Genomic DNA, 144,179 nt, shown 5'->3' with positions numbered 1-144,179 from the left:
CTGTGGTTCTGTTACGGTTTGAGTGCTGAACACTTGACGGTCCCACGGTTGGCAAGTTGGAACTGTGAGATTCACTACGTGCACCACTGGTATTTTGTGGAAAAGCACATGTAAGATTCTGCAACAGTCTCTGCTGATACTCCTGCATGCGTGCATCCCTTTCTATGGCAGGAATAATTTCTGCAAATTTACTTTTGTACCGGGGATCTAACAGTGTGGCAACCCAGTAGTCAGGATTATTTCTAATTCTCACAATTCGAGGGTCATGTTGCAGGTAGTGCAGCAAGAAGGCACTCATGTGTGTTGCGCATCCAGGAGCACCAAGTCCCTGTTGTGTTGGTGGCGAGGTAACAATCATGCTTCCTTCCTCTGTCCTCTCCCCCCAACCTCGCACAACAGAAATGTGATCAAGGTCTCCCTCATCTGATGAGTCTTCCATCAGTTCGTCCTCCACTTCTTCCTGGGCTCCTGCACCTTCCTCACTAGTTTGGCTGCTACCATGCGCCCTGATAAAACCATCTCCCCCACCCTCACATGCCTGCCGCCTTGGTGCTGCCGACCGTCTGGACCTTGCAGATGTTAGCCCTTCCGCATACAACTCCTCCTCCTCTACTTCCTCCACCTCCTCTTGTGCCACCACCTGACTCCGAATTCTGTTTAACATGTGCTCCAGCATGTAAATCACCGGAATAGTCATGCTGATAATGGCATCGTCAGCACTAAACATCTTCGTCGCCATTTCAAAACTGTGCAGAAGGGTGCATAGGTCCCTGATCTGAGACCACTACTCCAGCGTGATTTGCCCCACCTCTGAATCTCGTTGGCCCAGGCTATACGTCAGAACGTATTGCACCAGGGCTTGTCGGTGCTGCCACAGTCGCTGCAACATGTGCAGAGTTGAATTCCACCGGGTAGGCACATCGCATTTTAGCCGGTGAAGTGGCAGACCCAACGACTTCTGTAGAGATGTAAGTCGCTGAGCTGCGGGATGCGAACGGCGGAAGTGAGCACACAGCGACCGTGCCCTCTGCAGAAGGCCATCTAGTCTGGGATAGTGGGCTAAAAATTGCTGGACAACCAGGTTCAACACGTGAGCCATACAAGGCACGTGTGTGACATTGCCCCGGCGAAGGGCCGCACCCAGGTTTGCAGCATTGTCGCACACGGCCTTCCCTGGTTTCAGATCCAGTGGAGACAACGATTCATGAAATTGGTTCTCCAGAGCTGACCACAACTCCTCAGCTGTGTGACTCACATTTCCCAGACATTTCAATGTAAAAACCGCCTGATGACGTTGAGCCCTACTGCCAGCATAGTAAGGAGGTGTGCAGGATCCCTTCTGCGCAGTTAGAAAGCTTGTGGCATGACCAGACAGGCTTTGGGTGCAGGTGGAAGACCGAGAGGAGGTTGAGGAGGCAGAAGCAGTGGAGGAACTTTGACATAAAGAGGATTGACGCACAACTCGTGGGGACGGCAAGACTTGGACAGCAGCCCCTTGTCCTGCTGTCACCATAGTTACCCAGTGCCCAGTCAGCTACATGTAACGCCCCTGTCCATGCCTACTCGTCCAAGTGTCTGTGGTGAAATGCACCCTGTCACACACAGAGTTTCTCAAAGAAGCGGTGATGTTGTGTGCGACATGCTGGTGGAGCGCAGGCACACCTTTCTTTGAGAAGTAGTGCCGACTGGGCATCTGGTACTGGGGCACTGCGACGGACATAAGGTCTCGAAAATCCTCTGTGTCCACCAGGCGTAAAGGCAGCATTTCTGTAGCCAAGAGCTTGCAGATGGTGAAATTCAACCTCTTAGCTTTCTCATGGCTAGGAGGAAATGGTCTTTTACTTGTCCACATCTGAGGGACCGAGGGCTGGCTATTGTGCTTAGACGGGGTTGATAAGGGTGTCACCGGCAAACTGCCGGTCTGTGAGGAAGATGCAGGCGGACATGTTAGGTTGCCTTGATCCAAAGGTGGTGCTATCGATGTCAGACAGCGCTCAACACCAGCTGGTGTTCCCACCTCCAAAGAAAATGATGACCTGCCAATCACGCTGGCTGTTGCGGGTAAAGAGGTGGCAGGTCTGCACCTCAAAACAGGTGTGACTGCTGTCCCCCCAGTCACAGAGGATGAAGAGGCCGCGGATGCACAAGATATGGCAGACGGTGGTTGGCCCGGCCGGCTAGGCCGCATTGTAGCACACTGAGCTTCCCACTGCAACTTATGCTTCATGTCCATGTGCCGGTTCATGCATGAAGTACTCAAACTATGTATTTTTTGGCCTCTACTTAGCTTTTGCTGACAAATGTTACAGATAACACGAGTTGGGTCATCTTTATCGATCTGAAAAAATGCCCAAGCTATGCAAGGCTTAGCACCCATGCGACCTGAAGAGCCACCACGACTTGTGGTGAGAGGCAGAGTTGTGTTTGAGGATGCAGTTGTTGACGTGCTTCCAGTACTACGTCTCTGTCCAGGAAGGCGCAACCTGACCTCGTCGTCACTAGCATCTTCCTCCACCTCCTCTGCTGACCTCATCTCTTGACTGACTGTGGGTTGACAGTAAGTGGGATCTCCAACCTCATCATCATCACCCTGTGCGTTATCACACCTGTCGTCCTCAGAGCCAACCTGTTCCTGCCCTGACAAAAAACTAAAGTTGTCGCTCCAATCAGGTATTTGAGTCTCATCATCGTCTTCCTCATTGTCTCCACCAACAGGAGTTACAGTTTGGGAATGAGGGTCTACATTATGGTCAGAACCTTCTGCGTCTGGTCCTGGATCCGACTCATAAAGATTCTGGGCATCAGTGCAAGTCATTTCCTCGTCTGGATTCACAGAAGCGCTGGAGTCGACCTCTGATTCCCAGGCTATAGTATGAGTAAACAGCTCTGCAGACTCAACCATCTGTTCTACCTCATACTCAGACGGGCAGCTGGAGATTTGGGAGCTGTGAGGAAGCAAGTGCGATTGGGGTGACACCTTTGAGGACTGGAGTATTTGTGATGTTGAAGTTGATGTGGAGGAGAGCCCACTTAAAGGAGCACTTGATATCCGTTGAAGCACCTGATGTTTTTGTGCCTCATCTGGAATTTGTAGCGATTGGCGTGGCCGTAAGAAAGGGATCTTATCACATTGTCCGCTAAAAGAAGTAGACATTTTAGTTTGGCTGGAAGATGGTCTTTCTTCTGCAGATGTTACTGTTGCTTTAACACCTACCCCACGGACACAACCTTTTTTCCCCTTCCCAACACGCCTATTCCCCTTTCCACCAGCAGCAGGCCTTTTTCCACTCATTTTGGTGGTTAACTAATTCACAACTCTGGAGTTGTTTGCACAAAAAAACAATGGATGGTAACCGAGCAGAGCTGAGTGGCCAAACTGTGGTATTAGGCAAAAACTATTGGCTGGGTTAGATGCAGAAAAAAATTATATTCAATTTGCAACCTGATGGAGGTCAGTATAGATGGTCTAATACAACAAGTCCCACACACAGCTAGAAGCCCAATATTTTTTCAGAGGTAGATGCAGAAAAAAATATATTCAGTTTGCAACCTGATGGAGGTCAGTATAGATGGACTAATACAACAAGTCCCACACACAGCTAGAAGCCCAAATATTTGTTCCGAGGTACTGTAGATGCAGATAAAAATTATTTTTAATTTGCAACCTGATGGAGGTCAGTATAGATGGACTAATAGAGAAAGTCCGACACACTGCTAGAAGGCCAAATATTTTTTCAGAGCTAGATGCAGAAAAAAATTATATTCAGTTTGCAACCTGATGGAGGTCAGTATAGATGGACTAACAGAGAAAGTCCCACACACTGCTAGAAGGCCAAATATTTTTTCAGAGCTAGATGCAGAAAAAAATTATATTCAGTTTGCAACCTGATGGAGGTCAGTATAGATGGACTAACAGAGAAAGTCCCACACACAGCTAGAAGCCCAATATTTTTTCAGAGGTAGATGCAGAAAAAAATATATTCAGTTTGCAACATGATGGAGGTCAGTATAGATGGACTAATACAACAAGTCCCACACACAGCTAGAAGCCCAATATTTTTTCAGAGGTAGATGCAGAAAAAAATATATTCAGTTTGCAACCTGATGGAGGTCAGTATAGATGGACTAATACAACAAGTCCCACACACCGCTAGAAGCCCAATATTTTTTCAGAGGTAGATGCAGAAAAAAATATATTCAGTTTGCAACCTGATGGAGGTCAGTATAGATGGACTAATACAACAAGTCCCACACACAGCTAGAAGCCCAAATATTTGTTCCGAGGTACTGTAGATGCAGATAAAAATTATTTTTAATTTGCAACCTGATGGAGGTCAGTATAGATGGACTAATAGAGAAAGTCCGACACACTGCTAGAAGGCCAAATATTTTTTCAGAGCTAGATGCAGAAAAAAATTATATTCAGTTTGCAACCTGATGGAGGTCAGTATAGATGGACTAACAGAGAAAGTCCCACACACTGCTAGAAGGCCAAATATTTTTTCAGAGCTAGATGCAGAAAAAAATTATATTCAGTTTGCAACCTGATGGAGGTCAGTATAGATGGACTAACAGAGAAAGTCCCACACACAGCTAGAAGCCCAATATTTTTTCAGAGGTAGATGCAGAAAAAAATATATTCAGTTTGCAACATGATGGAGGTCAGTATAGATGGACTAATACAACAAGTCCCACACACAGCTAGAAGCCCAATATTTTTTCAGAGGTAGATGCAGAAAAAAATATATTCAGTTTGCAACCTGATGGAGGTCAGTATAGATGGACTAATACAACAAGTCCCACACACAGCTAGAAGCCCAATATTTTTTCAGAGGTAGATGCAGAAAAAAATATATTCAGTTTGCAACCTGATGGAGGTCAGTATAGATGGACTAATACAACAAGTCCCACACACAGCTAGAAGCCCAATATTTTTTCAGAGGTAGATGCAGAAAAAAATATATTCAGTTTGCAACCTGATGGAGGTCTGTATAGATGGATTAATAGAACAAGACCCACACACAGCTAGAAGCCCAATATTTTTTCAGAGGTAGATGCAGAAAAAAATATATTCAGTTTGCAACCTGATGGAGGTCAGTATAGATGGACTAATACAACAAGTCCCACACACAGCTAGAAGCCCAATATTTTTTCAGAGGTAGATGCAGAAAAAAATATATTCAGTTTGCAACCTGATGGAGGTCAGTATAGATGGACTAATACAACAAGTCCCACACACAGCTAGAAGCCCAAATATTTGTTCCGAGGTACTGTAGATGCAGATAAAAATTATTTTTAATTTGCAACCTGATGGAGGTCAGTATAGATGGACTAACAGAGAAAGTCCCACACACTGCTAGAAGGCCAAATATTTTTTCAGAGCTAGATGCAGAAAAAAATTATATTCAGTTTGCAACCTGATGGAGGTCAGTATAGATGGACTAACAGAGAAAGTCCCACACACAGCTAGAAGCCCAATATTTTTTCAGAGGTAGATGCAGAAAAAAATATATTCAGTTTGCAACATGATGGAGGTCAGTATAGATGGACTAATACAACAAGTCCCACACACAGCTAGAAGCCCAATATTTTTTCAGAGGTAGATGCAGAAAAAAATATATTCAGTTTGCAACCTGATGGAGGTCAGTATAGATGGACTAATACAACAAGTCCCACACACAGCTAGAAGCCCAATATTTTTTCAGAGGTAGATGCAGAAAAAAATATATTCAGTTTGCAACCTGATGGAGGTCAGTATAGATGGACTAATACAACAAGTCCCACACACAGCTAGAAGCCCAATATTTTTTCAGAGGTAGATGCAGAAAAAAATATATTCAGTTTGCAACCTGATGGAGGTCAGTATAGATGGACTAATACAACAAGTCCCACACACAGCTAGAAGCCCAATATTTTTTCAGAGGTAGATGCAGAAAAAAATATATTCAGTTTGCAACCTGATGGAGGTCAGTATAGATGGACTAATACAACAAGTCCCACACACAGCTAGAAGCCCAATATTTTTTCAGAGGTAGATGCAGAAAAAAATATATTCAGTTTGCAACCTGATGGAGGTCAGTATAGATGGACTAATACAACAAGTCCCACACACAGCTAGAAGCCCAAATATTTTTTCAGAGGTACTGTAGATGCAGATAAAAATTATTTTTAATTTGCAACCTGATGGAGGTCAGTATAGATGGACTAACAGAGAAAGTCCGACACACTGCTAGAAGGCCAAATATTTTTTCAGAGCTAGATGCAGAAAAAAATTATATTCAGTTTGCAACCTGATGGAGGTCTGTATAGATGGATTAATAGAACAAGACCCACACACAGCTAGAAGCCCAATATTTTTTCAGAGGTAGATGCAGAAAAAAATATATTCAGTTTGCAACCTGATGGAGGTCAGTATAGATGGACTAATACAACAAGTCCCACACACAGCTAGAAGCCCAATATTTTTTCAGAGGTAGATGCAGAAAAAAATATATTCAGTTTGCAACCTGATGGAGGTCAGTATAGATGGACTAATACAACAAGTCCCACACACAGCTAGAAGCCCAAATATTTTTTCAGAGGTACTGTAGATGCAGATAAAAATTATTTTTAATTTGCAACCTGATGGAGGTCAGTATAGATGGACTAATAGAGAAAGTCCGACACACTGCTAGAAGGCCAAATATTTTTTCAGAGCTAGATGCAGAAAAAAATTATATTCAGTTTGCAACCTGATGGAGGTCAGTATAGATGGATTAATAGAACAAGACCCACACACAGCTAGAAGCCCAATATTTTTTCAGAGGTAGATGCAGAAAAAAATATATTCAGTTTGCAACCTGATGGAGGTCAGTATAGATGGACTAATACAACAAGTCCCACACACAGCTAGAAGCCCAATATTTTTTCAGAGGTAGATGCAGAAAAAAATATATGCAGTTTGCAACCTGATGGAGGTCAGTATAGATGGACTAATACAACAAGTCCCACACACAGCTAGAAGCCCAAATATTTTTTCAGAGGTACTGTAGATGCAGATAAAAATTATTTTTAATTTGCAACCTGATGGAGGTCAGTATAGATGGACTAATAGAGAAAGTCCGACACACTGCTAGAAGGCCAAATATTTTTTCAGAGCTAGATGCAGAAAAAAATTATATTCAGTTTGCAACCTGATGGAGGTCAGTATAGATGGATTAATAGAACAAGACCCACACACAGCTAGAAGCCCAATATTTTTTCAGAGGTAGATGCAGAAAAAAATATATTCAGTTTGCAACCTGATGGAGGTCAGTATAGATGGACTAATACAACAAGTCCCACACACAGCTAGAAGCCCAATATTTTTTCAGAGGTAGATGCAGAAAAAAATATATTCAGTTTGCAACCTGATGGAGGTCAGTATAGATGGACTAATACAACAAGTCCCACACACAGCTAGAAGCCCAAATATTTTTTCAGAGGTACTGTAGATGCAGATAAAAATTATTTTTAATTTGCAACCTGATGGAGGTCAGTATAGATGGACTAATAGAGAAAGTCCGACACACTGCTAGAAGGCCAAATATTTTTTCAGAGCTAGATGCAGAAAAAAATTATATTCAGTTTGCAACCTGATGGAGGTCAGTATAGATGGACTAACAGAGAAAGTCCCACACACTGCTAGAAGGCCAAATATTTTTTCAGAGCTAGATGCAGAAAAAAATTATATTCAGTTTGCAACCTGATGGAGGTCAGTATAGATGGACTAACAGAGAAAGTCCCACACACTGCTAGAAGGCCAAATATTTTTTCAGAGCTAGATGCAGAAAAAAATTTTATTCAGTTTTCAACCTGATGGAGGTCTGTATAGATGGATTAATAGAACAAGACCCACACACAGCTAGAAGCCCAATATTTTTTTAGAGGTAGATGCAGAAAAAAATATATTCAGTTTGCAACCTGATGGAGGTCAGTATAGATGGACTAATACAACAAGTCCCACACACAGCTAGAAGCCCAATATTTTTTCAGAGGTAGATGCAGAAAAAAATATATTCAGTTTGCAACCTGATGGAGGTCAGTATAGATGGACTAATACAACAAGTCCCACACACAGCTAGAAGCCCAAATATTTTTTTCAGAGGTACTGTAGATGCAGATAAAAATTCTTTTTTAATTTGCAACCTGATGGAGGTCAGTATAGATGGACTAATAGAGAAAGTCCGACACACTGCTAGAAGGCCAAATATTTTTTCAGAGCTAGATGCAGAAAAAAATTATATTCAGTTTGCAACCTGATGGAGGTCAGTATAGATGGACTAACAGAGAAAGTCCCACACACTGCTAGAAGGCCAAATATTTTTTCAGAGCTAGATGCAGAAAAAAATTATATTCAGTTTGCAACCTGATGGAGGTCAGTATAGATGGACTAACAGAGAAAGTCCCACACACTGCTAGAAGGCCAAATATTTTTTCAGAGCTAGATGCAGAAAAAAATTATATTCAGTTTGCAACCTGATGGAGGTCTGTATAGATGGATTAATAGAACAAGACCCACACACAGCTAGAAGCCCAATATTTTTTCAGAGGTAGATGCAGAAAAAAATATATTCAGTTTGCAACCTGATGGAGGTCAGTATAGATGGACTAATACAACAAGTCCCACAAACAGCTAGAAGCCCAATATTTTTTCAGAGGTAGATGCAGAAAAAAATATATTCAGTTTGCAACCTGATGGAGGTCAGTATAGATGGACTAATACAACAAGTCCCACATACAGCTAGAAGCCCAAATATTTTTTCAGAGGTACTGTAGATGCAGATAAAAATTATTTTTAATTTGCAACCTGATGGAGGTCAGTATAGATGGACTAATAGAGAAAGTCCGACACACTGCTAGAAGGCCAAATATTTTTTCAGAGCTAGATGCAGAAAAAAATTATATTCAGTTTGCAACCTGATGGAGGTCAGTATAGATGGACTAATAGAATGATGCTATGCCCAAAAGATTTTACTTCACTAGGTGCAGTAAAAAAATTGGTGTTCTATACACAGGTGGTATATCTTGCAACACAGATAGGCTACTCCACTGACTAACACACTCTGCAATAGGCCAAAAAGGATTAGCTTTGCTAGATTCAGCCAAATGCTGTGAAAAAAACTTGCACATCACTGGCACAGACCTGCCTGGCAAAAACTGATAGGAACTGATGTAACCTAGTCCTGAAAAGGACTCCAATTACAATTAGTCTTTACTCCCACAATCTATCTATTTAAGAGCACAGACCTCCCTGATAAAAGTCGCAGGAAATGCTGTAACCTAGTCCTTAAAAGGACTGCAATCACAACTATTCCCTACTCCCAAGCTATCTGTATATTTGTGCGAAAATTGGCTTGAAATTAACAAGGTATAGCGCACACAGCAACAGCGGTGCCGTCTAACACGCAGCTGCAGCAGTGAGAAAATGGTGGCGACGGGGAAAATGGCTTGGTCTTATAGGGCAAGGACATGTGACATACACTGCCAATGACACATGCCCTTGCTTGTGTGAAAAAAAGCACTTCGCTCCGTGTGTTGCGCTGCTGATAGGCTGACAGATTGCACCTCCCCACTGCAAATGCGGGAAAGAGAAAAAAAAATGGAGATCTTCATTGTTCCTGCAGAGATCCATCCCCTGCCCCTCCCCCCACCCCGCTGTATACTCAAACTGCGTATTAACATTAATTTTCATCATTACTGAGAAAAAATCCAGTTATGATTTTGGTGCACGAACAGTTATCGAACATAACCTCGAACAGCCGAATTTTTCTCAAATTGTTCGTGTTCGCCGAACGGCTCGAACACCGCCCAAAACAGCTCGAATTTGAGATTGGCGAACAGTTCGAGTAGAACAATGCTCATCTCTAGTCCCGAAGCATTTCCTTTGAAAAAATTAAGTGTCCAAACTACAGGTGGTGTAGCTTGCTTAACAGCCGGGATAATCTGCTGACTAGCAGACACTGCTACTAGGCACAAAGTATTTCCTGGGCTAGATGCAGTTAAAAATTTGTAATTAGATACTCTCGTTGGATGCTGAGAAAGCATTCCATAGAGTCTCCTGGCACGCCATATATGATTCTCTTAAAAAGCTTGGGGTAGGGGTCTAGGGGACCCTTTTATAGCCAAAATCACGGCCCTGTATCACAATACGTCACCTAGGCTGAAGATAAATGGAACTGTAGCACCCTGAGGGCTCGGCTGCTACAGAGGTATTGCACCTCACCCAGAGGTGTGATATCTCACTCTCAGGTAAGGATGGAGTGAGGATCAGGACCCGACACCTGCATGCATTACACCACATTGCCGTGGGGCAGGGCGACCAATATGCCTCTGAGATGGGCACGACAGTCCCTGTCCCTGGCTGGAGTGGGGGGAGGGAACACTGAGGAAGGGGAACCCTGTAGTGCAGGAGCAGGGAGGAAGCAGTTCCTGGGTGCATTGAGAAGGGAGTATAAAAGGTGGGCACCATCTTAGTTCAGTGCAGAGAAGTCTGAGCAGAAGTGGCAGGGAGCAGGGGCTCTGCATGAGCTCTGCTCCGGAGGCAGGCCTAGTAACAGAGGCCCAGGCCTGGAAGAGGGAGAAGGAAGGAAGAGGAGCGGAGAAGGCTCCAGGAACGAGGAATGAAGGGATCCCAGGGGTGCGGACAGGCGAGTCGCCACCGCACGCCCGAATCCACCTGCGTGGAGGGGTCAGGCCAAAGGGGGAGACCGGTCCCCGAAACTAGTGGAGGCAGGAAACGACCCTCAGCTAGAAACCGGAGGCTGTGACATTTTATGTGGCGCAGCCCCTCGCTACACCCGCTAGGAAGGCACCACATAGGGTCAGGGAAACTGGCGCCAAGTTTACCAAGAGGAGGCCCGAGGCAGCCGGACAGAAGGGTTGGTAAGAAAGGCCAGACAAAGGACACACAAAGGGGGTCCTGTGAAGCGCTCCAAAGTTATCTGGGAGTTGTCTGAGCCCCTCACCTGGTGAGCACAATACGACGTGGGCAGCCGTTACCTGCAGACGTGGTCTGGATAATAAGAACTGTGAGTAAAGGCCCTGGACTGCATCACTGACTCCATGTCGTTACTGCTGCTGCCCTGCACCATCACCCCCATCCTCAGCATACACTGCCCTGAGGCTATGCTACGCTCTGCTGCACCCACAACACCAGCCTCAGCGGTCTGCCCTGCAGCGGCGGTTCACTCTGACCGCAATCCACGGGTGGCGTAGTCGGACATTTAAACATCAAAACCACATAAATAGTTCCGCCACTGGTTTGACAACCCTGAGCCACGGAACCAGGTCGCCGCCACGAAGACTACAACCACCAGCATCCACCAAAAAGGGTCCGGCTCCGGGTGTCCCAAGGCCCAGGGGGTGCATCAGAACATTTTCATCACCTTTCACAATCACCAATGGGACAAGGCAGGGATGTCCTCTGTCCCCTCTCTTATACATCCTAGTGACGGAGCACCTGCTCTCATCAATTGAGGTGGGAGGCACCGAGTACAAGTGCTCTCTATTTGCTGATGATGTCCTAGTATATATCACTCAATCACATATATCCATCCATGCTGTTATGGCTGAAATAGATCACTTTGTTACATGGTCAAATTTTAAAATCAATGCAGCGAAGTCTGAGGCCCTCGATGTCTCCCTCTCCAAATCCATATAGGATTCCATCCAGTCCAACTTTCCCTTTGCCTGGCCCTCACAGGGTATCAAATACTTAGGAATTCCTATTCATAGAGACCTCTCCCATCTATGTTATCTTAATTTTGGGCCCTTTATTGAACAACTCCATACAGACCGCGGTTGGCAAGTTAGAACTGTAAGATTCACTACGTGAACCACTGGTGTTTTGTGGAAAAGCACATGTACACTGTGTTCCAAATTATTATGCAAAAAGTGTTTAGGAGTGATAAGGGAAGAATTTGTTTGTTTGTCAGTTAAACTCATTGATGGTGATGTGTGTCAGGGCTCTTTATATCACTGTAAGCAATTGCAGACACCTGTGCTAATTAGTTTGGCAGGTGTGTCCAATGAAAGGCAAGACTACTTAAGAAGGCTGTCTCACATTATTAAGCAGCCTACATTTTCTGCCAAAATGGGAAAGAAAAAGGATGTGTCGGCTGCTGAGAAGCAACAAATTGTGGAGTGTTTAGGTCAAGGCATGACTACAATCAACATTGTGCGATGATCAGGATGAAGTGTCTTGGCAATCAAGAAGTATGTAGCTGATTCACAGTACACACGTGTGCGTGCTGATAAGGGCAAATTGAGGACTCTTTCCTACAGGCAATTACGTCAGGTTAAAAGAGCAGCGGCAAAAAAGCCTTGTCATAGCAGCAGACAAGTTTTTGAAGCTGCTGCTGCCTCCAACGTCCCCCGAACAACAAGATGCAGGGTCCTTCAGAGGTTTGCAGCTGTGCATACGCCATCCTGTCGACCTCCTCTATCCACTTCACACAAGCAGAAACGGCTCCAGTGGGCCAAACATTACATGAAGACTGATTTCAAAACTGTTTTGTTCACGGATGAGTGCCGTGCAGCGCTCGATGGTCCAGATGGATGGAGTGGAGGATGGCTGGTTGATGGACACCCCACGCAAACACGGCTACAGCGCCAACAAGGAGGAGGTGGAGTAATGTTTTGGGCTGGAATCATGGGGAGAGAGATTGTCGGCCCCTTTAGGATCCCTGAAGGCGCTAAAGATGAACTCCATAATGTATGTGGATTTTCTCAAACAGCACTTCCTGCCATGGTTCAAGAAGAAGAACCGTGTATTTCACAGCAAGATCATTTTTCTGCATGATAATGCACCATCTCATGCTGCACATAAAACATCTGCATCTCTGGCTGATATGGGCATAAAAGGGGACAAACTTATGGTGTGACCCCCATGCTCCCCTGACCTCTACCCCATTCAGAACCTCTGGAGCATCATCAAAAGGAGTGTCTATGATGGCGGGAGGCAGTTCACATCTAAGCAACAGCTCTGGGAGGGTATTCTGTCCTCATGCAAAACAATTGAAGCAGAAACCATCCAAAACCTGACAAATTCAATGGACGAGAGAGTTCAGAAGCTCCTTTCGAACAAGGGGTCCTATGTGAAAATGTAACATCACCTAGAATAAAGTTTTGAGTTGAAAACTGTTTAATTTCAGTTTCTAATAACCTGCTAATGCTTATAATTTCAAAAATGACCATTTTTTTGGTCTTTATTAAAATGAAAAGGTTGATCGAAAAGTTTGGGGGATCTAAGAGTGTGGCAACCCAGTAGTCATGATTACTTCGAATTCTGACAATATGAGGATCATGTTGCAGGTAGTGCAGCAAGAAGGCACTTATGTGTCTTGCGCATCTCGGAGCCCCAAAATTATTTTCCGGGCTAGATGCAGCTAAAAATTATTATTAATTTTAAATCTGGTGGAGCTTAGTATAGATGGCCTAATAGGATCAGTGCTGCACACTGCTACAAAGCCCAAATTATTTTCCAGTCAAGATACAGATAAACATGATTAGTAATTTTAAATCTGGTGGAGCTTATTATAGATGGCCTAATAGAATCAGTGCTGCACACTGCTACAAAGCCCAAATTATTTTCCAGCCAAGATACAGATAAACATGATTAGTAATTTGAAAGCTTAAAACGGTTGGTAGGGTGATTTTAACCAATCATCAAGCTTTTACTCTCCCCAGGATGACACAGGGGTAGAAAAGTCGTTTCGGATCCATGATTTGTTCATCTTTATGAACGTGAGTCTGTCTACATTATCAGTGGAGAGCCGCGTGCGCTTATCTGTCAGCACACCACCAGCAGCGCTGAACACACGTTCAGACAGAACGCTGGCTGCGGGGCATGACAAGATCTCCAAGGCGTAAGTGGCTAGCTCCGGCCATTTATCCGGTTTTTAAGCCCAAAAAGAGCAAGGGTCCAGTGACACAGTCATGGCTTCAATGTTTACTTGGAGATACTCCTGTACCATCGTCTCTAGGCGTTGACTATGTGTCAGACTTCTTGTCTCCTGTGGCCTTGCAAAGGATGGGCTAAAAAAGTGGTGAAATGATTCCGCAAAATTGATGTTACCAGCAGATACTGTGGTTCTGTTATGGTTTGAGTGCTGAACACTTGACGGTCCCACGGTTGGCAAGTTGGAACTGTGAGATTCACTACGTGCACCACTGGTGTTTTGTGGAAAAGCACATGTAAGATTCTGCAACAGTCTCTGCTGATACTCCTGCATGCGTGCATCCCTTTCTATGGCAGGAATAATTTCTGCAAATTTACTTTTGTACCGGGGATCTAACAGTGTGGCAACCCAGTAGTCAGGATTATTTCTAATTCTCACAATTCGAGGGTCATGTTGCAGGTAGTGCAGCAAGAAGGCACTCATGTGTGTTGCGCATCCAGGAGCACCAAGTCCCTGTTGTGTTGGTGGCGAGGTAACAATCATGCTTCCTTCCTCTGTCCTCTCCCCCCAACCTCGCACAACAGAAATGTGATCAAGGTCTCCCTCATCTGATGAGTCTTCCATCAGTTCGTCCTCCACTGCTTCCTGGGCTCCTGCACCTTCCTCACTAGTTTGGCTGCTACCATGCGCCCTGGTAAAACCATCTCCCCCACCCTCACATGCCTGCCGCCTTGGTGCTGCCGACCGTCTGGACCTTGCAGATGTTAGCCATTCCGCATACAACTCCTCCTCCTCTACTTCCTCCACCTCCTCTTGTGCCACCACCTGACTCCGAATTCTGTTTAACATGTGCTCCAGCATGTAAATCACCGGAATAGTCATGCTGATAATGGCATCGTCAGCACTAAACATCTTCGTCGCCATTTCAAAACTGTGCAGAAGGGTGCATAGGTCCCTGATCTGAGACCACTCCTCCAGCGTGATTTGCCCCACCTCTGGATCTCGTTGGCCCAGGCTATACGTCAGAACGTATTGCACCAGGGCTTGTTGGTGCTGCCACAGTCGCTGCAACATGTGCAGAGTTGAATTCCACCGGGTAGGCACATCGCATTTTAGCCGGTGAAGTGGCAGGCCCAACGACTTCTGTAGAGATGTAAGTCGCTGAGCTGCGGGATGCGAACGGCGGAAGTGAGCACACAGCGACCGTGCCCTCTGCAGAAGGCCATCTACTCTGGGATAGTGGGCTAAAAATTGCTGGACAACCAGGTTCAACACGTGAGCCATACAAGGCACGTGTGTGACATTGCCCCGGCGAAGGGCCGCACCCAGGTTTGCAGCATTGTCGCACACGGCCTTCCCTGGTTTCAGGTCCAGTGGAGACAACCATTCATGAAATTGGTTCTCCAGAGCTGACCACAACTCCTCAGCTGTGTGACTCACATTTCCCAGACATTTCAAAGTAAAAACCGCCTGATGACGTTGAGCCCTACTGCCAGCATAGTAAGGAGGTGTGCAGGATCCCTTCTGCGCAGTTAGAAAGCTTGTGGCATGACCAGACAGGCTTTGGGTGCAGGTGGAAGACCGAGAGGAGGTTGAGGAGGCAGAAGCAGTGGAGGAACTTTGACATAAAGAGGATTGACGCACAACTCGTGGGGACGGCAAGACTTGGACAGCAGCCCCTTGTCCTGCTGTCACCATAGTTACCCAGTGCCCAGTCAGCGACATGTAACGCCCCTGTCCATGCCTACTCGTCCAAGTGTCTGTGGTGAAATGCACCCTGTCACACACAGAGTTTCTCAAAGAAGCGGTGATGTTGTGTGCGACATACTGGTGGAGCGCAGGCACACCTTTCTTTGAGAAGTAGTGCCGACTAGGCATCTGGTACTGGGGCACTGCGACGGACATAAGGTCTCGAAAATCCTCTGTGTCCACCAGGCGGAAAGGCAGCATTTCTGTAGCCAAGAGCTTGCAGATGGTGAAATTCAACCTCTTAGCTTTCTCATGGCTAGGAGGAAATGGTCTTTTACTTGTCCACATCTGAGGGACCGAGGGCTGGCTATTGTGCTTAGACGGGGTTGATAAGGGTGTCCCCGGCAAACTGCCGGTCTGTGAGGAAGATGCAGGCGGACATGTTAGGTTGCCTTGATCCAAAGGTGGTGCTATCGATGTCGGACAGCGCTCAACACCAGCTGGTGTTACCACCTCCAAAGAAAATGATGACCTGCCAATCACGCTGGCTGTTGCGGGTAAAGAGGTGGCAGGTCTGCGCCCCAAAACAGGTGTGACTGCTGTCCCCCCAGTCACAGAGGATGAAGAGGCCGCGGATGCACAAGATATGGCAGACGGTGGTTGGCCCGGCCGGCTAGGCCGCATTGTAGCACACTGAGCTACAATGCAACTTATGCTTCATGTCCATGACCGGTTTGGCAGTGAGTCAGTAATGGTGTGGGGTGGCATTTCTTTGGAGGGCCGCACAGCCCTCCATGTGCTCGCCAGAGGTAGCCTGACTGCCATTAGGTATCGAGATGAGATCCTCAGACCCCTTGTGATACCATATGCTGGTGCGGTTGGCCCTGGGTTCCTCAAAATGCAGGACAATGCCAGACCTCATGTGGATGGAGTGTGTCAGCAGTTCCTGCAAGATGAAGGCATTGAAGCTATGGACTGGCCCGCCCGTTCCCCAGACCTGAATCCGATTGAGCACATCTGGAACATCATGTCTCGCTCCATCCACCAACGTCACGTTGCACCACAGACTGTCCAGGAGTTGGCGGATGCTTTAGTCCAGTTCTGGGAGGAGATCCTACAGGAGACCATCTGCAACCTCATCAGAAGCATGCCCAGGCATTGTAGGGAGGTCATACAGGCACGTGGAGGCCACACACAATACTGAGCCTTATTTTGACTTGTTTTAACCCCTTTACCCCCGAGGGTGGTTTGCACATTAATGACCGGGCCAATTTTTACAATTCTGACCACTGTCAATTTATGAGGTAATTATTCTGGAACGCTTCAACGGATCCCGCTGATTCTGAGAATGTTTTTTCATGACATATTGTACTTCATGACAGTGGTAAAATTTCTTCGATATCACTTGCATTTATTTGTGAAAAAAATGGAAATTTGGTGAAAATTTTGAAAATTTAGCAATTTTCAAAATTTGAATTTTTATGCCTTTAAATCAGAGAGATATGTCACACAAAATAGTTAATAAATAACATTTCCCACATGTCTACTTTATATCAGCACAATTTTGGAACCAAAAATTTTTTTTTTATTAAGGAGCTATAAGGGTTAAAAGATGACCAGCGATTTCTCATTTTTCCAACAAAATTTACAAAACCATTTTTTTAGGGACATCACATTTGAAGTCACTTTGAGGGGTCTTTATGACAGAAAATACACCAAAGTGACACCATTCTACAAACTGCACCCCTCAAGGTGCTCAAAACCACATTCAATAACTTTATTAACCCTTCAGGTGCTTCACAGGAATTTTTGGAATGTGGAAGAAAAAAAATAACATTTAACTTTTTTCACAAAAATGTTACTTTAGACCCAATTTTTTTTATTTTCGCAGGGGTAACAGGAAAAAATGGACTCCAAAATTTGTTGTGTAATTTCCCCTGAGCACGCAGATATCCCATACGTGGGGAAAAACCACTGTTTGGGCGCACGGCAGAACTCGGAAGAGAAGGAGCGCCATTTTACTTTTTGGATGTAAAATTTGCTTGAATAATTAGCGGACTCCATGTTGCGTTTGGAGAGCCCCTGATGTGCCTAAACAGTGGAAACCCCCGACAAGTGACACCATTTTGGAAACTAGACCCCTCAGGAAACTTACCTAGATGTGTGGTGAGCACCTTGAACCCCCAGGTGCTTCACAGAAGTTTATAACATTGAGCCGTAAAAATAAAATTTTCACATTTTTGCAACAAAAATGTTTTTCAGCCTCCAATTTTGCATTTTCATGAGGGTAACAGGAGAAATTGCACCATGCAATTTGTTGTGCAATTCTTCCTGAGCACGCCGATACCCCATATGTGGGGGAAAACCACTGTTTGGGCGCACGGCAGAGCTCGGAAGAGAAGGAGCGCCATTTGACTTTTGAATGTAAAATTTGCTTGAATAATTAGCGGATGCCATGTTGCGTTTGGAGAGTCCCTGATGTGCCCAAACAGTGGAATCCTCCACAAGACACCATTTTGGAAACTAGACCCCTCAGGGAACTTATCTAGATGTGTGGTGAGCACATTGAACCCCCAGGTGCTTCACAGGTGTTTAGAACATTGAGCCGTAAAAATAAAATTTTCACATTTTTCCCACAAAAATGTTTTTCAGCCCCCAATTTTGCATTTTCATAAGGGTAACAGGAGAAATTGCACCATGCAGTTTGTTGTGCAATTTCTCCTGAGTAATCAGATACCCCCATATGTGGGGAAAACCACTGTTTGGGCGCACTGCAGGGTTTGGAAGGTAAGGAGCCCCATTTGACTTTTTGAATGTAAAATTTACTTGAATACTTAGCGCATGTGCCCCTGATGTGCCTAAACAGTGGAAAAACCCCACAAGTCACACCATTTTGGAAACTAGACCCCTCAGGGAACTTATCTAGATGTGTGGTGAGCACCCTGAACCCCCAAGTGCTTTGCAGACGTTTATAACATGGAGCCGTGAAAATAAAAAAATCAAACTTTTTCCACAAAAATAATGTTTTAGCCCCAATTTTTTTATTTTCACAAGTGTAAGAGGAGAAAATGGACCCCAAAAACTGTTTTGCAATTTCTCCTGAGTACGCTAATACCCCTTATGTGGGGAAAATGCAGTGTTTGGGAGCACGGCAGAGTTCAGAAGGGAAGGAGCATTGTGTGACTCTTTGAACGCAAAATTGGCTGGAATTGAGAGCGGACGCCTTGTCGCGTTTGGAGAGCCCCTGATATGCCTAAATAGTGGAAACCCCCACACAAGTGACCCCATTTTGGAAACTACACCCCTCAAGGATTTTATCAAGGGGTATAGCGAACATTTTGAATCCAGAGGTATGACACAGAATTTGATAACATTAGGTCATCATATTGAATAAGTGGTCATTAGTCTTGAGCGCAAGTGCTCGCTACTTGAGTTTGCATCAGGTACACGGGTATGCACCATGCATCATGGGTGCTCGAGTGATATGCTCGAGACCCCGATCGCATGTTTCATGGTTATTAGACACACAAAAAAAAAACATGCGGGGATCGCTCGGTGCATGGCAGGCAATCCCCGTGAGGTTTTTTTGCCCACGAAGCATATGGGGCAGAGACTCGAGCATGTCACTTGAGCACCCGCGATATTCAGTACATTCCTGAGCACCCGATGCAAACTCAAGTAGCGAGCACTTGCGCTCAACACTAGTCGCCATATCGTCATCTTTTTTTTTTTTTTACTTTTGAAAAAATTCCCTAGCCTAACCCTAGAGTTTATTTTTTGCGCCGTTCCTCGTGTGGTATAAGTGATCAGACGACTTTATTCTTCAGGTCAGTGCGATTACAGTGATACCAGAATCATATCGGGTTTTATGATTGACAGCTGTCACACACTAAAAGACGCATTTTTTTGCAAAATCTAGTTTTTGCATCGCCATATTTTGAGAGCTATAATTTTTCCATATTTTAGCCGACAGAGTCATATGACGGCTTGTTTTTTGCGGGATGAGTTGACGTTTTTATTGGTGCCATTTTCAGGCACTTGACATTTTTTGATCGCTTTCTATTCAGATTTTTGGGAGGCACAATAAACAAAAACCAGCAATTCCAGAATTTTTTTTGTGTTTTTTTTTATGCTGTTCCGCATGTGGTAAAATTGATAAGGCAGCGTTATTCTTTGGGTCAGTACGTTTACAGCGGTACTACATTTATATTGTTTTTCTATGTTTTGGCGCTTTTACACAATAAAAGTTATTTTATAAAAAAAAATATTTTTTTGCATAGCTTTATTCTGAGAGCTATAACTTTTTTATTTTTCGGCTGATGGAGCGGTATGGCGGCTTGTTTTTAGCGGGACAAGATGACGTTTTCAGTGTGTTAAGAGGGCGGTTGCAGACAACTTTAATAAAATGGAACGCAACCGACCCCGGGGTCCGCGATGCAGCCTGGTGGACTGCTGCTGAACACTTCCCGGGTGGAAAGGGAAACAATCAACTTAAATGATAACCCCTCCATGTTAACAACACACGATAACAGTATAGCGGTACGCTCTATCTCCGTTAACTGCACGGAAGATGAGCGTCCGGAGACGCACCTATTAACTAATTAACCCCTCCGTGTTAAAGCACACGGAACAGGTATAACGGTTCACACAATCTCCAAGAACCGCAGGGAGACGTGTGACCGGGGGAGAAGCAGTAGCCCTGTCTGCGATACAGGCGCTAAGCAGTAGGAGTTGGCGCTAGTGTGCGGGTGTGACTACGCCGACAGGTACACGTGCCTCCAGACGGCCTGCTACCGGACTGAAGGGAGCTACTCCACGTGGCAGACAGGCGATAGCCGTGAATAGGACGTCTGCAGGCTGCTCGGGGTGTTAGGCGACCCCTTTGGCAGAGCCAGACTGCTAGACGAAGCTACCTGCCTACTTTCACTAAACCTGTCTGCAGAAACTAAGTGGAACCAGTCGTCCACACACACCAACACATGCTCAATGATCCAAGCGCGCCACCATCTTTGTGGGCGGGCCTTTTAAAGACTAAGCCCTGCCCACCGACGCGCCATTGGTGACGCCACCCGTGGACCAATCAGGCGGTGCCAGGTCACCGGGTCAGGTGGGTGCCAAACCACCAATCATGATCCGCCAGGTCACGGACATGCTCAGTGCGGCGAATCCTGGACTTAGACTCCACAAGCCCTGTCTCCCTCTGCAACCTAAGCTTAACATTGCTAGGTACAAACACCTGGGAGACAATCTGTATGGATCGTGGAGCAGCTAGGCGTTGGGGCTGATGACGATGCTGAGTAGCATCAGCCCTGGCTGGACCAAAATGGGAGACCACAGAAGGTTCTGGGCCCATTTCAAATCCAGCACCAGACCGATGCCTAACACAGTGGTACCATTTCTATTTATATTCATCTTTTTGATCGCGTGTTATTTCATTATTTGTTTGGCAGTATGATGATAAAGCATTGTTTTTTGCTTTTTTTTTTTTTTTTTACCGTGTTCACTAAAGGGGTTAACTAGTGAGACAGTTTTATAGGTCAGGTCATTCCGGACGCAGCGATACCAAATATGTGTACTTTTATTGTTTTTTTTTCATAATAATATTTATTGTTGGGTACATTATATTTTTATTTTTGGTGGATTATTTTTTTTATTTATTTTTTTTAGTTTTTACAACATTTTTTTTTTTTCACTTTTTAACACCTTTTGGAATTTTATTCTGTGTCCCACTATGGGACTTTCACTTTTTTTATTCTGATCCCCTGTATAGCACAGGAATGCAGCACCATTCCTGTGCTATACAGGCTGTCAGTGCTGCACAGGGAGAAGATAGTTTGGTCATGCACTGCGCATGACCAAAGAATCTTCCTGCTGTCTGGTGACCTGGATGTTGTCATGACAACATCGGGTCGTCATGGCAACATCCGGGAAGCCAAGGCAGACAGCGCTGGTGGCCGGAAGAGGAGGTTAGTATTGCGATCACCTCCCCTTGCCACCGCAATGCTGCGATCGACTACGATCGCAGCATTGAGGGGGTTAATGTGCAGGGAGCGGTGCGGGACCGCTCCCATCACATAGCACCGGGTGTCAGCTGTGGTAATCAGCTGACACCCGACGGCGATCGATCCGCACCGCTTGTGTGTGGGTGCGATCGCCGTATGACCTAATAATACGTCAATGGTCCAATCGGCCCAGGTCACCATGACGTACTATTAGGTCATACGTCAGAAAGGGGTTAAGGACATTACATCAAAGTTGGATCAGCCTGTAGTGTGTTTTAACACTTTAATTTTGGGGGTGACTCCAAATCCAGGCCTCCATTGGTTAATAAATTTGATTTCCATTGATGATTTTTGTGTGATTTTATTGTCAGCACATTCAACTTTGTACAGAACAAAGTATTCAATGAGAATATTTCATTCATTCAGATCTAGGATGTGTTATTTAAGTGTTCCCTTTATTTTTTTGAGCAGTGTATATATATATATATATATATATATATATATAGTGGTGGCCAAAAGTATTGGCACCCCTGCAATTCTGTCAGATAATACTCAGTTTCTTCCTGAAAATGATTGCAATCACAAATTCTTTGGTCTTATTATCTTCATTTAATTTGCTTGCAAGGAAAAAACACAAAAGAGAATGAAGCAAAAATCAAATCATTGATCATTTCACACAAAACTCCAAAAATGGGCCAGACAAAAGTATTGGCACCCTCAGCCTAATACTAGGTTGCACAACCTTTAGCCAAAATAACTGCGAACAACCGCTTCTGTTAACCATCAATGAGTTTCTTACAATGCTCTGCTGGAATTGTAAACCATTCTTCTTTGGCAAACTGCTCCAGGTCCCTGATATTTGAAGGGTGCCTTCTCCAAACTGCCATTTTGAGATCTCTCCACAGGTGTTCTATGGGATTCAGGTCTGGACTCATTGCTGGCCACCTTAGAAGTCTCCACTGATTTCTCTCAAACCATTTTATAGTGCTTTTGGAAGTGTGTTTTGGGTCATTGTCCTGCTGGAAGACCCATGACCTCTGAGGGAGACCCAGCTTTCTCACACTGGGCCCTACATTATGCTGTAAAATTTGTTGGTAGTCTTCAGACTTCATAATGCCATGCACACAGTCAAGCAGTCCAGTGCCAGAGGCAGCAAAGCAACCCCAAAACATCAGGGAACCTCCACCATGTTTGACTGTAGGGACCGTGTTCTTTTCTTTGAATGCCTCTTTTTTTTTTTCCTGTACACTCTATGTTGATGCTTTTTCCCCAAAAGCTCTACTTTTGTCTCATCTGACCAGAGAACATTCTTCCAAAACGTTTTAGGCTTTCTCAGTTAAGTTTTGGCAAACTCCAGCCTGGCTTTTTTATGTCTCGGGGTAAGAAGTGGGGTCTTCCTGGGTATCCTACTATACAGTCCCTTTTCATTCAGACGCCGACGGATAGTATGGGTTGACACTGTTGTACCCTCGGACTGCAGGGCAGCTTGAACTTGTTTGGATGTTAGTCGAGGTTCTTTATCCACCATCCGCACAATCTTGCGTTGAAATCTCTCGTCAATTTTTCTTTTCTTTCCTCATCTAGGGAGGTTAGCCACAGTGCCATGGGCTTTAAACTTCTTGATGACACTGCGCACGGAAGACACAGGAACATTCAGGTCTTTGGAGATGGACTTGTAGCCTTGAGATTGCTCATGCTTCCTCACAATTTGGTTTCTCAAGTCCTCAGACAGTTCTTTGGTCTTCTTTCTTTTCTCCATGCTCAATATGGTACACACAAGGACACAGGACAGAGGTTGAGTCAACTTTAATCCATGTTAACTGGCTGCAAGTGTGATCTAGTTATTGCCAACACCTGTTAGGTGCCACAGGTAAGTTACAGGTGCTGTTAATTACACGAATTAGAGAAGCATCACATGATTTTTCAAACAGTGCCAATACTTTTGTCCACTCCCTTTTTTAGGTTTGGTGTGGAATTATATCCAATTTGGCTTTAGGACAATTCTTTTTGTGTTTTTTCATTGAAGACAAATTAAATGAAGATAATAATACCAAAGAATTTGTGATTGCAATCATTTTCAGGAAGAAACTGAGTATTATCTGACAGAATTGCAGGGGTGCCAATACTTTTGGCCACCACTGTATATATATATATATATATATATATATATATATATATATAGATAGATATATAGATATATATAGATATAGATAGATATATAGATATATATATTTATTTATTATCTTTTCATTTTTTTTTACCAATTTTTTTAACTTTCTGACACTGTCTTTTACTTTTACACTTCGTCCCACTATGGGACTTTCATGTTTTGCAGGCTGATCGCTTGCATAGCATAGAGATGCAGCAGCATCCCTGTGCTATGCAGGCTGTCAGCTGTGCACTGGCACAAGTTAGATAGATCACGCACTGCGCATGATCTAACTAACTTCCTGATGCCTGGTGACCCAGATGTCATCATGACGACATTGGATCACCATGTCAACGATCGGGACCCCGCGCTGACAGTGCGGGGTCTCCGATCCAAGGTAAGAGGAGCTCTCTAACCTCTGATTGCTCAGGAAATGCTGCAATAAACTTCGATTACAGCATTTCGGGGGTTAATGTGCTGGGAGCGGTGTGGCAAATTTTTTTTTCAGCATATGAGAAAATCACCGATGAAACACTGATGCTAAAAACTGACACACTGACTAAACACTGATGAAACTCAGATCCAAAAGATTGATTGAAATCAGACCATTTTTAACATACCTGAAAAATCACTGACATCTGGATTAGACCAATGTGATTTTTCTGCACCTGTTTATGTTAAATTTACGTGGTTTCATGTTTTTTATTTTTTACAATGTGGTTGCGGTTTTCCTTATCCAAATGTTTTAGCCTAATTCATTTACGTCATGTCGTGTTCCTGACTTTGATGTGGGTCGCACGCCAAGCCCACATCTTTCCTGGCAGGTGATGGCTAAATTAATCAGCCATCATCTTCCTCTAACAGCCACAGGAGGAACGGAACTCCACCCATGGGTGCTAACATGTTGAATGCCACTGTCAATCTCTGACAGCGGCATTTAACATGCATCGGTAGGGGGACGAGTCAATCCACATATCCATCGGTGCGCCTGTGATGTGATAGTCAAAGGTCTGCTGCAGACCTCCGTGCTTGCCATGATGATTCTCCTGTGAAAGCCAGCGTTTAGCTGGCATTCATAGGAGACCATGATTTTCACTATACATAGCAGAGCTGAAAATAATAATAATAATCATAATTTTTATTTCTATAGCGCCAACATATTCCGCAGCACTTTACATTACAGAGGGGACTTGTACAGATAATAAAGACATTACAGAGTAACACAACTCAGATACCAAAAGGAGTGAGGTCCTTGCTCACAAACTACAATCTACAGGTGCATCTCACAAAATTAGAATATCATCAAAAAGTTAATTTATTTCAGTTCTTCAGTACAAATAGTGAAACTCATATATTATATAGAGTCATTACAAACAGAGTGATCTATTTCAAGTGTTTATTTCTGTTAACAAAAAACACCTGCAAAGGCTTACTAAGCTTTTAAAAAGGTCCCTTAATCTGTTTCAGTAGGCTCCACAATCATGGGGAAGACTGCTGACTAGACAGATGTCCAGAAGGCAGTCATTGACACACTCCACAAGGTCCCAGAGTTTGAATTTTCAACTTTTTGATGATATTCTAATTTTGTGATATGCACCTGTATGAGGAAATTGGGGAGACACGAAAGGTGAATGGTAAAAAATGCTTGCGTTGTACTGCTGTGTATAGTACAAGTGATTAGACGATCACAGCTCCAGTCCCCTAAGGGGATTAATAAATACAGTAAAAAGTGAAAAAATACAAAAATACAAATAAACCCCCTTTTGCCCAATTAAAAGTAAAGCAATTTAAAAAAAAAATACACATATTTGGTATCACTGCGTTTGAAGAAGTCCAATTTATCAAAATATAAAATAGATTAATCCAATCGGTAAATGGTGTAACGAGAAAAAAGAATTAACATGCCAGGATTAATGTATTTTTGGCCGCAATGAAATGCAATAAGAGAAGATCAAAACATTGTATCTACTCCAAAATAGTATTGATAAAAACGTCAGCTTAGGGCTCAAAAAATGACACACAGACCCATATCCCAAAAATTGAAAACGTTGCTGGTCTCAGAAAATGACGACACAAGCAAAAAATGTTTTTTTTTCAAATTTCCGATTTTTTTTTCACCACTTAAGTAAAAAAAAACAAAACCATATACATACATGTTTGGTATGTGCATTCTCGTACTGACCCGGGGAATCATATTGCCAGGTCAGTTTTTCCATATAGTGAACATGGTAAATAAAAAACCCAAAAAAACATTGTGGAATTGCACTTTTTTGTAATTTCACTGCACTTGGAATTTTTTTCCTGTTTTCCGAGACATTACATGATAAAATGAATGGCGTCAATCAAAAGTACAACTCGTCCCGCAAAACACAAGCCCTCACATGGTTATATGAAAGGAAAAATGAAAAAGTTATGGCTCTTGGAAGAAGGGGAGGAAAAAACTAAAACAAAAAATAGCCTGGTAATGAAAGACGTAAGTACAAAAAGTAAAAAAAATACAATGAAAAGGAAAAAAAAATCTTTGATTTTCACAAAATTCATCAGCTCCTGATTACCATTTTGAAGAATTTGGCGCAAAAAATGGAAACAAATGCCCCTGGACTGAAAATAAAAAGTAAAATGCAAATGTTAAATTGGAGTCTAAGGCCACGTTCACACGTTCAGTATTTGTTCAGTTTTTTTACATCAGTATTTGAAAACCAAGACCAGAAGTGGAACAATCAGAGGAAAAGTATAACAGAAACACGTCACCACTAGAGATGAGCAAATGTTTCAATGTTCGATTCAGATTACGATCGTTGAATTTGCAATATTCGCCGATTTATTTGTCGAATGTTCGCCGAACATTACCGAACACAATTGGATTCAATAGGGGGCAAAAACAAACGCATATGCAACACCTTCAAACAGGCCCAAAAACTGCCAAAACACATCAAATAAGGGGTAGACACCAGGAAAGTGCCTGTAAGTACTATAATTATTATTACTATTACAGCGACATTTATTCCGTGGCGTGTTACATGTGAGAAGGGGTCAACGACTGGTACAAGAGGAGAGAGGGCCCTGCCCGCGAGGGCGCACAAACAATCTACAAGGGATGGGTGAGGGTACAGTAGGTGAGGGTACAGCTAGTCGTGAGGGTTATCGCAGATTGTACGCTTGTCACAAGAAGTGGGTCTTCAGCTTCCTTTTCAAGGTTTCCATGGTAGGCAAGAGTCTGATGTGTTGGGGTACAGAATTACACAGTAGGGGAGATGAACGGGACAAATCTGCTGAGAGCCTAAATGAAGGTAAGCTTCCAGGAGCGCACAACTGAGCAGATTAACCCCTGGCTTCTAATGAGTGCAGGAAAATAAGTAAAAAGATAGGGGCGCAATAGCGCTGTTATCCAACAACAACCACGTGGGTAAAAAGAAAATGTGCTCACCTTAATGAGTTGTGAAATGCACAACTCATGTAAGAATTAGTGACGAAGGGCTGCAGCCAGCACAGAATCCCTAGGGATCTTGTAGGTAGTCTGTAGTAGGATGAAGTAGGTGCTGGTAAAAAATCCGCGCTCCTCCGTAGTGAAGAATTATGACGAGAGATTGTATAATTAAACAATCTTGTGGTTTATTGTTAAAAGCTACGATTACTACGCGTTTCGTGGACGTCCCGTCCACTTCCTCAGGTACATAGCTGATGTAGACCGATTTATCAAACGGTCTTATATACATAAAACTACACGTGGTGAAAAAAAAAAGGAGAAAAGCCCGCTGTTATTCTTGGCGCCAAGACCAACCAACGGTTTACAGAGAGACAGTGAAATTATTTATAAATAGATTAAATAAAATTATTGGTCGACTAATTACACTCTTATGCAGATAAAATGAAAACCATAGAAATGAGTGCAGGAGTCAGATTAATGGCTCCTCTCTGTCACGGTAAACCCATGACACCTTGTAAGCTTCAACACAATGTTCACAAGTTAGACAGCAGCGGTGGTCGGTCTCCTAGACAACAAGCTAACTCCTTCTTGATGATAGAGGCCACCATCTCCTTAGCTTGCTGCTGGTACTTTTCTGTGGGAATGAACTTGGCTCTAACCACAGAGGAATATTAGCAGTAGTTTGGTATTAGCACTCAGTACCAGAAGCAAAGCCATCTACAATTTCCTTCTCATGAATTTTATTTAGTAGGCTGAGTGGCTACCCAAACATTAGTTTCTCACAAAGGAGCTGAAGACACTGAGTGGCAGTAGGTGCAAGTTTCTCCAGCATGTTAGGTATCAGAGGGAGAACAGAGAGAGCAGCACGGTGGCTCAGTGGTTAGCACTGAAGCCGTGCAGCGCTGGGGTCCTGGGTTCAAATCCCACCAAAGACAACATCTGCAAGAATTTTGTATATTCTCTCCATACTTGCGTGGGTTTCCACCTTAAAAAAAAAGCAGCCATAGAGTGTCGAGACTTTTCTTAGCGGGGGCTGCTTCTCGGCAGGGTTGGACGGGCCCACCAGAGAATCGATGAATCCTCTGGTGGGCCCTGGCTTTTCCTTCAGGAGAGTTCATAACACAAACCTTGCAGCTGCTATGGGGTTCTTGGGCCCTCAGAATCAGATCCTCTGGTGGGCCCAATGTTCTTCTCGGTGAGAGTTGTATTTCATCTCAGCCATATTCTTTAGGTCAGTGAAAGGACTGGCATAGATGGAAACCATATCTACTCTGGCTGTCATTTCTCCCAGGAAGTCCTCTAATGTAACTTGTTCCATAAGCATTGGCAGCCTGTCCAACATCATCTCGGTGGTGCTTAGTCAAACACAAAGATCTTTCTTTACACCTTGAATTTCATGACTACAGAGTTGGGAAATGGCTTCATCTGCAATGCGTTTTGAGAAATAAAGTTCATAAGCAAAGCCACGGTTTAGGCTACTGACGGTCATAATTAAGCGAAACTCATACAGCTTTCCCACAGACCGAAAAAGAGATATCAAGACTTCCAAGACAGCCAAGACTTCCCTGTCCTCACCAAGAGGATGACTGTCCATTTTCTCCTCCTCCTCATTATCACCTAATCCGAGATGAGATGAGGTTGGGCTGTGTAAAATCACCCTGTATAGTTCCTTGCTCCGCCTGCAATGCCTCCTCTTTAATTGTGAGCAGCGAGAGTTTCAGTAGACAGAGAAGGGGGATGGTGACGCTAATTATGGCATCATCACCACTCACCATCTTCGTGGAGTCCTCAAAGTTTTGGAGGACGGCACAGATGTCAGACATCCATGCCCACTCATCAGTTGTTATGTGAGGAGGCTGACCTGAATTCCAACGGGCGTGTTGAAGCTGGTACTCAAACTATTGACGCTGCTCCAAACTATTTCAAACTGAGATGTACCCTGTTGTATAACGTTAGTAACAGAAGAAAGTATTTTTTTAGCATGGATTACGCCTCTATAACATAGTAAATATGCTTCAAACTATTTCAAACTGAGATGTTCCCTGCTGTATCACGTTAGTAACAGAAGAAAGTATTTTTTTTACTGTGGATGATGCCTGTATAACATAGGCGATATGCTCCAAACTATTTCAAACTGAGATGTCTCCTACTGTATCACGTTAGTAACAGAAGAAAGTATTTTTTTTACTGTGGATGATGCATCAATAACATAGGAGATATGCTCCAAACTATTTCAAACTGAGATGTCCCCTGCTGTAGATTGTTAGTAACAGAAGAAAGTATTTTTTTTTACTGTGGGTGAGGCCTGTATAACATAGGAGATATGCTCCAAACTATTTCAAACTGAAGTGTCCCCTGCTATATCACGTTAGTAACAAAAGAAAGTATTTTTTTTTACTGTGGATGATGCATCAATAACATAGGAGATATGCTCCAAACTATTTCAAACTGAAATATCCCCAGCTGTATCATGTTAGTAACAGAAGTATTTTTTCACTGTGGCTGAGGCCTGTATAACATAGAATATATGCTCCAAGATATTTCAAACTCAGATCTAGCCCACTGTATCACGTTAGTCACAGAAAAAATAGATTTTTTACTCTGCATAAGCTCTGCAAACAGCTGAATTTCACCGCCACAAAATGACTAGGTGATATATGACGTACTGTATCATGTTTGCCGCAAAAAATATTTTTTTACTCTTGTTAGCAACAGAAAAAAATTATTTGTTTACTCAGTCTACACACAGCTTAATTTCACCGTCACAAAATAACTAGGTGGCCTATAGCAGACTGTATCACGTTTGTGACAGAAAAAAAGTATTTTTTGCACTTATGCTAATAACAGAAAAAAAAAATTTTTTTACTATGAAAACAGCTGAATTTCAACGCCACAAAAGGACTAGGTGGCTTATAGCAGACTGTATCACGTTTGTGACAGACTAAAGCATTTTTGGACTCTGACTAGCAACAGAAAAAATATATATTTTTACTCTTAAAACAGCTGAATTTCCTGGCTTGGAGACAACCAGTTATCAGCCTCAATAGGGTCTTGTTAGATGTGTATCAGTTATTATGGAATCACTACACATTGTGTTAAATGCCAAACGGCTCTGTGCCTTTCGACTTGGCTGGTCTTGATCGGCCTGATTTATTCTGTTTTGTGTGGACATATACCTACAATATGGTATTCTGAATAACATATGTTGGGGGGTGGGGAGTTCAGGGTATAGGGGAGTGGGTTAAACACATTGGTTGAGAATGTTATTGTAGTGCCGGCGTCCCTGCCCTCTGCTAGGCAGGGACGCTGTTCCCCTCACCGCTCTGCTCCGTGCCCGGCGTCCCTCTCCCGCTCTGCTGGCAGCGCGCGCTCCTTCCCGGCCACTGTGCTTAGGGCGCGCGCGCGCACGCCCTCCCTCTTAAAGGGGCCGCGCGCGCCATCCTAAGGAGTCCCCGGCCAATGGCCGGAGGACTTTACCATATATAAGGCACCTCCTCCAAAATGGAGGTGCCCGAGCAATGTTGTTGCACCGTTCTACTCTGCTTCAGCCCTCAGGTCCCGTTGCCAGTTACCTGCCAGTTACCTGCCAGATTCCTGCCAGCTTGCTGTCCTAATCCTGCCTGATTTCCTGTTACCTGCCTGCCTGCCTGAGGTCCGACGGTCTGCCTTACAACTCCGGTCAGTCTGTCTAAGGACCAACTTGCCCGCTCACCTGGGAGCGCACATCAGCTACCTGCCTGCTTGCCTGAGGTCCGACGGTCTGCCTTACAACTCCGGTCAGTCTGTCTATGGACCAGCTTGCCCGCTCACCTGGGAGCGCTTCTCCGCTACCTGCCTGCTTGCCTGCCCGGAGGCTCCGCTGTCACGTGCTGTGACCACCAGCTATTCCAGACTCTTGCCCGCTCACCTGGGAGCGCTTCTCCGCTACCTGCCTGCTTGCCTACCTGGAGGCTCCGCCGTCACGTGCTGTGACCACCTGCTATTCCAGAGACTCTCGCTTGCTCACCTGGGAGCACACATCCTCCATCTGCCTTGCTAGCCTACCTGGAGGTTCAGCCATCACAGGTCGTACCTACCCCTTACCTAGAGACTGCCCCGGTCACTTGCTGTGACCTCCAGCCCGTTCTTCCAGAGACTGCCCCGGTCACTTGCCGTGACCTCCAGCCCGTTCTTCCAGAGACTGCCCTGATCACTTGCCGTGACCTCCTGCCCGTACACCCAGAGACTGTCCCGGTCACCTGCTGTGACTGCCTGCCTGGTCGCCACCCGCTCCCTTACAAGGACCGCTCCCTTGTATAGTAGCCCAGAGGTTCCGCCTCCCAGACCCGTTACAGTTTGCTCGGGCCATGGAACCCGGTGGCACCCAAGCTCCCTCGCTCTCGGACCTGTGTCATGAACTGTCCCGTCAAAGGTCCCAACAGGAGTCCATCCTGGGTCACCTGCGGAATGTCAATACTCGCCTGGACACTCTGACTGTTCCACCAACAACCTCCGCCAGTGCCATGTCTCGTAATCCGGCAGCTCCGCTGTCCACTAACACCATGATATCCTACCCCGGACCTCGGCTTTCTGCACCTCCTCGCTTCGGAGGCGACTCAGCCCAGGCTCGGGGCTTCATAAATCAGTGCACCCTGCACTTTGAACCGACCGAGCCAAAATTGCATTCATCATGTCCCATCTCACCGGGGAGGCCCTGGCCTGGCTAAATCCTCTATGGGAGAGAGGAGACCCCCTGGTGTCCAACTTGCCTGCTTTTCTCACGGCTTTCCGGAAAGTCTTCGACGAACCCGGACGGAAGACCTCATCCGCATCATCGTTGCTACGCCTCCGTCAGGAAAGTCTCACCGTGGGCCAATATGCCATACGGTTCCGTACCCTTGCCTCGGAGCTGGCCTGGGATAACAACGCTCTGGTTTCCGTCTTCTGGGAGGGTCTGTCCGGCCGTATTAAAGATGAACTTGCCGGTCGGGACATTCCTACCACTCTCGATGACTTAATAACTCTTGCCACCCGGATTGACCTACGGTTCCAGGAGCGTGCCAGAGAGGTCACCCGTGAGAGGAGGTTACCACGTCTAGCTCCTACTTTTCAGAAACCCGTCACTCCTTCTGTCTCTAACCAGGTACACCCTCCTGAGCCTATGCAGGTCGACCAGACCAAGATGGTCAAGACCCGTCAGGACTTACGCCGTGCCGAGGGGACCTGCTTCTACTGTGGCAGTAAGGAGCACCGGATCCGTGCCTGCCCGGAGAGGTCGGGAAACGCCTGTGTCTAGGTTCGCTCAGAGAGGTCCACCTAGACAAGAATAAATCCTCTCCATCCCTGCTGTTGTCAGTTTCAATCGTCTACGGGGAGAACCGTTATTTCGAACTAGCCCAACTGGACTCTGGAGCAGCCGGGAATCTTATTTCACAGTCCCTGGTAGAGAAATACCGCATCCCCACCAAACCTCTGGCTGTACCCTTGTCTGTTGCTGCCGTGGATGGGGGGCTCTTACCACGCCCCATCCAACTCATCACCGAATCCATTACTCTGCAGGTGGGAATGCTGCATTCTGAAAGTATCTCCTTCCATGTTCTGCCTGGACTCTCTCACGCCCTCTTGCTAGGCCTACCTTGGCTCCAGAAACATGCACCCGTTCTTGACTGGCAGACCGGAGAAGTCCTTCGCTGGGGACAGGGCTGCCATAAGACCTGTCTGGTTCCCGTTCATCCCGTCCGTCCTTCTCCTACCCCAGCTAATCTACCTGGACTTCCGATTCCTTATTGGTCTTATGCTGATGTCTTTAATAAAAAGGAGGCAGAGACACTACCCCCTCATAGACCATACGACTGCCCTATCGACCTGTTACCTGGTACTTCTCCTTCCCGTGGGCGTATTTATCCATTATCCGCTGCTGAGACCCGGTCGATGTCCGAATATATTGAGGAGAATCTGGCCAGGGGATTCATCCGGAAATCTACCTCCCCGGCAGGAGCAGGCTTCTTTTTCGTCAAAAAGAAGGACGGCTCTCTCCGTCCCTGTATAGACTATAGAGGCCTTAACCAGATCACGGTGAAGAATAAGTACCCCCTTCCGCTCATTCCGGAGTTATTTGATCGTCTGAGGGGGGCTAGAATCTTCACCAAACTGGACCTCCGTGGGGCGTACAACCTGGTTCGTATCCGTCAGGGGGATGAATGGAAGACGGCATTCAACACCCGGGACGGCCACTATGAATATCTGGTAATGCCCTTTGGCCTCTGTAACGCTCCTGCCGTCTTTCAAGAGTTGGTCAATGACATCTTCCGGGACCTTCTCTACTCCTGCGTAGTGGTGTACCTGGACGACATCTTGGTCTTCTCTCCGGATCTCCAGACTCACCGGAGGGATGTTCGTCAGGTCCTGCTCAGGCTCAAGCAGAACCATCTCTACGCTAAATATGAGAAGTGCCTCTTTGAGCAGACCTCGCTTCCGTTTCTGGGCTACATTATCTCTCAGACCGGCCTACAAATGGATCCTGAGAAACTGTCTGCCATCGAGAAATGGCCCCGACCAGAGGGGTTGAAGGCTATTCAACGGTTCCTGGGCTTCGCCAACTATTACCGCCTCTTCATCCCGCACTTCTCTTCCCGGACTGCCCCAATTTCCGCGCTCACCCGTAAGGGTACTAATCCCAAAGAGTGGCCGCCCGAAGCAGAGGAGGCCTTTCTTTCCCTAAAACAGGCCTTCTCTTCCGCCCCGGTGCTGCATCGCCCGGACGGCAACAAGCAGTTCTTCCTGGAGGTTGACGCCTCCTCCTCTGGAGCCGGAGCGGTACTTACTCAAAAATCATCTTCCGGGAGAATGGTAACTTGTGGCTTCTTCTCCAAACTCTTCTCCTCTTCTGAGCGCAACTATTCCATAGGAGACCGAGAGTTATTGGCCATCAAGCTGGCGTTGGAGGAGTGGCGTTACCTACTCGAGGGGGCTCTTCATCCGGTAATAATTTACACTGACCACAAGAACTTGGCTTACCTCCAGCATGCCCAGAGACTTAACCCGCGCCAAGCCCGGTGGTCCTTGTTTTTTGCTCGCTTTGATTTTGTTCTTCATTTTCGCCCGGCTGACAAAAACGTCAAAGCAGACGCCTTGTCCCGATCCTTTCTGGTGTCCGATCTCGAGGAAGAACCTAAACATATCATCGATCCCGCCAGAGTAATGCAGGTGGCTCCCGTGAGTCTAAATCGTCTCCCTCCCGGTAAGACGTTTGTTTCAGTACCTGATCGGGAGAAGATCCTACACTGGGGCCATTCGTCTAAACTAGCTGGCCACGCCGGTCAGAAAAAGACCCTCCAGCTTATTGCCCGGCACTATTGGTGGCCTACCCTGCACAAGGACATAATAGACTTTGTTTCTGCCTGTGTGTCCTGCGCCCGCAACAAAGTCCCGAGACATCTGCCAGCCGGACGCCTCCTTCCGCTTCCTGTACCTGCTGCCCCCTGGCAGCATATAGCAATGGACTTTATAACTGATCTCCCCGTCTCTGCCGGTTGTACGGTCATTTGGGTGGTCGCTGACCGCTTTTCCAAGATGGCTCACTTTATTCCCTTGCCAGGCCTTCCGTCTGCACCCGAGCTGGCTAAAGACTTTATCCGCCATATCTTCCGTCTTCATGGCCTGCCCCTCCACATCGTGTCGGATCGTGGGGTACAGTTCACCTCACGTTTCTGGAGAGCCACTTGTAAACTACTAGATGTCACCCTGGACTTCTCTTCCGCTTACCACCCACAGTTCAATGGTCAAGTGGAGCGGATCAATCAGAACCTGACCAGTTACCTCCGGCACTTCGTTAATGCCCACCATTCTGACTGGGTGGATCTCCTACCATGGGCCGAGTTCTCTTATAATAATCACGAGAGCGAATCCTCCTCCAAATCCCAGTTTTTTGTAGTCTTTGGTCAGCATCCTCGGATTCCTTTTCCTGTCTCCACCTCTGTGGACAACCCGGCTGCGGAATCTCTCGTTAGCAAATTTTCCTCCATATGGGAGAGTACCCGGTCCGCACTCCTTCTGTCATCCGAGCGTATGAAAAGACACGCTGACAAAAAACGCCTGGATCCTCCACAATTTCGTCCAGGAGATAAAGTCTGGCTCTCATCTAAATATGTTCGACTCAAGATACCTTCTTACAAGTTAGGGCCTCGGTTCATCGGTCCTCTGGAGGTCATCAGTCAGATCAACCCGGTGGCCTATAAATTGAAACTCCCGGCCAACTTACGGATCCCTAACTCCTTCCATGTATCTCTCCTCAAACCCGTGGTGCTTAACTCTTTTTCCAAGTCTACAGGTACGCCTCCTGCTCCGGTTTCTGCTGAGGACGAGTTTGAGGTAGAGAACATTCTTGCCACCAAAAGGGTAAGAGGAAAGACCTTTTTTCTGGTAGATTGGAAGGGGTTTGGTCCTGAGGAGAGAACGTGGGAGCCCCGGGAGAACATCCATGCCCCTCTCATCCTAGCTAAATTTCTATCTGGCCTAAAAAAGGGGGGGCCTAAAGGGGGGGGGGTACTGTAGTGCCGGCGTCCCTGCCCTCTGCTAGGCAGGGACGCTGTTCCCCTCACCGCTCTGCTCCGTGCCCGGCGTCCCTCTCCCGCTCTGCTGGCAGCGCGCGCTCCTTCCCGGCCACTGTGCTTAGGGCGCGCGCACGCCCTCCCTCCCTCTTAAAGGGGCCGCGCGCGCCGTCCTAAGGAGTCCCCGGCCAATGGCCGGAGGACTTTACCATATATAAGGCACCTCCTCCAAAATGGAGGTGCCCGAGCAATGTTGTTGCACCGTTCTACTCTGCTTCAGCCCTCAGGTCCCGTTGCCAGTTACCTGCCAGATTCCTGCCAGCTTGCTGTCCTAATCCTGCCTGATTTCCTGTTACCTGCCTGCCTGCCTGAGGTCCGACGGTCTGCCTTACAACTCCGGTCAGTCTGTCTAAGGACCAACTTGCCCGCTCACCTGGGAGCGCACATCAGCTACCTGCCTGCTTGCCTGAGGTCCGACGGTCTGCCTTACAACTCCGGTCAGTCTGTCTATGGACCAGCTTGCCCGCTCACCTGGGAGCGCTTCTCCGCTACCTGCCTGCTTGCCTGCCCGGAGGCTCCGCTGTCACGTGCTGTGACCACCAGCTATTCCAGACTCTTGCCCGCTCACCTGGGAGCGCTTCTCCGCTACCTGCCTGCTTGCCTACCTGGAGGCTCCGCCGTCACGTGCTGTGACCACCTGCTATTCCAGAGACTCTCGCTTGCTCACCTGGGAGCACACATCCTCCATCTGCCTTGCTAGCCTACCTGGAGGTTCAGCCATCACAGGTCGTACCTACCCCTTACCTAGAGACTGCCCCGGTCACTTGCCGTGACCTCCAGCCCGTTCTTCCAGAGACTGCCCCGGTCACTTGCCGTGACCTCCAGCCCGTTCTTCCAGAGACTGCCCTGATCACTTGCCGTGACCTCCTGCCCGTACACCCAGAGACTGTCCCGGTCACCTGCTGTGACTGCCTGCCTGGTCGCCACCCGCTCCCTTACAAGGACCGCTCCCTTGTATAGTAGCCCAGAGGTTCCGCCTCCCAGACCCGTTACAGTTATTTGTATATGTGCAACTGTTATAAAATGAATAAAAAATTACTTGATTAAAAAAGAAAACAGCTGAATTTCAACGCCACTAAAGGACTAAGTGGAGTATAGCAGATTGTATCACGTTTGTGACAGAAAAAAATATTTTTTGTACTCTGGCTAGCAACAGAAAAAAAATATTTTTTTACTCTGAAAACAGCTGAAGTTCAAAGCCACAAATGAATTAGGTTTCTTATAGCAGACTGTATCACGTGTGTGACAGAAAAAAATAATTTTTGGACTCTGGTTAGCAACAGAAAAAAATATATTTTTTTTACTGTGCATACAGCTGAATTTTACCCCCCAAAAAATGACAAGGTGCCATCACATTAGCAAATGTAAAAACATTATATTTTTATACTTTGCACTCAGGAGCTCTGCATGCAGCTGAATTTCAACCCCACAAAATGAAAAGATGGGCTACTAGGGCTTGCTGTATCACATTAGCAAGTGAAAAAAATTGATTGAAGGGATACTCATGGATGGAGCACAATACAAGCAGTGCACAACACAGTTCTATGGCATGGGCCCTGCTCTTTTTGTCTGGACCTCAGTAATAGCACAAGGAAAAAAAAATCTGCTGGAAGGTCGATTTCACAGGCACACAGGAGACCAGTTATCTAAACTATCTAACTTAGAAGCGACCACCTATCTATCTAGCTAAAATCTCTCAGTACACAGGAGCAGCGTTCAGCAGCAGCGTCTGTGACCAGTGACATGCATAAAATGGCGCTCAGAGACCATGGCCACTCTTTATATAGAGACGACATGTGATTTCAGCAGCCAATGGCAGAAAACCTTGTGTCTGAACACTGTGGATGCTTCCTGCGCTCTGATTGGCTAGCCGCGATTTGAACACAAAGTTACAGAAAAAAAAAAATTAGAAGCACGGAGCTTCTCTCAGCTTGGGTCTGCTCTCTCCAGCCCCTCTCCTCATCAAACATGTCCCCCCACTCATCATACACAAGCAGTATGCTAGCCAAACTGTTAAAAACACTTTAGTTGCACCGCAATAATTTTCCCACACTTTTTCGCTGAATGTTACCGATTTTTGCAGATTTTAAGAAAAAATGCTCGTGTTTCCGATCATGAATCCGAATATGCCATATTCTTATCGAATTTAACATTTGAGATCAGATTTCGAACATATTCACTCATCACTAGTTACTGCCCATTCCTGGTTTTGGCTTACAAATACTAAGGTAAAAAACTGACCAAATACTGAACGTGGCCTGAGGGCCTCATTACAAGTATATCTGTGTTTGTCGTCCTTAGCAGCCAATCACAATTTGACTTTCATTTTACCAGAGAAGGTTAAGAGATGGAAACTGAGCTCTGATAGGATGTCAGATTGCATGTGTGTGTGTTTGGTCCTGGGCAACCAATCAGATTGCAGATTTTATAGACAATTAAATGTTATAAAAAATGAAAGCAGCAGCCTGATTGGTTGCTAAGGGCACCTTTCTGCCTTTGCTTGGTAACTGGTAAATAAACAAGTCCCATTGCCATGTTAATGCCTCCCTTCCACAATAATGGCGGGTTAGTAATGCTCTATAGTCATTATACGGGTGCTACACATGAGAATCCTTAGAAGTCGGTGAACAAAATGCAAGTGACGACACAAAACACAGGAGAGGACTGCACTGCAATGGGCAGCCTCCCTCCTCCCCAGTCATGGGGCTGGTCATGTGATCCTGACATCAGTGAAGGTCCTTGTGCCTTGTGGGAGCAGCATCCTCCTCCCTCAGCTCAGTCCTGGTGCTGGTGTTGTGCTGCAGAGCTGCTGCCTAGCCGTGTATATATGTATACAGTGTGTAGCACATGCTTTCTATACAGCGCTCAGCCATGATAAAGTTATGGGCACATGATCCTTTATATATATGTCCGTCTTAGTCCTAATTTTCCCCATTTTTATTTCTATAGTGCCAACATATTCCACAGCGCTGCACCCTCTCTCCGTCCACAATCTAAAGTTCAGATTGACTTTTACATTATATCCAGATACCTGCACTTATGAGGACGGAAAAAATCCCACCTTTCTGACCTGAAGAGGGTCCGTCACTGCCGCTAGGTCACAACTTATCAGACTTATCTGGTGGTTCATGTATGAGCGGTTCAATATATAGGAACCGTTACTAAAGTGTAAAGCGAATGATCCTAAATAATAGGAATTCATAATAATCGTTATATAGCACTGACATATTCCGCAGCGCTGTACAAACAGGTCTGCTAAAAATAATTTGTTGCATTATGGCTGTTTTACTATCAGTTATTCTTTTATACTAATATTCTTACAATCCCACCGTAGTTAGTATAGTTGTAGGCTGTTTTATTTGTGTTTGTCGGTGTATATATGTGTATATATATATATATATATATATATATATATATATACATATATATGTATAATTACATATATTATGGGACAAGATAATACTTGTAGACTTTTACTTATGTTTCTCTATATATATAGATATATTATGGGACACAATAATACTTGTAGACTTTTATTTGTGTTTTTCTGTACATATATTATGGGATATGATAATAATATTTGTATACAGCGCCATCATATTCCGCAGCACTGTACAAATAGGTCTACTAAAAGTCATTTATAATGTTATGTGTATTTCATTGTTACTTTTTTGTACTAGTAATATTACAATCCTACAGTAGTTAGAATATTTATTTAGCTTTTGTTTGTGTTTTTTTTCTGTATATATACATATTATGGGATATGATAATAATATTTGTATACAGCGCCATCGTATTCTGCGGCAGAATTTTGTAAAAAATAAATAAAGAAATAACTGCAGGAAACGTTGGTAGTTGTAGTACGCGTGTTATGTGCTGAATTATACACGGTGTGATAGGTTGGCGTGAATAACATTTTCTTTTTTTTTTTTAAATTTTCTTCAGGGTCGCCCGGCAAGCAACGTGTTAAATGGCAATATCATCTCGCCAAGGAATCCAAGCTGGAGATCGCCTGGAGTCCATGCTACTAGGGCTGACCTATATAGGTAGGTGTAGGTAGCACTGAGGCTTTGTGTGGGATGCTGGGCTGGGGATGTGCTACAGCATCCTTAATATCCACAGACACTTCTGAGGCCAGCCAGGAGAGGACAGAGCGCTGTATCACCGAGAGCGCCAGCCACAAGAGAGCCAGTGTGAGCAGCAGGCAGGGGGATTATTAGGAAACAAAAGAGAGAGGAGGAGGAGGAGAGAAAGCAAGGAAACAAGTCAGAGGCTGCAATCAGCACCACTCTTCTCTCACACACATACACATCTCGCACTCGCTCCTTTCTTTCCTCCTCAGCCCTTCTTCATCCCCTCTTCCTCCACACACCCCTTCCCTCCCCATCACTCTGCACCCTCCCCTCTTCTCTGTGTTTCTCAGTCCCAGCCATCTTGCTTTATTTTCTGCTTGCTACCTCTCCGCTTCCCTCCCTCCTTTATCTTTCTCTCATTCCCCAATCCTTCTCTATCACCCCCTTCTCCTTTTCCCTGCACACTTTCCTTGCCACCCCCACCGTTCTGCACTCCTCCCCCTCTTTTCTCTCTCTCTCTTTCTCTCTCTCCCTCTCTCTCCATCCCTTTCCTCCCCCTCCTGGCTTCTCTTTTATTTATTTATTTTGTGTTGCTCTTCTCTGTCTCCGTTTCCCCTCTCCCTTGTATTGCTGTGTCTGTATATTTTGGAGGTGCACCAGGGGGCTCCCCCTTTGCAGTGCAGGTAGTGGGGTTCCCCCCACACTCCCCTCCTTCCCCAGCCTGTGCTCCCCTTGTGTCCCCCTGTGCTCTCAGCTTGCTGCAGCCCACAAACATGATGGCGGCAGCTCCCATCCAGCAAAACGGGACCCACAGCGGGGTCCCTATAGACTTAGACCCCCCAGACTCTAGGAAAAGACCCCTGGAAGCCCCACCGGAGGCTGGAAGCACGAAGAGGACCAACACAGGAGGTGAGTGCACCAGCTGCTGTTCTGCAAGGGGGTGGACTATAGCTATTGAGGCAGATTCTCGCTTCTCCTGGCCTTGAATGTCCCCCCCATCATATTGTAGGTTTGCGATATATGTCTGGGGGTCCTCACGCAAGCGTGTCTATTATAATCTGTGGTCAAAATGGCGTCTTCTTTTATTATTATTATTGTGTTTTTTTTCGTTTGATATCACCAACCTGTACTATGTGCTTGTTTCAATAGACTCGGCGTTAAGACTCCCCTTTTTTTTTGTGTTTTTGGGGTTCGCAGAAAGATTGGCTTTTCTCGAGACGCACGTAGGGGTGATGTATGGAAAGCTGGTTTATGGGTTTAAGCGGGAATCACCCCGCTGCTGACGGACGGGGTAGAAACACTGCAATCTCTCACACTCCTCCAGAGACGAAGAGGTTAATTCTCAGTGCTGGAAGATGCATGGAGGAGGCAGGGACCAGACCAGTCAGCTGCACATCAGTGGCTGCACCTCTCGGTCCCCTCTCATTGTTTCTGGGCATCCTTTTATTTAGCAAGTCAAACCTTTCCCTTTCTGGAGAGCCTGGATTTTTTGGAGTAACGCTGTGTGCCTTTTTTTTTTTATCCCCCCAATCATTAATTGTAAGCTTGGGGGAGGGGGGGAAGAGAGAGAGGCTCAGCTCACAAGAGCTGGGGGGTGCTTCTTCTGCATCCTGGTGATGTGTCCCAGCATCTTCACGTTCATTTCTATTGGAGGCATAACAATGCAACGATGCAGAGGTGAATGCATTTGCTGAGGAATTGCAAGGAAGATCAGTGGGTTTTTTCTTGGCTTGGATGTATGCTCCCATCACAGGAATCACACATGGACCTGCACTTTTATCATAAACTGTACAGGGATATATATTTACTGGAACATGTTGAGGTTATGCAAAGTCAGTGACTTGTTATATATTAAAAAAATATATACCATACCACATTTCCTGTCATTTCATTCAGCGAGACAACCTTCCATATTTGCTTTGTATGTTACATATTTTCGGGGGGCTTTTTTTTTTTTTCTTTCTTTTTTTTTTTTCATTATTATATCCGATGACCTGTACGCAAACCCATGATAACCGTGATTTAAGCCGTAGATCACTTTGAAATAAGGGAGAGAAAAATCTGCTTAAACTGCTTTAATTAATAAGCTTATAGGAGGATCACGAGAGATTGAAAGAAGCTAAAGAAATACATTGGGATTAGCGTGGAAGTCATTCCACATTACACTGAGGGTTTTTTTTTTATCTTGGCAACCTCTTAATGCTTACAAATTAAACATGCTGTTCAGAGGTGAGACTTTGTAATAGGTTCGTCCAGAGGCTTTTTTTTTTTTTGATTGTCAGATGCTTCATTTCCACATGTATGTTCATCTTCCATCGCTTTCCAATTTTCGAAAGATCTCACTTTCTTATTTGCAAGCTCGCATCCTTTTTTGCCATGTATTTCCTTCCCATCACAGGTTAATCTGTAGCTCCGTCTTGGGTATGGGATCCAAAAAATGTGTTATATGCACCTATAGATACATATATATTATATGCTATGTAATGTGACGGAAATAATTGCAATGTCTTTTTTTTTTTAGATTTTCTTAGCTATAGACTTGCATGGTTTTCCCATTGAGACTCGAACTAACTGTTGAATTTTTTTTTCTCCTTTTTTTTTTTTTTTTGCATTGCAGAAGACGGCCAGTTTTTCCTAAAGGTCCTCATTCCTAGTTATGCAGCTGGATCTATCATAGGAAAGGGTGGGCAGACCATCGTCCAGCTACAGAAAGAGACGGGAGCCACAATCAAGCTGTCCAAATCCAAAGATTTTTATCCAGGTAAGATCCCAGGCTGGTGACAAGTCTGACGAGGAGCGGTTCGGTGATTGACAGGCAGTTGATATTGCATTTCTCATCCTTGCTTTGTTGGCTATCTGAAAGGTTGTCGTCCTACCAGTTATATATATTTTTCCCTTGCCGCATTTACAAGCATATTTAGTTTCGTGTTAGGGTATTTGTCACGTAACACTTCGGGGCTTCTTTTTTTTTTTAGGTTTTCCATTTCTGACTTAGAGAAGGCAGTCCTGTTTAAAAACTATAACTTAAGACTATGTCGCCTATTGATTCCGACATACTCCGCTCTGCTACATCTTTATTCAGGGATATTTCAGGTGATTTTCGTTTAAAAGGCAGCATTGTGGGAGGATTCAGTTTGGAGGCGTGCGGTCTCCGCGACGTCAGTAGATCGGATTCTGTCATGATTTATCCTAACGTGTGTTAAATTGTTCATTTAATATAAATATTCAGAAATGAAAATGATATTAATTAAGGTTAGAATTTGTGGCGCAGATCAGGAAATATAAAACCGCTATTATGTAGATGTGCCCATTCTGTACGAGGACTGTGATTGCAGCAAATTGCTATGGCAGTGGTGTCGTCCTGTTAAAGACAGTGTTAAAGGTCACCCGGATAAATATGTGTTCACACTACAAAGAATTTTATGGGGAATGATCTGTAATAAGGCGCTAGGCCGAACGTTACCGTGCACACACCAGCGCACACACCAGCAAAAAGAAAAAAATCTATCCTAATCACCCTAGATCTTCACTCGTCATGAAATGTCATTTATTAGCGATGCAGAATTGGTTTTTATAACCCGATCGACCGTGTAAAGTGTCATGCAAATGGCAAAGGTTCAGGCGGCGTCTGTTTTGACCAAATTTGCTGCCAGTGTTTGCAAATAGAAATCAGATAAAGACATGCAAATGTTTGGTGCTGATTTCCTTGCAGACAAAACATTGTTTTAAAGGAGGCCACCATCCGTCAGTGCGCAGGATCTCATTCAACGAGGCGCTGCTCGTCTCCTGCCTCCTTGTCACATATTTTTTTTTTTGGTGATTTTACTATTATTAATATTTGACAGGTTTTTTTTTTCTGACTCACTATTGTCACGTTTGACATTTTTGATTTTTTGATTAGCTTTTCACCTTTTTTCCTCCCAGATGACTTGCTTCGCTAAAAGCAGTCGTTCATTAATGGCTTTTTAAGAAAGGGGATTTTAGGACAATTTATGCAATGTCACCCCCCCACCATCCCAGCTTTTGTATACATCACCATCTGCCTGATATAAGGTGCATGAACGCCATCACTATCCCTTATAGCCCACCAATGAATGGATGGAGCGGCGTAGGTAACACACCTGGGCTCCTGCGACATAGATACGGACACGCGGAGAGAGGGAAGATATATTGGATATTAATATGCGTCTATAATCACTAAAAATCTGAATTTCAGCAAAAGCAAGAATAGGAATTCACTGCATAAGCAGATACCAAATAACATAAGGGGGCTACCGCTCAAATTTAATAAGGTAATATATCTGGCAGACAAGCGCTCAGCCAAATTGAATTTGCTGTTTAACAGCTGAAAATGAAATAGCATTTCTTGCATTATACATGAGCTTGTATTAAATGCACCGCAATATTATAGGAAACATAGTCCGAATTACTGAAAAAAAAAGGGATGGGCGGAAGGGAAGAACGCTCACTTATCGGAGCTGGTTTTATTCTCTAGTTGTATCCGCTACAGAACATGAAAGCAATAATCCACACGTAGTATAACGCCTTTCCTTTATGTCTCGTGCTCCTCTTTGCCTGCCAGACGCGGATGCAGCAGAGAGCTGGGTTTGTCATATAGCACAAGCCCATTGAGAATCACTGTGGTCCTCAACAACATTGCTATGTCCAGATCAGCTCTGCTACATCCATTACCACCGCTGCCGAAAAGGCGCAATTTGGGCGATTACCCTATAGGTTCTTAAGACATCGTGAATGTGGTGGCAACTCCTGACTGTTTAGATCCGATGCTACCTTGTAACATTTCCAAAAAGGCTTTTGGGCCTAAAAATGTAACTTGTGTTCATGATGATTTTCGCTCATTTTGTCTAGCGGACGTGTCTGTAAATTACCTGTTGACGTATTTACAGCAACTATTTTAACTATTTATTTCTATATTTTTATTAGGTAGAAAAGATCAAGATCACACAATCAAATAAAAAAAATAAAAAAAAGCAATAATCAATAGAATAAAAGTAATAATCTAGATGTGATAGAATGGTGATGTCCGGAGGAGTGGTAGCATCGGGGACTCATGTGGTAACCTCGAAGCCTGGCTCACTGATGTTTCCGCAGGAATGACGTAATGCACATTGCGTCGGGCAGGTCCTTTATCCCCTGTAATCAATTCTGTACCAGGAACCAACAAATAGAAAAAAAAAACATTAGAAAGCAAATGACACCCCCCCAAAAAAAGAAATCCTTAAGTAAAAAAACTGAAGTTTTTCTTCTTTTTTTTTTTTTTACAGATTATCCCGTATTTAGATAATGAATGCTTTAATTTATCCTATATGTCATTTTTTTTCTTCTTCTTTAGATGCCTTTGAGCTTATTATTACGGAAACAATCGGGAATGAAATTAAGTCACTTTCTGCATCTTCGCTCTGTGACAGCTGGTGGTGGTCGGGGGGTTCAGTTTAACCCTCTATATGCTGGCCACTTTTGTAGTTTCATAATTTATTTTTAATTGTGATGGATTAGAAAATAATTTGGAAGAGGGGGGTTAGATATTTTTATATATTTATTTAACATTTAAAGTAAATTCTTAGCTAGTAAAATACACTAGGGATGATTTTACTAAAGCTTGTGTGTATGTGCTCAGATCCATCCAGTGTTCATGTGCATCAATATATAGACCCAAACAACCTACCTTCATTCTATCGTATGCTTTACTGCTTATTATATATATATATATATATATATATATATATATATATATATATACATATATGTGTGTATATATTTATATACATGTATATACTTTATCTATTTATGTATACAGTATATTTATAGATATATATATAGATCTCTATATAAATACTTATCTCCATATATATATATTTGTGTGTGTATGCGTATATCTCTCTCTCTATGCATGTGTATGTATATATATATTTATATATATATATATATGCATATATGTATGTATATTGCTTTCTCTCCCTATGTATGTATATATATATATATATATATATATGTGTGTGTGTATTGATATGTTTTGAAGATATGCCTTGGGGTTATACATATATCGGCAATCGATCTCCAGTTATAAGGACGAGCTACTTGTCTGTCTCGATCCCTCCTTTTATAACTCTCACTATTGCTCATCACCAGGTATAATATTTCCTAATCCTGTATACTATTTTTCAGCATACAATACCTGGCATGGTGTAATACCAGTGTTGGCCTGCATGTTAAGGTGGCGTTATAGTCACATAGTTCTTTCCATTCATATAATGAGCTCTAACATTTGGAAACAGATTGTACAAATATACCAATCCCTTTTTCCCCTTTTGATGCCTACCACGTAATATAGTCTGTTTCAGATTTCCTAGAAAGTTGTAGACCTGAGTATTTCTTAGGGAGCGTGTGTAGGGTCGTCAGTCAGGATTATAGTATTATACACTGGCTTGTCCGTTATGCTCACACATATTGTTTTTTTTTTTATAGTGAATATCCGCAGGTGGCAGCATTTTTTATGTAACCCAGAACCCACAAATATCATGCCGATTTTATTGTTTTAATTCAAGGGCAATGATCCTAGAATTTCCCTTATTTTCTTTATGGGGTGTGCACCCTCCCCCCCATCCAATAAATTCATACGGAGCCGCATGTCGTCAAAAAAAGAAGCTTGCAATGACGCACAGGTGATTCCAGCAGCGGCCATCTTGGAGGAGTGCAAATTGTAGGCAATGACGAGCAGAACTCCAGCCCCCTGAGAATTTGGGTTCACCCCACCGGCCATCTTTTCTGCAGCCACTTTGGGAGCAGTTGACGCCCCCTGCGCCTGCTCTTCTAGGCCACGTAGGTATGCAGACACCACTGACTTGCTGCTATCTACATGCAAGCCGATACTCCGAGATATGAGAAAGGGTTCATTGAAGCGCGTCACACAATTACTTTGCTCCTGATCTGTTTTACATGGCGGCGGCAGATAAGGACAGCCGTGCAGAGACTCCCATCTCCGCTTCCCAGTTTCACACTCCTGTATTTTGTTTTTATCACACATGCAAAAAAGGCAAAAAAAAAAAATACTCTCCTAGTTTACTTTTCACCTGGAAATGGGACTCGGCTGCACATACTAGTGGCTGCACCGCAAACCCTGGTTCATCTCCGGTGAGAACCACATGCAAGTTCCCTTTCTATTGCCTGTGCCAACTCTGTAACACAATCACGGGTGTCCTTAGCCCTGGTGCGAGCGATCGAGAGAAAGTCTGTTTGTTTCTGCCCCAGCTATTTATTTGTGTCCTAATCTGAGTATGTGCGCGCCTCTGGGCCCCGGCCAGCAGTATACGGAGAATGAGAGGCGACTTGTCATACAGTGATCAGGACTAGCTGTTAGCTCTGGCTCTCATTCAGGACTGTGTCAGGCAGCAGGACCTTTAAAGTTCTGTCTATATCGCCTTACGGCACTAGATTGCACCTTTATAAGATGAAACGTCCAATAATCCAAGAGAGAAAATCTGCAGAATAATCCCCCAGCGTACAATAGGGCGGGGGTGCAGTATATGAATTGTGTGCCTACTCCAAAAGACTTAAAAGTCTCCTCACCTTGGCATGTCAGGCTTAACATGTCACTCGCCGCAAGGAGAAACTTTACCCCTTTTACCCCTACTCCAAAATCAGGTTGGTAACAATTCCTACCAATTGTAAAGTATGCCAGGCCGGTAATTGAGAATATATCATTGCCAGCAGGGTAAGGGCTTACTTAGTAAGAATGCCTGAAAATGAGGTTCTTTGTGGAAATCAGCCAGTGACAGAGTAAAGTCTAGTTGGCAGGTGACAGTTTGCACCCTACGTCTGGCATCTAGCACAGTTCATAAACGTATGATATCATTTGCAATGTAATCTGAAAGCAAAAATCAATGTCTGGACCAACCTAGAACAACATACCTGCCCATGGCTACAGACGGGATACATTGTGGCACAAAGTATAAGTCAGTTCCGCCACAATCTTAAAATGTCAATTTTGTAATCCGCAGTGCTTTGTCGTTACTCTGCCGTATTTTACATTTACTCCTCTACGGAACAATACAGGCTACTCATGAATTAGGAAAAAAAAAATCCAATGGAACGCAGCAAAAAAATTAAAGAATAATACTGTAAAATCTAGGCAGGCACCATAGCGCCCGATCACAATTAATTAGCTGTTGACTAAAGCAATTCCGAAAGATAAAAATAACCCTGTTAATAGTCGCAGGGGGTCGGTGAATAATCGCCCCATTGTAGTAATGTTAGTAAATCACGTCTGCATTACACGTAAGAGAAGAAGTAAAGGCTCCCATATTCCAGTCGTACTAGATCCTTCTTTGCCATATAGCTAATTATCATTCTTCTGAGGATAATTCATTTTCTATATAATATATCTATGTATATATATAGATAGATATAGATATATATAGATAGATATTTAAGAAGACTTTGTATCAGACAGCGTGGAAATCTCCCTAGCGGGATTTCCATAGGATTGGGAGCTGTCACTCATCAGGACACCATATCCCAGGCTTTCGTTAACAGGTTTGATACGCGCCCTTGTGTCTTAGTGTAATGGCGGGGTGACGTCCATGTTAACCCCTGTTGTGCCGTGGTGAACATTAACCCCCCCCCGCATTAAGGGAAGAGGTCCGATATTTGTAACTAGAAAGCTCCAGCAGGTAATTGGGACCCGACTGGTGGAACATAACCACACCAGTGTCTGGTTTCACTGCAGCTGCTGTTGGACTTAATTACCCTGACCTGTGGGGCAGGAGGAGACACTGCATCCAACAAGGGAAGTGGGCAGCAACCTCCGGCTCGCGCCCTCTACAACTCCTTTCATGCCCACAATCTAATTTACCAGAATAGTACAACACAAGTCGTCATCTCTTGTTTCTAAAGTAGTAGGATCTATTTTTTTTCCATTGGCGGTTTCCATTCGCAAACCCTTTAGCGATGGAGAATAAACATGACCATTCACATGAAGGTCCCTGCTTTCACCATACATAGAAAACGGCATTACTTCTCATTACGCTTTTTTTTTTTTCATTTTACCTGCTCTTCTATGGAAAACCAAATGAAAATGATGTACCCTATTGTCGGATTTTGCTAAATTACCATATATTATTGGAAGAAATCACATTTTAGACTCTGTTAGATTACTACCAGTCTTGAGCCGTCTTCATTATGCCGTTCCTGTGATACACACGCTACATACAGATACCGGTGCGTGACGAACACCTGTCAGAATTTTTCAGAACGTAATCGGATGGTACATCCTCATCCGCTGACACCAAAGTCCAGATAATCTCACTTTTGTCCTTTTTGTATATAATTAGTCCGTCCCATTAAACCGCTATTGTACATATTTCACAGCTATAGGAAGGCGATGTCAGGTGCTGTCCGCCCAGCTTAACACAAATGGATAACTACATTTGCTTCGCTGTACATTAAGTTTTTTTTTTCTTTTCCCATTTCGTGAATTTAATTCAAATGATGTTTTAAAAAAAAGTGCATTGAAAGCATTTTCAGGCCATTACGCTTGGCACAATGAGTGATTCATACGTCGTTACTAAGGGGTTGGCAACAAATTGCTCTGCGTAACAAATCTTCGGCAGACACATTGAGTTTGCACATATCTACCATCTATATTCGTATATACCCTTGGAGCAGAAGAGTCAGATTGAGTGTCTCATTTAGACATTTGGACCCCAGCCAAATTTTAGGGCTCTTCTTCTCCCACCCCCCCCCCTCCCGTGCTGGAAGTGAGGATATTCCTGTAATTTCACAGCCATGGGTCATCCACAGGGACAGTTACCTCCCGAATATGCGTCCAGTCACCTGCCAACGAGGAGAGACATTCTGTAGACATTCCTTTCATGTCTGTTCCTCATTGCTGCAATGACGCCAAGGAAGTGGTTCATACAAAGGATAGGCACACATGCTAGAGAGATAGCAAGCAGTCAACGGACTTAAGTCTGGCCAGCTCCACCAAGGACTGGAAGACTCGTTACATTGTTTTCTATATAGGACGTCCTTATAAGATTTTTCCATAGAGAACCAAAATTTGATCTTGGCTCAAACATTGCCATCTTCTCAATAAAATACTCTAGTATGTTGTAGGGTGTGACGATGACTCTTACTATAGATGCTAACATTGATAGACATATCGAATCAGTGGCTTAGCTTGAGAGGCAAGTGCACCCGGGAGGAGGGCATCAACAAGCTTTTTGCCCTACTTTACTGCATTGAAATATAGGACTAAGACGTCAAACTGAATCTTTATCAAAAGTGAAGGAAAACCTATCTATGAGGTTGACCACTATCCATTGCAATGCGGTAAAAAAAATTAAAAAAAGTGCGCCATCTTTCAGGAAGGGAATGACGTCACCCATGTGGGCGCGGCGCCATGCTTCATGTGCTTTCTGCATTCTGCTAAAAAAAAGTGTAGGCTTCGATCAGAGCCTGTCATTATATGTAGCATTCATGTGCGGATGCTTGAGACGGACAGATCACCACCACTTTGATTAGATGTATTCATTCTACACCGAATACATCGATTTTTCTGGATAACACGGTACCATAATATAATTTTTTATTGTACTTCATGTATTCTACGCCACATTACTACCATCACATTCATTACCTAACTTTCTAGTCCTGTGCGTTACATTGGGTGCCATATAAAAAATTAATTTACTGCAGAATTTACCCATGTAGTATTTCAATGTCGCATAACCGAGAACTCCATCCAAAGTGCGACATTCCTCCCTTTCCTTTGTTGGTTTATACATTGCTTACTCAAGCGTCCTTTACACATTTGATTTGATCAGCTTTTGATGAAATCCATCACAGTTCCCCTATACCCCCTTTTCAGCCTGTTGCCAGCCGCATACGCTGTTGATCATGATGGATGGTAAATTCCTGCATACTTTCCGCCTGTATTACAATGCATTCTAGCAGCGAGTTGCATTCTCAGAGTTTGTCTTTTGACCTAGGAGTTGGTCATTTACATAAAAGGCCCCAAAATATTACTGAAAACCATAGTGCGTAAATTTATATTGGAAAATAACGGGCCCTGTATCACCCCAGCCTAAACCTTTCAATGGTTCTCTGACAGCCGTCAACCCTTAAATCAGTTCCAAGCGCGGTGCGTCCATGCGGATCGATGGGTTCCCAACTTAAGAAATTGAAATGACGTCATGCGATTTCCAAATTTAGAAGAAGGCAGGGGAACGATGCGAAGGTTCGACGGATCTGAATGAAGTAACATTCTTGTTCAGCAAGAATATATTTAGTTGTTTTTTATGACATTGCGGATCTTTTTTTTTTTCCAATTTTGTATGCTTTTCTACCCATGGACAGAAATACAGGTATAGAAAAAGGCATAAAAAAAGCACATTGCAGTGTTTGTCTTGGGCATTTTTTTTTGTGATGGCTGCACAACTTGGGATTGCATGATGAGACCTAAATGTAAAAAAAAACGTAATTTACTTTCTAGTTCTGAAAGTTTCTTTGAAAAAAAAAAAATACATAAATAATAAAAAAAAAAAAAAAAAAAAGATATATACCCATTTGATATAGGGATTTTTTTTGCTATATATATATATATATATATATATATATATATATATATATCGTTATTTCTATTATATATACATAAGTTGTGATGGATGCACAACTTGGAATTGTGTGATGAGACCTAAAAAAATAATAATAATTTGCCTTCTAGTGTTTAAGGTTTTTCTTAAAGGAAAAAAAAAATAATAATAAAAAAAATATATATATATATATATACATATACAGTGTATGTGTATATATATATATATATATATATATATATATATATATATATACATACACTGTATATATGTATATGTATATTTTTTTTCAATTCTTTAAAAACTTTAATGAGTAGAAGGTAATATATTATTTTTTTTTAATTTAGGTCTCATCACACATTTCCAAGTTGTGCATCCATCACAACTTATATAATAAAAATAGCTATATATATATATATATATATGTGTATATATATATATATATATATATATGTGTATGTGTATATATATATATATATATATATATATATATATATATATATATATATACCGGTATATAGTAAAAAAAATCCCTATATCATATGGGTAGTCATATCCTTAAATATTATTGCATTATTTTTCAGAAGTACCCCTCCATCCCCCATTAGTGTGTGATCAGCTTGGTAATCCAGTCCAGGCATGTGTATAATAACCATGTATAGGTTTCTCCTTTTCGTCCTGGCAGTGATGGGGTTACGTGCATGAGGACTGATTTCCCCAGGAAGCCTGGTGCTGGGTGGGCCGCAGCTCTGTATCTGTGTGTGTTTGGTAGGTGTGGGTTCCCTGCTTGGCTGGGAGAATGTAATTTCTGGCTACTTGTATAAAGAATGGCGGGGGGGGGGGGATGCGGGGAATTGAAGGGGGGCTGTGAACAGCTGAAGTGACACTAAGCGCCAGCTGGGGGATCTGAAATCAAAATAAGCTGTGAGAGTTGTATTAATGCACAATTAGAATACACAATAGTGATTGTGCGGATCAAGGTCATGTTGCACTGGAAAAACAGCATAACGGAGCTCTTTTTTTTTTTTTTTGGTTTGTTTTTACATTGCAACCTACATATGATATGAAAAGTCAGATTTTCCAATGAACAGACTGTTTGCTTCTCACTCACTGCTCAGTACTCTGGCCATCTGATATTAACATATAATACTCACACAACGTGGATCTATGGAGCTCAGAGGTGTAAGTAAAACTATGTTCCCACCATGAGCTTTTGGTGAGTTTTTTATGCTGTGTCTTTTCATAAAAAGTACTATGCAAGTAGCTTGATTTTCCCATGTACTCTAGTTTCCTGTCCGCCACAGCCGCTTTGTGGCTCCCATTGCTTTTTATTTTCCAGAGTATGGCGGGAAGGAGGACCGTGCTTGTAGTCACCAAACAACCCCATGCAAATATTAAGCACGGTTCCCGTTGGACAAAGTCATTGCCTATACTGATTGATGGGTGGTTTGTATTTTTATGCACAAAATCTTTGTACGGCTCGATTCAGTCTCTGAGTTGTATGGGGCCATAATATTGAACCTATTGGTATTTTTGGGGCCCTACTGTAAATTTGGAAGTCTCAGACGTCACTAACACCTGCAAAAGTTTTATGTGTTGGATCGATGTGAACATATACCATGTTCCATCATATCCCCTAAGGACTTGTGAACATGATCGTATTTTTGATCCGAATCCGAGTGCGATCCTACAAAACATCAGATTGCACTCAGACCAGTGTTATTCTATGGGGCCGTGCACATGTCCGATTTTTTTTTTTTTTCTTCCAACCAGGCCGGTCCAAGGAAAAAATTGCTGCATGCACGAGTTGGATCGCACTCGACCATGCAAGTTAATGAATGTGTGGAAAACTTCGGACTGCACTCGGATGACATCTGAGGGCAGTCCGATTTCCTTAGATTGACAGAATGGAGAAGATGGAGACATTATTTTTTTTGCCATCTTCTCCTCATCCGAGAAAATTGGATCACACTATGATCAAACTCTGATAAGAGATTGATCAGAGTGTGATTTGCAAATCTGGCCCGATTTTCTCGGATGAGAGAATTTACAGTCGTCTGCTCATAGCCTAATGAAGTATTATGGTGGGCTAAGGCATTGCCCACCGAAATCCATTTAATATGGCGACTTAAAGAAGAGCACCACGGATTGCCATAAATTTGTAGTAAGGACCTCGTTCCCCTGCGATCATGGCTTCTTTGTGCCTCTTGATGTCCCCTCTTTATAAAAAAACATACAGCCAAGCACGCACCTGTTCTCTACTGGGAGTGTGGAGTACGGGGGCATTTACTTTTACCGATTTTTTCTGCATTAAACAATCTGTAAATAAATACTAATTGGCGGTCTTCTAATTACCTGTTTTCACAGGCAGACATGTTTCGGATGTCACTGAAGCATTAGTTGTATGGGCCGCGATTGTTCTTGTCAGCGCATGTCCTGTTTATTCAGCACGATGCGCTGCCGAGATCGATGATCTTTTGGGCAAACCAAAGGGTTATTTCACCCAATGAAAGAGTTTGGCTCATTGATTAAGCCACTGTGAGCCATCTCTCATGGCGTTTTTCTTCATTGAAAACGAAAGGATAGGGCATGTTGAAATTCAGTTGCCTAATCCTTCTCTTTCACAGCACTGCCATTAGTAGAGCTTGGAGGCCCCCATACACATTAGGTGGCTGGCTGATCCTGGTAAAATCAGATGATTCAGCCTGGGTGTATGGCCACCTTTTAAAGTTGGATATCCTATTGACTATCTGTTATGGTTCAAGAACCTGTAAAATTGCAAAAAACACTCATTTTATCTCCGTCTTGATACATTCCTTCATAAAATATTCATTTTAACATGGGAAATGATGCCACATATTTAGTCTATTAACAGAAAGTATGTTTTTTATTAAGTCGCTAGGGTAGGATAAAGTCTTTAAAGTATTAATACAGTAATAGAAAGAGCACTGTATTTACCCTAAACATAATGAAAAACTGATGGACTGACTGCATCAACGTCGCAATCCATTTTAATCTGTGTTAAAGCAAAACAAATCCACCCTTCCCCCTAAAAATGTGAGCCTAGAAATCCATTGTTCCACTCTACAGCTGGGTTATTCAAGGAGTTGTATATTTTAGACTCGCTTTTGCCCTTCTATTTTAATAGCGGGGGGATGATTTCCAAATGGGGCCATCATTAGTAGCTAAAGCCAACAGTCCTATCCAGGGCAGCTCAATATCAACATCAACTACAAATTATTAATGCCCGTTGATATCAATTTGCACTGTTGCTTCCCAGTATGATTGTCCCGTTGTGATCGGCAATCAACACGATGACCCATAGATCTGAGCTGGGGCTATCCAAAGTAGACAACACCTACGATAGAAGTGTGTATCCCACTCTGTTCCAGGGCAACCAACACTATGACCTATAGATCTGAGCTGTGGTTATCCAAAGTAGACAACACCTACGATAGAAGTGTGTATCGCACTCTGTTCCAGGGCAACCAACACTATGACCTATAGATCTGAGCTGTGGCTATCCAAAGTAGACAACACCTACGATAGAAGTGTGTATCGCACTCTGTCCCGGGGCAACCAACACGATGACCTATAGATCTGAGCTGTGGCTATCCAAAGTAGACAACACCTACGATAGAAGTGTGTATCGCACTCTGTTCCAGGGCAACCAACACTATGACCTATAGATCTGAGCTGTGGCTATCCAAAGTAGACAACACCTACGATAGAAGTGTGTATCGCACTCTGTCCCTGGGCAACCAACACGATGACCTATAGAGCTGAGCTGTGGCTATCCAAAGTAGACAACACCTACGATAGAAGTGTGTATCGCACTCTGTCCCGGGGCAACCAACATGATGACCCATAGATCTAAGCTGAGGTTATCCAGAGTAGGCAACACCTACGATAGATGTGTATATCGCACTTTTTCCCTGGGCAACCAACATGATGACCAATAGATCTGAGCTGAGGTTATCCAGAGTAGGCAACACCTACGATAGATGTGTATATCGCACTCTGTCCTGGGGCAACCAATGCCGATGACCATTAGATCTGAGTAATGGTTATCCAAAGTAGACAACACCTACGATAGATGTGTATATTGCACAGTGTCCCGGGGCAACCAACACCGATGACCATTAGATCTGAGTAATGGTTGTCCAAAGTAGACAACACCTACGATAGACGTGTATATCGCACTCTAGAACCCGGTAGGCCACTGCACACACTTATACTATGGCTTTGTAGAATCTACATAAGATTGATTTGGAAATACTGAGCGTTTTTTTTATATGGCCATTCTCACGTTCTAGAAGTTCTCTCCGCGCCGTCCACAATAATCCATTCTTCTTTGTTCTCCGGAGATTGCTGCCTATTGTTTTTGTTGTCTGTGATATTCAGGAAGAGGCTGACGTGTCCTCTCCGGGGAAGTCATGTTGGTGTTGCTGTAATAAATTCAGATCATATTAATTCCTAAACAGAGTATAAATGTGCCAGACCACAAGTGCTCCATGCTTCGAGATAACACACCTTTATTGGATTATTCTGCTCACATGCTATTTATTTCACTGAGAGAGCTATGTTATAGTAATTACGTAGTGACCTCATTGGTATCAGTCACTGGTTGCTTATCTTAGACAAAAAAAAAATGAAAAAAATTTTTTTTCAAGATATTGCAGAAAGTAGCTTTGTGATTAGGGTATCCAGGAATAGATCATTCCTGATCTTGGTCGAGGATTGGAATAACCAGGTAACTGATGTGCCTAGAAATGAATCTACTCTTTTATTAAATATCGGTAGGCAACTAAAAAACTGGAATTAGCTACTGTAATGATTGCTTCCTGAAGTTCAGAGCAATCTGTCCATAACTGGCTTGGTCTGTAGAGGAGTCACAGTACAAGAATGCATGCAACATCTCAACATTTACAGATCATTGTGTGGAATTGAGGACACTTTCCCACAGCAGTATTTTGGTCAGTATTTTGCATCAATTCCTGTAAGCCAAAATCAGGAGTAGATCTAAAACATGGAAGTGGTACAAATCTTTCCATTAAACTTTTTCTCTTTGTAGTTCCCATTCCTGGTTTTAGGTCCCAACCGGCAGGAAAAATACTTTTGATAGTTCTACCGGAGTTAGTATCTGACCTGTTAATGAGCCATGCAACATAATTAGAGATATTAACCAAGACAGATTCCCATTTAGGGCTTGTGCACTCGACTAAAAATCAGACAAGTGCTATCCGTCATTTTGACCGATAGCACTTGTCCTCGTGTTATTCTACGTGGCCGTGCACATGTCCAATTTTTTTCCTCGTTGAATCTTATTGCCGGATCGCACTTGGCCATTCAGGTCTATGTCATATCTCTTCAGTGCGGTCCGATTTTCATGGACTGACAGAATGGTGAAGTTGGAGAATTTTTTTTTTATTCACACCCGAGAAAATTGGATCACACTCTGATCAAACTCTGATCAGACTCTAACGAGAGAGTGATTAGCATAATCGGACTGATTTTCTTGGATGAGAGAATCTTGGTTATGTAACCCTAGCCTTCCAGATAGCTATTTTAGGGTACTTGCCCCTCATCAGTGCAGTGGATGGTTTGTCTGGCTGAATGAGACACCCTTTGGTTTGAGACTAACTTTCAAGGTCCTTTTATAGTGCAAGATTATTGCCGGCTAATAGTGCAAGCTAAACAGGCTGCTGATCACCTGGTGAATGATTGAAATGCGTTTGTCCCCCAAAAATCATTGTTTTTGGAAGCACATTGTCCTCTGTTAACAAGACTCATGCTGCTGAGAACATTGGAAGCCTATGCGCCCTGAGCTATCTATTACAGATTGTTCATTGCACATCCAAAATGGTGTTGAGCGGTGTAAACAGGGTATTAAACAACCACCAATCAGCAACCAAGCAGCGGTTGTTTATTGCCCCAGGTTGCCCCATGTAAACGGACCTTTATTAAGAAGGCCATTTGTGTATTTCATTTTTTTGGCAGTGCTTAGTGGGAAAATTAGGATAATTAGCTCTTTTTCTGAAGGAATGAAGAGTCTCGCAGGTGCCTCCCATTGGAGATTGTGTCTGACATATTGGTCTGGTTGGACATAGAATTACAGGGTGACTACCTCCAACAGAGTGCTAATTTTCATATTTTTTCCTCAAGGAGTGTTGCCCGTAATACTCCTTACACAGCTGGTCTACTGCTGGAGAGCTGTCCCCCCAACTACCCCCTTTCTTAAAAATGTATGATAAATACTGATTGGGAGTTGTTTCTATAGTTGGAGCAGGATCTAAACCTCTGATCTTGGGATAAATGCGATCATCACTGACAAATCTGGTGGTCACTATCATCGTGAGATCGTTGGTGAATCCACGTAATATGAAAATCTTGGCATTGCAGGAAATTAAAGGCTAATAGGATGTCAATGGCAAACGATAGGCATCCATTTCATTTATTGTTTGCCATTAGCATCGTACAGTCTGTATTTGAGAGGGATTGTTATCTAAAGCAGAAAACTCCTTTGACCGCTTTGTCTTAGATATTAGTCACAGCTGGATTATATATTCTTGTATGGTGTATGGCACTTCTATCTGTAATGAGCCCATTTGTAATGTGCCTCGGATTGCTGAGGTATCCATATTCATCAGTAATTGCTGAATGTTCATTTGATATCTAGGCCATATATTGAAACAGTCCATTGCCAAACTGGCACAAAAGGCGGTAAATAATCATACCCATAATTTTATGCTATTAAAGATTTAATTATGATTATGTTATGTCACATTTCAAACACTGCGGTGAAATTGTGTCTCAGCCGCCATAGCCAAGATCTGAAAGTCTTGATCTGTTCGTTTTCCGCTCTCTCTCCGTTCACACACAGTTATTTTCTCCCCTCCTAACTGTAAGTGTTTTACATGTCCAGGACACAGAGACGTCCTGCCGAGAATGACTTTGCTTTGTGTTTTTTTTTTTGTTTTTTTTTTACTTTTCACAATTTTATTTTATTTTGCTGATTGCTCCAGAATTTCGCTTCTCATCTCCTTATCGCCAGTTTTATTTTTAACGAAGTCTTTGTGTGATCTGTAAACACAGAGAGAGGAGCAAATCTAATGACAAGTGACATATATCCAGAGGAAGGGACGGTGAAGAAACGAGGCGATGCCTGCAAATGAAGCCGGTATGGAGCACAGAACAAGGATTGTGGTATATAACTAATGAGGCAAGGCTGGTGCCGGAGAAGGAAGGGAGGTAGCTTATCTGTCAGGATGCCATAGGATACATGACGGCCTTTCATCTGCAGGGACTAGCTACTGTATACAGATCTTAGCAGGAGCCAGACCAGCAGAATTTTTTACTAACCTGTCACCTTATTCCTATTTTCTATCTTCAATAAAAAATGACAGCCCCGAATACAGGACGCTGTGGCATTTCGGTGGCAGTAGGAAGTAAAGTATTGTCAATGCTATATCACTGTTTCTTCTCCAAGTATTCAACTTCACCCTTAACTAAAATAGTATTAAAGCAAAACCGAAAGAATTGAACTGAATTATAAGTTGGTATACGTGCAACGCAGAGGAGCCATTAAACAGTCAAAACCTAAGATAGAAACAAAATGAACATATACTGTACCCTGCTGTAGGTAAGTAAAAAGCAATAGTGCATCTAAATAACGTAGGGGACTTGGCAGACACCGGTTTTAATCAAAAAAGCATAGCAGCCATTCTACCAGCGCCAAGGTGACCCTACTCAGGACGGTTAGGGACTGTCCCGGCTGGGTCACCTTGGCGCTGGTGGGATGGATTTTATGCAGTTTTTTATATCAATAGCGGTATTTTCTAATTCCCCTATGTTATTTATATGCACTATTGCTTTTTACTTATAGCAGGGTGCATGCTCATTTTGTTTCTATTGTAGGTTTTGTCTTTAAAATAGTGTTAAAGTAGTAGGGTTCTTCAGAAGGACATAAATCCGGCTTAAGTAAATTAACATAAGAAATACTCTAATTTCATCATATCTTTTATTACACACAGCCAAGACATAATCAGATTTTCTTACCATAAGAAGTGATGGCATATCGCTAGAATATGCCATCACATTATTCGTCACATTATTCGATTAGTGTGAGTCCGACAGGCAGAACTCCTACCGATTCTTGGAGTAAAGGAGTCCTTCAAAAGTTCATCCTGTGCAGCAAGGCTCCCGGCCATCTGCAGACCTCATTCACTTCAATGAAGCTGGACGACAGGTCTTTGCACAAGGGATGGCGGAAAATGCTGTTTTATAGAAGAAAGTCCCTTTTTTTCGTGTAGAGTTCCAGAGATCATAATGTTACCAGTATGCACGGTACAATGCACATTTCCGAACAGCCCAAGATAAGGGCTTCAATACTGCATAGAGTTATTAGGCAATATAGCAGAATGTGTTCATGACTGTCGTTATCTAAGAAAGAAGCATTGTCACGAGCTGGGTGTAGAGTCTACCAGAACAACACAATGATGATGACATGCTCGTGCAGTGTGGATCGCACTCGGCCATGCAAGTCAATGGGTCCAAGGAAACCATCAGACTGCACTCGGATGACATCTGAGTGCGGTCCGATTTCCATGGACTGACAGAATGGAGAAGATGGAGACATTTTTTTCTGCTTCTTCTACTTACCTGAGAAAGTTGGATCATACTATGATTACACTCTGATCACAGTGTGATTTGCATAATCAACCTGATCCTCTCGGATGAAGGAATACAAGGTCGCTTGCATCGGCCCTGAAAATGAAAGCCAATGGAGCCTTGTTCTGACGCTTCATAGCCTTACATCATTAAAGCAAGTCCGGGTCACGCAGAGCGCAATGTGACCCAGACATTCTGCAGAGCGGTGACGTCACTGAGAAGCGGAGCAGAACGGTGCTGGATCCCAGAGAAAGCAGTGGTAGGTGAGTATATTACTACACTCACACTACATTACATATACACACATTTAATTAAAAATGAATTAGATGGGAGTGCTTCTTTAAATGTTCACCAGGGATAAAATATTTTTGGCTATTACGCCTATATTGAAGAGGAGTTAAAGGGGTTCTCCAGTCACTCTATGCGACTGCAGATTTTTGAATCATCACAGCACGTGCGCGTCACACTGTGTCAGGATTCTCCAGTGCTGATGCCGGGAGCGTCAGTCATGTGACTGCAAGTGTGTGATTTGCATACTGACGGCCACATTCCGACTAGACACGTTCAGCTTCACTCAATACAAGTGAATTAAGTGAGGCCAAACACGTCTAGTTGACATGTGACCTCATATTTGCAAATTGCATAGCTGCAGTCACGTCACCGTCTGCTCTTGCGACCGGCACTGCTGAATCCTGACAGTTTGCAATGCACACGCATGTGAAGATTCAAAAGTCTGTAGTCATATAGAGTGATTGCAGACTTTTATCTCAAACCCCATCTTAAAGGTTAGTAAAATAGTTTCTTACAAAAGACGTCTCCACAGTAAATTTTCTGCATGCTGACAATCCATTAGATAATCCGCAAGTGCCCAAAAGGTTTAATTTCTCCAAACCTATAATCCTCTTCAAGCTTTACATGTGAATCACAGGCCCTATTAGTCTCCGACTAGGGATCCTGCACTTGGCCACGGTACAGAGCAATGGATCCCACCTAAAAAAGGCAAGATGCCCCTTGCTGACACTAGCAAGGTAGAGGATCCTCACTTTAAATGTATTATACAAGGCACCGTCATCTTTCTTTGTTGTTGTTTTGCTTTCTTTCTAACACACGGTAAATGAGTCACGGTCACACATCACGGAAAAAATGAGTTGTTGATTTTGATGCAGAATTTAGCCTCATATTTCAGGCTTTGCACTGCTGTAAATGGAATCCACTGCACTTCTGCCGCAGATGCAGCATGCTATGCTTTAGAAATCTGCTAGATGCCCACAATCTACTGCTGATATTTTTTTGTGAATGGGGTTTGTTAAAACGTAATTCACTGACATTATATTGCACGTTGCTGGTGAATTTTGGTACAAATAAATTCAGAAATAGGTATTCGATTTGTGAAACCATCCTAAGCTATTGAAGCTCCTTGGAGGCTTTATGGAAAGTTAGGCTGGTGCTATAAGGTAACATGTGTCGCTCAACTTCAAGACCTCAGTGTCACATGTTTAATGACTGAAAATAGGGTTGCATTGCAGCCCTTTCACATTTATTATTATTAATGGTGTTCGGCTCGATCTCGAGCCATGTCGACTTGATGAATGAACGCTATGTAGGAAGATCGATTTTGTGCAAGCCTAGATAGGTCCACCAGGGTCTTCTCTGCTGTTATCTTGATAGTATCAAGCCATCGGGTTGATGGTCGTTCTCTTCGCCTTGTTCCTTCTATTCTTCCGACCATGATGTCCTTCTGATGTGTCCAAAGTAGGCAAGTCGTAGCTTGGTGATCCTTTCTTCGAGTGACATGTCTGGCTTTATTTGTTACAAAATTGATTAGTTTGTTCTTTCCATCAATGGTGTTGATAGTATCCTCCTCCAGCACCACATTTCGAAGGCGTTGATTCTTCTTCTCTCTTGTTTCTTTATCGTCCAAGTTTCGCATCCATATGTTACTACAGAAAAAAACAGACTATGTCTTCATCGCCAGTGAAATGTTCCTCGATCTAAAGACCTTATATATACACGGTTCGGCCACTGGTCTTCTGATTTGAATTGAGCAGCATCCTGTATGCTCGTCAAACTGTTGAGTTTGGGTCATGACACCCACAAACGGCCTACAAAACATGGATGGCCTCAAAACGAGCGAGTAGGCCAAAAAGCAAAAGATTAAAATCCAGTTGATATGAGGTGCGGTCTCGTTCAATTCTCCATAGTTGTCTTTCTTTCAGTCCAGTGTCTTGTGGTTTTGATATATAGTCCAATTTGTTTTTTCCTCAAATTATTTATAGCTGGTAAATAATAAAACTGAGGTTACACTTAGACTTTGGTCGTGCAGCCAAAATTCACCAATTTGCTGCTTTATTTGAGCCCCTGTTGTTTTTTTTTTTTTTCCAAACTCAGCACGTGGTGTGGCCTTCTTTTCTTAAAATGCATGAAGTATGAAGGAGAAAATACACATTAAAACAAATAGTGCAAAAATTTAGCGTGAAAGAAGCTTTCAGGTCTCATGCAGATGTCTGTGGATCTTGGTCTGATCATGGACCGCAATGCAGGAACAAGCCGCGGGTCTTCCAATCCAAGGTTTGCAGCCTCATAAAATATATGAAGCCGTCATGCTACGGTCTCGAGACCCACGGCCGGTTTGTGCATTAGACCGAGATCCACCTTCTCCATGATCCCATTCTTTAATTATTGCTCTGATTGAATACTTTCATGTAGGCTGAATATAGATGTCTGCGAAACGCGTGTCTGGATTGGCCTCCCAACCTGAACTTGAAAGCCTCTTGTATGTTGGGTTTGAGTTGGGAAACCTGAGTCCAGTCTATACATCACATTCTGTACTTGTGTTTCACGGATGTCTGAATTCGGTCTTAGGGTATGTGCCCCCCACGTCTTTTTCCGACGGGTCCACTCCGAAACCCGCCTGAAAAAGCACTTAAGGGGAAACCTTTCATGTTTCTAAATGCTATTTAACTGCATAGGGTTAGTCTTCAGGTTAATAACATCACAATGGTATTTGGCCACCTTACTGAAAGTGAGGCTACTTGGAGAAAATTAACTTTAGCCCTCCCAGGAGCCACTGTCTATGGGCGTATAACACGGCTGAGTTGGCATGAGAAAATAATCACAGACTCGGCTCATACGCACCCATACAAGTCTATCGGTGCATGTGACACATCGGACTGCACTCGGATGTCATCCCAGTGCAGTGCTATTACCACAGACACAAAGACAATGGAGAAGATGGAGAAATTACTTTCTCCGTCTTCTGCACACCTGTGCTGCAATTCTCTCAATTGGATCACAGTAAGGTGACACTCGGATCACACTCTGACAGAGTTTGATTCATGAGTATTTTCATAATTGGCCCCAATTCTCTAGCATGAGAAAATCGATGGGCGTGTGACCCCGGGCCTGTCAGTCATAGAGGGCAATCACTGACAACATGGTGAATGCCCCGACACAGATGTGCTGCAGAGCAAGCTGTCAATCAAAGTGCCAGTGCGCACTCACAGCCGCCACTAAGTGTGTAGTAAGCGGTGACTGTAACCAGTCCATGCTCGCCTCTATGACTGAAAGCTGACGGCTTCTGGGAGGAATAAAGTTTATTTTCTCCTGGTAGTCGCTTTCTTAGTGTAGGGGCCAAACAGCATTGTAACGCTATTTCCCTGCAGATTAACTCTATACCTGCCAGTTAATAGCATTTAGGGACTTGACGGCTTCCCTTTAAAAAGTCTAAAAAGAATGAACGTCTGCACTTATAGAGTCACAATGACTTGCTGTGCGTATGTTCAGTCTTTTTGAGCTTTTTTCTAAACGCTTCAAGCTTTGAAAGTTGCAAAGTGGTAAAAAGAAGTGACCTCACGATTCTTCAGGTGGCTTACTATTGTATACATCATATTAAGAAAAAAAATGCGGATGGCAAAAAAACGCAAGAAACGACACAAAGAAGCAAAAAAAAATAAAAGACTCTTCTGGAAAAGTTTAAAAGACAAAGTATGCACATACCCTAAAGATGAGGACAAATTCTGCTTCATTCTCATGTCATTAAAAAAGAGCAGCCTAGAACCTTCACACCAGGGTCGTCCAGACGCTGATAAATCCGCCATTTAATTTATGTATGTCTTCAAACGTGGTGATCAATAATTCCTATTAATCTGGTAAATGCAGATGCTTCGTGTGTTATAGTAAATCGATGCCATACTGTTATCTACTTCTGAAACCCAGATTATCCTCGCACCATAGAGACTAGTTTTGCCTACTAAGAAGCACTGCTGGCAATAGCAGGGTTAATCTCCCACAAAAACCCTTCCCAGAAACCACTAATGTATAGTAAGGAAACATTGGCACCGCAGTACAAGTTGTATAACCACGTTACAAGCCGCGCGGTGTCTGTGGTACTATGTGATTACAGGACTTCCCTTGGGTTTAATTGGACAAGGGCTCCTAAACTAACAAATCCAGATTGTTATCCTAGGAGCCAACACCCCGCTCCTCACAGCCAAACATATGAGAACGAGTAAAGTATTGGTTTATTCTCAGTTTCCTGGTCTGACAAGTGCTTGGCAGATTGAGCGCCATTCCTCTGTCGGATGCATTTTCGACACTTTTCAAGATGACAATGACTAAACCGCTGTCCTGGTCTTATGGTCACAGTACCGGCCTACAGGGCCTCCTTTCACCTCTCGCTTGGGCACTGGCAAAATCATCTGGCACGGTGAACGGGGCTTGTTAATTTAAGATTGTCGCCGATGTTGTAGTAATTGCTCAATTAGCGCAAAGTTTATTTTTTTTTCTTTGGCTCATTGGAGAGTAAAAAATCAACCAAACAACCTTCCGCGCGCCGTCATTAATTAGCCGCGTGCGACGCTCGCTGCTGACTTTCCGATGGTGTTGATGGGGGCCGCTGACAGCCCCCATACAGAATACGTCGCCTCGCTATACGTAGGCATCTTAATATCGGGATCCACTTGATCCGGAGACGTGTGACTTGAGTGTACGCGCTCCATCCGTAGTGACCTATCTTTACGCCGCAATCACAGCTGGTTTTGGCAATGGACAAATGTAATAATGGTGGCGGATTGTTATTTACCTCGCACTTTTCAGAGCTCCGATCCCATCTGCTGTGTGACAAATCAAATGTTTGCTTTTGACACAATAATTAATAAATACACACAAACCCACAGCTTTGCCAGCAATTACAGCTCCATCAGATTACGTTTCGCATGATTACAGCTATTTTAGCCGCTAATTAACAAACCCAATTAAAGTGAACCTTTTTTCTATTGTGCGGGGAAAACTATAGCGTCAAATTAAAGTTATTTTCGGCCTGAACACCTTTTCTTGCATCATTCATCATCACACACCGTTCACATTGGTTTGTAGGAGGTATACATCTAAAACGTATGTCTGAATTCTGGCGTATACGTCCATCTACATTTATTTTTATTGTATTCTTTTTTTTAGACTGTATCTTAGTTTTCTGAACTAGCTGTTTGGGCTTGTTCAGATGAGCTTATGTGATTCAATACGGATAATTTTCACAATAACCAATTGTTCATTTTCAAAAAAAATCGCAACATGAAGTAGTCTCTTCCGAGTCTCACCCATGGGTGCGTAAAAAAAAAAATATTAGAATCCCATATAGAACATTTGTATAACATCCGATTTTTACAGGCACCTTGCCATTATTAACATAAGAAACTGTATTTGATCATGTACATTTTAAACTGTTGATGTATAAAATTAGATGCCACACGTACTTAAAAAATGGACGCACGGATGACAATGCGGATGAGAATCGTCCAAGTTTCCTGAACAATTTCTCATACACTCATCTGACAGTGGCCTAGATGATACAGATAGGAAAACATATATATATTTTACACGTATTGAAGCATAATGTTTCAATACTTATCCCTTTGAGAAAAAAACATATACATATTTGGGGGCTCCCAACAAAATTTGGTCAACACAGTTTTTGTTCTACGTCCAAAAAAAACACAATACCTGACAAAACTTAATCAAAAGAGCTTTTTTTGACTACGTCTTGACCTTTTTAGTCTGTGGATACTCTGCTGAATACAGTTTTTTTTGCAATTCAGGCATATACTCTAATTCTTCTGCGTGTTGAAGAGTCACTCTTGTGAATGAAACAACACCACCTTTCTCCATGGACAATGTATGGATCTGCAGCTGATCTCCATGTAAAGGGGTTGTCCACTGTTGGACAATACCTTCTGAATACCTATGTAAAATAACAATACCTATATTCACCTCCGTTGCTGGCACTGTTTTGGCGGTGTTGACCCTAGCTCTGCTAGGGATCTCGAGTCATTGTTATGTCATGCGATCCCTGAGGCCAATCAGCGCTGGCTTCACTCTCCTCTCCTACTGATTTAATTGACATCTGGAGGACGTGAGAGCTGCAGCTGTTCTCTCACTTCTTCTGGATGTCTTGATTTGTCCAAAGTAGAGGGGAGTGAAGACAACAATGATCAGCCCCAGGGATTGCGTGACATTGTTATATAACACGGGAGAGCCAGTTCCGACAACAGCACCGACACCAGAGGTGAATATAGATGTTATTATTTTACTGAGAGGAAACATAGGGATTCAGAAGGGTAATATCCTCTATTCTGCTCTGGCTGCAAGATGTCAACTAGTAGCTGAATGAAGCGACCAGCTCCATTCATTGTCTGTGGGAGTAACGGTGATAGCCGGCTGCAATATGATCTATCAGCCAAGGAAGAATAGGGGTTACAAATCCTCTATTCTGGGAATCGTGAGACCCAAACCATTCTAACAATTTCTTCTTATTCAGTGGACAGATAATTTTTGTGGACTGGAGCACCCCTTTAGGCTTGACACTGTCTTACTTTAACTGAGGAAATGTTAGTTGTTAAAGTTTTTTTTTTTTTTTACTTTTTATTAATCTTTGCAGATTTGTCATAGTAGGTAGGGCTTTGTGCCTGGTAGTAATGTTGTAATCCTGTGGTCTGCAAACTGCTAGCCGCCTACCGGGAATGGTAGCTTTAAAACAGTTTGGAGAACAGATTGCAGACCACGTCTATAGCCTGCTCTACCTATGTACATGTCATAACAGGGGTAAATCACTGGGGGCTTTTCACTGCTGTGACAGGGGCTTTCTTGGCATGGTAATGATGGCCACAGGATTATTCTCTTTTTTTTGTGTTTCGAAGTACAGACAGATGTTTGGTTACAGCTACTAATTTGTTGGGGGTAGTGAGTCCACATTAACATATAAATCCCTTTTTTGGTTTGAGGGCCACTTCGTTAGATTGAACCAACCTCATGGGCCCCAATAAAACTTCAGATATATAAATATCTGATAGGTAAGAGTCCAAAAAATGGACTTGGCACCTATCAACAAGATAGAGGTCCTCTTCTCTCCCTTTCACAGACCAGACAGGAAGAGAGCATGGATTCAGCTCTCTCCATTATGCGAGTGTTTCCGTTCTCCCATGACCTACAATGATTTTGGAAGCATCCAGACAATTTCACTATGTTACTTCATCTACTCCTTACCTAGATGGTGACACGGCCACACGGTGCACCATTAATAGTTACCTATCCCTATGGTGCTATCTGACACTCCATAACAAGGACAATACATCTGAACAGCTACCAGCCAATTATGTCAATCATGTCTGCAACCAGATAGCTGAGGGCCATGCAGAAAGGCATTGAGGGCCACATGTGGCTCCCCGACCACAGGCAGTGCACCCCTATAATAGACCAATTGATTGTATTGGAAAAAGTATTTTTTTTACACATTTATCTGTAGGATAGGCCAAAAGCAATAATCTCTCCATTTCTCGCCTTTACTTTATGGTCTGGGGCATGTACCATTCACCATCATCCCCTCTAAAATTAGTCTGTTGATTAGACTAATATTTCCTCTGCACATGCAAGTTAATAGCCATTTTATCATTCTCACACCTACTTAAAGATACTTGGCCACCCATGGCAGCATTTTTTCTTATAAAAATACATGTATTTTTGTCTAAAAAAAAACGTTTTTGCAAATAGTCTGACATTTTCAGCATCTCTGTATATCATAATACATAGCAGTCAACTGATTTATAGGATGTTTAACTCTCATTTTTGCCCTCCTAAATTATTTTTGAGCTTATCTAAATTTAAAGGGAATCTGTCACCTTGGAAAATGCTATTTGCCTGCAGATAGAGTGTTAATCTGCAGGTAAATAGCGCTCCAATGCTGCCTTACTCAAAGTGTGGTCTCACGGAGAAAATGAACTTATTTCCTCCCGGGAGCCGCCGGCTTTTAGTCATAGAGGCGTGCACAGAGTGATTTCAGTCACCACTCACTATAATGTAGACGGCGGCTGTAAACACGCCCCGACACTTTGACAGCTCTGGCTCTGCAGCGTATCTGTGCAAAGTGAGCTATCAATCAAAGTGCTCCTAGGAGGAAATAAGTTAATTTTACCCCAGTAGCCACACTTTCAGTAAGGCATTTGGGCAGCTTTGGGATTAGGTGAATAAATCCAGTATGTATGTAGATCTCCTTCCCCCATATCATCATCTTTTCTTCTGGGGCATCCCATGGTCTATATAAATGGAAGAATATATGTTTACTCAAAGGATTATGGATCGTGACACAACCTACCTATTCTGGATACCTTTCCTTTAGTTGCCCATGCCAACCATCCATCTAATACTTGCTTGGTGCTTGATTTTGGCTAGAGTGGGTAATGTGGGTTTGTGCTGGGCTTATCCTCGAGATCTGTTCTACCAGACATTGGAATCCAGTCACTCTTCTACGTGACGAAGGAGGTTTTATATTGTAAGGTTACACCCCTATGGGTCATATTTTCTATCCAGATTTTCCAGATAGATTTTCCAATCTGTTGCAACTTTATGGATGAGATTTTACAAAAATCTTATCAATACGCTATGGAGAATAAATTATGTAACCCTGCAGATTTTCTGCCGTCAAAATTCAGCAGCGAAAATGACACAACTGAATGTTCTCTAAGGGTATTTTCACACAAAGTTTTCAAAGTGGATTTTGAAACCAATCCGATTAAAAAAAAACATCAAAAAGTATTCAAGAAAATTTAAATTTTTGGGGGGGGATTTTTGAATCTGCTTTAAAATCCACATAAAAACTACATACCAACCCAACCTAAAGGTATGTGCACACAACATTTTTAGATGCTGGCGCACCTGCCAAGTTTTTAAAGCGGAAGACTTTTCAGAAAAATGCTGGCGGAGTTTTTTCTGAAAACCCTTTTTTGACCTTTTCACTGTAATTTTTTACAGTGGCTTTGAAATAGTGACCAGCTTCCAAACAGAAGCTGACTGAAGAATGGTCAGGTCACTTATTTTAAATGGAATCTGTCAGGATGTTTTTATTGTGTAATCTGGGAAGCAGCATAATGTAGGGGGCAGAGACCCAGATTCCAGGGATGTGTCACTTGCTCAGCCGCTTGCTGCAGTTTCAATACAATCAGTGTTTTATCAGCAGGAGATTATAACTGCAGGACTAGGTGTCACGTGAACAGCAGACAAGCTAATCTGTGTAACCCCGCCCACACCACTGATTGGCTGTTTGTGGACAATGTACACAGGAAGCTGCCAATCAGTGGTGTGGGCGGGGTTTTATCAAACCTGCAGTAAGCAGCCCAGTAAGTGACACATCGCTGTAATCAGGGTCTCTGTGCACATACCCTAAAAGTGCAACTATTTTATCCATCTCTGTTTTTTGGGGAAATCTAATTAATGAAATATGTCGTTCATCTGATGACCTGAATGTCTGGTATTGACCGTTTTCTGTGTGTACAAATGTTTAGAAATACGTTTTCCAGCTCCTTTATGTCTCGGCGCTGTTTCCGAACATGTAAGTTAATTAGAAGAATAAGCTTTTGATAAATCGTCCTCTGAGTGCTGACAGGCTGATAGGATGCAGGGAGCTTACTTGGTACCTTTGGCAATAACTCACCATAGAATTATGTTGATTTCATTTATTTGCTGCAGGAACCTTCCAATGACATCTTTTTGATGAGATTGATCAAGCTCCATAAATATTCATAGGAATTTCAGTAAAGCCGTGTCATGAAACAAACTCCCCCTTTCATTGATTTTCTGTGACATTTCTAGCTCAGCCCAAACCTGAATGAGAACCACGTAATTGTGCCTAGACTTGAATATTACATCCAAAAGTTTTTAGCAATTCAGGCCTCGTCTAGATTTTTCTGGTACGCAAAAAAATGGTCCGATTTTAGTTGGTCCTTGAAGACAACCATATTTTCGGTCCGAGTGCGATCCGTGCACATGTCCGATAGTTTTTACCTGTTCACATTGCAGCATGCACGATTATGAACCGTAAATTGGATCGCACTCTGCCATGCAAGTCAAAAAAATTGGACCCCACTCGGCTGACATCTGAGTGCAGTCTGATTTTCACAGCTTGACAGAATGGAGAAGATGGAGAATTTTTTTTCTTCCATCGTCTCATCTGAGAAAATCAGATCACACTCTGATCAGTCTGATCAGAGTGTGCTTACCAGTGTGATAACCGATTATCTCGGAGGAGAGAAAATACGATTGTGTGACCCTAGCCTAATTTTGATCTCAGATCAAAAATGGACATATCTCCATTTATTGGCAACGCATGGTCTGCAAATAATCACAGACATATCAATAGCATCATAATAGGTACATGTTGTATCCATGAAAACCATGGATATAAAGCTACAGGAGTCAAGAATGAGGCTTAATGGGAAGAATTAGGCTTGAAGGACTAGGATGCACTCAAGATTTGGGGTATGTTCAGACTTGTAAAATCTGTTCCAGGCGGTGCATGGATTTCTGCGAGCCCTATTCAGATGTATAGAGCAGTGACCGGAATCCCTGCAGGGAATCATACCCATAGGATGGTTACAGCAAAATACTAGGATTGATTTCATAAGGTACAAACGTGGAGGTAAAGTGGTTGTAAACCCGCGCTGCCAAGGATCCGATGCCGTATAGATGCGGTTTTATTTGTCCACGCGTTTCGAGGTGATCATACCTCTTCATCAGGACAAAACACAACGATGGCCTATTGATTCATTTCATGCAGTTTTGCTACAATTGCAATATGAGGCTTCACTTTAATTTTCGTTTCAGCAAAGAATTTATTACTGGTTAAAGTTACACAAAAAGCCATTGTTGGTCAAAGTTTTATGCTGATGAGTCGTCTTGTGTCAGGTCCCATAGAAATACATGTATTTTCTTGCTCTCTATACTCTTTTGCTCTCTATAGGATCTGTGCATTACTAGGTAGAAGCATAAGGAAGGGGTCCTTTTTGGCCCTGGATACAGCCAGAAACTGTATTTCACAGCATAAGAATTTATTTCCATAGGAGTAAATTACTTGCAAACAACAGATGTTCTATAATGAACCTTCAGCAACCAGCATGCAGTGTTACCAGGTTGTCCCCATAGAAAATAATGAGATTGCCTGCATTTGCAATTCTTTGCTTGCGACTTCCATGTAATTTCCTGTGAACATTTTTTTCAGAAAAAAAAACAAGCCTCATACTGTTTCTGTAACCAATTTGTCTAAACCGAAGTTTGGCTTTGGTACCAGATAAAACCATCTAGCGGGGAATAGCAAAGGCAGGAATTGGTGAAAAGTTATACCGCTTTATCCTTCTTCTGTACCAATCTCAAGTTAAAGGGAATCTGTCAGCAGGTTTTCATCCCCCAAACTATTTATATGAACATGTGGCTCTTTGAAAGTTCAGTCCAGCAATACCTTTACATGGCCAGTCTGTTCCTCCATTACTGAGAAATTAGTGTTTTAATTTGTATGCAAATGAGATCAAAGAGCTATGGTAGATCTGAAGCCTTGGTCACTCCACCTCTATTTCCCACCCAGCACCACCTCCTCCTGCCTGACTGATGACCTCTGTGCTGTGTGACTTTAGGTAAATGAGTCATTAGTCAAGTAGGAGGAGCTGGAGTGTGACAGAGGCTTCAGATCTACCATAGCTCTTCAGTCTCATTTGCATATCAATTTAAACTCTGATTTCTCAGTAACAGAGGAACGAACTGGTCATGTAAAGGTATTGCTGGACTTGTCTTTGCAAGAACTATATGTGCATATAAATAGTTGGAGGTGGGTGAAATCCTGCGGACAGATTCCCTTTAAGTTGGCCTTAGACATAACATTAGCGCGCAATTTATTTTAATACAAAAGAATGGACCCTAAAATAGAATACGTTCTGTTGGTCATACACATTAAATGAATGTCGGACGAATTCTCCAATTATGTGTATGAGGACCCTCCAACTCTTCCCTGAGCAGTTGGGTCTCCGTTTCGATTGTGCATGTACATAAGAGATGACTCTGTCGAGCGATGGTTGTTTGTCCCAGCAGCAAACATCGGGAGGTTATATGATAGGCCGCCGTGAAATGGCGGTCTGTGGTTAGATTACGTCACTTACAGATTGTATTGGTGGGCATATCTGCTCTCAAGGGTCTCTACGAACAGCATTTGACCAGGGTTTCCTTCTCACTGGGTCACATTGACATATAAGCCTAGCTCTGGCACAATAGATGTAATATTACGTTGTGAGCTGGACAGATTTTGCCATCTGTCTATGTCACTCTACCGCTGGATTGATGGACTTCATGCCCCTGGTATGTGTCACTTCATGTCAGAGAGGTAATCCTTTGGATCGTATGGAGTTAAGAATGGCGACTCACAAGCCATTGAGAAGGGATCATGGCGTCATTAAATCTAAGCAAATCCACTGCTCATTATAGGGTCAGCGAAGCAGATGTCACCTGTGCCACATGTCTTTCCCACTGCAACGTGGCCCACACAAGGCATTCTCTGTGGTCTGCTGGTGGCGTAGGGGACGAAACCTGCTTAGGTAGCAGACGCAGAATATCTGTCATAGAAGAGCACACGTAAACCTGATTTTATTGCTAGTTACAAGGGGCACAGCTCATGTTTCCACTACACACGCCAAGGTCAACAAGGGTGAACGACAGGGGCAAATCAACAGGGACTGCTTAACAATCTGTCCTCCTCCAGGTCCCCGAATGCTCGATTTGTAAATGAACCCATGTGCATCACATCCCACTTCTAACATTGGCCGTCTGCCGAATAAAACCATTTCCACCCATGACTATACAAATATTTCATCTAGGTAGGTCTCCTATTGGGAAAGCGTGGTCACAGCACATATGGAAGTTATAATAGGGGCAATATTTCCATGTACAGGGCTCTGCTTAATTTTTCATATGAAAGATCTAAATCTTTCCATAACATTTCATAACAGTGTAGCTGCTCAGACAAATATCAAAAATTGTAATAATTTTTTGGATAATTTATAAAAGCACAATTAACATCTATTTACTTATTTCTAATCCTTGACAATCTTTTTGACTTTACTAATATAATGCAACACATTCTATTGCATCGTGTGCATTGTAATCTAGGGAGGCTAGCTTTTCCGACATCACGTGATCTCTCTCTCGATATCTCTCATGATCTCTCTCTCAATATCTCTCATGATCTCTCTCTCAATCTCTCTCATGATCTCTCTCTCAATCTCTCTCATGATCTCTCTCTCAATATCTCTCATGATCTCTCTCTCAATCTCTCTCATGATCTCTCTCTCAATATCTCTCATGATCTCTCTCTCGATATCTCTCATGATCTCTCTCTCAATCTCTCTCATGATCTCTCTCTCGATATCTCTCATGATCTCTCTCTCGATATCTCTCATAATCTCTCTCTCGATATCTCTCATAATCTCTCTCTCAATCTCTCTCATGATCTCTCTCTCGATATCTCATGATCTCTCTCTCGATATCTCTCATGATCTCTCTCTCGATTTCTCTCATGATCTCTCTCATGATCTCTCTCTCAATCTCTCTCATGATCTCTCTCTCAATCTCTCTCATGATCTCTCTCTCGATATCTCTCATGATCTCTCTCTCGATATCTCTCATGATCTCTCTCTCGATATCTCTCATGATCTCTCTCTCGATATCTCTCATGATCTCTCTCTCATGATTCCTCTCTCGATCTCTCTCATGATCTCTCTCTCGATATCTCTCATGATCTCTCTCTCGATCTCTCTCTCGATCTCTCTCATGATCTCTCTCTCGATCTCTCTCATGATCTCTCTCATGATCTCTCTCTCGATCTCTCTGTCGATCTTTTTCGATCTCTCATGATTTCTCTATCATGATCTCTCTCATGACCTCTCTCATGATCTCTCTCATGATCTCTTTCGATCTCTCTCATAATCTCTCTCATGATTTCTCTCATGATCTCTCTCATGATATCTCTCTCTATATCTCTCATGATCTCTCGATATCTCTCATGATCTCTCTCTCGATATCTCTCATGATCTCTTTCTCGATATCTCTCATGATCTCTCTCTCAATATCTCTCATGATCTCTCTCTCGATATCTCTCATGATCTCTCTCTCGATATCTCTCATGATCTCTCTCTTTATATCTCTCATGATCTTTCTCTCGATATCTCTCATGATCTCTCTCTCGATATCTCTCATGATCTCTCGATATCTCTCATGATCTCTCTCTCGATATCTCTCATGATTTCTCTCTCGATCTCTCTCATGATCTCTCTCTCGATCTCTCTCATGATCTCTCTCTCGATCTCTCTCATGATCTCTCGATCTCTCTCAATCTCTCTCATGATCTCTTTCGATCTCTCTCATGATTTCTCTCATGATCTCTCTCATGATCTCTCATGATTTCTCTCATAATTTCTCTCTCGACCTCTCGATCTCTCTCTCGATCTCTCATGATTTCTCTCATGATTTCTCTCTCGATCTCTCTCTCGATCTCTCTCTCGATCTCTCTCTCGATTTCTCTCATGATTTCTCTCATGATCTCTCTCATGATCTCTCTCTCGATCTCTCTCATGATTTCTCTCATGATTTCTCTCATGATTTCTCTCATGGTCTCTCTCATAGTCTCTCTCATAGTCTCTCTCATGGTCTCTCTCATGGTCTCTCTCATAGTCTCTCTCATGTTCTCTCTCATGATCTCTTTCATGACCACTCTCTCGATCTCTCTCTCGAACAAGCAGGGGATACAGAGAGATTTGCAGCCAGAGTGGATGTGAATTTGGCTCAAATTCACGCTGTGACTTGGATCAGCATAATATAAGGTTTTATGCCCGGTGGCATTTCATCAGCTTTTTTGAGGGTTTTGTTTTCTTACTAGACTTGGCAGATAGACAGCAGTAAGTAATTTCTTAACTGATTAGATTGAGTCGCCTACGTCCCATTATCAATCTCATTCCATTATACTTCATCAATCTGTTTAAAAGGTTTGTCCCTTTTCAATTCTTTTTTTTACTCCGAGCTTAACGGTAGAGATAAGTGAATCGATCCTCGGAGGATGGAGTTTGAGTCGAATTTCCTGAAATTCGTGGTTTCACATGAATTGTAACATTTTGAGATTTGATTCGCTGTTTGAGGAAAAAAAACTCCTGAATCACCATTTCCCACAGTACTGAAGCATCACAGAGTAGGCCTGTAGAGTGTAAGCTCTTATGGTCAGTGGGGTCCTCTCTCTTCTGTACAGTGTGAGCTCTTATGGTCAGCGGGCTCCTCTCTCTCTCCTGTAGAGTGTAAGCTCTTATGGTCAGTTGGGTCCTCCCTCTCTCTTCTGTAGAGTGAAAGCTCTTATGGTCAGTGGGATCCTCTCTCTCTCTCCTGTGGAGTGGAAGCTCTTATGGTCAGTGGAGTCCTCTCTTTCCTGTAGAGTGGAAGCTCTTATGGTCTGTGGAGTCCGCTCTCTATTTTGTAGAGTGTTAGCCCTTATGGTCAGCGGGTTCCTCTCTTCTGTAGAGTGTAAGCTCTTATGGTCAGTGGGGTCCGTTCTCTTTTCTGTAGAGTGTAAGCTCTTATGACAAGCGGGGTCCTCTCTCCTGTAGAGTGGAAGCTCTTATGGTCAGTGGGGTCCTCTCTCTCCTGTAGAGTGAAAGCTCTTATGGTCAGTGGGGTCTGCTCTCTATTTTGTAGAGTGTTAGCCCTTTTGGTCAGCGAGGTCCTCTCTCTCTCCTGTAGAGTGGAAGCTCTTATGGTCAGTGGGGTCTGTTCTCTTTTCTGTACAGTGTAAGCTCTTATGATCAGCGGGGTCCTCTCTCTCTCCTGTAGAGTGGAAGCTCTTATGGTCAGCGAGGTCCTCTCTCTCTCCTGTAGAGTGGAAGCACTTATGGTCAGCGGGGTCTTCTCTTCTGTAGAGTGTTAGCCCTTATGGTCAGCGGGGTCCGTTCTCTTTTCTGTAAAGTGTAAGCTCTTATGGTCAGCGGGATCCGTTCTCTTTTCTGTACAGTGTAAGCTCTTATGATCAGCGGGGTCCTCTCTCTCCTGTAAAGTGTAAGCTCTTATGGTCAGCGGGATCCGTTCTCTTTTCTGTACAGTGTAAGCTCTTATGATCAGCGGGGTCCTCTCTCTCCTGTAAAGTGTAAGCTCTTATGGTCAGCGGGATCCGTTCTCTTTTCTGTACAGTGTAAGCTCTTATGATCAGCGGCGTCCTCTCTCTCTCCTCTCCCCAGCTTTTATTTATAAGCAGTTACAAGCTTTCCAGTATTGAGATCTGTGTGAAGTTATTCACTGCTATTCAAAAGTTTTGGGGAAATAAGTTTGGTGACGTCTGTAAATTCGAATTTCAAAATGGCTCTACTCCATGGCTCTGCCAATGTAGATGGCACAAGACCCTGAGCTCAGTCATTACCTATAGATGTGATGTCACTGCTGCAGCCGATCAGCAATGACCCGAGCAGTGATGAAGAGGCAGGCTGGACCCAGGGAGGGTGAGTACATCGCTGATGGTTATTTTTCACATGTGGACATTGACAAAAATGGAGCAAGATAACATTACAGTTCAAATGTAAAATGTCCAGTAAGAACCCGACAGCCATAAATGAAGCACAGCAATATATTGTAGGAGCTACTAAGCCATTTAGATTTTAACGCTCTATTATCCGAGGAAAGAACAAAACTGAATGGAAAACTTCAGAAGATGAAAGATGCAAATGAGAATTCTCATCACCTTTACACGTCTCTCACAGGGCAATATTACTGCAGGAACACGCTGCTCTGAAAATCCTTGCGGATGGGGAATTTTGTCTGGTTTGGAATTATGTTTAAAGTGATGCAGCAACACTATGATGATGAAAAAAATACTTATTAAAAAAGCAATTTAGTAATGCCGTTACTATAGCAACTAGCGACAATCAGACCAAAGAACAAATGTCAGTAAGTCGCTGGGGAGGGAAATCAGCATGTCTTCTTCTAAATATGTAACATATAAACTAACCTATAATTTATGCTGCAGAAAATCTGTTCCTTTCATACAGAAAAAAAATACTTCTGTGGCTCCCAAAACATTGTAACTATGTTGATCATGGAAAGGGAAGGACTACAGAAATATTTTCCTGGGAGGAGGATTTTGTCTTGGGGGGGGGGTAGGATCTTTAGCCGAAAAATAATTCCATTACTATAACATAATAATGTGGGATCTTTTCTTCTAAAGTAAAAGTAAAGCTGATCTGACGTTGTGATATTTAGGGGCAGATTTATGAAGATTGTCTAAAAGGAAATCTGTATTTCTTGTTCAAAGCAACCAATCATAGCACAGCTATGCTTTGCTGTGATTGGCTGATAGGGACAACAATGGCCGTTTTTCTTTTAAACATTTCTGATAAATGAGACTCTATTATGTATATATTATTTTAAAGGAGTGGTCCAAAGGCAAAGTAATTTTCAGAAGCCCAGTGCATGCTGGGTTACTCTAACAAAGCGTCGTAGCCTCTGCCCCTTTTCTGAAATGAAGCTTCATCAGTGATGCTCTTTTCCGGGGCTGGGCTAGTCCCAGCGCGATATGCACAATGACAGCGCGCTCTCTGTTGTCTGCTTAGATCAGCAGCGAAGAGCCGGCAACAGAGCGGTATCAGAATAACCAATGTGCAGAGACCAGCGCCACCCCGGCAAATGATGTCACTGGTCTTTCACGCTGGGTATTCTGACCGCGCTTTGTTGCCGGCTCGTTACTACTGATCTGCGCGATGTGTACAATGAAAGTGCTCTCTCTGTCGTCGGCTCAGATCAGCAGTGAAGAGCTAGCAACAGAGCTATATCCGAATAACCAATGTGCAGAGACCAGCGCCACCCCGGCAAGTGACATCACTGGTTTCTGCACGCTGGGTATTCTGACAACGCGCTTTGTTGCCAGCTCATTACTGCTGATCTGAGTTGACAGCAGAGCGTGCGCTGTGATTGTTTACATCACAGACACTAGCCCAGTCCCTGAAACAAATATTACTGATGACGCTTCATTTCCGGGAGTGGGCAGGGGTTGCGATAGTGACCGCAGCCTCTGCCCCTTGATGACGCTTTGAGTATCCCAACATGCACAGGGATTCTCAAACAAAGCGTCATCAGAACGGAAGTAGAGAGAAAAAATAAAATAGCAGTTAGATAGAGTAGTTAGGGATACCAGTATATTAGAAATAGTTTGGAACATGGCACTAAATAGATAGGGATTTAGAATGAAAATCACTTTGCCTTCGGACTGCCGCTTTAACGTATTATCTTAATATATATGTACAAGTTGTTTTAACATATTAATTCAGAGGATAAAGGCATAAGCTCCACCCCCAGGACTGTTTAGAAGCAGGAAGAGTCAGGGCTCACAGTAAAATGTGTCATGTGACTCTTCTCTACTCTACTGAATGGCTGAGGACAAAGAGGGAAAAGGTGACTGTGGTAAAGTATTTGGCTTTCAGAAAGTTGTGTGTGATGACCCCACTATCTCATCATTACTAGGGCGTCTATTTATAATGTTGTTCTGGTAGCAGTGTCCCTTTAATTAACTGTTTTAGTGATCCGATCCGAGTCCTACTTATAGAAAATGAGACGTGTGCCAGTGTTGTCCATGTGCATGTCCCAGAAGATGTGAGAGGGCTTAGCTGTGTGCTTTGTGGTACAAGTCCGAGTACATTGTTTGCTATGGGATGAGGATGTGGAATGCTTGTACTTGTTGATGGCAGGTGCAAGCTGAGTGTGGTGTGACCTCTTGCTCGCGGCCGTGGGAGTCTCTATAGAGTGCTCCCCCCTCTGAGCTGACGGGCCCTGTAAGCTGCAGACTCTCTTATCCAGCAGATCGGCTGAGCAATGATGAAAGAAAACAATCAGCGTTAATGCAGAACAGACAGATGTTTGCGCTATTACATAACGCTGGGCAGATGTGTGTCACTGGCAGAAGAAGTCATGTTGTAACCCTTTAAATCCCTGACTTTTATTAGGTGGCTGCAAATGTGCCGCAATGTCTGGGCAGCGCGGTGTAGTCACAGCAACCAGCTTTGCTTTCAAACACTCGCTCCTGGCGCTCACCACACCCACGCTGGACAGAACACAATCACTCCCCCCCCCTTTCCCCGAAAACCATCTCATAATGACTTGCAAACACATATCCATGAATGTATGAAGACGAGAGCTGCCACATTTCTATGCCCAAGCTGCTCCGAGCAAACACATGACAGCAGACTTTTGGCCGGTCTGTATGGTTACAATGCGGGCAGGGAGCGGCCGTGCGCTTGTTTCATGAGCGTTACTAAAGGCATTTTCTATGTTAATTTCTTTGGCTTCGCCTCTGCTGTTTTCCAGGCTCCTTTCCCTGGATCTACCTCCCTCGAGTCAGAAGAGCCAAATCATGAGTTTCTGACCCTCTGTGTCTTAGCTCATCTGAGCTCTGGACTCTTTTCACTTTCTCGCTTTCAAGTGATTTCCCCCTCATCTTTGTTTTCGGCTTCATTGTTTGCCCCCCTTTCACTTTATACTGCTTACTTATTTGCTTCCCTCATTAACTTCACCATGGCTGCAGTGAATGCATTTCTATGCAGCGCATTCTCCTCCTGCTTACCCTTGTATTGTCAATTTTCTTTTTTTTTTTGTAGCCATTCACGGGAAAGTCCAGACTTGCAAGTTAGTTTCCATCACAGATTTGTCCATAAATCCACACCAAATTCACAATGAATTTGCAACTAAATGTGAATGCGTTAAATGCTGATTTTGGCACAAATTTGACTCTAGAAGGATCATGAACATTTCCCACAAGTATGATCATGCTGTGGGCTTGAAGATCCGCTGCATTCTCTGATTTTCATGTGTATTTTCTCCTCTACACGTGGATAGGGTTTTATACTGTGAATTACTTCAAATATGCAGCTTGGAATCCATAGATATAGCAAATCCACCGTGTCTGGACCCAGCCAGAAAATCATATTCACATAATAAATAAGCAGTAAATCTAGATTAAATCGTCCACACTTTTCATAAGAATATGGGTAACTTTTAGGCTTGCCATAAACATCAGATGGCTGTCTGCCGAACAATGCTTTGGAAGATCGTTTGCCCGACTGCCACCTCAGTCAACTCCGGCAGTCACCTGAGCTGACTCTCCCATACACAGGAACACTCGTTCATCCGGCAGTCACCTGAGCTGACTCTCCCATACACAGGAACACTCGTTCATACGGCAGTCACCTGAGCTGACTCTCCCATACACAGGAACACTCGTTCATCCGGCAGTCACCTGAGCTGACTCTCCCATACACAGGAACACTCGTTCATCCGGCAGTCACCTGAGCTGACTCTCCCATACACAGGAACACTCGTTCATCCGGCAGTCACCTGAGCTGACTCTCCCATACACAGGAACACTCGTTCATCCGGCAGTCACCTGAGCTGACTCTCCCATACACAGGAACACTCGTTCATCCGGCAGTCACCTGAGCTGACTCTCCCATACACAGGAACACTCGTTCATCCGGCAGTCACCTGAGCTGACTCTCCCATACACAGGAACACTCGTTCATCCGGCAGTCACCTGAGCTGACTCTCCCATACACAGGAACACTCGTTCATCCGGCAGTCACCTGAGCTGACTCTCCCATACACAGGAACACTCGTTCATCCGGCAGTCACCTGAGCTGACTCTCCCATACACAGGAACACTCGTTCATCCGGCAGTCACCTGAGCTGACTCTCCCATACACAGGAACACTCGTTCATCCGGCAGTCACCTGAGCTGACTCTCCCATACACAGGAACACTCGTTCATCCGGCAGTCACCTGAGCTGACTCTCCCATACACAGGAACACTCGTTCATCCGGCAGTCATCTGTGCTGACTCTTCCATACACAGGAACACTCGTTCATCCGGCAGTCACCTGAGCTGACTCTCCTATACACAGGAACACTCGTTCATCCGGCAGTCACCTGAGCTGACTCTCCCATACACAGGAACACTCGTTCATCCGGCAGTCACCTGAGCTGACTCTCCCATACACAGGAACACTCGTTCATCCGGCAGTCACCTGAGCTGACTCTCCCATACACAGGAACACTCGTTCATCCGGCAGTCACTTGAGCTGACTCTCCCATACACAGGAACACTCGTTCATCCGGCAGTCACTTGAGCTGACTCTCCCATACACAGGAACACTCGTTTGTCTGGCAGTCACCTGAGCTGACTCTCCCATACACAGGAACACTCGTTCATCCGGCAGTCACCTGAGCTGACTCTCCCATACACAGGAACACTCGTTCATCCGGCAGTCACTTGAGCTGACTTTCCTATACACAGGAACACTCGTTCATCCAGCAGTCATCTGACTCTTCCATACACAGGAACACTCGTTCATCCGGCAGTCACCTGAGCTGACTCTCCCATACACAGGAACACTCGTTTGTCTGGCAGTCACCTGAGCTGACTCTCCTATACACAGGAACACTCGTTTGTCTGGCAGTCACCTGAGCTGACTCTCCCATACACAGGAACACTCGTTTGTCTGGCAGTCAACTGAGCTGACTCTCCTATACACAGGAACACTCGTTTGTCTGGCAGTCAACTGAGCTGACTCTCCTATACACAGGAACACTCGTTCATCCGGCAGTCACCTGAGCTGACTCTCCCATACACAGGAACACTCGTTTGTCTGGCAGTCAACTGAGCTGACTCCTATACACAGGAACACTCGTTCATCCGGCAGTCACCTGAGCTGACTCTCCTATACACAGGAACACTCGTTTGTCTGGCAAGGCGTCTTAGCGAACTCTCTTATACACAGGAACACTCATTCATGTGCAGCCGACGTTCCCATATACAGGGGTGCTTGTTTGACTACGCACTCCTGTGTTCTCTATGAGAAAGCCATCGACACATTGGCCAGTGGATTATCTCAGGGACAACAAGGCGATCCGCAGTCCAAAATCGGATATGCCCAATCATCTCTCCCGACCATCAGTCAGCCGGTGCCCTCCATACTCATTAGACTGTCAGTTGTCGATATTGACGGATTTAGCCGACATTAGTCTAGTGTGTATGGGAACCTTTACAATAGTAGAAAGGGATATATGGATAAATCTACTGCGCTGCTGGTCAAGAAGATGTCCAATGGTGATGATAGTGTTGAACAAAGATCAGTTTTATTAATCTATGAGTTTCAGAGTTAAACAAAGTCCTTCATCAGGAACAAACCACAACGTTTGCGTAGATTAATAAAACTGCTCTTTGTTCAACACTATCATCGACATTGGAGGATGATGATCAGCACAGCAGAATTATCCGTATATACCTTTCTACCATTGCATTTACTGCTGGTTTTATTCCACCATACGGAGCAGCAGCAGCCGGTATCTGTATCTGCTCAGGAGTTGTGCGTGGCACAGCCCAGCCAGGGGAGCTATACCATACTATCTACATCATTTATTGGCCATATCATGCCTTATTTCGTGCTTTTTTGCCACTTTTCAGTTGTACTATGTGAGCCTTTAGTCAGTCTAAGAATCAGCCAGTAGTCACTTCCTAGAATGTAGTATGAAAGACTCTAGGAAGACTTTTCTAAGTCGGCTGTCCCCCCTAAACTTCATAGCCCCTAATGATCTCCATATTGATTTTCACCCAGCTTTCCTAATTACTTCTAGAGCTCAGACAGTGAGATTGTTTTGATGTGGATGACCGCAGATGTAATATCGGGTTCATATTTCAGAAATTTGTCAGGTGATCTGGGAATAGCGACATGGTCGCAGTCTAGAAAGTGTCAGGTAGACCGGTTTTCATTTCTGAAGACCGTGTAGAAACGTGATGAAGCGCAGGCCATCATAGCACCGCTCTTATGGGAGAAAGTGAGAAGTGGTTGCGAAAGAGGTTAAAAAAAGCAAGAATATATATTGGGGACAGCGTTAGCTTCTTCAGAAGAGTCGCTCACTGTTCACAGAGAGATCCCACTAAGCCGTAACATCACACACACAGCAGTGCCTCCATTCAGGCCCTGAGCGGTCTAGTACGGCAATATGGCCATGCTGTATTCAGCCCAGTTACTATTGCCGGCAATGAGGACAGTTACAGCTTATACTTTGTATTCTGCATTTATGGCAGGGAATGAGTTAAGTGTTTAGAAGTTGTAACCCTAAGAACATATTACTTTGGCTTATGGCCATCCTTGTGTCTGGCTCTCCTTCCTTTCTTTTTCTTGCAGGCTCCTCCTTATCTGTCTCAGAGCTTCATGCCCGTAACCCAGAATCCTTTATTTCCTCATAGTTCTGACATCATGCTAAAAGTATGTATGAGAAAAATCCTCTGCTGAAGTTGGAACAACGAAGAAAATCCTATTTAACAAGGAATAATTGCTAAGATTTGAGACTTACACTTGAGTTTACATAAAAAGGGTCGATCCTGGATCTAGGGTGCAACATGACGAAAGGACGTGGAAAGAGGACCAAGAAGGTCATATTTTTAGCATTAGATTGTATATCTAGACTTTATCTACATTAAATACAATTTAAATGAGCTGCATAAAAAACAATTCCCTAAATTAGAGTCTCAAAAGTATAGTAGGGCGGCAGTGTAGGACCTAAAGGAGAGAAGGGTTCCTAACCCTTCACTCTTCTGTAGGTAGGAAGACTTGGCAGGGTGTGATCTATCACTGTATCGTAGGTTTTAAATGGTTTCACCATTACTTTTTAATTAATGGCCTATTCTTAGGATAGACCATCAAATATCTGATCGTTAGGAGTGCAACATCAGGCACACCCTGCTCATCAGCTGTTACCAGCACCAGTAATGGCCGAAAGGTCTCAGGTGCTGCCAGGACGCAGAAGCTGTGTCATTTCTATGGTGACCACAGCTGGGTACTGCAAATCCACCCCTATTCAAATGAATATGGGGTGGATCTTTAGTACTCGGCCTCAGCCATTATGGTGTTGACAGAGCTGCTGTGTTCTGGCAGCATTCGAGAACATATGGTCTTCATCAGTACCAACGGATCAGCAGAGGTGCCGAATATCGCACCAAATTGTCCTCTACTCTGATAACACCTTCTGTATCCCTATGTTTCCCCCAAGTAAAATAATAACACCTACACTCACCCACAGTGCCAGTGCCATTCCAGCGTTGTCAGCACTGGCTCTCCCAAGGATTGCGTGACTTTATGTCACGTGATCCCTGAAGCCAATCAGCAGCCACTTCACGCTCCTCTTCTTTGGACAAATTAACACATCCTGAGGAAGTGAGAACTGCTGCTGCTCTCTCACTTCCTCCGGATGTCAATTACATCCGTAGGAGAGGAAAGTGAAGCAAGTGCAGATTGGCCACAAAGATCGCCTGGCATAACAATGTCACGCCATCCCTGGGAGAGCCAGTGCCAACACCTTTGTAACAGTGCTGGTGATGGAGGTGGGTATCAATGCTATTATTTTACTGACAGAGGGAAATATAGGAATTCAGAAGGGGTTGTCCAAGTAGTGGGGGACAATCCATTAAATTATGAAGATCTTTTAGCTCATATTTTCTGAAAAGAAAAAAAAAAAAGATGGAGGATCTGTAGCACATTTTACCCTCCACATAAATTGACATGTACAGTGGCGGTCTATATAAATAGTTAGTACAACTTAAAAAAGACAGATGTCCACCGAGTTCAACACGCTGCTGATTTTCTCTGCAGTATGTTGATGAGTATTTCTGAAGGTCTATTCACTACACTTCTACAGTAACGTGGAGAAGATTTTCAGCATGCAAATCTGCAGTGTAAAATCTGCTGTGTATACGTCTCGTGAGAACGTACCCTGAGATGCCAGTGACTAGCCAAAGGGTCGGTTCTTTTTCCTGTACCGGTGCCTCTCTGTTGGACTGTCGGGACATACCGGCAATGAATGCTTCACAGCAGCCAGATACTTCTACCCTGTGCTCCAATTGCACACTATACCCAATGTATGTGTAGTCAGCGTGAATTGTCCTGTTTAACTGTATATTCCTTCAGGGAATTGATACTTATGGGATTTTCTAATAATAATAATTTATGTAGTAGAAGACAATGCAATTCACTTTTAGAAGGGCAGCAAAGTTGAGATGAATGTCGGATAAATGTGATAACTGGTATTGATGGGAGCTGCGCGCTGATTACTATTTTGTGTGTAAATTGGCTCCAAGATGACAGTGTATAAATGCTGGCGCCCGTCCATCCCAACCACCCACAGCCACAGCAGCTAAACGTGTAACGTGAGTAGTGGTGTGACCCCACAGAGGATGTTGGAGCCTAGTAAACGCCTTGCAAACCCTGTGTAAAAATCATATACATACTTTACTAAAAGCGTAACATATAGGAAGGAAACCATGGTGTATACACAACTATAGATAACTAGCAGACTGCATCTATATCATCCCCATATGCCTCATCCTACATAACGTAGTATTATGCAATACTAAGCAGATGCTGGAAACCTGATCTGTTGGGGGCCCTGAGGACTGGAGTTTGGGGAAACACTGATATAAACCTTCCTGATTATTTTCCAAAGTAAACGAGGTCCAATCATCATCCTACATCAGCACTGGACAATTTATTGTTGTTTTTAAGCATACCCTTAGGCTGTGTTCTCACGTTGTGGCCGAGTTGCATTTTTTGGGGGAACCTCAACGTGGGAATGCAACCTAAGGCTAGTTTTACATGTTTGTTTCTTTTTTTTTTTTTACTCAAAAGTGAAAAACTGAATAATTGACCTCAATGGTTTAGATCAGATTCTCATTAGCGTTGGGTTAGAGTGTCAGCTTTTACCATCAGTGTTTCATCAGGCTTCCTTGTATTCAAAAATACCCCAAACCTATGGATATTGAAACCCGGACAGCACTAGGGGGGAAACCAAGTGCTGCCCACGTTTTTTACTGATGTCTAGATTTCTACAGGTGAGTTTGATGCACATCTTGGCCTACAAAAACACCCCAAGTGAATATCCCTATAGAAGATATTGAGTATGTCTTTTTCCATGAAAAACATGGATAGAATGAATGAGAAAATCAGATGTTAAAGGGGACCTGTCATGGGGTCAACAGTGGCCAGATTTTTCTCTTACTTTATTCCCACAGCTCCTGAGTATTCTTTTTTTTTTTAATACGCCATACTGTTAGAGAAATATAGGCCTTTTAATTTAGTGGTAACATTTATGACAGACAGAAGAGGCCCCTGTGCAAGAACAGTATATGGGCCCTTTGCAGTCCAATAGCTGATCATAATGCAGAATTCCTCCTGCTTTGGAGCTGGCGGTGGCCCCCTTACCCCTGGGCCCCTATGCAGCTGCCCAGGATTCACCAATGATATGTCCGTCCCTGCTGCTAGTGCACATAAGTCATTTTCTACACGTTCTCAGACGAGCTGCACATGGAAGCAGTCACGTCAGCCTTTTGCAGATGTGTCTGGCCCAGGAATTCATACATTTCTAGGAACTCGATCTAAAGGAGCATTCACACTCAGCAGAATTGCTGCAGAAGCTTCTCAGTCTGTCCCCTATATGTGAATGGGGCTGTCATTACATGACGTGAAGGGATCTCCTCAGATGAATGTGACACACGTAGACTCCTCCATCTCCTCACATACAAAGTCACTTACTGCACAGTTTTGTGACCCCCTGATCAGTCTTATACAATTCCAGATGAGATGGCGGATCTATGTCAGATTATCCCAATTCCTGGCTTATGTCAATGTCATTGAGGAATACTGTCCTGGCCAGGAAACCACTAGAATTGTATTTTTTAAGTCTACAAATCTTTCGTCACATCTTCATATATTCAGTAAGAAAGATGGAAAAAGTATTTTATCTGTTGCCTTAAACATAATTTAGCCGTGTAAGAGCCCCCTTGTGAGTACTTGTGCTTCTGCTCTTTTTCTATTCTTCACATAAGCTTTCAGGCCCGCCATTGCAGCAATAATACCAAACATTGCTGCACACTCGAAAATCATGGAAACCGACCAAAAAGTTATTTATAGCACTCCCCCGTCGCCCGGGGACCAGGCCAATTTAGACTCTCAGTGACAATAGTGTTTTTTTCTTCTTCTCAAATCTCTGTGCATTTCCCTGGGTATATGGAATATGTAGGCCAGAGGCAGGATGCCGGTCTAATTATACAGCGTGCCGCGCCTCCATCTGCTTCTGCACGCCGCCTAATCTGCTGTCTATCTATATCCACCTATATATCTCATATCTATCTATCTATTATCTATCTATCTATCTACATCCACCTATATATCTCATAGCTATATCCACCTATATATCTCATATCTATCTATGATCTATCTATCTATCCATTATCTATCTATCATCTACATCTATCTATCTATTATCTATCTATCTCTCTATCTATCTATAATCTATCTATCTATTATCTATCTATCTATCTATTATCTATCCATCTATCTATTATCTATCTATCTGTCTATTATCTATGTATCTATCTATTATCTATCTCTCTATCTATTATCTATCTCTCTATCTATCTATCAACTATCTCTCTATCTATCCATTATCTATCTATCTATCTATCTATCTATTATCTATCTATCTATCTCTCCCATATCTATCTATCTACTATCTATATATCTCTCCCATATCTATCTATCTCATATCTATCTATTATCTATCACTATCTATCATCTATCATTATCTGTCATTATCTATCATCTATCTATCTATTATCTATCACTATCTATCATCTATCATTATCTATCTATTTCTCTGTCCCAACCACCTTTTCATAAGGGATATCACAGAGACTTGGTGTGCAGATATATTAAGTTTTGTTCAGATTAATGTGATTTCTTTTGGTTTGAAGAGGACCTGTCACCAGGTTGAAAGTGACCAGTTTTTGCTTTTATTTTCCTCCCACAGTTTCCCTGAGTATAACATTTTTGTGTAAATCCACCATACAGTTCCAGAGATATGGGCCTTTTTATTTACTTCAAACCTTTATGGTTTGTACAAAGGGGGCCGTAGCTACAGGATTCCTGGGGGGCATGTCTTTAGGCTCCTCTGTATTATTACCCCATGAACCACACCCACTTGGAAAAGACCATAAAAATTAGCAAAAAATCAAAAGACCCATATCTCTGGAACTGTATGGCAGATTTTTGACCACTTTTGACCTGGTGTCAGATCTCCTTTAATGGAGCCATGGCTGCTATGCTAGGTCGGTTTTGTAATGGATTCCTACAAATTCATGATGCACTCCCATTGACTTTTTTTTAATAAACCTTATTAAGTTTGAAGAAGAAAGCTGCTTTACTCGTATGGATTCCAAGATGAACTCTAGAGTGAGGTGGTCGTAAAGATAACACTACATTTAAAGCTGACCTGTCACCAGATTTCACAATACAAAAAGGATACATTATTGAATAGATCTTAAACCTGGTGAGACTGGTGAACTTACTTTTAGAATCCATGTCAAAATGGCTGTATAACCCTACATAGAAATGTAACTCAATCTCCACCCAGCTAGCCTGATTGACAGCTCCTCAGTGTCCCCCTCCTGATGCGGAGATCTCACACTGCTCAGTACAAGCTGCAGCTGTCAGTCAGGCTGGGTTGACGGAGGCTAAATACATTTGGACTCATGAGGAATTTCTTTGTATTTCTGGACTCTTAAAATTCTCATCTTATCTGGATTATACCGCCATTCTGACATGGAATTTCAAAGTAAATACACCAGCCTCATCAGCTCTAAGAGATCCATTTAATAATCCGTGGCAGGCTATCGCACATACATTAAAGTGTAAGAAGATATTAGGCTACACGTTTCAGCACTAGATCGGTGCCTTCATCAGACTATCATACCAGATCTAATGGTCTGATGGAGGCACTAGTCCACTTCCGAAACGCGTAGTCTAATGCCACAATGAAAGTAACTCTTTCCGCTTTTTATTCTGAATCTTGTCTTTTTCTTCTCTATTATTTTTTTATACACTCATGATATCTCACTTACCAAACTAATCCTAGCCTCACCTCTTCAGTAAGCCACATGAGTACAGACTATGGGCGTCATATCTGAACCTGGATACCACTTTTGAACTTTTAACTAAGGTTCAATTGCTTGCTGGGGCGAGTGTGCATATAAATAATAAAAGGAACAAATTTCTAGGGGATGATACATTCTCTGGTTGCTGCAAGTTTACCAGCTGCAGCGGATACATTATGTATTAGACTGCTGGAGAAGACTAAATATAGATAATTAGCTTTTTCTGCATTTTGTTCTCGATAAGGTGTGCTCTGGGCTTTATACCTAATATGACTGGATTATAACTTCCCAGTTCCCCAAATTGTAGAGCATCTGAAAGCTCTGATGTACCTCATTCCTATATTATTCCTGCAAATATATTAATACATTGACAAATGCTAGTCAGAGGCCTCTAGTACAGCCAAATCGGATATCTTGATTTGCACTGAGGAGGGGCAACACCCAGAAACACGTGTCTGAAAATTGAGGTTTTGGTTTGGCTTTTTATCTTAAGTCATGTGGCAAGGCTCGTTAAAGGGTCGATATTGACTTTTAAGATTGCTGCTTCCTGAAGAGGCAATTGGCATATTTAATTTCCCAGCATTTCATGGCCTCTAAGTCTCCTTACACTGGCATATCAGGCATGTCACTCTCCACAAGGAGAGACATTACCCCTTATACCCCAGTCAGAGGCCTGTCTCATACAATGAATGAATACATTGAAAAATGCTAGTCTGAGGCCTCTCACACAGCTAAATCAGATTTCATGCTTTGCTCTGAGGAGGGGCAACACCTCAAAACATGTGTCTGCAAATTGAGATTCTGGTTTGGCTTTTATCCCAAGTCATATTTCAAGGCTCGTTAAAGAGTGGATATTGACTTTTAGGATTGCTATTTCCAATAGTTCAAGTCCTCTTCCTCTCTGAAGAGACAATTTGCAGATTGAAAAATGCTTGAAATTCTGTTATCCTGGGGATCTGAGTCAAACCGGTGGAGGCTTGAACCCATCTGAAGAGGCTTTTCTTCCTTTTTTTTTCTTGTTTTTTTTTTTTTCTCTATTAAAATAATAATTTTGGAGGATCTTTTTCTGTTGGAAATGTCAATTGGGCGTGTACCGACAATGTGCAATCAGTGCTGACCGATTCAGATTATATAAGAACCTGAACAACTCTGATCTACCTTGAGATACCGGATTTTGGCACCCTACACCTCAGGCCGCGTCGCTCTCATGTAGGTGGTGGTGATTTAGAAGACATATGGAGGATGGGTATGATTGACCTCTTGGTGTTAATCCTCTGCTAGTATTTGAGACATAATTAAATCTTCCGAGGAAAATACACATAACTGAATTAGAAGCCGCAAGGACCAGTTTGCCCAGCGTGGCTCCGAAGGTTACTTGAGTAGGACACACAGGCTTATCGTCGCAACATCTGCTTTACTCCATTGTCACTCATTAAACTTTAAATGAACCTCCCACATGTATTTTACTGAGCATTGGGAGCAAATTCAGATCTCAAAATCCTCTGCTGAATTGTATGTATTGCTAGGAAGTAGGGCAGAATGTAGGGCATCTTCTAATCTGAGAGGAAACACTTGCAGAGAATAGCTGAGAGCCAGGGAGAAAGCAGATGGAGGCAGGGGAGGCCTGAAAAGATCATCTGCTGGTGAGGTCGCAGTCAGCGAAAACAAGATCTTGCTCATCTATAAGGCTTTCCATATATATTAGCGCCTCCTTGTGTTCAGATTGCATAAAAAATAGTTATGTAAAAAGGCACGTCCTTAGAGATTAGCTGTGCGTTAGGGAACATTGGATGTTGGTTTATTCTTCGCGAATATTTGTAGTAGGAAAGAAATAAAACGTAGTCCTCTTTAGATCATTGCCATTGTTTAGCATGTACATTGGAAACATTCTCCACCAGGACTGGACAGTTGATGCTCTTCTTTTATTCCCGCTGCTCCCTTAATTCTTTTTATTTTTTCATAGTCCTAGAGATATGGGCCTTTTTATTTAATGATAGTTTTTATAGACTTACCAAGGCTGGAGGCGCATAATTCACAGCCTAAAGACTACGCCCCTGGAAAATGCCCAAATTGGTGAAGACCAGAAAATCAGCATTAAATGAAAAGATCCATATCTCAGGAACCAAATAATAGATTTTAAAAAAAATGTAATACTTAGGAGAGCAGTGGGGATAAAATAAAAAGCAAAAACTGGTCATTTTTGACCTGGTGACAAATCATCTATAATGAACCCAATGGAGGCCAATATCTTGTCCCTTTGGGCTCCGACGGTATGCCAAAAGAAAAATGGATAGGAAAGCGAGGTAGATGATGCTACAACGATATTCAGTAAAAAAGACTAGTGTATATCCAATGCAATGTGATACCTTTTGACCTCTGTAGATTGGCATTTACCAAGAAACTAAAGAGATTAACCGGAATATAAATTGGTATACATGCAATGTGTAGGTGCATGTTCACACTAGCCATTAAACAGACAAAACCTAAGATAAAAACAAAACAAAATGAGCAAACACCTTGCAGTAAATATATAAATTGCAATATTGCATGAAGATAACAAGGTACTAGGTTAACATAATTTTGATCAAAAAAACATAAAAGCCATCCCACCGTGTCAAGGTGACCCTATTCGGGATGGTCCTAATCTTTAGTGTTTAAAACCTTACCATATGTCAAATGACGTAAATGAATTAGGGCCGAGCATAACCGATATCCCGACTAATGGACACCCAGCCATCGGGAGCTATATAAAGGTAATGTCCAGCTCAAAGAAAAGGGAGGTCATGTTCTTATTTCCACAGAATGCAAAAATACACAGAGAGGAACTGGAATATAAGTTGGTATACATACAACGTGTAGGCGCCGAATATGGTCACCTTGACCATGGACATGCAGTCTAATCTGCAGGCACCATGTTATAGAGCAGGGGGAGCTGAGCACATTGATGTATACAGCAGTGAGAAAAGATTTGGTTTAACCTTTAATTTCATAATTTCATCCTCTGCTCTTTCTGGGATTTTGAGTCCAGTGGGCTGTCCTCTGTCTTATGGATAAGACCACCCACTGGACTCAAAATCCCAGACAGAGCAGAGAATGACATGAATTAAACACAGGTTATACTGAATCTTTTCTCACAAAACTATGTATTAGTTTGACTGCATCTTCATAGTAACAAGTTCCCTTTAATCTCCCAGTAGGATAAGTTAATTTAATGTTCGTGGGCTTGTTTTGGTTGTTTTTTTTACAGTATGTATACTCATTTATTTTACTCACTTATATAGAGCCATTAATTCTACAGCGCTTTACAGACATCATCACTGTCCCCATTGGGGCTCACAATCTAGATTCCCTATCAGGATGTCTTTGGAGTGTGGGAGGAAACTGGAGAACTCGGAGGAAACCCATGCAAACACGGGGAGAACATACAAACTCCTTGCAGATGTTGTCCTTGGTGGGATTTGAACCCAGGACCCCAGTGCTACAAGTCTGCAGTGCTAACCACCATATATAAACATAACACTATTTTGGGGTGAAAAAAAATACCCCAAAGGATAACCATGAAGAATTTCTGCTGAAACTCCAGATATCACCGGAATTTATGTTTAAGATGTTGGAGCACTCTTGTAGGTATCACCGATTTGGTTAGCTCTTTTCCAATCCTATTATGTGTGGTTGATACAACTGTAATATGTAGACTCAGATGATTTATAAAAGGTGTATAAGGATCTATCTGTATATAAGTAGTCCATACGCATCAATGGGATGTAAGTGAATCATTTTCTGCACTGTCATTCACCTAGGCCAACTATTTATATGGCATTTGCGAAAAGAGACATCTAGTACTGTTCCGCATTCCTGCACATGGAGCTGCTGATATGAATCCATGCCCATCGATGCCCATCTTACCCATTGCTTTTGCAACACTCAGAAAGTCTCCTTTGTAGAATCCAGAAACCGTGAATATATAAAGATTCCGTATTCTCACAATTTTGAAATTTCCATATGTTTTGCATCGTTGGAAGCACTTACGTGGACAGTGTCCGTATCCTACCGGCTTACAATGCTATTTTTCTATGCTACCGCATTACATTTGTCCACGACTGGCACGGTAATGTAGAGACGTCAGTGCAAAGTCCACATGCTGGGACCTACTATACGAAGACTGCCAACAAAAGCCGGACAGAAAGGCTCCTGCTGCTGTGTGCAGTCTCGAAGTATTAGCAGACAGCATGGGACTGATGGTGATGAAATCCCCCTCCGTAGTAAGGACACCGCATACATTTTCATGCTGGCTCCTTGTCAGTTCAAGGTACACGAGGGACAGGGGAGAGAATCGGAAGGCACAAGAGTGTTTTGGAAGCAGACCGTTCATTTCTCTACAGTATAGATGAAGAACTATGTGACAATATGTGGGTCACAATAGTGCAGATGTGTAAGTACAAGCGTGCATGGTAAACAGTCAAGTTCTCATTTGATTTTTGGGTGCCGATAATCAGCGATGTGTGTTCCTTTTTTCCCGATTATTAACTAATGATAAAACACTTGTTTGTCAGGTGAAATTATTTTTAAGCCTGCATCGTTCTCGGCAGCACATCATCCTTTGTTAACAGGATTACAGAGAACAAATACAGTATACTCTATGGATAATATGATTAATGAGCATACTGTACATATGTCAGTGAGCATGTCTAGGCAGGCTATTAAGCAACTGCTTATCAGCTTACTTGTAGCTGATCGAGTCAGGAGACCCACAACCGATCAGTCCATAATCAGGACATGAAGGTTAGATGTGTGAAACCAGCCTTAAAAGGAATCCATCACTAGATTTTTGTTACCTAAGAGCAGCATGATGTAGGGGCAGAGACACTGATTCCAGGAATGTGTCACTTACTGGGTTGCTTGTTGCAGTTTTGATTAATTGAATGTGTAATCTGCTGCAGATCTTGCAGTTCTCTGAATGCTGAGCTCTGTATAACCACGCCCCCACCACCGATTGGCCGATATCTGTGTATACTGTGCATAGGCAGAAAGCTGCCAATCAGGGGTGGAGGTGGGGTTATAAAGAGCTCAGGATTATGGAAGATTTCATAAAAACTGTAGCAAGTGACATATCGATGGGATCAGGGTTTCTGTTTCTACTTCATGCTGCTCTCAGACTAGGAGGCAAAAAACTTGTTGAAAGATTCCCCTTAAGGAGAGCGTTTATACAACTGACATTTTGATATCGCCAACATTAGGGGTAGATTAGAAGAAAAAGAAAAGTAGAATCTTCTCCTCCCTGTATTATCCACTTTTAGCTTTGGTTTTAAAATGTTATCTAATTGGCACAGAGTATCACAATGTTTTCTCCATAACGGTATACGTCTCCAATCAAGTGAGAAGCATCATCAATGAAAAAATGCCTAAAAATAATCCCAACGAATATCTGCATGCATTCATTAAATGCACCTAAGAAAGCCTTATATTCTGACAAACATTAAAAGGAGATGTACAGCTTGAATAATAGTTTTAATGTGTGTAAAGGGGAAAAAAACAACTTTTACTCATGCACTTGAATTATATAAACTTTCCTGAGTACATGATGTCAGCGCCAGTTCTGGCACAGGAGGGAGTACACGGCTGAAGCAGAGATACGCCTCTTCCCTTGTTTAGCTCCTTTTTCTGTCTCTGCATCAGCCATGACAAACTAAGGAGCTGGCTAAGCTTTTAGAAAGGGCCAGTCAGGCTTGGACTGGCCCACATGAGAATCCTCCGGCGGGCCACCACCTTCTTATGTGGGCAGAACTTGGCACACTATACTTGAATCACTATGTACAGACAAAGGCAGAATCTTATAAATGTAACAATCTACCCAGTTCATTGTTATATAAATTTGTGATTGAGGGTAATGTCACATTTAGCTGAGATGGACCTGGAGTTGGTTACTGATGGTACTGTGATACAATTGTACATGGGCTGACCTGACATTGCAATTGATCGCTGTACTAAGCTTGGTGCGATATACATGTACCAACTAACACAAAAAGCCCTTTTATCTATTTATTATGAAAGATAATCTTTAATAGTCATATTTGACAAATATAACATACAAAAAGTGCCCGTAAAGTGCCCATAAAAAGTGACCTAGTGCAGGCAGAAATATACATTCATCATGATTAATTTTTCCTATTTTCACACCTTCTTACTGAAGACGATAATCTTTCACTACTTGATATATAATATATAGGTGTGAACTTGAACAAAAAACAGCCTATACATAATAGGTCACTAATCTTAAAAACAGCAGGAGAAGGTTATTGTAGGTGGGACTTATGAATACATATCTATTATTTCCCAAACTGCATCAATATACCACATACATGTCAAGGGCTCAACCCTATATATGGAGTCCTTAATCAGATGCTTTACACGTATTACAGTATGATATTCACAAGGTTAACAGTGCTAATCCCCCTCACAGTTTGAGTTTATATGATAAGCTGATACTCCATTCCAAAATACTTTTTCAAGACAATAACATGATCAAAAATAGGACTTATCTGAAATATGTATTTAGGTTGCCCCCATCATTCCTCCAAACTCCTCGACGCGTTTCCCCATTGTTTAGTGGTTCATCAGGAGAAGATCATCCTGCAGAGAGCGATATACATGTACTTTCAGTGGTTCTGGCACTACATTCATGTACTGCTGGTGATTCTGGCTCTGCTATTTGCTGACGGTGGATCTGGCGCTGCATTCATGTACTGACTGGGGTTTTGATGCTGCTTTCATGTACTGACGGTAGTTCTGGTGCTGCATTTATGTACTAATGGTGGTTCTGGTGCCACACTCATATGCTGACAATGCTACATGTGTACAAAATCAGAACCAATCTATAATGCCCTTAGCACCCCAGTCCGACACTGCCGCATGGTAAAACAAGAAGCTCTATGCTGTATCGAAACAAATTTGAGACTGGAGGTAACAGACATGTCTGGAAATTGTCTTTTTGAGTAAACTCTTGCCCATAGACTAGTCTATAAATTGTATTAATAATGGGCATGCCGTGTTACAAATTACACTCGTCCACTTTCTCCTCTGATTCTGAAACTGTTATGGGACGTGATGATCTTTCTAGTAGCAAATGGGTTAAATGCAAGAGTTTGTCTAATTGCACAGTTTCATTAGCAGAGCATCTGAAGCGCTCAAAGCTTTTCTGTTTTATTAATTGGAAAATTGATCCAGTAAAACCATGGGGACAGCTTCAAGCACTTACCCACAAAGTGCTGTTCTCAACCACTGCAAGGGGCCTGTTTAACCTCATTGTGATTCCTATCTGCACAGCTCAGCACTGTCATCCCTGAGTAGTCGGTCTGTTCACTAAAGATGACAAAGTACTAAATCCTACCACAACGGACTTTCATACTTTTTTATTTTTTTTGCTGGACACATTAAGACTAGACTTGACTTTGTTTGATCTTTCTCAGGAAATGTATGTAATGCATGAAATCTTCCATATATTTTTAGAACTGGATATTTTTTTTTACATAGAAGTTACTGTATATAAGCCACAAACAACTGGATTGTTGCGCTAAAGTCAATCAACTGAATGAAGCAACTTACGATAGATCTTGAATGACTGAAATATTGCTTCATTCCTAAGAAACAAAGTATCACCGGTGATGCAGTCACTATCGGAATAATTGATTCTTCTTCTAGAGGCATTGATGAAGCCAACCAATTTATCAGCATGATTTAATGAGGCCCTGAACAGAGTGGCAATTGACCCAAAGAACTTGGAAAGGGGATGAATAAATAAGGATTATACTAGTGGTGCCCACATCCGTGTACTGTATAAAAGTGGTCTATTAATCAGAGATTGCAGTCATGCAGTCAATTCAATTATTTGCCTTGCATGGGCCTTCAAGTATCCAGAGACTCTAAGCAGGTACCAAGGTTAAGGTTTCTGGTCCATTCCTTTTAGGGCACAGTACATGGACAATATTTTATGACTGCACCCAACATTTTACTTTTCTCTGAAAAATTTGTGAAAGGTTATTTATTGGTTATTTTAGTCCATTGGTGAGGTCTTGAAGAGAATCTGTTAGCAGGTCTTTGTTATGTAATCTGAAAGCTGCATGATGTAGGGGAAGAGACCCTGATTCCAGTGATGTGTCACTCACTGGGCTATGTCTTGTTGCAATAAAATCAGTGTATTATCAGCAGGGGATTATCCATAGAGGATAAGTCCTCCTCCTTTCTCTGTGTAACTCCACCCCCACAACTGATTGGCAGCTTTCTGCTTATGCTCAGTGTACACAGAAAGCGGCCAATCAGTGGTGTGGGCGAGGTTATACAGTGTTCAGCATTCAGAGAACTGCTAGATCTGCAGCAGAGAAAACAGTAATTTTATCAAAATGACATCAAGCAGCTCAGTAACTGACACATCGCTGGAATCAGAGGCTCTGCCCCTACATCATGCTGCTCTCAGATTACATAGAAAAGTTCTGGTGACAGATTCCATTTAATTATGAACCTGTCAGCTTTGCCCAAACTAGGACACTGCCTGCAACGTTTTAGGAAAAAAAATTAAATTTTAGCCAAGCCTGGGAGATCAGTTTGGATGGCTTCTCCCTCTAGAGGAGTCCACTGGGCGTCTCCCTCTGGAGGAGTCCACTGGGCGTCTCCCTCTGGAGGAGTCCACTGGGCATCTCCCTCTGGAGGAGTCCACTGGGCGTCTCTCTCTGGAGGAGTCCACTGGGCGTCTCCCTCTGGAGGAGTCCACTGGGCGTCTCCCCATGGAGGGTCCACTGAGCGTCTCCCCATGGAGGAGTCTACTGGGCGTCTCCCCATGGAGGAGTCCACTGGGCGTCTCCCCATGGAGGGTCCACTGAGCGTCTCCCCATGGAGGAGTCCACTGAGCGTCTCCCCATGGAGGAGTCTACTGGGCGTCTCCCCATGGAGGAGTCCACTGGGCGTCTCCCCATGGAGGGTCCACTGAGCGTCTCCCCATGGAGGAGTCCACTGGGCGTCTCCCCATGGAGGAGTCTACTGGGCGTCTCCCTCTGGCTTTTCACCGCCCATATTGGCTTGATTGACAAATGCACATAGGGATAGACAAGTCAATTCAGCCAGCATAGACTGGGAAGAGAGGGTAAGTCACCTCACACTGTTCCAGCTCAGTTTTTAAGCTACGTTTTCTCTAAAACACTGCAATGTTTCATAGTAAAACACAGATTTCTGTAGTGTGGGAGCCTGAACGGCTGTAGAGGTTCCACGATAAGACTGGACACATCATGGTCCATAAAATACAGTACAATCCCCGAGAGATCTTATTATTCTAGCTTATCAGGACCCGGTGTAGAACTCATGGTGACTACATTTGACCACCGCAGGCATGCAATATGGTTTCCCCAGAGGGAGCTGAAGTATAATGGAGGGTCTTTAGACATACCAGTTGGTGTCAATATTTGGTTTGTCAATGACATTTTTAATATTCATATTTTGTCACACCCCCCTCCTTCCTACAAGGACTAACGGGATTACATTGTAGTGATTCAGTTTCACCATATTGAAGCTGTTTTTGTCAGCAGTTGTTCTTAAAAGGTAAAGGGAATAGGGTCAGGGGTCGTCAGAAAGCCGCTCTCCCCCACTACAGATGGACGGTAGAATAGGAAAGTGAATGTCTGGACGAGGCCTGTGTCAGGGAGATAAGGAACAACCCCTCATTTTAATAGCTCTGATGATTGCTCAGAAAGGAACAGCTGTCTCCTCTCGTTCTGCAGCTTAAACTAAGGCCCTGGAACTCCCTATGGTTTTACATTCCACAGCAGGCTACAGAACCTACAAATATAGGACGGATCATCCAGAACAGAGCGAGAACCATTAACTCTTCTCATCACTACAAGAACATTGCCATAATATGCATGATTTCTTATATCATTTTTTAAACAATTGCCCTTTTTTCTTGGTGCGTTTCTAGTGCAATATTTTTTTTTGGGAAAAAAAAACCACTGCAGCCATAATATGTTAGCTGGAAATCAAGAGCAAGTTATGAAATGCTGTTCACACGCTGCATTTTTTGCAGGTGGCTTTTTTTTATTATTGCTTTTTATTTTTTTTATTTTTTTTAAAAAACTGCTCAAGATAGGGTATTTTTTCTACCTTAGACTCCAATCTTCTATTGTTTAAAAAAAAAATGTTTTAATGTGCCTAACAATATGATCAAGGCTAACGGAACAAGAATATCTCTGTGGGTCTCCTGAAGAAGCAAGAACACTTCGAAACGCGTCGAGAATAAACCGCCCTGACACCCTCCTCTGAATATTGGGCTCCTTTATTGGTTATCCGCTACCTTAAACTGCCCAGAGATTTTCTTGATGTAGGTTTGGTGCAGTTTCTGCTCCCAAATCCACATAAATTATCATTTGAAATACTCCACATAATCTTCCTATTGAATTCAATGGGGAAACACGCCGATAGTTCAAATGGTGCTGCCATTTTTGAGGCTTTACGGTTAGAAAAAATACTCCAATTGTGACTGCTGAAGAGTAAAACACCCAAACACAAAGGCCTTGTATAAAAAAATAAAAAATATATATTTTTTTTTGGGGGGGCGTAGTGCTGTAGGGGGGTTTGGATCCACATAAAAAAACCTGCATATCCTTTCTCATGATCCTTTTAAGAAATATTGTGACTACATGATCAATGAATCACATATAGCAAAACAAACCGCAGGTACTAAAACACATTGGGGCCTATTTATTTATCAAGGCGGATTTTCCAGTTTTCTGGCAAAAACACCCCCAAAGTGTCGCAAACAACTCAAAAGTTGTGCAAAAAAAAAAATGCGACTTTTGGAGTTTTTATACAAATTTTGTTAGCGCCGTCAAAATGAATGGGGCGTGGCAAAGCCCTCCAGGAAAACTCATCATAATTTATGCCTCAAATTGTGCCAAAAATTTACTCCAGTCCCTCGGGCTTTAACATTTTTGGCCCGGGCACGATAGTTATAAGATGGGCCGGACCTGTGCACCTTACTCCAGCGGTGCCTTCATTAACATTGGTATGCACAACTCCAGTCTTAATGAGGCGAACCCAATCTAAAAATTAGACAGTTTTATTAAATATGCATTTTTAAAAGAAAATGAAAAAAAAAAGCATAAAAAATGACATGTAAAGATATGCTTATTTTCCGCCTTAATTGACCAAAAAAATGCAACAAAAAAGTGAAAGTTCCCTTAAAGGAACTCAATCACCAGGTTTTTGTTAACTCATCTGAGAGCGGCATAATGTAGGGAAAGAGACCCTGATTCCAGCAATGTATCACTTAGTGTACAGGGTGCAGCAGTTGTGATACAATCAGAGTTTTTAGATGTAGCATATAGCAGAGCTCAGAAAGCTGCCCCCGCCCACATCACAGCTGCAAATCAGTGCTGGAGGTGGAGTTGTACCAGGAGGCACCAGGCAGCTTATCTGGGCATTGATAATCTCCTGCTGATAAAACACTTGTTGTATTTAAACAACACTCTAATAAGTGACACATCACTAAAATCAGTGTCTCAGCCCACACCTCATTCTACATAGCAAAAACCTGGTGACAGATTCCATTTAAAGAAAATCATTCTTTGTTGCTCAGAGCAAGCAATCACAACACAGCTATAGTTTTTTACGAGGAAAACTCCAAAAATTAAAGTTGTGCTGTTATTGGTTGTTATGGGCAAGAAGGTTAAACAGTAGAGATGAGCAACTGCCTCCTCCCTGCCGTTATCTGCAGCTCCTCTGTTGATTAGCTGGCCTGGTACGACATAGTGTATGCGCCATTCCGCAACAGCGATGTCGTACCAATGAGGAGGTGATTGGTAGGGCTCCTGTCCAATGGCCATGGAATAGCCATGTGGCCATTAGACCAGGATCCTGTTAATTGATTGGTTCATCAGTTTTCAGATATCTGTTCCAGGTCTACTAGGCAAGATGTGATGGAGATAGATCCTAAGCCCTTGGGATAATTTGGGCTGTGCATTCTACATAGTCACAATCAGTAGGTAGGAATAAGCCTGCTCTGTAGCCGAGGCGCACACTGTGCTGCAGTTGCTACGACGACTCCCCATGGAGCATAGTAGACCGCTTACCCTTCAAATATAGGACGGGTCATGGAGAAATAAGGAGGACAATGCAGTTGACGTCTGCTGACAATCCACCGTTGCTGTCTCGTAGACCGACCCTAGCAAGGACAAGAAAAGTCTAACCGCCTTCCATCTCATAGAATGAATTATTCCCCAGCAGGCCGTGAATTGATGGCCTTCGATGATCGCCCTACATGCAGCTGAAACTCTGTTGTCATGGTGACAGCCAGGTTCCAGCGGCATGAAAGCGAAATAAAATATTTAGCTCCCTGTCACTCAAAATGGAAATACACAATGCTCCGTCGGCCGGTCGCCATGGAAACTGGCGGTGTCATAATGATGTCACATGCAGAAGAAGCAGGAATGAAAACCTATTACAAAAGGTTCTCGCCTAGTCACCCGCAAAAAGCATCGGTGCTTCTGCCTGCCCAGCCCTAGTTGTATGTGCCCTCTTACCTACGGTCAATCCAACGTACCAAAGATACCATAACCCTAAGATTTTGCAAAAGAAAAAAAAAAAAAAAGCTTAATTATATAAAGAATAAAGCCAAGTCGAGATAGATATTATCAGTGCACCGCAGCTATCTGAAAGCCGAAATTTGCCCTTGAGTTGTGAAGAAGCAAAATCCAGAGATTTCCTCTAAAACTGGATTCTAAATATTTGAATGTATTGCATCGCCCTCTAGTGGTGATAGCATGAAATAGCCAGACAGTACATTTTTCTTGCATTTAATTCATCCTATTATTTTATCATTTATTTTTTTTTTAATAAAAATAACTTTCACATTTTGCAATCTACTGATAATTGCAGCCTGCACAACAGTGATGCAATGCTACTGTAATACTACAGTATCTACTGTAGTATTTTTTTTTTTCATTCCACATTCTGTTTTGGATTCTGTGTCTATTTCTGCCCCATGTTAGGACGTGTAGATGCTGTGTGTGCATCAATACAGTCCGCCGCACACGGTGCACGGATCGGATCCGGACTACACCTATCACTGATTTATTTTCAAGCCATTGATACATTAGAGAAAACCATAAACGTAAATATTTTAAATATAATGCATTCGCTTCACTTCCGTGCGAACAAGTAATGGCTTGTAATCATTTATTAATATGTATCATGGTGTTGTCTCTTTAATCTATTCATCCCACATGTATGTATTAATCGCACTAAAAAAAAAAAAATACCCCTCCTCAATCCCCTTCTCGGCCTGGGATTATTAAAGCATTTGGCAGATTATAGCAGCAGGAATCAAAGCATGAAAAGGAGTTTAAACCCTTCCGTGCATCTGCGCTGTGACACATTAACCCATTTACTTTCAGACGGAAAAGAAAGATCTGCTTTTACTCAGGAGCATCTTCCAGTTTAGTAATGTCAGATGCCTACATCTGACGTTTTTTTGTCAAAAAAACAATCTTTGTATCCTAGTAAATGATCTGATATTCTATAGATGAACGTAGGGAAATCATATTGGTAACCCAATTGATAATCCAAAATAACACTTATCGGGCTACCATTCGCCCATATTTCCCCTGAAATGGCCACTACAGGAGTAAGGTGGTGTTAGTTGCCACCAATTCCCGTGATGCATGCAGTAAGGTGCTTGCAGGCATGCAGGACAGTCAACCTTGCATGCATGTCGTTCTTCACTATTTTAAGACATTTCCTCCTCCATATTACTTGTTGTTGTTCTTATCATATCCTCACAGAATTAGGAAATGACAGGGTGACATATAATGTCATAATGTATAGCCTGATGCAAATACCTAATTTTCTATTTATTATTGTTTAATAAGGGGCCCACAAATGTTTACTGACTATATTTTATATAAGTGAGACATTAACCTGTCACTTGCTCCCAAAAAATACCTAGTAAAAATCTCTGAGCTCCCCTGATTCTGCTGTTCTTTTCCGTTTTGTGCCACGTCGCTCCATTGCAGAGATATTCACATTTGTTGATTTTGAAGAGTAGTACGTGAAAGTTTCTGCTTGTAGTTAACTGGACGCTTCTTCAGACTCTTCTTTGTGGTATGCGATTTCACAACTCCCTCCCAGACGCTGCCAGTCACAACTTTGCTGCGTCTGAGATTAATAGTAGTATTGGTAGCGTTCGGGAGGGAAGAGTAAAAGTGCACTACCCCAGAGAAGACTCTGAAGGAGTGCCAAGTTGCACTACAACCAGAGATTTCACATAACGCGCTCCAAAATCAATAAATGTGAATATCTCTGCAATGGAGCGAAGCAGCACAAAACGGAAAAGAGTATCAGAATCGGGAGAGCATGAGGATTTTTAAAAGGTATTTAACACACTTTTTTTAAGAAGCAACAGGTCCTATTTACATACACGGTGCTTTTGTTAGTGGCTTTTTGGTGCTTTTTGTTTTTTATGAAAACGCACTTTGCTCAGAGTTTGCTGGGTTTTTTTACTGGGGTTTTTGTTATTTGAGTCTCTATAATACTTCGGGAAAAAAAACGTATCTGCAAAGATATTAAAAATGTCACCAAAAACACTTGTAAAAAACATTTCTTTCATTTCCATGTCTTGTATAGTATTTTTTGAAGAATGTGTGTGCATCATAAGGAATCACCCCTTTTTACATCAATGCTGACTCAAAAATCATAGAAATGGGGTTGCGTTTCAACAAGACAACCATTTTATCCCCTGCCCTCTTCTGCCAGAGTGAAGTACATATAGATAAGGAACGTATACAATAGGCTTGTTTGTTCTTTGTGAAGGAAAGAACGTCTCCATAACATTATTAAAAAAACAGAAAAGTCTCAGTGGATAATGTAAATTTTTTTTTTGCAAGGTAAAGAACAAACAAAAGAAACGAAAAAAATAAACTCAGCCTTGATGGAAACCAGGTAGGTTTCTGGTGTGGAGAAGCTCGGAGTCTCGCCTCTGCCAGACGTTGGTATTGCTTGTGAAGGAAGTGAGTCCAACTTCAATCCATAAAAGCAAATCCTTTATTTCATGATGAAAATAGATATGGCAACATTAAGATATTCCTAAGCAAAGGGATAAAGGGAGCAATGAGGTGAAACAGGACGCGTTTAGAACCACTGCTGCGTTCTTAAACTCACTCTGAAGAACCCATCAGTCATTCGAAACGTGTCCTGTTTCACCTCCTTGCTCCCCATATCCCTAATCATGCCTTTGCTTAGGAATATCTTAGTGTTGCCATATCTATTTTAATCATGAAATAAAGGATTTGATTTTATGGATTGAAACTGGACTCGCTTCCTTCACAAGCAATACCAACGTCTGGCAGAGGCGAGACTCCGAGCTTCTCCACACCAGAAACCTACCTTGTTTCCATCACGGGTGAGCTGAAATTTTTCATTTCTTTTGTTTGTTCTTTACCTTGTACCAAAATGAATATACAGTATCTACTAAGACTTTTTTTGTCTCTTAATAATGTAATGGAGTCATTTTTTTTTTCATCATTATCGTTCCTTGTTTATATGACACGTTAAAAATAATGTTGGCATATTACAAAGAAAAGTGGGCTAAATTTTGCAGCTCAACTTAACAAATGTGCTCCATTCCCCATGACTGGCAAGAAAGTGTTAAAAAGTGTTTAAACTTGTGGTTGGATACAAGATCTCATGGGAAAGATTTCTTCTTTATCATTTACCCTGAAAATCCCTCCGCACACAGAGGATGGTGTCTGGGGGTTGGGGGTGCAAGATAAATACAGTTTTCATCCAGTGACAGGCACACACCAGCAATTAGCCACTCGGAACAATTAGCACATTCCATTCGCCTGCTAATTGTTACAATTAGGACTCGTAGTCTTTAAGCGGTTGGGGCAACACATTAAGATTTCATTATTTTTGTATTTAAATGATAAAGTCGCTGTATTTGTACCTATGAGCTCCCCGACATCTGGAGCCAGTCACCACTGAGCTGCTGCTGAGCCGGAGTGGCGGAGTCCTACTTCCTCTGGAATCACATGGGGTGTTCTTGATCGAGACTGGAATTAAGACATAGATAAGATGCTGCATTAAAAAAAAAGTTATATTTCTCAAGGTTGTTAGAGTAGAATTTAAGGTTTTGGGAAATGTAACTACAGTGTATCTGTCTTCAAGATCAACTTAGTAATCGATCTTGAAGGACAGTGTTGCTGATTTTACTTCTCTTGCAGGTTTTTTTTTTTTTTTTTTTTGTTATTACCGATAATAATCCTTGAAGCGCCACAGTCCAATCACAGTGATGAGAACTTTGATAATGCTGTTTTGTCTGTAAATAAGTAATCACATCTCCAGCCGTCAGCGTTAAGATCATGCCTCCTGCAGTTCTGCTTAACATGCTGTAAAGGGAAGCAGAAAGGTAGGGAAAGAACACCGATTGTCACAATCATTTCGCCCTGTTTCCAGCGGAGATCGCAACAACTTCTCTCATGCAGATGCATATACTATATACGTACACTGGGGTCAATTTTATAGCAAGCCAATTATTCATTGACACATAGGTAAAAAGGCTCAGAAAGAAACAACAAAATGTGCTCCATATAAATATAATCAATTTAATAATAATTCATTTAAAGCATATGCAACAAAATAAGGGAACTCTCCTGGTGCTAGCACACACCACCAATATCCTGCAGGGCATTTTACTTGACGACCCCATATTTTCTGCTCTATGTTGGAGAGTCCTTTGTCTGATTCCCTCTCTTCTTTTTCCTAATGTGGTGTTTGTAAAGATGGGGTGACTAAAACAGGTTGACAGCATGCAAGAGGAAGGTGGCCCTTCTTTTGAAAGAGTCTCAGTAGACCCATTTCTGCCCATAAAGGGGTAGTTCCGTCTCCAGGATCCTATCCCAATATGTAGTAGTGGTAGTAGTAATAATATTATTAATAATTTTATTAATAATAATAATAATAATAATTATTATAGCAAATATCTCCAATTAGAAATGTAGTATAGTTCTTCTGATTCGCCATGTCTTTCCTCATGTGCAGGCATTGCGGGACCTTAGGTATTCATGGTTATAACTACTACCAACTAGCTAACTAACTGTCACTATATCAGTGGTCGCAACCATGGATACCTAAGGTTCTGCACATGAGGAAAGAGACATAGTGAATCAGAAGAACTATACTACATTTCTAATTGGAGGTAGTTGCTGATATTATTATTATTACACCTAATACATATTGGGATAGGATATTGGAGATGAAAATATGAATACCCCATTAAATATCATCTTGTACCTGTATAATCAGCAATAGCAGTGGGTTGGATAACATATTTTTTTGTTTCTTTGCGTAATATACTTTGTTTTGTTTGTTCTTCGTTCATTAATTCTCAGCCCCCATCCTTTTTTAGTCATTATTAGTACAGTACATGTTTAGTTAGGGGGTCTATATATAAATCTTGTAGACATATCTGTTCGTGTGCCTCCTTTTTTATATATTTTTTTACATAACTAAAAATGTACAAGTGTGGCCACATGTATAAAAGTAACAATTTTATTGAATAAAGACATAAGATATAAATACAAGATAAAAAAGTGGGTGATATCATTAGAGATAAAAAGGAAGTATAGCAAAGCTCCTTACGTCCAAAAACATTAGGAAAGAGGTACAGTCGTTATTTTTTCACGATGATTTTACAATGAGTAAGGAAACTAATTAGGGTACCATTAAGTAAAGTAAAAATGTATAGTAGATATAATTCAAGCAAAATTAGAGCTGGAGGCCAAGAAAGATGGCTGTCCCAAATATATAAGCTCTGCAAAGTGCCAGTTAATATTGATCAGTATTAGAAAACCTCGAAGATGTTATAATTGTTGGCTCTGAGGGATATATACCCTAGTTACATCCATATACATTTGTGAAAAACCATTATATGGTGCAAATATGTTCTACCCTCTAGTGCCCGACGCGCGTTTTGCCTTTTGCTTCTTTCAGGGGCAGCAACTTGATTCAGCGAGACTTTCCAGTTCTCTAGTTACAGTTTGTATAGTAGACCGAGGTGTTCCCCTATAACAAAAGAAAAAATAGTTGCAAGCTCACCATATCCTATAGTCCAGCATGCACAGAATGACGTTCTGACAAATGTAGGGTAATAGACGAGTAAAGGTAACCCAGCTTCTTGTGGGGATTATTAAAAATAGAAAATTTATTTAATCATTTTAAAAGTCCATGGCATTCAATGCAAAAAGCAGGGAGCAGGAAACAACATGTTGACGCGTTTCAAACGCTAACAGCGTTCTTCCTCAAGGCCTAGTTTCTAATTTTGATAGTCACCACCAGAAGCCGGATTACCTTTTCTCGTCTTTTCCCCTACAACATCCTCACCGGCTGTCGGCTTATAACTTCTACTCAGTCGTCTTTACGGTTAAAATAGTTGTCTGACACTTCTAATTGATTAACTATCCCCCTGGAAGAAGCAACGGCGAAACGCACATCGGGCACTACAGGGTAATACATATTTGCACCATATAATATCGTAGAGGTTTTCTAATACTGATCCCACTGGTTTGCTGCCAATTCTTTATATATTTTTATATATAGAGATATTCATTTTTAGAATTGCATATTAATATAAAGACTAAGGTTGTTCACTTTCTCTGCCTCTATGACAAATAACATAGAAGGATATGTATATATACATATATATATATATATATTCTATCAATCACAATATACATTTCCCCATGGAGGACTATAAAGAATAAAGGATTGCACACATGCTTGTTGTGGCCCTTATTTCTGTGCCTTTTATACCCTTTTTTGTGTAACTCTTACATTGTGATACTTAATTAGTGAATTTGGCATTACCGCAGAAGGAGGCGCCGATCCTCTCCTGGCAAATATATTGTGTCTCACTGATTTATACCGTGGTCCGGGAAGTACTTACCAAGACTTTTTTTTTTCTTTTGGCTTTATGTGAGCACTTCTCAGCAGCATTTTAATACACCTCTCTGTCCTGTCAGCTCCGTGATGATGATGAAGGACCCTGCTGTTCCTTTCAGACACTAATGAAGGCTGAAAGCTTTTAAACATGACAACATTTTCCCTGAGTTTGTTGATTTACAGCTTTTACTTTTATTACCAATGGTAACCACAGCTCTGGCAGCGTGGCGGGCGTTCGGATCACCGCTGAGAATTGCTATGCCACTTTATGGCGGCAAAAAGCACTAAAATAAAGGGAGATAATTCTTCTTCTACTCACTGACTGTTTGCCAGCAAACGATATTGATGGTGTCTGTCTTTCTAAAACTCGTAGTGTGTACCTATATACAGAATATATCTGTCCTGTATTAATTGGAGTGATTTTATTTCCCTGTACAGAACAGCTTTATTCAGTGGTATTCCTGACCTGAAGCTGCTCCTTGGCGAGCACTGCACACAGGCGAAACATTGTTACAGCAAGCAATTGTCCACTTTTGCTATTGCTTCGCTTTCTTTTGAACCAGTTTTGATAAATCCACCATGTTGTAATAACAGTTTTCTTTATTTTGCCATATTTATATAGAGTCTATAGGATTCGACCAGTTTGCTTCCCTGTTTATGTTTAGTTTATAGTATCTAACCACCGTGCTTGCTTGTTTAAATGCAATTTATGGTATTTAACCACTGAGCTTGCTTATTTATTGGCATACGACAACTATGATTGCTTGTTTATGAACAATATATGGTAGCCCACCACTGTGCTTTCTTGGTTATTTATAGCCTATGGTATCCTCCCCTGTGCTTGCATGGTTATGTAAAGGCTATGGTATCCACTGACTGTGCCTGCTTGGTTATGTAAAGTCTGACATCCCACCTCTGTGTAGGCTTAGCTATGTACATGGTATCTCACCACTGTGCTTGCTTGGTTATGTACAGTCCATGGTATCCAACCACTGTGCTTGCTTGGCTGTGTACAGTCCATGGTATCCAACCACTGTGCTTGCTTGGTTATGCACAGTCCATGGTATCCAACCACTGTGCTTGCTTGGTTATGTACAGTCCATGGTATCCAACCACTGTGCTTGCTTGGTTATGTACAGTCCATGGTATCCAACCACTGTCCTTGCTTGGCTGTGTACAATCTATGGTATAGAACCACTGTGCTTACTTGTTTATGTATAGTCCATGGTATCCAACCTCTGTGCTTACTTGTTTATGTACAGTCCATGGTATCCAACCTCTGTGCTTGCTGGTTATGTACAGTCACTGCTGTCCCACTACTGTGTAGGCTTGTCTATGTACATGGTATCTCACCACTGTGCTTGCTTGTCTATGTACAGTCCATGGTATCCCACCACTGTGCTCGCTCTGCTATGTACAGTCTATGGTTTCTCACCACTGTGCTTGCTTGTTTATGTACAGTCCATGGTATCCCACTACTGTGCTTGCTTGTTTATGTACAGTCTATGGTATCCCACCACTGTGCTTGCTCTGCTATGTACAGTCTATGGTATCCCACCACTGTGCTTGCTCTGCTATGTACAGTCTATGGTTTCTCACCACTGTTCTTGCTCTGCTGTGTACAGTCTATGGTATCCCACCTGTTAAGGGGGCGGCTGCAGACAACTTTATTTAAAAGGAACGCAACCGACCCCGGCAATGCAGCCTGGTGAGCTGCTGCCGAACACTTTCCGGGTGAAAAGGTACGCAACCAACTTAAACAATAAGCCCTTCCGTGTTACTGCACACAGGAATGGGTATAGCGGTTCGCACTATCTCCATTAGCAGCACGGGAGATGAGCGACCGGAAAACTATCTGTAGCCCTGTTACTGCACAGGGACTACTCTGGCGGCGCTAGGATGCGTGTGTGACTACACGACGGGTACACGTGCCTCCAGCCGGCGTGCTACCGGACTGAAGGGTACTACTCCACGTGGCTGACAGGCGATAGCCGTGGACAGGGCGTCTGCAGGCTGCTCGAGGTGTTAGGCGACCCCTTTGGCTGAGCCAGGCTGCAAGACGTAGCTACCTGCCTAAGCAAATCTAAGCCTGCCTGAGCGACCTGTGCTAATCAGCCGAGCGAACTCTGGCATCGGCAGGTCACGGAGAGAGCAGCTAGGGAGCACGTGGAATACACTCGTCCACACAACAGCAACACTTGCTAAAATGATCTGAGCGCGTCGCCATGTTTGTGGGCGGGCCTTTTAAAGACTAAGCCCTGCCCACCGACGCGCCATTGGTGACTTTACCCGTGGACCAATCAGGCGGTGCCAGGTCACCGGGTCAGGTGGGTGCCAACCCACCAATCATGATCCGCCAGGTCATGGACATGCTCAGTGCGGCAAATCCTGGACTTAGATTCCACAAGCCCTGTCTCCCTCTGCAACCCAGGCTTAACATTGCAAGGCACAACTACCTGGGAGATAAACAGTGCTCGCGGACCAGCTAGGCGTGGAGCCTGACGGCGATGCTGCGCAGCATCAGCCCTGGCTGGACCGAAATGGGAGACGACAGAAGGTCCTGGACCCATTTCGAATCCAGCACCAGACTGACGCCTAACATTATCCCCCCCTCTAACATCCCCCTCCACTTGACGCTCATTTTCCTCCATGAGCCGGTGGGCAAGGATGTGGTCCAACGGGTCACAGAGAGGATTCACGAAACAGTGACCCCTCCGGTGTACAGGGTACCCTCTTTTAGGACGGGAAGCAGGATGGCAAGAAGTGACAACTGGTTCTCTATGTGTGGGATCCTTCACGGGTGACAGGGAGAAAGGACCTGCCGGTCTCTGGCGAAAAGATTTATCTCTCGCACAGACGGGACACGCGAGAACAAAGTCCTTGACGTCCTGGCGCCACCGGGGCCACCAATAGGACCGTAGAAGGGACTTACTGGTACGTTTGACTCCCAGGTGAGCTCCGGTCTTAGGGGCATGAGCCCAGGATAGCACCATACTCTGTAGATTAGGGGAAACAAACGTCCTCCCCGACGGAACCGGGTTGGAGGACACTGCAGCCACCCTCTCTTCCTGAGAGTTCTTTGTGACATAATCTGACAAGGCCCGGGTCCTGGAAAAAGACAAGGAATCTGTACCGGATGTCGCAATGATAGGAGAATCAGAGACTACCCTCCGGGTGACTTTGACCAAACACTTAGATGTACAATTCTCACTCCAGGAAGAAATTCTCCCCGTATTCCAGTCAATGTGTGGAGTATGACAACTTAACCAGGGGAGCCCCAATAACACCTCGTCTAATCCACCGGGAATAATAAGAAATGAAATAACCTCCCGGTGGCCCTGGGGAAATGACATGGTGAGAGGAATCGACTGGTGGGTGATTTGTACATCCATGAGTGAACCATTGACAATACCAATGTTCATTGGTCTTGAGAGTAACTCAATAGGGATGGCATGCCTCTGGGCAAACGTAGATGATAAAAAATTGCCATCAGCACCAGAATCCACCCACGCCTTGGCAGTGACTGCAGCTTTACCAAAGGACAAAGTCACATTATGTAATAATTTGGAGGAATAAGTCCCGGAATTAAATACCCCTCCTCCAACGGTGGTAAGACCTACTCGTTTTACTGACTGCTTGGAACCCTTATTTACGGGGTGCTCCGAGATATGTGCAGAACGGGAACGAGAGGAACTAGACTTAGACCGGGGTACATCCGTAGCCTTAGGCTCCGGGTCGAGTGTCTTGGGTTTGAAAATGGGTCTAAAGGCGGATGGTGCCAACAGATACTGAGGTCTGGCAACCTCCAGCTCTAACTTGTGCTCCGCATGACGCAAGTCAATACAGTCAGCGAGAGATATTAACTCCTCCAGAGAGGTTGGGATTTCTCTGGTAGTTAAAGCATCTTTAATATGCCCAGCCAGACCCCTCCAGAATACCGGGATAAGCGACCGCTCAGACCAATCCAGTTCAGCCGCTAGGGTTCTGAACTGGACGGCATAGTGGCTGGCGGTGGCTGAACCCTGGACCAATGTAAAAAGCTTAAGAGCCGTATCATGCGTGACCTGAGGACCCAGAAAAACACTTTTTAGAGTCTTAAGGAATAGACCCGCATTTACTACAATTGGGTCGTTCCGCTCCCATAGAGAAGTAGCCCACTCCAGAGCCCTGTGTGAGAGTAATGAAATGACATATCCCACTTTGGCTCTTTCGGAGGGGAACCGTGCCTCCATCATCTCCAAATGAATGGAGCATACGTTAATAAAACCCCTGCAAAGTTTACTATCTCCAGAAAATTTTTCCGGGAGAGCAAAACGGGGTAATGGGGCACTTGCAGTGGTTGTAGAATTCACCGCAGCTGAGTTAATAATATTGGCTGCTAGAGTAGCCGCCTGGGTAGCTACTGCAGTGATATCAGCGACCGGAGCAGTTTGTTCCAGAGATTTAAGTCTGGCCTCCAGTTGCTGTATGTACCGCTGCAGTTGTTTATTATCGGCCATGTTCGGCAAGACCCTGGCGCTCAGATACTGTTAAGGGGGCAGCTGCAGACAACTTTATTTAAAAGGAAAGCAACCGACCCCGGGGTCCGCGATGCAGCCAGGTGAGCTGCTGCCGAACACTTTCCGGGTGAAAAGGTATGCAACCAACTTAAACAATAAGCCCTTCCGTGTTACTGCACACAGGAATGGGTATAGCGGTTCGCACTATCTCCGTTAGCAGCACGGGAGATGAGCGACCGGAAAACTATCTGTAGCCCAGTTACTGCACAGGGACTACTCTGGCGGCGCTAGGATGCGTGTGTGACTACACGACGGGTACACGTGCCTCCAGCCGGCGTGCTACCGGACTGAAGGGTACTACTCCACGTGGCTGACAGGCGATAGCCGTGGACAGGGCGTCTGCAGGCTGCTTGAGGTGTTAGGCGACCCCTTTGGCTGAGCCAGGCTGCAAGACGTAGCTACCCGCCTAAGCAAATCTAAGCCTGCCTGAGTGACATGTGCTAATCAGCCGAGCGAACTAAGGCATCGGCAGGTCACAGATAGAGCAGCTAGGGAGCACGTGGAATACACTCGTCCACACAACAGCAACACTTGCTAAAATGATCTGAGCGCGTCGCCATGTTTGTGGGCGGGCCTTTTAAAGACTAAGCCCTGCCCACCGACGCGCCATTGGTGACGTTACCCGTGGACCAATCAGGCGGTGCCAGGTCACCGGGTCAGGTGGGTGCCGACCCACCAATCATGATCCGCCAGGTCACGGACATGCTCAGTGCGGCAAATCCTGGACTTAGATTCCACAAGCCCTGTCTCCCTCTGTAACCCAGGCTTAACATTGCTAGGCACAACTACCTGGGAGATAAACAGTGCTCTCGGACCAGCTAGGCGTTGAGCCTGATGGCGATGCTGAGCAGCATCAGCCCTGGCTGGACCAAAATGGGAGACCACAGAAGGTCCTGGAACCATTTCAAATCCAGCACCAGACCGATGCCTAACACCCACCACTGTGCTTGCTTGGTTATGTACAGTCCATGGTATCCCACCACTGTGTAGTCTTGTTTATTTACAGTCTATGGTATCCCACCACTGTGTAGGCTTGTTTATTAAGAGTCTATGGTTTCTCACCACTGTGCTTGCTTGGTTATATACAGTCCATGGTATTTGATTACTTTGTTTGCCTCCTGGTTCTTTATGTCTAAGGAGATAAAAAACCTAAGCAGTAACGTGAGATATATGGTTCTCAGATAAAATATGCTCTAAACCTGATTAATCTTCTCATTTTATTAATGAAATCACATGTACTAGTGTTTTGTATATAAGAACGTTGATAACATTTTTCTTTTCTCTGAATCTAAGTGTAAAATTAGATGTTTAACAAGAATTGCCTTCTCTCTATAGGTACCACAGAGCGGGTCTGTCTGATCCAGGGCACAGTAGAAGCTCTCAATGCTGTCCATGGCTTCATTGCAGAGAAAATTCGAGAAATGCCACAGAACGTGGCAAAGACAGAACCGGTCAGCATCCTCCAACCACAGACTACGGTTAATCCTGACCGTATCAAACAAGTATGTGTCTAAAATCTAGAGATTTGTGTTGACAATGATCTCACTGCATAGCCCTAAACCAAATTTATGTCCCCAGGAAAGTCTGACATTAATCAGATTACTAGCTATGCTTACATGATCCAGGCCTGTAGTTACAGTTTCTATAGTAGACGGAGGTGTTCTCCTACAACCCCCTCACCGACTGCTGGCTCATATCTTCTACTCAGTGGTCTTTACGGTCTGACACTTCTAATTGATGAGCTATCCTCCCGATCAGCAGAAAGGGTTTGTCCAGGCTCAGCGCCCTACATTCCCATGTGATTGCCCCTTGTACTGCAGCTCCATCCCATTGACCTTACTAGACTAAGACATAGTCATACTTGTGTGTACGAAGGAGATCTTCCGAATCCCATTGATCGCTCATTGATGGTAGGCCCTAAGGATAAGCCATAATGTAAAAGTCCTGGACTGCCCCTGCAGTATTAGTGTGTTTTACGCTTTCTTTAAGTCTTCTACCATATTTATTGCAGAAAGTACGTAGCAGAGCCATTTCTTTCGGTCTAGTTTCTATCTAAGTGAACCCTTCAGAAGAGTTATTATTGTATATAGGCTTGCTGTTTTATTAGAAAGGATATTCCCTATTGTCTCTTACCATGGTGGGATTTTTTTTCTTCTAACTTTCCTGCTGAAATTGATTTGATTTCTATCACTAATCCAATCTCATCCATCCTCCTCTCACCCTTGCTGTTCCTGGGAATGCTTTTTTTCCGTTTTGTTTTTCCTCCCCTACTCTTTTGATTTAACCCCTTCGGTGCCAGATGAGCCTGCGCCACGTTATTTTCCGAAAAAGGCCAACGCTGGCAGCGAAGGGGTAAATTTATTACTCTAGCTGATTGAATTCTGCTTCTGACCCTGCTTTGTTCTGCAGACATTGTCATCATTACCACCAGCCACCAAGTCCTCTCCATCTGACCCCATGACCATCTCCAGAGCCAGCCAGGTACAGTACCATTCTCCATATTTCATGTTATTCACGTAAGGGAAGTGCAGCTCCATCAACACGTCAGGGCTCATCATCATGGGCAGTATAATTTTAGAGATAGCCAATATAGGGATTAGATCATAATTTGAAGTATTACCGTAGGTAACCTAAAGTTAGGCATGTAGACAGGAAAAGACAGATATTTTAATGCCCACATATACATTTGGAGTCAAAATAAATGGCAATGAATAGCAAGTTGCATATTGTGCAGAAGCAATATATGCAACAGTTAACGAAAAGCATTCTTCTTCTTTCCTTATCGTAGATTCCTCAGGGTTCAGTAATTATTACAGATACAGTCATGGCCAAAAGTATTGGCACTCTTGATATTGTTCCAGAAAAAGAAGTATTTCTTCCTGAAAATTATTCCAATTACATGTTTTGTTATACACATGTTTATTTCCTTTGTGTGTATTGGATCAACACAAAAAAAAAGGAATAAAGGCAAATTAGACATGATTTCACACAATTGAGGGTAAACAACTTTGTTTCAAGCATGTGATGCTTGTTCAAACTCACCTGTGGCATGTAACAGGTATCGGCAATATGGAAATCCCACCTGAATCCAGATAAAAAGGGGAGAAGTTGACTCAGTCTTTGCATTGTGTGTCTCTGTGTGCCACACTAAGCATCGAGAACAAAAAGAGGAGAGGAGAACAGTCTGAGGACTTCAGAACCAAAATTGTTGAACAATATCAACAATCTCAAGGTTACAAGTCCATCTCCAGAGATCCTAATGTTCCTTTGTCCACGGTGTGCAACATAATCACGAAGTTTACAACCCAAGGCACTGTAGCTAATCTCCCTGGACGTGGGTGGCAGAGAAAAATTGATGAAAGGTTGCAATGCAGCAATGGTGGATAAGCAGCCCCAATCAAGTTCCAAAGAAATTCAAGCTGTCCTGCAGGCTTAGCATACATCAGTGTCAGTACAAACTATCCGTCAGCATTTGAATGAAATAAAATGCTATGGCAGGAGACCCCGGAGGACCCCACTGCTGACACAGAGACATAAAAAAGTTAGACTACAGTTTACCAAAATGTACGTGAGTTAACCAAGATCCTTCTGGGAAAGCGTCTTGTGGACAGATGAGACTAAGATAGAGCTTTTTGGTAAAGCACATCATTCTACTGTTTACCGAAAACGGAATGAGGCCTACAAGCAAAGAACACAGTACCTACAGTCAAATATGGTGGAGGTTCAAAGATGTTTTGGGGTTGTTTTGCTGCCTCTGGCACTGGGTGCTTTGACTGTATGCAAGGCATAATGAAATCTGAAGATTCTCAAAGGATTTTGGTTCGGAATGTAGTGCCCAGTGTCAGAAAGCTGGGTTTGTATTCTAGGTCATGGGTCTTCCAGCAGGACAATGACCCCAAACATACTTCAAGAAGCCCCCAGAAATGAATAAAAACAAAGCGCTGGAAAGTTGTGAGGTGGCAGCAATGAGTCCGGATCTAAATCTCATTGATCACCTGCGGAGAGACCTTACAATTGCTGCTGGGAGAAGGTACCCTTCCAATATGAGAGACCTGGAGCAGTTTGCAAAGAAGAGTGGTCCAAAATTCCAGTTGAGAGGTGGAAGAAGCTTGTTGATGGTTATAGGAAGTGATTGATTGCAGTTATTTATTCCAAAGGGTGTGCAACCAAATATTAAGTTGAGGGTGCCAACAATTTTGTCCGGCCCATTTTGGGAGTTTTGTGTGAAATTCTGTCCAATTTGCCTTTTTTTCTGTTTTTTTTTTTTTTTGTTCCAATAGACACAAAGGAAATAAACATGTGTATAACAAAACCTGTGTAATTGCAATTATTTTCAGGGAGAAATACTTCATTTTCTGGAACAATTTCAAGGGTGCCAACACTTTTGGCCATGACTGTATGGCATGCTAGTTATCTCCAATGCATTTCTTCATAGTACCCTGAACAGGGTAAAGTAGGGCTCCGGGGAGGACCACCCACAAAGATATAGCATATATGGATGCTGAGTGTGATGTAGTGAAGCTAGAGATCATGGGATCATATCAGAAAAAGATGTAGAATATTGCAGGCCCTTGTAGAGCACTATAGTAGTTGGAGAAATATGTATAGGATGTACCTTATATAGTATGTATTGCCATTTACGATAAAGCAGGTGACATTTTTCTAATGATCCATTACTTCCATTATTTTTTGCATTGATTTCATTATTTTTAATTTTGTTTCTATTAGATTTATTGCAACTTGTATATTTATTTTAAGTGTTTTCTATGGTAAGAAAAAAGAGTGGTAAAATAAGGAATTCCCGATTCAGTGCTTACTTTCCAAATGTATTTGTGACCTAATCGAGATGAGTCAGATCTATCAGTGCTGAATGACCAACAAAATAACAGATCATCGGGGGAGATGTCGATTGGGCATGTCCAATTTTTGGACTGTTTGACATGCCAAGACTACATAAACCAGTTGCCCGGAACTTTCTAGATTACTGGTGTATTGTACGATGCTTGATATCAAGTAAACCTCTCCGGATGATCTAAATTTTGGTTACAAGCCTAGCATGTCGCAAGGACGGTCGTACGCCTCTCACCCCATGCCGAGGTCACTACTGATAACCAGGCAGAGCTAATTAGATCAATCATTTCATTACAATGTTACATTACAGTCAATTACACTCTGCGCTCTTTGGTCCCGCCAGCGTTTTTGTAATTTATGGGTGTACTTTTGCCTGCAAGCGCCTGTCAGAAGCTCCTCTCACTACCTTTGTCCCCCCACCAGGGTATTGCTCAACCTACAACCTTTTTTCTACAAATTAGTTATTTTCCTCCTATTCTTATACTCTACAAAATGAAAATCATGATGGCCTCTATATCGTGAGGTCTTTAAACCATGCTGGGAATCATACTGGTGTCATCCTGTAGGGATTATTGTATCCATAGAAATTCACTGGTGTCATCCTGTAGGGATTATTGTATCCATAGAAATTCACTTCTGAGAAACAGAGGTTTTGTTTCAGTACGTTAAGTGTTACACTTCAAAAGAAGTAAATCATCTGGCAGTGGAACAGGGGTTTATACCTTAAATGAATAGGAGTCATGTTAAAAAGAGTTGCAGGACATGGATGACCTCAGATTATTTCTGTTTGACTTGGGTGAATTAGCAACATAGGAAAATTGTCTCTTCAGAGAGGAAGAGAACTTGAACTTAATTGGAATTAAGAATGCTATAGTCAATGTCAACCCGTTAACGAGCCTTAGAATAAAAGCCAAACTTGACATTATTTGTAGACGTGTTTCGGGGTGTTTGCCTCTCATCAGGTCAAAGTAAGAGGACTGATTTCACTAGATGAGCAGCCTCTGACAGACATCTAACTTGCAGGGCTCGTTAAAGAGTTGATATATACTTTTGGAATTGCAAAGTCCAATAGGTGGTTCTAAAGTTCAAGTACTCTTTCTCTGTTAAGAGAATTTTCAGATTTAATTTCCCAAAGGAGCATTTCATGGCCTATAAGTCTCCTTCCAACCGGTTTCTCACTACAAGGAGAGACATTAGACCTTAATAACATAGGAGCACTCTGCTATTTGAAGGGAATATACTGCATTGTTTCTCATCAAGCACACACCACACTGACCTGTCCATCTTGCTTGCTATTGATGTAATGTCCACCTATCTTTCTTTCTCCTTTGGTTTCTTTCTCATGTTTTTCTGACCTCAGGTGAAGATCATCGTTCCCAACAGCACTGCAGGTCTGATCATCGGTAAAGGAGGAGCCACTGTGAAGGCAGTAATGGAACAATCTGGTGCATGGGTACAGCTTTCCCAAAAACCAGATGGCATTAATTTGCAGGAACGAGTTGTGACTGTAAGTGGCGAGCCAGAACAAAACCGCAAAGCTGTAGAGCTTATAGTGCAGAAGATCCAGGAGGACCCACAGAGTGGCAGTTGTTTAAACATCAGCTATGCCAATGTCACCGGACCTGTAGCTAACTCCAATCCAACAGGATCTCCATATGCCAACACTGCTGAAGTTCTACCTACTGCTGCTGCGGCAGCAGGGCTATTAGGACATGCCAACCTCGCTGGGGTTGCAGCCTTCCCTGCCGTGCTGTCTGGATTCACTGGCAATGATCTGGTTGCTATTACATCAGCTCTTAACACCTTGGCCAGTTACGGCTACAACCTCAATACTTTAGGGTTAGGACTGAGTCAGGCAGCAGCCACAGGAGCACTAGCAGCTGCTGCTGCAAGCGCCAACCCAGCCGCAGCTGCAGCAGCTAACTTGCTGGCTACATATGCCAGCGAAGCAACTGGGGGTGGTGGCACTCCAGGGGGAGCGGCTGGAACGTTTGCACTAGGCAGCTTAGCTGCAGCCACGGCAGCTACTAATGGATATTTTGGGGCAGCATCCCCACTAGCTGCTAGCGCCATTTTGGGCACTGAGAAGTCAACGGACGGCTCCAAGGACGTAGTAGAAATTGCTGTGCCAGAAAATCTAGTAGGTGCCATTCTTGGCAAAGGCGGCAAGACATTGGTGGAATATCAAGAGTTGACTGGCGCCAGGATACAGATCTCCAAAAAAGGGGAGTTTGTCCCCGGTACCAGAAACCGAAAGGTAACCATAACAGGCACACCAGCCGCCACGCAAGCTGCCCAGTATCTAATCACGCAACGAGTCACTTACGAGCAAGGTGTAAGGGCAGCCAACCCACAGAAAGTGGGTTAATTGCCCCCCGTCCTTCTTCCCTTTCCCAGGATGTTAACTTAATTGTCCCTTCCTCCTCCCTTCTTCTTTTCATGGATGTACTGTATTTTGCAGGAGCGATTTATATTTTATTTTTTTTTTTTTACTTTTTATTTTTGTTTTTGTTATTGGCAGGGGAAGTGCGCGTCGGGTTATTAATATATAATTATGCAAATGAACGCAACAGTGTTGACAAAGCGCATCTGTAAATAATACATGTTCTGCGGATGTTATAGAGAGGGAATTTTTTTAGTGTTTTTTTTCATTTTTTTATTATGTTTTTTCTTTTTTTTTTAATTTGAAGGATTTTTGACAGGTTATCTCTCTCTCTCTCTCTCTCTCTCTCTCTCGTTGAGGTTTTATTGTTTACGCGTCAAAAAAAAAAAAAAGTAAAACAAAAAAAAAAAGTTTTTGAAGCCTGCCATTTTACCAGCATTGTTGTAGTTGAAAATGAACTGAATGTAAACATGAAGTGACGAATAGGTTTTAAATCTTTGTGAGGGCTGACGCGTTCCAGCAATGCACTGCAGAGCCACGTGTTGCTGGTCCCTTCAGAAACCCGCACAGTTATCAGTATTAGTCCTAAGTGACTCTGTAACTGAACTACTGTTTTGCTGGGAAACAGCAGGGGGGTTTGGGTGGGTGAGTTACCTATAAAACAAAAAGGGAGTAAAGAAAATCAAAAGCACTGTCCAACATCACTCATGCTTCCTGCCCTGGGGTGGCAGAGTATGAGGAAACACATGTTTTGGAATAAAAAAAAAGAAAAAAAAATAGTTTTAAATTAAAACATAAAAGAGATATATATATATATATTATCTAAAAGCAATATAGTTGCAAAAAAAAAGCACTGTAAAAATATATATTAAAATGGTTAAAACTGTGGAAAAAAAAAATAACCTTTTTGGTAAGTTTACAGATCAGTGTCTTCATAACAACCTGTATGACGATGAATATTCCGGCTGGCCAGGCTACATTTCTATCATCGCTGATCCCGTCAGATTTATCTCTTCTGATGGGTGACGTTCGGTTTTCATAAGAGCTGTGTCTGTTTTCTTCCTCCATTGGGTTTTCCCTCCTGCCCCTTCATGCTGAAACCCTTTAAATCCCCAGTCTCTCACCCCATCTTGTTTTAATTGCATTAATCACCCATTCTTTTTTTTCCCTTCACTAGTTGACCTTATTTTTCTATCCGTACTCTGGAGAGACAATGATGTCACACGTTCAGCAACAATTGACAATGGCAGTGCCAGTTAACCTATTACTTGCCGTTGTTCGGGGCTGTGGCAGCTAAATTTAAAAAAAAAAAAGGCATTCCTCTCTATCATACAACCTCCAGCTTTTGATTTATTTTTTTATTATTAGGAACTAAGTAGGAGAGTTAGTTTATGTTTTTATTAGGAACCAAGCTTATAAGTAGGAGAGTTAGTTCAGCATTTTACAATTAATGTTAATGGCTTTCATTTGGGGTTTGTAGGACTGGGGTTTTAATTAGACCCCATAGTACCTGGCCAGCCATGCACCAGTTGATCCATTAACATCCTCCCCTCTTAGATGTAGTGCTGCGTTGTGTGCGTATTGGGGGATTTTCGAAGCCAAACCGCGCACACACGCAACAACTTAAAGTGCCAATTGTTAGCTGATGAGGTTTCATTATCTGCAACGACTTAGCGAGAGCGTTGCCTTTTAAAACGCTTCTGATTGTGTATAATTTTAACACTAGCGATCTCTTAGTGTTGTCAATGTAGATTTTACTGTGAACAGTATCTGTGATTTTTAGCTGTTTTTGATCCCTCCGGGGCTAGGCTACACCAGCCGCCGCAGGCTCCGATGGTCGTTTACCTGCATGTTCTTTTTCCGTGGGGCATCTTTATGTCGGCTTCAGTCAGTACTTCCCTGCATGCTTGTTTAGCTGAGGTAGTGTTCATTTCCGGCGTGTGTCTACCTGTCGCAGCGCAGGTTCCTCCAAGGGCCATTTTATTATTTTTATTTATTTTTTTTTTTTTTAGAATAAGCCTTTTTTATTTTAATTTTTGTTGTTTTTTTTTGTTTTGTTTTTTTTTTTCCAATTTGTCACCTCCTCCATGTTTCTTGAGTGCCAACTAGCCAGATCATTCTGTTTAACCTCTGCATTTGGGCCACCAAACCACATGAATTGTGGTCGTTCATAAACCCAGCATCTTCTCATGCTATGCATGCAGTCGTAAAAAAAAAAAAAAAAAAAAAATGATAAAAACTATATATAAAAAAAAAAATTCAATGGACAACAAAGTAATTAAAAATAGTAAATAATAATACTAAAAAAAAAATATAAATAAAAAAAAAAAAAACTAAAATGCTGGCTACCTCTGGATCATCAGGCTGAGAAATTCCCAAACAACAGTTTTCCTTCCATCTCAACTTCAATCCATTGATAACGTCCATCATAACCAACTCAGTGACATTTTCCGCTGCTCCTCCTGTGCAACTGATAACTGAACAATGATTGTGATGTCCTCTCGTCTGGCTTCTCGTCCAGCATCTCTCTTTCTGAACTGTGATCTTTTTTTTTTATTTTTAATTTTGGTTTACTTTTCGTTAAACTTAGAAAGATTAAAAAAAAGACCTTCATCACCATGTTAGTTTAACCAATAGTGTTCCATCTGTAGCGGACACTGAAAATGTGGATTATTGATTTAACACCTTCTTCCCATCAGTTCCTTTACCCCCCCCCCCAAAAAAAAACCTTCCTGCCTTATTCCTGTTGCAGTTTCTGTTCACTGTTATGAGCCCCGCAACTTCTGAGGGGTCCGGTGACGTGTGGCTGTATATCCTCACAAGCTGCGTCACGGGCTTCTTAAGGTGGGAGGGGGTCGCGATCCAGCCATTCCAATCTGATGATCAAGTCTATTTTTTTTTTTTTTTTTTTCTTCTTCTTCTTCTTCTTCTTTCTTTACTTCCATTTTCACGTTCTCTTTTGATTATAGAAAAAAAAAAAAGAAAAAACATTTTCAAAAAGAGAAAACTGATATATATTAAAAAAAAACAAAAAAAAGGAATGATATTGCTTGTTTTTAAAATGGAAAGAGCAAAGCTGTCGTACAACTGTGTTTTAATTGGTAATGGTTATTTATCGTTAATAGTCTCTGTAGCTCTGTAAGTTTTTATGACAATACAGTGTAACTAGTGGTTAGCCGATGATGCGAATATATTTACTCATATCATTATAAATGTGCTTTGTTCATCATGTACCATCACTGTCTCCCGTCTCATTATTTTCCTTGCATGTCACTAGTTTCAATTCATTTATAATACATTAACAGTGAATAATACCTATCAGATTTATTTTCCCCACTGTCCTGGTGTTAGCAGGTGCACCAACAAGAGCTCCAGGTCATCAGCTTTTCATGCTCAGATTTCCTTTAAAATGAACATGCTGCATTACAGACATTTTAGCTAAAGTCACCGGATACCACTTTCGATTACAGACGTCGGCCTCTTCTGACATGTTGTAGGTGGTATCCAGCAATGACAAAGCTCCTGCTTCTGGTTAACCGTGTGGTCAGATGGCAGAAGATATCACGTACAGTCGACAAGAGCTGCTCCTTGTCCGTATGTTCTTAAATTACTGTCTCTGTCGAGAAAAGTCTTCGGCATCCTCCGCGCCCATGTACATTGCAGCATATTCATTTTGCCAAAAAAAAAAGGCAGCAGAACAAGTTTATCACGATAGTAAGAAAAGCTGCTTCAGACTTTATTAAAATAAAAAAAAAATCAAGGGCTGTGAGAAGCAGAGAGGTGGCTTCTAAGAGACCTAAATATTTTGAAACTTGGGGGAAATGTTTCCGAACCCTTTGTCATATCTCTCTATCCCAACAGACTCTGGGAGTCATACATTTCATTCACAGTGTAAATTACCCTGTACCATTTGGTTCAGGCTTTTGTGTGGCAAGAGACAAGTGTCCGTTCAGCCTGTTACATGGACTCTCTTATAGCCATCACTGTTGACATGTTGAAACCATCCTGGCAATAAGGCACCTTTTGTCCCCAAAACGCACAAAAAAAAACCCAATGTTTCTAGTATTTGCACAAATGCATTGCGTTGCCTTTTCACTGCACGTGGTTCCATTCCTAAAGGTTCCTCAAGAATAAGGTTTCGCCAGTAGCCGTAATATGTAGTTTTTCTTCTTACTCGAGGTTCTCACTGATTCAATGCCACCTCGATGTAGCTAATCCCGGGTGGCAGAATGATACCACACCTTTATGAACCGTAATTCTGAAGTGCCTTCTCGTCATTTTACAAGGTGCACAACATGTCAACAGCCCCTTAATCTCTGACACAGGAGGGCCTCCAAGGCATTTCATTGTAGTCCCTCTTCTGCAGTGACAGGGATAATTGTCCATTTTTATGTATAGCATTTGGGTATATTCAATGGATCCATTTCCTTCCACAGTCTAGAAAAAAAAAAAAAAAAAATGACAGAGCCACAAGTGGGGGGGAGGGTGGTTCACGGAGAAAGGTCTCTATGCCTGTCATTTCGAAATCATATCCAGCAGCACGTCTCGAAGCGAAGATCAACACAGGAAGCTGCTTTTGTCTTGTAAGAGAATGCCCGACCCATTCATGTCTTGACAATGTGCTTCTTTACGGCATCACCATTAACTCAGCTTCACTCATAGACTCAGCACCTAGCCCCTCCTGTACAGTCTTACCACTCCATCCCTCAGCACTATAGGAAAGGGATCAAAGCAGCACTATCTCCTCAATTCAATCCAGCTCCTCCAATATATGACCTGCTAATATTAGGTATATAGCAGATCTTTTCGTTAACGGGGAGTTGCTGCTGCATTGTTGATGTGAACACGGTTTTTCGAAGACCAGTTTGCTTCTCATGTAATCATGGGGTGAGACTTTCCTGTGGAGTTGCCATACTATAAGACCATAATTGGTGATTTCAAAGCCTAAGGAAAAGTTCCAGTAAATACGAGCTGCTATTAGGTAGAATTTTACCCCTGTGCAGATCCATTCGATTTTTCGGTAGCTCACAGTTGTGGTGTAAACCAGTCGCTCAATTATTCCTTGACACATTCTAATTCTGTCCAAGCATGATCTCCCATGCATGGACCATTGGGACTGGCCCGACATTTCCATGGATACTGAGACCCTGCCAGCCCGCTCAGCTGTTCTCGAGAATTCTCAATTGATCCTTTTGCAAAACAGGGGAATTTAAATGCTAATGGTTATTTCAGACCTTGATTGACAGGGAATAAACGCATTCAGCAAGCACCAACCTCTTATCCGATAACAGAGGACCTCAGTTACATGTTCCTGCAGTTTAGAAGGGCCCCAGTGTTGGTTTGTTCTTCCCGTGGTTAATGTCGTATTGATATTATATAATACTTGCAGTGTTCGCAGAGCTGTAATTATTCTGGAATACGCGCTGCTCAAAAAGCCCACATTACATTGAGAAGACTTTTACTCAGGAAAATAAGTCACTGAGGTTGGAACAGAATCCAAAGCTTTGTATAAAAGAATGACATCTTAACGCATGTGCTCTAACAGGATTAACCGCTACACGTTGCATGAGACTAGACACTATCCTTTTCACACACTACATACAGTACGTCCCCACCGCTTTGTCTGTTGTGCATTTATAGCGTTACATCTGGGTCCTTTGTAAAGAGAGCTGAGAAATAGAAAGTTATTTTAGTTTATATATTGGCAAAGTCTACAAATCACAGTATGGTCGTTCGTAATTCAGCCCTGGTGGAAGACTATGTCAAATTTTCCATGTCCGACCATTCAAAAAACAATCTACTTATCCTATCAAAGTATACTTCCAATTATTAATTTGTATTCTATTATGTAATTACTGAATATTCAGTAATTGCCTAATATAATTCAAATTAATCATTAATTAATAATTAAGTGATAATAACTCAAGAACTCTCTCCCATTCTGGCTAATATAAAAATTGAAATTATGAAAGATTGCTATTTTTTCCATGAGAAAACCCTATTATGGCCTATGCAAAGAATAATGTGTGATCTGTGAGTGTCTGACTCCTGGACCCCTAACCAATCTGATTTTGCCTAAATAAGTGACTGTTGCCACCCATGAAAAATGCACCATTTTTTTTTCTCGTGCCGTCCGTGTGTTGCCTCTGTTTGGCATCCGTGTTGCATTTGTTTTGTTTTTTCATTGAAGAAATTTCTTCCCAACCCAATAAAAAGACCACTGGAAGGTCATATGTTTATTCAGATTTATCACTGAGCAACAGATCCATGGATGCATGATGGAAGCCAATCAGAAGCATTCACAGATTCCCATAGACTAGAATGGCCGATTCTGATCCGCAAACAGAGATCAGAATAGGACATGATGTGAGTTTCAAGAATCTCACTCTAGGATCTCTGTTTTTACAGATATATATATAGATCCATAAAAATCTATGACTTTTCCGAGAAAAAAGCAGTTGCACACAGAGGTGTGAATAGAGGCTGAAGGTCCCCCATACATATTAAATTAATGTCAGCTGACCCTGCCGATACGGATGGTTTTAGATGAATGTCTAATGTGTATGGGGACATACTGGTTGACTTATGGTCGGGAAAGAAGTCGATTGGACATGTTTGAATTCGGACTGCCTATCACATTGTTCTCCCAAAGAAAAGCAGCTGGCCAAAGTTTTGATCGGCAGCTTTCTCCTAGAGAACACAGCAGTGCTCTGATGAATGAGAGCTCCTGTGTTCAGAAGAGATGACTGTTGGCCGAACAATCGGCCAAAGCATCATTCTTCCAACTGCCATGTTGTGTGTATGGCCAGCTAAGACCAGTAATAGTAGGCCCCTTTGTTCTTCTGATCGTGAGGGTCCCAGGGATCACACATTGATCATGCATTTCAAGTATAGTCCATTGGGTTTTTTTCCCCAAGAAGTGTGTTTAGGGTAAACCATACTCCTTAGAATTAGTTATACAATGTATTTTACATTTCTGATACATTATGAACCCACAGAATAGAATTTTACAGTTTGTAACCAGTCATATAATAATCATTTTGGCTGCTCGGTAGGGATTTTTGGCGATTGAGATCGTGAATACTACAGTGACCATGCTGAGTAATATCCATGGTTACTCTCAGGCATTCTTCTATCAGATTAGGTTTACCTTGATGGCACCCACATGTTTGGGTACAGCCATAAATATCAAGCCAAAAATTAATATTTGCCTCAATGTGGGCATTTAGATATAAGCAAATACTACAGTTTTGCTTGCGGTGATGGATATAATTTCAACAATTCGGATAAAGGCAATGCTGTCTCAGTTGCGTTGGAGGTCGGAGCCAACTAACACGAGGGGTTCCACTTTCAGAAGCATTATATCTGTCCTCACCAGCAGTATCTGCTCAGGGACAAAGACCTAACTCCTGGGAATAATGCACTTAATTTTCATGCTTTGTTGAAGATAGGGGGATGGAGCTGAGAGGATGAAGAACGCCTCGACTCCTGTGCCTCCTTAATGGCTTTCTCTTTTCAGGGACACTTTCAATCAATATTTCATTTACTTTGCTGTGATTGAATGGGTGCTCTGCTGTACAGTTCTTTCCCAATACTTAACTGTTTCAGGACTGAAATGCTCATTTCTTTAGAACCTGCCAACAGCAAGGTACATATAGCAAGATAGCAAGCCACCAGAATGATATGTCATGATGATAGATCCATTCTGGGCAGGGATAATTTAGTGACATACTGAATTTATCCCAATCCAGGCAAATAGAGAAAAAGTCTCTGGGTTAAAATAACATTCTGATTTTTTTCCCTCTATCTCCTGGGACTTGTATGTCAGATAGTAATGACAGATTAGGTGGAGCAAGTATATTAATTAATGAATTCCAACTGGCAGATGTTCATATGGATAAAAAACATGAAATTCCAAAACAAGTCAATTTTATCCAGTACAAAGTGACAAAACAAGTCAATTTTATCCAGTAGAGGAGGACAAAACAAGTCAATTTTATATAGTACAGGAGGACAAAACAAATCAGTTTTAATCAGTGCAGGATGACATTGGCCAAAACCAGTCCTAAAAGGTGTGACATGTCATTTCTTCCTATGGAATAATTCAGAGCAAAGCACTCTATTTGTATTTATACCATAACTGGAAGCTACACCCTATTTAGATCCCATATTGATATACTATGCTGTGCTAAATCCAGTGAGACCATTTATGTCTTAAAATGTGTGGCAACTTCAACAGAAGCTCCTGCCAATTGTAGATTAACTATGAATTGTCTATATCTGAGGATGACAACAAGGTTCTATTGCTACCTCAATCTTGAGCAGGACAGTCTCCTGCTATCAGGAAATAGTTCTTTTTTAACGAAAGGGTGTTATGAAATGAATGCAGATATAATGAAATTGGTTTAAGAAACAAGAGACACGTGAATTATAATTGAAGAGTTTGCGCACGAGAGGTAAACTTTTAGATCCATTGCACAGAAATGTTACCAATCACCAATGTGAAGGTGTTGTAGAATGGTCTTCAAGTCTACACTTTCCCTTAGATCCCATTTCACTCCACTTGGCACCTACCTCTCCACACCCTCGCTCTTCCTTTCACTACTTTGTCTTTCAGAGATTAATGCATTCTGGAGCCCTCCTGATCATCGTTGGTAAGACAAGCTCAAACCTCCAATAAAAAAAAAAATCAGGGCAACAAAACAAGAGCTCTACACAAAATTCACAGATCTGATCCATGCCACTCCCGTCAAATGTAGTTCTTAGAATGTTTCATTCATTCACTATTCATGGGGGAGCTGAACTCATATTTTAATGTCAACACATACACATTTTGTCTTTTTACTTTATTTTGTTTCCTCAAAGGTTATTAGGGTCAGAGGAACCTACCTCAATCATATGATGTATCTCTGGAGAAATGAGGTGAGTTCCAGTGGCCCTTTCCATGAATAATACAGTAACCCATTCAGTGTCACAGGGGTGTACAACACCTTGTGTTGCATGGATTCATCATAATGGAAGCGTTACAGACCCTTTTTTTGCTCTTCCCACAAACCTGTCTATCATTACATCTGTGAACACAGTTATTAAATCCTGCCATGCCCAACTCTCCTCAGTGTATTCTAAAATATTTCATCCCATCCCAGTGGCTAACACAAAGTCACCAAATTCTCTTATTTTTTCTTTTTTTTTTTTTCTTTTCTCTCTCTTTATATATATTTATATATATATATATATATTTAAAATATATGAAAATGAATATATTCTGGTCTCGCTTTCTAAGAAAGTGCTCAGGATGTTTACGTTAAGAATGTATCGATATGGTGCTATCGGAAAATACGAGCGAAAAACAATGAAGAAAAACAGAAAAAAAAAAAGTTATCCCACTCATTTTCTTTTGTGTACCACTTTGAATGTATGAGAAATATTTTTCTACTTGAAAACAAAAATAAACAGTGTGAAAGCATTAAAATTGGTAAATTAAGTAATTTGGGTGCTAAGTTTGAGCCCACCCTCAGATAGAAGGCAATTTCTGAAAGGGGTGACCACAATTTTATTTCATGCAGGGAACAATGGTACAGAAATAAGACACAACAGAAACTATTCGATGGTTCTGGAAGTTGTTCACGAGTAACGGTATGGAAAGGTGCTGGATGTCATAGCAATTACAGTTTGAGTCCTGTTTGTGAATTTTCGACAATATTATATATACACTCTTTGGTTTCTATGTATTCCGGCATTGTTTCTTGCACAGTTAATTATGAATTAAGCATTGTTTTCCAATTGTAAATATTCTGTGTAGGAAGTATAACATCAGATATGTCTTAACGAAGAGGAACTCATGAATGTTTAATGATATTTCTGAAAGAAGAGAATCCCGTGACACCGAAGAACAGGTTATGGATGAAGGCTGACATTTTGTTTACGTCTATGCTCTCTACGAGTGTCGCAATTTAGTGATGAGCGCTGTTGACACAGATTGGGTTTCTAAATTGTTCTTAAGCTTAGAAGGAGAAAAATCTCATCTTATACAGAATTATGTTCTCAGTTGTTCAAGAACTCTTGCCCCAATTTTTTGTCTCTCCATCCCATTTAACACGGTCTAAGCAAATGGCCAACATTTATAAAAGGTTCCAGTATTTTACTACATTACACGTTCCAAAGGGCCAAGGATCTTTTTTTTTGTCCCAGGCAAGGTCATTATTAAAACATGCTTATGAGCTTTCAGGAAAACCTGCATCATAATTACATGAAAGGTGTCCTCCAGGGGCAAAGTCGTTAATCCTACTCAATAAGTATTCTCTGATACTTACAGACCTTCTTACCTTGTTTTCCAATTGTAGTTTTTATTCATGAAGAATGTAGCATAGCTCACTTTACAGAAATAAGAACACTTACTATATTATGTTTCAAAGAAACCACTAGCAATAAATCATGATACAAAATATCAGGAAAAGGGTCTCTATTATTACATTTGATTTGTGTGTAGATCATGGTAAAACCACTAACGCAAAGAAACTTAAAGTATCTTGCAACAGTTGCATAATTTTCAGCTTTCAGAATTTTCACAATAAATTAATCTTTTTTTTTAAATTTTATTTCTAATCCCACATTGTAATTAAATGAATAGTGAAATAAAAGTGAGATTAATCTGAAAAAAAAACAAATTTATATTCACACTGAAAAAGTACCATAATAAGTTAATTCTTAAAGATTAGTACATTTGAAGTTATGTTGTGCTGCGTAGCTTACTGCAGGCCAAGGCTATGTTCACATTTACATTCCTTCCAAGGGGTCCCAAAAGTGCCCTATGAACCACATTAGCAGAAAAGGGAAGAGAAATACAGCACTTTAATTTAATAATTTGTGCTTAGTCACCCATTGCGTCATTTCAGCGCACCGTGGAGCCTCTCTCCTCTTTTCCGCTATATGTTGTATCGACACTGTTAATCGACACTGTTCATGCTGCAATGAATTCTGCTTTGCTTTACCAACCTGATAAACAGGGATCACAGGTGTCCATTCAAGGTTTCCTTCATTTTGACATCAAGAATAGTAGTGGATGCTGTGCCTTTTGTGCCATCAAAAACTCTGAATGGCAGTGTGAACAGAGCCTTACATTTGTAATAATCGTGCAGGTTTTGACAAACAATATGGTTTTGTAATCTGCACATAAATTGATGTCACAATACAGACTTTTATGTTATAGCCACAGATTCGTCATGAATGTCTAATAGATGAGCACTAGTGATGAGCGAGCGTGCTTGTTTAACCCTTTAACTTTCCGAGTATCTTCAGCGTGCTCGTATATTATGTTCGAGTCCCTGCGTCTGCATGATGTGTGGCTGTTAGACAGCTTCAAAAAGTGAGGATTCCCTAGCAAACAGGCAATCCCTGCTTGTGTTGATGCTGTCTTACTGCCATAAATCATGCAGACGCAGGAACTCGAACATAATATGCAAGCATGCCCAACATACTCGGAAAGCACCCGAGCATGCTCGATTAAAGGGTTAAACGAGAACTCTCGCTCATCACTAATGAGCACCTCTGACATGCACCCATCTCCCCCATTCTGACTGATGCCCAATTTTACCGAGAGATGTGGCTGTACATGCTCGGCTCTCCATTAACTTATAAAATGCTTTGAAGGGTCTATTCACACTGATCGACCGATGGCACTAAACGACCACTGATCACCTATTTACATAGGCAGACTGCAGTAAATTGTAGTAGATGGTTCAATGCACATAGGCTGACATTGTTCTCGGCAGTGCGGGTTCTGTTTACACAGGACAATGCGCCACCCAAAATGATGATCTTTTGCGTTGCACAAGAGATCATTTCACCCGACCAATGAGTGTTTTGAGTTGGCAGCCTGTTTAAACTGAAAGATTATCGTCAAACCAGCTTTCTTGAAAACTCTTCCACTATAATCTTTCAGCGTAAATGCAGCTCCAGTGCCTTAAGCTGTTTCCAGAACTCCCATAGAAGTGGATAGAGAGATTCGTGCAAGACAATCCATGTGAATAAATTGAATCAAACATAACAGAAATTCCCAACCTTAGATACACACGATTGCATCAGACAATATTAAAATCAAAAATAAAATCATGAAGGCCTCTTCTCATGAAGGCTTGTATCAGTCCTCATAGCTTTTTTTCACTACTAGTTCAGTTGCATGTCGTCCATGATCATTCTATCCTTTCTGAAATGGATATCTACATTGACTTTTGACCTGGTGCTTGTACAAAACTGCCATTTTAAGCATGCAGAGTTTCAGTATAAAGCATCATGAGACAGGAGGTGGATTTTAGACTACCTCAGACTCCAACAGATATTGTAGCTAAGACATTGCTCTACCATAACAGACAAGAGCTTAAAACCTGTGAAGAAATTCAAAACAGGTAAGAAATACCCAAAAAATGACTTCAAAAGGTTCTTAAACTCACAATTGGATATTTCCTTCAATAAAGCCCAATTATTAGTATTAATCACATAAAAAATGTGTCCATAAGTGAGAACCTTCAAAGACCGGCCATGCCTTGTGCTGCTGAGAGCTGACTAGGGCGTATAACACATGGGAGTTTCTTTATACAATGTAACAGTGGCGTTAAACCACATCTAGTATATATGTGCAATCCAATGAAACCAGATAGACACATCGGCACTCACCGATCTGAGTCGTTTACTTCTTTCCATTACAACATACAGATGTGTATTGACTATGATTGGTAAGTGTTACTGTGTTTATCTGGTTGCACTGGATAATGAAATTTTTACTGTAAGCATAAGGGCTCATTCAGATGTCCGTACTTTTCACATACGAGAAAAATGGACCGAGTTTCATCAGACTGTCATCAGCTTCTGGCCCGATTTTCATCAGATTTTTGCATAGTTTTTCTATGTTCTCTTATGTAGCAGTCCATGAAAAGCATACAGCACTTGGATAATAACTTAGTGCGGTCCGATTCTTTTCACTGACACATAGACTTGCATTGCTGAGTTTGATCCAACCCTTAGATCAATATCGGACATGTCTCCACGATTTTGCACAACCTCTTAGTCCGCAAAAAATCATGGGCACGTAAAAAGCACCAAAAGCAAAAAGCACCAAAGACTGTAGTAGGTATGAGTGCCAGCTTTGAAGATGCACTTGTGTGCAAAACGATGACGCCTGAATAAGCCCTAAGTTGTAATTATTTTTCATATTTCTAAACATTAAGTCTTCCTTTTTCAGTTTATTTGATATGATACAATGTTGTGTTATGTTCACCATTTTGTTCCTACATATGCCTACATTTGTTACATAATTACTTTTCTGAAGCGCACAGGTGAGGAGCCAACTGAATGCAGTTCTACAGGCTCAATGGACACACGTGCGAAGACTGAGGAAAAAACACATTGAATCCCCTAATAAACATGCCTGTGTCTTACATAACCAAGCTGCGCCCTTTTCTACGAGTAACAGATCATGTCTAGAAAATCTTTTGCAATTTTTTGTCACAAATGAAAAGCATTGTGGCGCCACTCATTCATTTTCGTAATAAAGAATGTTAAGTAGTAGACTTTTCCAACATTTTGAAAAACTCTAAGCTGTATATGTCTACAAATGATCACGTATCATACTTGCCTTTGAAATCCTTTGCCCATGTATTTCCTCAGTCCCTGTTAGTCTTCCTTTTTTAGGCTACCGCAGCGACGTGCCATCCGCATTGACGTCACCACTGTGCCCATTAATTGCCAGCCAAGCTCACATGTTGAGTACGGGATGTCAGGCCAGAGGTAGAAATTGAGTTTACAACACATTTCACTCTACTTTTCTTTTGCTGTGGGATAGGAAAGGCCGGGGCGGTGTAGTTTAGGCTTACCACTGTTCCCCATGCCACTGCGGTGACCACTTGGAAGTAGGAGGCTGAGAAAGCCGATAAGTGTGGAGGAGGCAGCCGGATGGGACCAGGTAGGGACACTATATATGAGAAATATTTAGTCACTTTTAAGTCCCAGGATTGTGGGTCACTTTTTATGAATTTCAAAAAAAAAAAAAATCACAAAAAAATTGTAATTCTCATTCCTGTAGGGAATTGACATAAAAATGGAAAAACCGCACCAGATAGATATATAAAATCTAGGGAATTTATCAAACATCTTGTGACACTTTGATAATTTGAGGCAAATAAAGGCAACAAAGCCACATGCAAAACTTTCTTTCATAATAAAATCCTTCCTATAAATAGATGAGGGGGGCAGGTGACTGTATCTGCAAAAAAAAGGTACATGGCCAAAAATTATACCAACAAAAACTGCAATAATACCCCTAAAAATGAGCCATCATAGAGCTATTTCGAAGGAAGACAAAAACTCATCATGCTGTTGTAATGCAGTGAAACAAACTTTTTTAAGATTTCTTAATTGCACAAAAGAATTAGATATATTATAATATATAATTTATTTATGTGTGTATATATATATATATATATATATATATATATATATATATATATATACTGTATATCTACAGTATATATACATATATATAACATTTAGTGTTGCCATAATTTTAACAAAGTTAAGGTATGTATTTTTTACCTACAGATATATTTAATAAAAACAATGGCAGAATTTCTGTGATTTTTCAATCCTCCGCGCCCCATTATATGTAAAGTGCTAAAGTGGTGCCATTAAAAAATTAGAACTAGTCACACAATAAAAAAGTTTAAAAAAAAAACACAAAATGGGGTTGTGGTAGGCTAAAACAAATCAGAAGGGCTGTCTGAAGGACAAGATTAAAGGGATTCTGTTACCAGGTTTTGACAGCATAATGTAGGGCTGAGACCCTAATTCCAGTAATGTATCACTTACTGGGCTGCATGCTGTCATTTTGATAAAATCCCTGTTTTCTCTGCTATAGATCTTCCAGTTCTCTGAATGCTGAGCCCTGTATAGCCCCGCCCACACCACTGATTGGCTGCTTTCTGTGTACACTGAGCATAAGCAGAAAGTTGCTAATCAGGGGTGGGGTGCGGTTACACAGAGCTGTTGACTAGGAGACATGAGACACCAAGTCCTCTGGTGATAATTTCTTTCTGGTAAAACACTGATTTTATTGAAACAACAACACGCAGCCCAGAGAATGACACATTGCTGAAATCAGTCTCTCTGCCCCTACATTATGCTGCTCTCAGATTACATAGCAAAAACCCGGTGACAAATTCACTTTAAAGTAACAAGCTTGTGTTAAATATAATTGTCTACTGTAACTATTTTTTGTTGACAATGGGTTTTATACCTATAATCACACAAAGTACCACAATTAAGTCATGTAACATTATAATGAAACCGCACTCTAGTGAACCAAATAATAAAAGTGACTGTGATAGATGTAATGTATATTATAGGAAAATGATCAGTCGGGTGATGAAGAACCTATTTCCTCCTTTATTTAATCTATCAGCCAACAACTTTAAGCAAGCAAATATATTACCTGTTAATTTTATAGTCATACCTGAATTATGAAAGAATAATAATAAAATAATAGTGAACCTTCTCTATTCAGCACCATGGACAGATACGGTATTATGCGCACTGCCAAGGTAATCAAGCAAACATGCCTACATATAGTTAATCACAAAAAGAAAGTACAAGGAAGCTTGAAAGGTTTTTTTCAGATGGCTTATAAATATTGCTAGGATTGTCCTCTCTTTCTGATTGACGCAGGTTCTTGGCTTGTGATCTTCGGAATGAAGGGGCTTTGTGTAAGGTGGCCGAGAGTGGTAGTCATAACAAAGCTGCTTTCCCGTTACGCTCTGGTACTTTGCAGGAAAGCTGTCTAACAGTCCCAGTGTACTGTTAAGTGTGGAGTGTATCACAGTCACTTGTAGGCCTCAGACCTCCACTGTCTCCAGGCCTCCATCTTCAGGAGCCGCCGCACACAACTCTAGGGACACCAAGTTCATTTCAACAATCAGAAGTTTACTGGACAGTTACAGTTCATGAGATTTTAACGTGGGATACTTTTTGTTCCTTATTTCCTTAGCACAGCACATCTTTAGCCCTACCATCCATTCCTCCTGGACTATCCCTATGTCCACTGTATCCATCAGCCCCAAGATTTTCATGTTCATTTATGCAGTGCACCCAGGATCTGTCACCTTCTCTTCAAACGGTTCCACTTCTCTGTTCCCCTGTATGCAAGAGCACATGATGTGACCTTTAGCCCCTTATGCCAGGCCTTGAGCTCCTGACGTTGCCGGAATGTCTGCATGGGATTTGAGTACGGCCTCCCACTGCCTCGAACAGTAGGTACATGCTGACTCTAGCAGCCCACTGCACTTGAACTTGACCTTGTTACTGTACTCTGCTATCTGAGTCACTACCAGGAAGTGGCTGCTTTTCACTAGCGCTAGCCCCCTCCCACTGTGGGCTAGCCCCAAACATTAACTGTATCTTACCTTATCTTATGTCCTATCCATATACTGTACACTACAAACATATCCTATACTGCTGACACATACTATGCATATTATACTTAACATTACTATATTAACAGTATTTCTACTACCCTATATTATAGTCTATTTACAATATATACTAGAACCACAGTTCATAGTTCACATTTCACACTAAATGCACAGAAATGCATGACATTATTCACATTGCGCAATGTTGACGTGCTTGGTGTCTTCAGAGGTAGGAATACAGCAGCACAATCCACTACTCTTACATTCCTTCACTCTTTGAACATGATTGTCCTCGACCATCCAAGAACCTAGAAGACAACAATGCATTCCTCAAACACATAAAATCAAAGGTCTTTTTCTCCTGGGGTATAGAGTGTCCATTGCCAGAGATGCAATGACCCCAGAATATGAAGTTCCGTTCTTTGGGCCCATAGGCCAACATAATAATCGCTCAAGAGTCCATGAGCGCATACCAAGTCCTCCTCCTGCACAATGCTTAGATTAGGCAATCCTCTTAGTTAGAACCGCTGAACTAATGTCCATCCGAGTACATGTTTCCTTTTCAACAGTAGCCCTTAGGCCCACACACAATGGCTCATCAGTCCATGAGCACAGCCTTTGAAGTCCCTCATCAGTTCTGAAAATGAGGACACAGTCCACAAAGTCTTAACCCTACTGGAACATCAGGTCATCCTTTTCCTCTCCTTCCCCTTTTGTTAATAACAGTCCCTTTTAATTTGCACAGTGCTGTCCCCTGTGTTAGCCTCGCAATCTCTTGGGAAAAAGTTAATGGATAGCATGGGGCAGAATTCATGGAGTAATGGGAAAGAGTTCATAGGGGCAATGGGTACAGTCCATAGGGACAACAAGGGTTTCAGATCCTTTGACAGTTCATTGTCCTTCAATTCAGCAGGAATATACACAAACGTGTGTAAAACAAACTGGGAGGGGGAAACACAAAAACTTTGGCTGTCCCAGCCAACACCGATGATTCCCAGTCGCTGTTGGGCCTTCTGCCTCAGGAACGCAAAACAGTTCTTTTCCCTCTTGTTGGTGCAACGAGCACTATTGTAGCAGGTCAGGATCGACCTATTTTCCCTGCGATCGCCTTTATACACACTTTTCCTGGGCGTCCGAATTTTCCACGTAGGTGGTGGAATGGGATCCCTGGCAAACATACACTGCCGCTGCAGCACCTGCCATCTCAGATATGCTCAAGGACTTAATACTGCCTGTGGAGGAAGCACGGCTGGAAGTCGTCTACCCGCTGCTCCTGTGGGAACGTACCACTTCTTCCGGGGTTATAGGGCTTGAAGGTGGACGAGCCTTGGGCACCAGTAGCTCATGCTGCAGTTTAGCAACCACCTGAGGATCTCCCTCTGGAATTAGGGTCACTGCTACCACATACCACCTTTGCGGCCCTGCCTCTTTCACGAAGCGGATGCATGCCTGGAGGGTGGGCCCGTAACACAGTGACCTGGCATTCACATAGACCTGGTAACCTTTCTTGCCATCGAAGTACTCCGATTTGTCATGCGGTCACTGACTATTACACCCCCTGGAAGACTCAGCTGGACCGCCACCCAATTCCCCCACTCCTTCACCTGGATTACTTTGGCTACCCACCAGGCCTTCTCAGGGTCGAGGGCTTGGGTCTTCTCATACATTGGGGCTAGGGAGTGAGGGCTGATTCACGGGCCGGTGCCTCTTTTGTGTGCTGAGGTGTACTCACCGGCTTAGCCTCTACCAACGCCCTCAATCGCTCTGCCCTGCTGCAGGGCCTTGGCCATAAAGACTCTGAAGCCTCCGCTTTTGGGCTGAGTTCCAGTTCTTGGGCCTTCGCTAAAGCCTTGGCTGGGGCCTCCACCACAGCCTCCACAGGGTTCACCGCTGCTCTTTGTCCTCCTGGTTGGCATTTTTTCTCTAGCCGTGCAACCCTCTGCTTCCACTCCATGCCCCCCAGGCTTCTGCGGAGTGCAAAATTATAGTATAGCTCCATCACGTCTTGTTCGCTGCTCTCCTTGTTCTCCTGTAATGGCACCGACCCGCTCTCCCACAAGTGTACTCTTCCATCGCTCCACCCCTTCCTGATTGGAGCTGCTTCCATCTATCCTGCCCATTTTCTGCAAGTCCCCACCTGTTCTCCACTGACTCGCTACACCAGGGGGGTTTCTTTTTCTTCCACCGCTTCCATTAGGGGCGAGCACCGCTCACAAAAGGCCAGCCTTTCCAGACAGGCCACTTCCCAGGCCAGACGGATTTACGTGCCTTTTTGATCTCTCGACTCCCACAAAGGGCGGAACTTCCTCAGCCTCGTGCGCCACCATCCGCCATCCTGGGCTTAGCAACAGTCGTCATCTTTCTTTTCTCTGGATCCTTCCCCGCATTCGTCAAGTCTTCTTGATGCATGGCTAGATCCTGCCGACTATGCCAAATGTAAAGTGGCCAAGAGCGGTAGTCATGACCGAGCTTCTGTCCCATTATGCTCTGGCACTTTACAGGAAAGCCGTGTCCCAGTCCCAGTGTGCTGTCAGGTGTGGGGTGCATCACACTCACTTGTGGGTCGCAGGCCTCCACTCTCTCCAGGCCTCCATCTTCAGGAGCCGCCGCACACAACTCAGGGGACACCAAGTCCATTTCAATAAGCAGAAGTTTACTGGACAGTTTAAGTTCATCAGATTGTAACATGTGAGAAAAGGCACAAAAATTTTTGTTCCTTCCTGACCACAACACATTTTCAGTCCTACCATTTATTCCTCCTGGACTACCCTATGCCTACTAGATCCGTCAGCCCCAGGGATTTTCTGGCCAGTTCTGCAGTGCACCCAGGATCCGTCACCTTCCTTTCACGATTCCATGTCCCTCTTTCCCTGTGCGTCAGAGGACATGAGGCGCCCTTTAGTCCCTATGCAAGGCCTTGAGCTTCTGACATTGCCAGAATGTCCACATGGTATTCTAGTATGGCCTCCCACTGCCTTGAGCGGTAGGTACGTGCTAGCAGTCCACTGCACTTGAACTTGACCTTGTTACTATACTCCCCTATCTGAGTCACCACCAGGAAGTGGCTGCTTTTCACTTGCCTTGCCCACTTTGGGTTAGCCCAAACATTAACTGTATCTTACCTTCTTATGTCCTATCCTTATACTGCACACTTCCAACATATTTTATACCGCTGCCATGTACTATTCATATTATGCATCACATTACTATATTAACAGTACTTATACTACCCCATATCACAGTCTATTTACAATATACACTAAAACCACAGTACATAGTTCACATTTTGCACTAAATGCACAGAGACTCATGACACTATTCACATTAAACAATGTTGACGTGATTGGTGTCTTCAGGAGTGGTAACACCGCAGCACAGTCCACCACTCTTACATTCGGAGCAAACTAAATTCAGATTTTTCCAGCACAATACTGCCCCTCTTAGAACTACGCAAACAGTCCCTGCTAGTGGCAGATACAGAAAGAATAGGGCCACTGTGCAAGAACAGTATATGGGCCCCTTGCAGTTCAATATCTCATGATCATGCACAAATCCACCTGATTTGGAGATGGAAGTTGGCCCACTTTACTTCTTGGGGCCCTGTTGCACCAGTGGTATGTCCAACTTTTGGATAGCCAGGAGCATCCTGTAAACAAGCAGAAAGGATCATAGTCCCTTTTCCCTGTGTCCCAGAGTTCAGACACTCAGCAATCATAATATTACTACCTGTCTTTAAGGGTATATGTCAGTTAGATTTATTGGCAGGCAAGTCTTTGAAATGTAAATCCATCAACACTTTTATATCTTCTATCTGTTGCTGCATTTCCCAGTAATTAGCAGTTTCACTCATATACAAATAATGTGTTGAGTGCTCTGAGTGTGACCGAGCACTTAACAAGTCTCTGCCTTCCAAGGCTGTTTTCCCACCCAGCACCAGCCTCTACAGCTTGATTGATATCTCAGCTGTGTGACATCAGGTACCTGGCAAGGAAATCAGACAGTTAAATATCAAGCTGAAGAGGCTGTTGTTGGGCGGAGGAAACAACCTGGGAAGGCAAAGGCTTGTTAATGCCCAGTGCACTTAATGTATAATTTGCATAGATATAAAAATGCTAATTTTGTGAATGCAGCAATAGATAGAAGACATAAAATGGTCTATGGATTTTTAATGTTAAAGTCCAGAATTCCGATATAGATTCCCTTTAATGATCTGCCATAACCTTACAAGATGGGAGCTTCAAATTCTTATGTTACATCTTGTCTGTGATTTTTTTCTTTGCATTTTAAAACAGATCAGTCATATATTAGATGAGCATGATGTCCTGAAAGAAGTGGTCACAGCAATTAGTAGGAGGCTAGGTTTCTCCAGCACTCGTCCTCACACTTTGGAATGTTTGCAGTGCTTTGGAGCTGTGACTACACATATCATCAGATAAATATTGTACAACCAATTTAATAGCAATAAATGTATTCAATATCACCAATGTAATGGCATTTTACAATCCTTGTTGCATCCAACTTTCTCTTATGAAGAAAAAAATGTCTTACCTTCTCTTATCCATTAAACAGTAAAATACAAACAGCACAAGGGTGACAATTGTACACTATTCATTTTTTTCACAGGACTTCTGACTTGCACTGGCAAGCTAAATCGGGCATATCTCATTTTATTTATTTTTTTGCAGACAATCGGTCCACAAAAATAAGTACATGTAAAAAGGTACATTGATTGTGGTTTATCACCCAAAAACTGATGTGTTAAATAGCCCTTACGCACAAGATTTGCCAAAATGGAGAAAATCACGTTAGGCGGGGTGTGCGGTAGGAAATGAGGAGCATTGACGGTCCAAATGTGTTTTTTGGTGATACCAGCGCGTTTCAGTGCCAGATCTGCACCTTATTCAATATTAAAAGAAAAACAAATGTTCTAGATGCATTACCAGTGAGCTTTAAAAAGGCTAAAATGGGCTCAAAAAGCAGTGGAAAACTCCCCTAGAGGATAAGGAGTGGGATAGTCAAAGTGAGAAAAAAAAGTTGTAGGAGGATCTAGTGAGAGACTAAGGAATAAAGTAAGAGATCTGGTGGAAGATTAAAATGAGAGGATAAGGAAGGTGAATTAGCGCAAAAGGGAAGAAAAAATATAAAAGTAAAAACTAGGTGTAAAGAGAAAATTCAGAAGGAACCAATGGATAAAGAGGAAACAAACAAAAAGAAGTGAATAAGAAGGACTCGAATATGGATCATTGTGGGGGTGAAATTCAAGTTCGAGTCCTTCTTAATGACTTTGGGGTTTGCTTGTTTTTCTCTTTATCCATAGGTTCCTTCTGAATTTCCTCTTTTCTTTACACAGTTTTTACTTTAATATTTTCCCTTCCTTTTGCATTCTTTTAGCTTTCTTATCCTCTCATCCTAATCTTACGCCAGATATTTGACTTTATTCTTTTGTTCTGACTTGTCTCTCAATATATCCCACAACTCTTTTTTTTCACACTTTATTGACTATCCCATTCCCCTTCCCCTTTAGGGGCTTTTCCCACTGCTTTTGGCACCCATTTTAGCCTTTTTTACAGCTCACTGGTAATGTATCTTGCACATTTGTTTTTTGTTTTCCAATTCGAAAAACGTGCCAATCCAATGCCAAAACGCGTTCACTGGTAATGTATCTTGCACATTTGTTTTTTTTTTTCATCTCGAAAAACGTGCCAATCCAATGCCAAAACGCGTTCTTATCAATGAAAACCTTATTTGGAACATCAAGGCTCCTTCATTCCCGTCTATCTGGAAGATCTCCTCCAGCCACGGTGCAGCAGCAACAGATATTCACGCTTTAACTGCTGTTGTGCCTTCACACAACACCACCAGGTGAGCGCAACCACCCCCTCTGTGGTCTCTCTCCTAAATGGTACTGCCCTATTGTGGGTGCTTCTGCCTCTCTCTAGAGCTCTTATGCACATGTTGTCATTTTTGTTGGTTACTACATATATTTGCACACGCAATGCACTGAAATAATGGTGAATTGTGAGTCTACAGTGTGAAGCAAATGCGATGGTGAATGCTTACAGAACAATACCTTTTTTTTCGCTCTAGCCCCTGCCTGTGACTTTTAGTTATATTTCCTCTTGTAAATTGGGTCATAATTACACAAATAAACAAATTGTTCCTTCTCTCAAGAGCGGAGACCTTGTGAGTGAATAACCCAATAATCTGACAGATTTCAGGTCTTTCACTCTATGCACACATCAATGTAAGACACCCAAGGACAAACAGCAGATGAAGAGTGAAAAAAAAACCTCAGACTAGGCGAATCTCATATATTTTACTCTTGTCTGTCACGCTGAATTCCCATTATGGATATTCCTTACCGTAGACATTTATTAATGTATATAATATCCATCTGTGACACTGTGAAAGGATCTTTTATTCATGAAAGTCAATATCAATGTTTCATACAAATAAGCAATGATTGATGTATAACGTGAGTCTTTAGAGATCTGCAAAATGTACCAGTACCCAAACCTTAGCTATGAAATACCATTGTCCCCAAAGATTCTATATTGGGGAGAATCTACAGTGGGGAAAATAAGTATTTGATAAACTGCAGATTTTGCAAGTTTTCCCACCTACAAAGAATGGAGAGGTCTGTAATTTTTATCTCGTAAGTACACTTCAACTGTCAAATAAAGTAGCACTCTGTAGCGCTATAGTATGCAAACATGAAATATATAAAATTTGAATTGCATTACTGCTCTAGAAATGCAATTACAATTTCATATATTTCATATTTGCATACTATAGCATTACAGAGTGCTACTTTATTTGTTATTTATGTATGGAGATGGCTACTCTTAGTACACACCTGTTTGCTGTTTTGGAAGTGACGATCATTCTTCTGATATTTGTATACATCCGCTTTCTGACTGAGCACTTCATCCCTAATCCTTAGGTGGTTTAAATGATAACAGGATCCTACCTTTCCATATACATCTAGGCTTTAGTCTAAGCGAGGATTCACATTAGATAGGTTCCCAGCAACAAGAATCGCCTTACCACGGCTGCTGGGCACACATGAATTGGCCAATTTATGCGCTAAGTATTCTCAATTATTCCTATTTTCTAGAGCAGTAATGCAATTCAAATTTCAGATATTTCATTTTTGCATGCGATAACGTTACAGAGTGCTACTTTATTTGTTAGTTATATATGGAGATGGCTACTCTTAGTAAGAACCTGTACACGCCTGTTTTCTGTTTTGGAAGTGACGGTCAGTCTTTTGATATTTGTACACTTCAACTGTGAGAGACAAAATCTAAAAATAAAAAACAGAAAATCCTATTGTATGATTTTTAAATAATTAAATTGCATTTTATTGCATGAAATAAATATTTGATCACCTACCAACCAGCAAGAATTCTGGCTCTCACAGACTTGTTACTTTTTCTTGAAGAAGCCCTCCTACTCTGCACTCC

At 42.5% G+C, this 144,179-nt stretch overlaps 1 protein-coding gene across 4 annotated transcripts; it reads left to right on the top strand.

The window, feature by feature from the left end:
- Positions 1-39,879: 39,879 nt before the first annotated feature.
- Positions 39,880-123,489, top strand: NOVA1 (NOVA alternative splicing regulator 1). Of its 4 annotated transcripts, none has more exons than XM_073639041.1 (5): positions 39,880-40,756; positions 42,465-42,608; positions 114,358-114,524; positions 115,432-115,503; positions 119,234-123,489. In XM_073639041.1, exons 1-5 carry the CDS (start codon positions 40,621-40,623, stop codon positions 120,239-120,241), a joined length of 1,527 nt encoding a protein of 508 aa, XP_073495142.1. In that variant the 5' UTR covers positions 39,880-40,620; the 3' UTR covers positions 120,242-123,489. The 4 variants fall into 4 exon arrangements, with proteins under 4 accessions (XP_073495142.1, XP_073495141.1, XP_073495144.1 ...); XM_073639043.1 differs by lacking the exon at positions 39,880-40,756 and adding an exon at positions 41,216-41,524; XM_073639042.1 differs by lacking the exon at positions 39,880-40,756 and adding an exon at positions 41,531-41,679.
- Positions 123,490-144,179: the final 20,690 nt, after the last annotated feature.

Source organism: Phyllobates terribilis, unplaced genomic scaffold (assembly GCF_046119375.1).
Source record: "Phyllobates terribilis strain yellow unplaced genomic scaffold, ASM4611937v1 Scaffold_7__3_contigs__length_470593459, whole genome shotgun sequence".
NCBI lineage: Eukaryota > Metazoa > Chordata > Amphibia > Anura > Dendrobatidae > Phyllobates > Phyllobates terribilis.
Note: the sequence above shows the minus strand (reverse complement) of the source record. Positions and strands in the feature narration are given on the sequence as shown.

What these genes read in the sequence shown, in the direction of transcription:
- NOVA1 (XM_073639041.1), top strand. Translation starts at nt 40,621, where the DNA reads ATGATGGCGGCAGCTCCCATCCAGCAAAACGGGACCCACAGCGGGGTC. An exon ending in ATCCAAAGATTTTTATCCAG is followed by an intron (nt 42,609 to 114,357) that starts GTAAGATCCCAG and finishes TTCTCTCTATAG; the next exon opens with GTACCACAGAGCGGGTCTGT. An exon ending in CCATCTCCAGAGCCAGCCAG is followed by an intron (nt 115,504 to 119,233) that starts GTACAGTACCAT and finishes TTCTGACCTCAG; the next exon opens with GTGAAGATCATCGTTCCCAA.